This window comes from Podarcis liolepis (genome assembly GCF_965112155.1).
Source record: "Podarcis liolepis genome assembly, chromosome: 16".
Classification (NCBI taxonomy): Eukaryota; Metazoa; Chordata; class Lepidosauria; order Squamata; family Lacertidae; genus Podarcis; species Podarcis liolepis.
In genome coordinates, this window is record NC_139567.1 from 10,906,397 (window position 1) to 11,050,575 (window position 144,179).

Sequence of the window (144,179 nt, forward strand, 5' to 3'; positions counted from 1 at the left end):
AATAGGTACCGCTCTGGCGGGAAGGTAAACGGCATTTCTGTGCGCTTCTCTGGTTCGCCAGAAGTGGCTTAGTCATGCTGGCCACATGACTGTACACTGGCTCCCTCGGCCAGTAAAGTGAGATGAGCGCCGCAACCCCACAGTCATCTGTGACTGGACCTAATGGTCAGGGGTCCCTTTACCTTTACCTTTAAGGGGTACAGTGCTCTCACAAAACCCTGTGGGAGTAATTGTGAGATCTAAGCACCTCCAAATGACCTGCTTATTGAACATTCATCCTTATTTGTTTGCAGGAAGATTAGACAATGTTGGCTATTTAATGAGCATCAATTTTGATTTGTTTAGGGGGAAGAGACATGACTGTTGCATCAAAGGAAGCATTATCCCACACTTTCCAGTACATTTCCCTGTCGTCGAAGAAGGGGAGGTCAGTTTGTTGTACAGCAGCACCTAAACAACTATACAGTGGCACCTCGGATTAAGAACTTAATTTGTTCTGGAGGTCCATTCTTAACCCGAAACTGTTCTTAACCTGAAGCACCACTTTAGCTAATGGGGCCTCCCGCTGCCACCGCTAGATTTCTGTTCTCATCCTGAAGCAAAGTTCTTAACCCGAGGTACTATTTCTGGGTTAGCAGAGTCTGTAACCTGAAGCATCTGTAACCCGAAGCGTCTGTAACCCGAGGTACCACTGTAATTGCACAACCTAAATTTCTAAGGATGTGACTGAAATGTCCTAAGTGTACATACAATCCAGCCCAAATCTCTGATATCTCAGATTCCTACCCTAGTTTAGCAGGTGCTTTGCACACACACACACTTTTCTTTTCATTTTTCATACAAGGGAGAGGGCAAATTCAGAATTCCGCAGAGGAATTCCACCCGGTAATAATTTTAAAACAGTTTCTCAAAATCTTAAAAGCTGCATTCAAATGGTATAGCGTTGAGAAAAAGACTTCTAGCACTCCCTGCTCATATTTTTCGCCCCAGGAATTCTTAGAAAACTAATCGTAGGTTCCGTCCCGCAACCCAGCAGAAAGAATAGTTGCCACAGAAGGAGCTGATTTACACACTGCCCACTTGCTTGTGATGCTGGAGGTGTGAGAATTAGGTTCCCGTCTGGCCTAAAGTTTCTGAAAGGCCAAGGTTTTTGTTTGGGAAAGTCTCCAGCCCCTCATAAATACCAGACAAATTTGCTGCAATGCTTACATGAAAAGGCACATTCTTCTTGCTGACAAGATGTTTTGAAAGGATTAACATTCCTAATGCTTTGCCTTCTCACACAGCTGGTTGGACAGTTGAACCACCAGACACAAACAGCTGCTAAGTGGCGATATTTATTCAAACACTATTCCTAAACAAGAATGGTTAAGAGCCCTCAGAGGTTGCTGTGCAGAGAAGGCAAAGCTCTGGGCGTATATACCTATCAAAAAGAAATCCAACATCCTGAGCGGCGCTTTCCAAGGATCGAATAATGAGAGATGATGGCCATCTGCAAGGTTTACAAAACCGTGGAGGGAAAGGAAAGCCCGGGATCTGAGTAAAGGACACTGGGAGACACAAAATCCCCTCCCAAGCACACACACATACCATAAAGCGGTGTGACACCACAAAGCTATGCGACTGGGTGGCCACAAGGTGGTGCTATGCACAGAAATGCATAAAGAACAGAACTCTGACGCATGGACAAGCGTTTTTGTACGCATTGTTTCTTTTCCTGCAGTCGAACCCGGACATTCTTTACAATCTAGGGTTGCCGTATTTCAGAAAGTGAACATCCATGCACAAAAGCTGTTGAGCCAATAATTTTTTTTTTAAAAAAGTTTTGGAGCTATTTTTTAGGAGATTCGCAAAAAAATTAAATAAACACTTCTGACATGGGTTGCCATATGCCCTGGTTTCCCCAGACATTTTAATGATTTCTGCAAATTCCACCTGGACGCTATTTAGAAAGTTTAAATCAAGTGCACTTGTGTAATGCCATCGGTGAGTGAAGTGCTACCTATATTTCATGTCATCTAGTAAACAAGTGGTTCTATAATTGTGTGTGTGTGTGTGTGTGTGTGTGTGTGTGTGTGTGTGTGCAGGGACCTGAGGCTTAGTGGGGACAGCTTGCTTAAGGGCTTACCTAAAGTACAGCGTGTTCACAGAGATTCAAGCTAGGGCAGACTTCCTGGTTCATGGCTCTCTCTTAGTCCCTCCTACACCAGGCTCTATATGTGCAAGCCGACTCTTGAAAAGTACAGTATCCTGCACCACCATGTCCGAAAATAACAAGTTATCCGAAAACTAATGCCGTCCACAGAGACCCTCCAGACTGGTGTTTTATTGCAGGTGTATTCTGCAGCAAGTTCTTGTGGCGATCACACAGGGTCCCCAGGCGTTTCACCGTCTATTGATCCCTGTGCCACCACTTTTATTTCTCGCTGCCACCACCCAGGCCCTACCTGGTACAATACTGAGTCCAGTCAGGGTTAAATGGGAACATAACTTTTTGTTTATTTATTGCAGTTAAACAAGTGTGTGGTTTCATAAACGGTATCGGTCAATTACAATCATGGGGTGCCTATCCAGACCTATAACTTTTGCTACCTGCTCTCACTCACTAAACCACCTCTCAGATATTTACTTGTCTTCCTAGCCCCTAACTGTTCCTGACTCAGCTTATTTCGCTATACCAGGGGTCTGCAACCTTTAAGACAAAAAGAGCCACTTGGACCCGTTTCCGAAGAAAAAAAAACTGGGAGCCGCAAAACTCGTCATTATAAAAATAACTTTTTTGTCACTTTTTTTATTATTTCTTCGTTTGACCCCTCAGAATTACTCCTCCTCATAGAAATAAACGTTAAATTAACAAGTTACCTTTTTGTGTGTGTGTGTTCTTCACTCCCCTTCAAAACAGTGACCAGCGTACATGCCCCTTACAATGTAGCAGGCGGGAAAGGTGACGTCGGGACGGTGCGTGACTAATGCACGCACCGCCCCCATGCGACGTCACAGCCAGTACAGCGCCTGCCACAGTGGGGAGTGTCGGGGCACACAATGCGCCTCCTCCCCTCGCTAGTATCCACCCCGGAGCCGCGGCAAAGGTGTCAAAGAGCCACATGCGGCTCCGGAGCCGCGGGTTGCAGACCCCTGCGCTATACTAACTCAACCTACCCACAGACTCTATCCCAATTCACTCCCACTCCAACCAACCACCCAACTCCCAATGAACTCCTCCCTTCGCCCCTCCCAGAGCTGGTTTTATAGTCCCTCTGACTCCACCCCCTGGGTCCTGATTGGGTAACCTGTTTAACTATTTCCCCTCCAGCACTCTCATATGTTAACGTCACATTTCTCGACACAATAACCGTGCGTTAGTGGTGGGTTCAGTCAGCAATGCTTCTCCATTACTACAACGTTGTTGTCGTCCGGAGGGGCTACAGCACAACAGAAGCAGGACCAGGAGTAAGCTTGTGGCACGAAAAGTTCCAGCATTTCGGCAGGAAGTTGCAAACTAGGCACTGGCTGCCTTGTGCAGGAGGAAAAGCATTGGAAATGGGATCCCATAGGAATCCTCTGTAGTTCCATGAACACAAATCTTCATGGATATGCTATAAAAAGGAAATCTGGAGGGACCTAGAGTTAATAATCCCTAAAAACAGTGCCTCTCCCCCCCCCAGGGGATTCTCAAAGGTACACAGTACCAGCACCTCTTTCCTTTTCGTTGTTAAAAAGTTGGCACTTCCTGTAACCGCTTCATGGAGAGCACCAACATGTCTTTTTCTAGAAAAATAAATAAATCACTGCCTAAGAGAGAATTGGGATTTGATTCCTATCATGTTCTTCTAGTCAAATACACCTCCAATAATCCCCCCTAGGCAGAGACATTGCTAGGTAGGTACTTAACCGGCTCAGCGCATCGGCCCATGACACAAATTTAAATAAAACTTGAATAAAATGTTCATGCATTATTGTACAAGTGGATTCCTGTAAGCGAATATATATATATGCGATAATGTTGTGGTTTTTTTAAAGAGAGATGGGGAAGGAGATCTAGGGCAAAAGACCTAGGGCTCAGGCTCCCTAGACTTCCCCATTAACATCACCACTCCAGCCAGGACTTACAGGGACACAGGAAGCTGCCTTATACTAAAGTCAGACCATTGGTTGATATAACTCAGTGTTATCTACAGTGACTGGCAGTGGCTGTCCAGGGTTCCAGGCAGGGAGTCTCTCCCAGACCTGTGTGGAATTGCAGGGGATTGAACCTGGGACCTCCTACTCGCAAAGCAAATGCTCCACCGCTGAACCACAGCATATCTTGAGGCTTCGTAGAATCATAGAATTGCAGAGTGGGACCCTGAGGGTCATCTAGTCCAACCCTCACTCAACAATGCAGGAATGTGTGACAGATCGCCATCCAACTTCTGCTTTTAAAAATGAAGGAGAGTCCACAACCTCCCAAGGTTCATGGTAGTCCTCTGCCCAATGGATTGTCAGGGGACACCTGGGACGGACGTCGCGCCTGCAAGTTGAAGCAAGCTGGTGGTGGATGACAAATGTGAGAACAGAAAAAGGCTTTAAAAATGGGTGTTCTCATGTTGTTGGAAACACAGGAACCCAGCTTATACCAGATCAGGCTCTTTGTCCATCTAGCCTAGTATTGTCTACTTCTGGGGTCCCTAAATGTGGTGCTGGTGAGCACCTTGCAGCCTCAGACACTCCTCCTTGGTGCTTCCATGTGGGTGTGTCAGTGCGTGCGCAAGCAGCAGTAGAGGCTGGTCCATTTGGGTGAAGAGGGCACTGCCCCACCAAACCCATTCCGCCCTCAGCCACCCCTTACCTGCCTGCCTTCTTGCTTATCGCCCGTCCTCTTCCTCCCCCTTGGTCTCAGTTTTGCCCTTGTGGAGCTCAGCAGGGTGATGGGTACAAAACTAGAACTAGCCAGCTCAGCCCATCGTTGACTCTGGTGCCACCTACTGTCATCCTCCCTGCCTCCTGCCCCAAAGGGAAGCAGCCTCCATGGCATGTGTGGGGCATAGGAACCAAAACCATTTTTTTAAAGCCACTTTCGTGTCTCAGAAATAACCAGTTCTGGAGACTGCCAAGTCCCTGACTGCCATGAGCCCCTTAGACTGGAGGTGAAGCAATATAGGGTGGTACAAGTCAGATTGAGAGAAGGTGCAAACCACGATGTGTACATGGGGCACAAAACGTTTTAGTACAACAGAAGCCTATAATGAGCTTCCTTATACAGTGGTACCTCGGGTTACAGACCCTTTAGGTTACAGACTCTGCTAACCCAGAAATAGTACCTCAGGTTAAGGATGAGAACAGAAATCGTGCAGTGGCGGCAGTGGGAGGCCCCATTAGCTAAACTGGTACCTCAGGTTAAGAACAGTTTCAGTTTAAGAACAGCCGTCCAGAACGAAGTTATTAACCCGAGGTACCACTGTATTTAATAGACGTGGGTGGCGCTGTGGGTTAAACCACAGAGCCTAGGGCTTGCCGATCAGAAGGTTGGCATTTCAAACCCCCGCAATGGGGTGAGCTCCCATTGCTCGGTCCCTGCTCCTAACAACCTAGCAGTTCGAAAGCACGAAGTGCAAGTAGATAAATAGGTACCGCTCCGGCAGGAAGGTACGGTAAATGGCGTTTCCGTGCGCTGCTCTGGTTCGCCAGAAGCGGCTTAGTCATGCTGGTCACATGACCCGGAAGCTGTACGCAGGCTCCCTTGGCCAATAAAGCGAGATGAGCGCCGCAACCCCAGAGTCGGCCAAGACTGGACCTAATGGGTCAGGGGTCCCTTTACCTTTTAAGCAGGTTTCTGCGTTGCTTTTGGGTAAGCAGGTTTTTCACACTGCACTCAAAGCAACCACAAGACAGAATAAAGGTATGTGTGGGGCACAGGAAGCAAAACTTTTTTTTTAAAGCCACTTTTGTGTCTTAGAAGCAACCAGTTCCCTCCTGCCAGAATGAGACTGCCGTGAGCCCCTTAGACTGGAGGTGAAGCAATATAGGGTGGTACAAGGCAGTTTGAGAGAAGGTGCAAACCACAATGTGTAGATGGGGCACAAAATGTTTTACTACAACAGAAGCCTATAAGGAGCTTCCTTATCCTTATTCAGATTTATTATTCTTATTCTTATTCTTATTATTATTCACCCACCCTTCACCCTAAGGTCCCAGGGCGGGTTACAACAGTAAAACACAGTATTAAAAAACAGTTTAAAACAAATTACGGTCACAAAAATAAGGTGGGCCCTAAAAGCATACACCCCGAGTGTCAAAAATCAGAGTAAACAGGTGAGTCTTCGGCATTTGCCGGAAGCTGTTTAATGATGGTGCCAGGCGTACTTTCCTCTGTAGGGAGAATATATAAGCTTATTATTACTGGCATCAAGGGGAGGCTTAGCGAAAAGGTGTGTGGGGATTAGTTATTTTTTATTAAGGCCTCGTGTGTTTTGAATCGAGACTCCTAGGCACCCACCCAGCTAATTTATCCTAAGAAGTTGCCTAAAAACAACCTCACACACTATCTGGCAGATATTCCCAGCCTGTTGCTTGGGATCTTTTAGCAGGAGATGCCGGGGATTGACCTTGAGGCCTTCTACATGGAAAGTATGTGATTTGCCACTGACCTCCCCATTAGGGCATGGTGACCTAAAGTTTGAGAAACACAGCTGTACATGTTGAGTTAATTTTAGATGTTGAGTTAATTTTAGATACCTCCGAATCCGAGTCCTCAGGACACAAACGAAGGCTCTTTTAAAACATAAATCAATCTGTCTGTACCTACAGAGACTCGGATATACCTATACAGATTGATTTATGTTTTAAAAAAGCCTTCGGTTGTATCCAGAGGACCATAGAAAGAAAACCTTTAAAAAACCACTTCCTTGCTACTCTTATATGTTAAGGCTTAAGCCAACACCAAATGATTGCAAAACATAAATAGGACAATGCTTTTTATTAGGCCAACTAAAAGGTCACAAAATAGCAAACAAGCTTTTGTTTCGAGTTCTCTTTTTGCCGTTGTTCCAGATACTGTAAGTACAGTGGTACCTTGGGTTACATACGCTTCAGGTTACAGACTCCGCTAACCCAGAAATAGTACCTCGGGTTAAGAACTTTGCATCAGGATGAGAACAGAAATTGCGCAGCGGCAGGCCCCATTAGCTAAAGTGGTGCTTCAGGTTAAGAACAGTTTCAGGTTAAGAACAGACCTCCAGAATGAATTCTTAACCCGAGATACCACTGTATTAATTGCTTAGTCAGTCTAGATATTCCTGCACACTTAATGATCTTCACTGTGCTTGCAATATGTGAGGAATATAAGGAAGACCAGGAGCAGGAAGCTACTGAACTATCTTCACTTGAGAACTGGGCTCGAACTGTGTGTGTATGTGTGTGTGTGAGTGAGAGAAAGTATGTGCGTTGAGATTTTCCTCTTCCATAAGGGCTAATGTGGACCCTTTCCCACAATCCTTTACTCCGGACCATCCAGCTAGTGCCTTGTGTTCGAGCTTTGCTAAGTACTGTGAACTGGTGTTTGGGCAAGACCCCTTAGCCCTTTGCTGTATGAAAACACAAGAACATAAGAGCCCGATGGGTCAGGCCAATGGCCCACCTAGTGCAGGATCCCATCCTCTTGGTGGCCAAAGAGATGCCTGTGGGAAACCCGCAAATAGGAACCCAGGCACAAGAGCACTCTTCCCTCCCACTCTATGGTTTCCAGAAACTGGGATTTCTCCAGCTGTGGCTAGTAGCCATTGAGAACCTTCTCCTCCATGAACTTGCCTAATCCTCTAAACCCATCTAAATTCGTGGGCATCACTGCCTCATGTGGCAGTGAGTTCCAAAGTTCAACTATACACTGCATTAACTATGTGCTTCTTCTTCCTGGCTCTTGATCTCACATCTTGATTAGACTAATAAAGGTATTGTCCTCCTGTGGATTTTAGAATCATTTGTGTAGGCCAACACAGTTGCCTTTGCTTTCTTGTGTGAACTAAATGCCGTCTGGTGGTAGCCCATTTCACAGAATCATAGGGTCAAGTAGTCCAACCTCCTCCTATGCTTGCTGCTAGCAGCAAGAATGAATGTTACCCGAAATTATTTTGAAATGAAACCGGATTGCATTGTTCTTCATTTCTTCATTTATTTTTCTAAGTTTTTGTTCATGTTAAAAAATAAAATGCAATTGACAAGAGATGGGGTGAAAGAGGCCCACTGGAGAGAAGGCAAGAAGAGTATTTGCAGGCACAGAGGTCTTCATGAATAATCACGCTGTATTCTGCCTGAGGTCCTCTAGCAAAGGCGGCCTCACCTTTCCTGATGACCGCATGCAGTGTTTCTTCATTAGCAGGAAAATCATCTGCGACTCCAAACTGAATTAATACTGGAGGAAAAAAAAGAAAAGGCACATTCAATTGATCAACGGAGGAGTCAAAATATTCTAATAGCAGAAAAACAGGGGTCTAGTATTCAGGCTTCCCAGGAGAGAACTGAGGTTGGGTTTAATGAGCTCCGTTGGGGCCCCAATTTGTCAATCAAGATTCGCTCTTGACAGTCGCCCCAACACCAAATGCTTTTTCTACCTGACTCTAGCCCCTGGATATGGGAGGGGGGCAGATAAACAGTGCCTAAAACACGTCTCTCCCCCGCCATACTCACCCACACACCCCAAATAAGAAAGCAGTCCGTGTAACAAAGCAGCCGCTGCAGCCAGCCAGAGGTGTACATGATGCTTGGGATTCAAAAGCTGCTTTCTCTGAAGGAATGCTGAACTCTCTGAGACCAGGAAAAGACTCCCTCATGTATCATTACAGTCATATTATTAGCGCTCTGATCCTTGCTCTGCACAGCTGGGATTTGGGACTCCTGTCTTGTTCTTTTCGCTGAGATCAAGGAATAGTGCGGTTTCAAGCTGTCGCTCAGTTGCTCTATGAGAGCGCCTCTCTCATACCCACCCACCACAAAATAACCTTAGGAACAGAAATTGATTCTCCCTCCCCACCCCCTCCCCAGAGTGCTTATCAAGTTAAAGACGCAGTCAGTGCTACATGTGCAGTGGCGTAGCGTGGGTTGTCAGCACCCGGGGCAAGGCAAGTAATTTGCGCCCCCTAACCCGTGGATTTGCGCCCCCTAACCCATGGATTTGCACCCCCTAACCCTAACCCCCAGATGTTGTGCCTGGTGCGGCCGGCCCCCCCTGCACCCCCCACGCTACGCCACTGTACATGTGTTATCCCCCCCATAGCTCAAAACTTACCGTATATTTGCATCTGCAGAGGAAGGGGGCACTATTTGCAGAACCTGTCCATTATGGAAACAGTGTTAAGCACAAAGAGGAGAAGAAGGGGAAAAGAAGAATGATTGAGGAAGGGAGGGCAGGGAAAATAGTTATTTCAAACCTAAGGTCAGTGACCAAAATGGTTACAATGGGGTGGAAGGTTACTCCAGGCTGTTGAAGCTGATTCAAATTCACTTCTCCTTGAACTTCCTATTTTTAAGCTTCAAAAACTACAGGCCAACGTACAAGGATTACTTGCTTTGTTGCAAAAATGAGTGTGGCTAGCCTTTCCCGATTAAAAATTGTGCTGCGCTTCAAGCTGAGATAATCTTAGGGCCAAATCCAGAGATATAGACTGTGTACACATCATACATTTAAAGTACCCTCCTAATAATCCTGGGAACTGTAGTTTACCACTCCCAAAGCCACAGCTTCTAGCACTCTTAACAAAATACAGTTCCTGTGAATCTTTTTTCTTTAGGTTCCATTCAAATCAAAAGAACAACTTAGCAGCAAGTAACTTATGTCCCATTAAATTCCTAAGAACCTCAGGTTCCCTCCTTCATGAAATCCACAGGATTCCCCAAGAGAATCCAGTTTTTAAACCAGTTTACATCTGTAAGTTGATTAAGTAGCGTCTGGGTGAACTCGGGAGAAACTGGTAGGGGAAAGGCTGCTGCGGTGCAATTGTGATCTGGGAAGGCATCTAAGCAAGAACTGGGATTTTTCAGTACTGGCATTTAATACAGCAGGTGCAACAGAGTACAGTGGTACCTCTGGTTAAGAACTTAATTCGTTCTGGAGGTCCATTCTTAACCTGAAACTGTTCTTAACCTGAGGTACCACTTTAGCTAATAGGGCCTCCCGCTGCCACCACACCACCGCTGCATGATTTCTGTTCTCATCCTGAAGCAAAGTTCTTAACCCAAGGTACTATTTCTGGGTTAGCGGAGTCTGTAACCCGAGGTACCACTGTACCAGAAGATCCAAATGAAGCCCACGGAAAGAGTTGAAGCAAAACCAAGCTTCCTGGTAATATGCACAAACAGAACAGAGATAGAGCTATCACTAGCATTGGGGAAGGAAGAGGGCAATTGTAGCCAGTGTAGTGTAATGGATGGAGTGTCAGACTAGGACAGAGGTCGGCAATGTGCGGCCCATCGGCCAGATGCAGCCCACGAAGACCGTTTTACCGGCCCACGAGCCACCCCGAACCGAGCTACCCACTCGGTGAGTCCAGATACCAGAAATCGCGCCTGCGCATGTCCAGACGCTGAAAACTGCTTCTGCACGGGAGCTATTCTCAGCGTCTGGGCATGCGCAGAAGCAATTTCCGGTGCTGCAGACATGCACAGATGCGATTTTTAAAGGATTTGATATCCTGCTTTATCACTACCCTAAGGGGTCTCAAAGCAGCTAACAATCTCCTTTTTGCTTCCTCCCCCACAACAAACATTCTGTGAGGTGAGTGAGGCTGAGAGACTTCAGAGAAGTGTGACTAGCCCAAGGTCACCCAGCAGCTGCATGTGGAGGAGCAGGGAATCGAACCCGGTTCACCAGATCACAAGTCCACCACTCTTAACCACTACACCACACTGGCTCTCCAGCGTCGCACTGCGCCAGTCAGGTTGCTATATGGATTAAATGAGGATGGGAGAACCATGTATGCCATTTCGAGCTCCTTGTGAAGAAAGGTGGAATATAAGTGCAATACCTGACATCGAGATAGTTGTCTGAAGGAAGACATGGGTGGCAGCAGCCAAGCTGGGCCTCTAATCGCTGCCCAACTAATCCAACTCAGATGTTTGCATGTGCTCTGCTCCAAAACTGGTCTGTAGGGTGGGTGCTTCCAGAAAGGACGTCTTACGCCTTTGCCCTGCTACTAACACTGAGGTGGCACAAGCACTATGCACCAGAAGAAAGTCTCAGTGGGTCTGATGCGTTTGGCATGGACTTAAGGGAATTTGTTCCTTTGTTCTAGGGCAGTACGAAGGTTCACTTGCCTGCCCCACTAAGATGGATACCAGTTATTTTCAAATAAGTTTGGAAGTCACCCTGGACACCTAAACAGTAGAAAGGCAAGGTATATATTAAAAATATGTATACATTATGAAGTGTGGGGGGGGGGGCGTTTGCGTGTGTGTTTGTGTAAGGCCTGTCAGAAGAGGATAATTTGGCCAGCAGGGGGTAGTGGTGCATGTTTGAAAATGCACGTAGCCTATGATGCCTGAAAATGTATAATTGCAAAAAAAAACCCATAGAATTGTAGGGTTGGAAGGGACCCATGAGGGTCATCTAGTCCAACTCCCTCCTATGCAGGAATCTCAGCTGCGGCATTCATGAGAGCATACATTCAAAAATGAAAATAATATTTCAAAAGTGTTGAAAAGCAAATACATTTCTGTCCTGCAAAAAAAAGGGGGGGCAAAGAGCATTCCCCACAAAAGTCTGACTCTTTGTACTTTATTATGAATGCAGAAAAGCTACAGCATCAACTACTAAGCCTATAAATCAGCAAAACATAATACGGCCCAAGAACAACACTGCCCTTCCAGTGTGGTAAAAAGTAATAATGAGCATGATCATTATTTTGTGAACCCTTTGGCACAATCCCCAAGTTCCCATGCCCGGCCGTAAAGAAGCCTAAGGCTGTTGTGCTCTTCCTCAGTGTGTGCAAGGGGGGGGGTGCTGCTGCTGTGACCCTCCAGCCACTGTTGGACTCCAGCTCCCATCAGCCCCAACCAGCAGAGTCAATGGTCAAGGATGGTGGGAGTTGTAGTCCAACAATGGATGGAGGGCTGCAGACTCCCTAACCCGGACCATACACCTTCACCCCGGCTTCCATTTCTTTTCATTTTCCTGTTTTTCCCGTGTTGATTGATAGATTGCTGTTATCTCATGTCAGGGACCTTGCCCTCTTGTATTTTGTACAGTACCATACATAGCAACAGCAATATACGTATCAGATGTGGGGAAACTTTGGCCAATGTTGCTGAACTACAACTCCCATCCCCCTGGCCATTGGCTATGCTTGCTGAGGCTCATGGGAGTTGTATTTGGCAACATCAGGAGGACCAAAGGTTCCCCACACCTGATATAAATCATCGTAAACTTTTCCAAAATTCCTCCACTGATCCATTTCCTTCCTATGAGTTGATTGGCTTTTCCACTGCCGTTGTTTCCCAAACTGCTGCATCCTCTTCTACTGCTTTTTAAGAGCTAGTGATTATGTCCAGGGCCTGGCCCAGAAAATCATTGCAGCTGTAAAATAGATACATTGCCAAAGCTTTGTCTCTGGCTCTTCCACCATTCGGCAACTACATTTAAAAAAATCACTTCCTGAACTCTCATCTATAGCAGCAATCATAGACAAACATATATAGGACTCCTCTGTATACAGAGCACTGTATCCAACTAAATTCTACTTAGAATAGACCCATTGAAATGAATGAACTTGGTAGCCATGGGCATTCACTTTAATGGGTCTACTCTGATTGGACATAGAATTGGATATAATCTTCCGCCATTTTGTATTCAGTATGGATTATTACTAATCAATACTTTTAAAACAAGAAAGTTCCGCCAAATGTGAAACAAGTCTGATCTTAATTGGCTCCATGTAAAATTACTAAGGAGTAAATATCACTGAACTCTTATAGCTAACTAACAGCTTGAGTGTATGCATGTTTATCAGTCAAGGACAAATACCACTGATGCAAAAGTTTTATGTTTGAACTTGAAACCGTTTCTAGATTCAAAGTGCACAAAATAAATGAATAAATTTAGTTATTAAAAATATTTGTAGAATATTTGCGCATCCACTTTTTAATTTTGTAAAAAATATTTAGAAAGCATTTTCCAGATAAAGTTCACAATGTAAAGCATCACAATTTTTTTAAATCAAATCTCAACATGTTATTGTTCTAAACTGCAAGCTCTGTAGAGAGCTTTGATACAGAGAGGTGTGGGGCAGAGCATAGAATCAAAGAACTGAGAGTTGGAAGGGACAACAAGGGGCATTTAATCCAACCCCCTGCAAGGCAGGAAACCTTTTGCCCAACATGGGGCTCAAACCCACAACTCATGCTCTACCAACTGAGCTACCACACAAAAAATAAGCAAACAAAAAAGTAAGATGCCTTTTTTGTGGGAAATTCCCTTATTCCAGCGCCGTTTCCCACTGCTATCCCGGATTGTTAGATATCCTGTAGACTGTCCCCGGGACAGGTGAGGCTGCTGATCCCTTATTTTCGAGGCTGCTGATCCCTTATTTTCAAATCTGAAAGTTGACAGCTATGGCCTGCTGGATCAGTCAACCATGTGGTCTAGCAACCTATTCTCACAGTGGCTGATCCGATGCCTATGTAAAGTTTGCAAATAGGACCTGAGCACAACTGCACTCTCTCCACTTGTGATTTCCAGCAACTAGCATTGAGTGGCATTCTGCCTCTGACAGTAGAGGTACAACATAGACATCCCCCTCCTTAGTTTGTCTTATCCTCTTTTAAAGCTACCCAAGTTTGCACCCATCACCACTTATTGCGGCTGCATTGAAAAAGTACTTTATTCTGTCTAGACAGATTTTCAAACATAAAAATAAAGCAATTAAACATAATTTCATGACCATAATTCCAAACATTTAGACGCAGTGCCCTGCCCAGAACCTATTTTCATTTGAGTTTACACCTCATGCCTTTTATGAATATCTGTCCATCTAGCCCAATATTGTCTCCAGAGATGCAAACATTCACATCACCTAGGACCGAAATATATATGTCAGAAATCAAACCTATTTGCATGCACTGCATGTGCTCTGTTAAGATGTGATACCTCCCCAGCTCTTAACAGGCTCTAAAAGCGTTGAGTACTTTTCACTTTACTCTCCAGTGAAGACAGACCTGACTTCCAGTGTGTTGTGGAAATGGTTTAAAGACACATTGGATACTATAGAAATAATGTTTTAAGTAGCAATTCTTCTTCCATAGAAAGTAAAAGTTAAAATATACAGTCATGGCCTAAGAGCCTGTACAACCTTGGGTCTGAGTGGGCACTCCTCACCCCAAATATTTCAGAGATGGGTTGAAAAGGCAAGGCTAGAACAAGCCCACTGCCAAAATGAAGTAAATGCATAGTCAGCTAATTGCTGCCATCATTATTCAGCAAAATGTTACACCTGGAACATGATAAGCTGGGATACCATGTTTGCTTTCTTTTGCCAGTTGGAAAACTGTTTCACTATTTGTCTTGGACACTGTGCTGCAATTTCACACGTGGCAAAAAAACCAATAAATCTTTGTGGCTTCAGTGTTCTTTGCGCGTAAAAGGCAAAAGAAGAAGAAAAGAGATTATCGTGTAACAACAACCTGTTGACACACCAAAGTAAACCTGTGACAAACTAGAAAAACTCCAAAATGTAATCTGGAGGAGTAAATGCATACAATTTAGCTCTAAATAGCAGCGAGGCTCATCTTTAGGCCTGAATCTTCAGTGAGAGCCATTTACCGTATTTTTCGCTCTATAACACGCACCCGACCATAACACGCACGTAGTTTTTAGAAGAGGAAAACAAGAAAAAAATATTCTAAATGAAACAGTGGATGTATGATTTTTGTGGTTCATGCTGTGGCCACAGACATGTGATCTGACAGTGAGTTTGGAGTAGCCCAATGCAAAAATCCTGAGGATCCATGTGGATCCGTGCTTTGTAACCACGTTTTAAGTGGGGAGGGAAGGAAAAGCACTCAAGGGACAAGGAGCACGTGTGGGGTGTGTGGAGAAGGATGCTGCTAATAATGAAGAAGAGGGGTATAAGGGGAGATGGCTCCTCTTCTCTCCCACTTTGCTCCTTTAAAGCGAGCAGGCTCTGCTTTTCTCCCTCCTCCCCACTCATCCCCGGCAGCGGCTCTTCTCCCGCTTTGCTGTTTCAAAGCGAGCCACAGAGGAGGGAAGGAAGGGGAACCATGGATCCTCTGCTCACGACTGCAGCAGATCCCCCCCGACACCCGCAGGCATTCCCTCCATAACACGCACAGACATTTCCCCTTACTTTCTAGGAGGAAAAAAGTGAGTGTTATGGTGCAAAAAATACGGTAAATGAGGCGGCTCAGAGGACCTACATGGGAATGCAAACAGCAGCGGGTGAAACAGCTCAGACAATAAAGAGAAATCGAATTCCAAGGGGCTGTGTGAGCCAGCTCACCTAATCAGAAATTAGTTTTGGAATGGAGTGAATCCATGTGTATTATAGCTGGCCACATCCTAAGCGGCTTTTCGCAGGCCACTGCATGTACCCTGACAGGGCTATCTTAAGCATATGCGGCACCGGGGTGCAAAGATCCACCCGGCGCTGCCTCCCCCAGGTTGCCCAGTCCCAGACACACAGGAGAGCGGAGCCGGCCAACCCCCTCAGCATCTTGCTGGCTCAGTAGCCCCTGAACTCACAGTGCAGAGCCGCCTGCAGCAGAAGAGCCCGCCGCGGTGCTCCAACCGATGGATGGGCTCTTTCCTGAACTTAACTCTTGGGCCCCAGACTCTCAGCCTGGCGCCCCTGAGAGCCCAGCGCCCGGGTGCCCCACACCCCTAGCGTCTATGGGTAAGACGGCCCTGTACCCCGATCACTGTTCAATATGTGCTTGTGTAAGTAGTTAATGTCCGTGCAACTCGTCACCAAATTCTGACACCAAATTCACATGATAAAAGTGCTTGTGTCACTACTTGCATAGATGGCTATGACGCAGGCTTAGATTTCCTGTGTGCAGGGGTAAAATATTTTGCTTGCGTGAAGTCAGGCCTCCCAGGCAGAACCCCAAAGGTTACCATTTGGCTAACACGTGCACAAATCCAGATGGGTAGCAGATAACATGTGGAATTCACCTACATGTTGTGGTACATTAACAGATTTAATAGTTTTTCAATACGACTGCTTTTCCAAGGAGTTTGTCTCAATGTCTGGCTTTTGAAGAAAAATAAATAGAAAAATAAAATAACTCTACTGTACTAAGGCTATAAATCTTAGGGAACTCTTAGGGAAAAGCTTCAGAGAACTAATCATGCATAGGACTGGGTGGTACATCTTTTCTAAACGGCACAATCCTCAGAAAGCTTCAGATCCCTAAACACACAATTCCTCAATTTTGATGATTAAGCTGGAAAGAAAGCTGTGACATTTTTAATAGTTCAGTACTACAACACTTAAAATACCTGCGATTTTTCAATATCTGCTGGACATGCATGTTTTCAAGGGCTGGAGTGGTAGGCTGTGTCCATGTACACATTTTCAGACCCCTTGTTTGCTTTCTAACTACTGCTCCTGTGAAACCTTAATTTAAAAAACCCCTGCACATAGAGAGTAACATTGTACAATACCTTTAAAGCACATTTGACACACATTCTTTTCCTTAAAGAATTCCGGAAACTTTAGTTTACCCCTCAGTTATAACTCCCAGAAACCCTTAAACTACAGTGCCCAGAATTATTGGAGGGTTTGGGGGTTTTTTTTTAGGTGCTTCGGGTGTGCTTTAAAGGTATAGCATTTTCACAGCCTCCAGTGCACTTTTTGCTGAGAGCAAGGTGGCTGTTCCATAACTCCTGTAGCAGTGCTGGCCCCAGGTTTTGGGGTGTGTGTGTGTGTGTGTGTGCTTTGAGCAAGATGCCTCCACCAATGTATTACCGTATTTTTCGCTCTATAACACGCACCCAACCATAACACGCACGTAGTTTTTAGAGGAGGAAAATCCATAGGCATGCCACCCGTAGGCATTCCCTCCATAACACGCACAGACATTTCCCCTTACTTTTTAGGAGGAAAAAAGTGAGTGTTATGGTGCAAAAAATACGGTATTTGTTAACACTGCCTTTTAATTGCTAGTACTGCTACACACTGTCTGTCAGTTATATAATTCTGAATATATGATTGCACTGGAGATGTGTATCACATCTGATTATGGTTTATTTTAACTAGCTGATATCAGCTGATATGCTTTAATGACTATTCATTTTACAATGCATTTAAAATGTTATGATCAATATCATCAAAATGAATTATCTGTTTGGATTGTCAACTTCAAGTTTTGAAATGAATTAGAATGTTATTGTAATTGGATAGATAGAGAGGAAGGAACAATAAAAAAAGAGAAATGTGTTTTCAGCTAGTTTGGGCACATTTATGTGGGAAAGTGGCATGCGTGTGCACACACACACACACACACACACACACAAGCTGCCCTCTTTTGGGGCAGAGTCCTTTACTTCTTGCTGCTGTCCCTGCTTCCCATTTACTTGGGCTGCATGCACTGCATACATTTCAAACCTCTTCAAACAATTCTGGGAACTGTAGCTGGGAATTATCGTTCTATGAGGGGTAAACTAGTTTCCAGAATTATTGGAGGGGTGCTATAAATGTATGGTGCAACCGCAGCCTTGCTCTCTTACTTTGGGCCCAGTTTTTGGGGAAAGACCATAGTTCAGTGGTACATAATGTGCCTTGTATGTGCAGAAGGTCTCACTCTTTGGGACCTCCAGGTATGGCCAGGAAAAAACCCTGGCTGAAATCCTGGAGAGCTGCTACCAGCCAGTCAGGAGTGCCAAATTGAATAAAATATGGGGGAGGGCCCAGGTAAGTCCCGCCCTGTACAATCAATCACATGACATGGTCACACACACCATTTGAATGGCAATGCCCATCAACTTGGGGGGGAGCCCCTCAAATATTTTATTGGGGGGCTGAAGAGACCTTGGCCCCTAGGAGTTGGCTCCTATGCAGTCAGCGCAGACAGCCCTGAGCTAGATGGATTAATGGTCTGACTTACCATAAGGCTAATACACATGGCTGTCAAGAGACCAAGAGGCGAGTGTCTATTGGCCATGCATGCTGAGGCTGATGGGAATTGTAGTTTAGCAACATCTGGAGGGCCACAGGTTCCCCATAACCACCTTAACGGAAGCAAGAAAGCTGAGGAAATCCATTAAAATCATAGGTGCTGGAGGTTTAAAGTTGGGGCACCTCTCAATAATCAGTGCAGGTATGGCAGGAGGCAGTTGCTTGCACCAAACACACAAGTAGCCTTTAAGAGTCTGAAGAGATAAATCAAAGCAAGGGAAGAAAAAATTATTTTTTATGCGAGTTTGGAGAGCAAGGAGAGGGAGACAACACTTGTGCATGCTCTAGTAAGAATCTCATGTTCTTGTATTTTGACTTTGGGGAATGTCTTTTAAAAATCTGGTTTCCAACACATACCCTGCAGCAGAATTATTCTAGCCCACTCCCACAAGTCTCTAGAAGTTGGATATATTTTCTTGATTCTAACGCACATGCAAGATGCACAAATGCCAGCAGACTGTGTCCCTACCACCGTCCCCTGTGAAGTGAGTAACATGCTGGGGAATGTGTTTGAGAGTTTCAGGTATAAGTACAGTACTGCCAGATACATTGCGGGATTATGTCTGCAATTCAGAGCACATGTACTTGGCAAGGAAGCCTCACATTGAGACTTCAAGTCTTGTAGAAACATGTAGATGATCAGGCTGCCAAGCACCTATCCTATGCAAACTTAGCTCGGAGTAAGTCCCACTGAAAGCCATAGTGGGACTTGCAGAACAAAAGCCCCTCCCTTTACTGCGAAGCAGGGCTGCAAGCTTAACCCTTACTGACAAGGGAGTAAAATCCCATTGAATTCCATAGCATTTACTTCTGAGTAAGCACGGTCAGGACCGTGCTGCAAACCTCTCTAAACTAAACGGGAGCAAAGCGTGTTTAGGATTGCGCCTTACTTCTGAAACCAACCAAGCCCAGGATGGGGCTGCAAACAATTTTTCCTTTTTAACTAAAGTCCCCTGGTTATGGCTCATTTAAATACTGAGCAGAGAAGAGCCTTTTCATCATATATATATATATTTGTAAGGGGGCGGCTTTTTCCCCCTGCGGGAAGAGGGGCGTTTACAAAAACACAGGGGCTCCAATTCCCTCCCCCCTTTTTTTGGAACCCACTTTATTTTGCACGTCCCCTGAAAACCCCCCTATAGTAGTTCAAAAACATAAAAAGAATGATTTTTTTTGAGGGGAGGGAAGGAGGACATGCGTTCGTAGGAGTGGGTCAGGGTAACCCGAGTGAAGCCGAGCTGGGGGGTCCCTGGGCGAAAGTGATCGCGCGGGGGCGTGTGAAGCGGGTGGGTGGGTGTACTTGCCGTCACTTTGGGGGGGGGCGTAACCCTCCCCCTCCTCCACCGCTGGCTCGGGGGGGGGGTGTCAATTTGCAGCGGGAGCTCCTCCTCCCTCCCTTCCCCTTCTCCTCCTCCTCCCTCCCGGCCCCTCGCTCTCGCATTCCCGACCCTCCCCGGGTGGGCTAGGCAGGGGACCCCGCCAGCGGCTGCATCGGAGCAACTCTCGGGATCCTTTTCCTTCCTCTCTCTCTCCCCCCACGCCGCCTCCGGGGTGCCGCCTCCCCCTCGACCTCCTCCTTTTCCCGCCTATCCCGTTCCCTCGACTCCGAAAGAAGGAGAGAAAGAAAGAGAGAGGGAGGAGGAGGAGGAGAAGAGGAGCTCTTCGGCGCCTTCCTCTCTTCCGGAGAGTGTCAAAACTTTGTTCGGGCGGAGGAGGCGGCGGCGGCGGCGGGACGGGGCTGCGTCGAGAGGCCGGGCTGAGGCAGGCGGGGTGCGGGGAGCGGCCCCCCGCCGCACCGGGACCCCGCCGCACCATGCCTCAGCTGCAACCGGCCGGCGGAGGAGGTGGCGGCGGCGGAGGCGGCGGCGACGACCTGGGCGCCCCGGACGAGCTCATCCCTTTCCAGGATGAAGGCGACGAGCAGGACAAGGGCTCCGGGGGCCGCGGCTCGGCGCACGGCGACTTGGACGAGCTCAAGTCGTCGCTCGTGCACGAGTCCGAGAACCGCGGCGGCGGCGGCAGCGCCTCCGGCTCCGATTCTGAGGTAAAAAGTTGATGGCGGAGGGAAGGCGGGGGGGGAGGGGGCGACAAAAGAGAGCGAATGTGGGGAGGGGGGGGGAGAGAGGCTGCTGTTTTGAGTCGGGGGGAGCGGGGGGGGGCTTCGTCCCGAGCAAACGCCTCAACCCGCCCCCCTTTGTGCCTTTTTCCCCCCCACAGGCGGAGAGGCCGCCTCAGCAGCCCCGGGAAAGTTTTCAGAAGCCGCGGGACTCTCCAGCCGAAGGTAGAGGAACCCTCTTTAAATATCTATCTCTATATAATATATATATATGCGCCCCCCTCCCCAACCTCGAAATGAGGGAGGGGGGAGGCAGCGTTGTGGGGCGGCGGCGGCGGGGGTCGGAGGAGAAGGGGAGATGGCGCTCTCTCCTCAGAAGACGGAGGACCCGCGGCGACGACTCCTCGTTTCCCCCCCGCCTCGCCTTCACTTTTCTGGAATGAGGAGGAGGAGGAGGAGCTTCCCTTGGCCGCGCCGTCCCGTCTCCTCGCTGGCTTTTGTTGCTGCCCCCTTTTGGCCCTGATCCTGCGTTGACTCGAAAGAGGCCCTGAATCGCCAGTCGAGATTTGAAATCAGGGCGACGCGCTTTTGTATGTGTGTCGCTGCTTCTCTCTCTCTCTCTCTCCCCCCCCCCCCCCAACCCCCGCCGTCCTGAAGTTCTCTTGCTCGCAAGTTGAGCTGCCATAAAATTTCACGAGGCATTCTCGGCGGGCCTTTGCGTTTGAGTAAACACGCCTCTCATCTGACTGCGGAGCTGCGATCCTGATTACGGGGAGAGAGATTTCCAGTTAGCGGGATTTACTTTGGATTCCACAGATAACAGCCGCTGAGTTGTATGGAGATGAGTCCGTAAAGGAAGTAGGTGCAAGATTGCACCCAGGGATATTTCAATTAATGGGATTATATGGGCCTGATCGGGTTTGGTATGCTGATGTTGGGGCCACTGTTAGCCAGCATTAAGTGGCAGAGCTGCTCTGGAGTTAGACCTGTTGAAGTCCTTTGGGGAAACACACAAATAGAAGGTCTTGTGGTACTTCTCAAGATTATTGCGACGTATGTTATACCACAGGAGGACACCAGTCCTATCAGTACTTGCTGGGAATAAGCCCCGTTTATGTACAGTGGGGCTTACTTCCGAGTAAACATATAGGAGTGTGTAGTAAGTCTATCATTCTTTGAGCTTTCTATAACAGATTAGCCAAATCTGTTGCTTTACTTCTGAATAAACAGATTTAGGGTTAGTGTGAGGTACAGCAGAACTTTATGCATGTTTATGCAGAAGCAAGCCTTACAGAATTCAAGTAAACATGGGATTGCAGGTTTCCATAGAAGTAAGCCCCTCTGGGTTTAGGAGGATATACTTCCATATAGATAAAGAAACTCAAGTTTTATGAAAGGGAGAAAAAGATTGGAGATCTTGGATTGGGGGAGTAGGAATTTGTACACCAATATTTGCACTTACCAAATAACTTTTTGGTTTCTCAGCCTTTTTTAATAGTCACAACCCATAGACAATTTAAGATTGCAATCCAAAGCATATTTTCTTGGAAGCGTTATTCCACCGAAAACAATGGTACTTACTTCTGAATAAGAAAACATAGATTGGGTTTTAAACAAAATTAAAAACCCAATGTAAGCATCTTTCCTCAGAAATAAGTCCCATTTAATTCAGTGGGAATTACTCCCTTGTTGATTGTTGCCTTAAATCATTTTGGTTATGCTTTATATTCTTTCAGCCACCCTTTTGGGATGTTATCTCTCTTTGCTTCTTCCACTTTAGTTTAATTGCATACCTGTGAGTGCAGTAGAAGTTGTAATCCAACAGTTATTCTTAAAATATTTAACATGTAATGCAGTGGTGTAATTTTATCTACTTGTTAGTACAGATTTAAAAAAAATATTTACATTGACACATATCTTCCTGATTTCATTGTGACTTAAAAATGTAAGTCAGCTTCGCAATTGTCTTCTAGTAACCTTTTTGTACGCAGCAGGTTTCCAGTACCCTGCATTCCATATTAGTATTTTATGACCTAAAAATAAAACAGCAACAACCACCCCATTACTTTTTGTAATGCTTCCTTGCTTGGTCATCTGGAGGTCATGTTTACTAACCACAGAAACCCAGCTGTTACCAAGTATGAAGTAGGTGCTTAGTATCACATGCAGAAGTATATGTATACTTTTGTTCTTACTTGGGAGTTTTGTTTTGCCTCCATGTAAAAACAAAAGTGTACATCAGTTGCATGGGCGTAAATTCAGTTGCAGGTAAATACTGTCAATTCAAGTAAGACCTGAGTGCTATATTGACTGCAAAATAGAGCACATACACATAAGATGCCTTAGATGGCTTGCAAATCTCACATCTTATTTCTTTCTGTTCTGTAATTCTAGTTAACCCTACTTTCCTTAATCCCTAGGGCTGCATTTTGAAACAAACACTGTGTTTGCAGCCTTTAGCTAAGTGTCTTTTTCTTCCCTAGTAATCAGAAGACAGCAAGATGGAGGCTTCTTTAAAGGGACTCACTATCCAGGTTATCCCTTCTTGATGATCCCAGAGCTAGGAAGCCCCTACCTGCCCAGTGGAGCCTTGTCCCCAGGTGGTGCTCGCACAGTAAGTGCTTTGTTTTGGTTTGAGATATTGGTGTGATTAAAGTTTTCCTTCCTCTTCTATAAAGGTGAATTGTGATAGATGGTGTTCCTTTATGCCCCTTTGCACCACTGAAGAGTTCTGCATTACTGCTGATATCAAAGAATAATAAACATCATTTGAGGGCAACTCTTGTTGCATGGAATGTTAAAGATATCTCTTTTCCAGTGAGGAAGTTTGGAGATAGGCAATCTCCTGAATAATTTCTCTGCTCATTTTCAACTTAATGATTTACAGTGCTGAAGAGTTTTCATCTGTTTGAGTTGAAGATAAATTTTGTTTTAATGGATTTTATCCTTTCTCTCCCTACCCCACCCAATTTCACTGTTTAAATGAGTGTGTAGGCTGTTGCTACAGAGAGTTGATAGGCTCAAGAAATGTGTGAATTTCATCATCTTTCTTCAATTTTTCTGTGGAGTTCATTTATTTGTGATCAGAGTTCTAGGGAGGGAAAGGAGTGGGCCTGTGTCCATTTAGAATTCAGTTGAAAGGATTAGATCTAAGAGAAGTTACCCTTGGCATTGTTGAAGTAAATAATATCAGCGAATGACATTTAAAGTCTATTTAGGTACTGATAGGCTTAGAGAGGAAGTTTGTTAAAATTAGCATCTCTTATTTGCACTCCAGTAATAACTGCCATGAAATCAGCTAACTTAGAAACATTATTCTTTAGCACTCATTTTCAAACTGCATTCCAAAGAAACCTTGTTTAGTTTTGGCATGCCATCTTGGGGAACTTATGCTATCACTGTGCATCACACACATTGTGCACCAACAGAGGAGTTTTGCTTATGTTTTGGGATGCACTCTCGGTTCTTGCATCCTAACAGTGATTCTCAACAGACCTGTGTAAAATATGTGTGTTTCTTAGAACAAGCCATCTAGAATCCCCTGCTGTGTATCCAGGTGTTCTAAACTGGATGCATGAAGGTTCTTGTTTAGACTAGTTCATGGTGGGTGGCCAAAGATGCTTAATGAATATGATCTGCTGAGGCAGTGTCTGGAAGTGAGTACCTGCACTTGTTATATGATCACATAAAAACATTGAATGGCATAAGAATCTCTGATTGCTTTGCCGTTTATGACAACTTGGTTGCACGAGCGTAAGGGGTGTTTCAACATGCTTATATTTATTTAACAAAAATTATAGCTACTTTCTTAGTGAAACAATCTCTAGTTGTGCTTATTGGAGGTAAAGTTTCTCCAACAGGATTTAAAGGTCTGCCTATTGGGAGAAGGGTTTAAGAAGTGCCTTGTATAACTAAGCTTCAGTCCTCCTAATATCAATCAATAACAACTGTTATAACTACAGATAATGATGAGCAGGGTATTCTAAGGCTTTATGCAGATATAACTCTGCTGATCATTGATAGACCAAGAGTGAGCTGGTTTGCATGTTCTTTTTAAAGCTAATCCTAGTCATTGTTATTATTATTACATTTATTACACTTTGTTCACCAGAAGGTCCTAGGGCGGGATACAGCATTAAAAACAGTTTAAAACAAATTAACTACAGATGTAATGCTACATCATGGTACATTCTGATAGATGGAAAATAGGAATTTGTATGCAAGAAAGGAAGTGACTTTACTATGTTTAAGATTAACTGCAACATCAGCCTTTTCAATCAGGCATCCTCCAAATGTTTTGGATTAAACTCCCATCAACCCCAGTTATCATGGTGAGAGTGTCAGGATGATAGGAATTGTAGACCAAAGCATCTGGAGGGGCAGCAAGGGAACAACTATCTGATCAATACAAGAAACCAAACGCTTATCAATTTCAATGTAATATTACCAATTCAAAATAAACAATCAAAGCACCAAAATCTAGGTGCTGCTTGAAACATAGCAATAGTCACACAAAGAGTAACCATCAGTGTTCCAGAGGACTGTTTGGTCACTTTTGAGTAATAACTTTGATGATAAATAACTTTGAAGCATGTAGGATATTTCCTTGAAAGAACAGAAGTGAAATATTGCACTGATTGCCTTTATCAATTTTAATTAAAGTTGCAAGTCATTGATTCTGTGAATTTCAAAAGCTGTTTTCATTCCTTATATTTGAGTTTTAGTTTTTATATCATGCATATTTCATGTAAGACAAAATGAATCAATATAAATGCTTCAGAAATAGAAAAAGAATGGGCTATATTGTTGTAGTGCTTTATGTGCAGCTGTTCAGCAGTAGAATAAACTCCCAGGAGAGGTAGTGGACTCTCCCTTCCTTGGAGGTTTTTAATCAGACGTTGGGATGGTCACCTGTCATTTATGACCTAGTTGAGATTCCTGCATTTCAGGGGGTTGGACTAGATGACCCTCAGGAATCTCTTCCAGCTCTACAGTTCTATGATTCTATGGGTTATAAACTCATTATTAATGCTTTCTTCCTCTAAAAGAAGCTACTTTCCTTAAAGCTTGTGTTTCACACAGTTATAACTACAGTGTTCCACTGAAGTTGATTTATATAGCAAATTTGCATATTTTTTGAACTTGATGCAATTACTGTTTTATTTATGTCCTGTAGAAACTTGCTTAACAAAAGGCCAAAAAATGAAACCAAGAAGCCCCATCAAAACAGCTCTGTAAGCACATCTTTAACAAAAACAACAAATAATTTTGTGGCATCTTAAAGAATAGTAAATTTATTATAATACTTTATAAGAATATATTATAAAGAATTTTATCCTTATTAAAGTGCCACATGACTTGGCTGTTTTTGCTAAAAGTTTTCTTTAGTGAGTGGTTAAAAGAGAAAATCTCTGCCATATTTTGAATTGCCCCCTCCCTACTTTTGGAGGGGTAGGGAAGTAAGTTTTGCAATGACTTAACATTTGACTGTAAATTTTGATTGGAAAGGAACAAACAAAAGGATTACTAAACAGTGGCAAATTTAACTGCAACCTTTCTTTTCTTGTTTGCACTGCTTTTCTCATTTAAGCAGGAGACTTAAGACTTTTAAAAGCTGTTAATGGGCTGACATTGTGTGTCCTCACCGACATTAAAAGAAGTGATTAAGGAAATTGACCAAGCGTTAGACAGCAAATTGAATCCCCCTAAGCACAAACCCAAATGTCCCAACTCCAGTTCCAAACTCTGCAAATGCCATAACCCTCAGGAGCTCATTGTGTATTATGGCCATTGGGGATTCCCTGCCTGCGTCCTTAAACAAAAACCTATTATTATTCTGAATAGTGCAATGAACACCTTATCTGTGATATGTTCTCCCATCAAAGATCACCAGCCTTACTGCTTCATTCTGAAGAGTAAGAAATTTGATTTAGACTAATCCATAAATCTTAAGATGTTACAAGTATCTGAAAAAGTGTGCATGCACACAAAAGCTCATACCAATAACAAACTTAGTTGGTCTCTAAGGCGCTACTAGAAGGAATTTTTTTATTTTTTATTTTGTTTCTTGAGATGTTGGTAGTGCCAGAAAGTTTTAAAATAATAAGGCTTCACTCAATTAAAGAAACCTCAGTAGCTTAATCATGAATATTAGTTGAATAAACAAATTAATCAATTTTATTTGCATACATTTCTTATGAGTAGAAGCAGTAGCTCTGGGGCAAAAAGTATAGTACCTAAGCCTGCAACTTATGCAGATTTAACTGGTACACATTCAGCTGAACACACAAGGCAAATTGAAAAGAAAGAAAGAAAAGGGATGGGTGTCCAGGAAAAAGACAGTTCCATCTGCGACTGAACCCAATGTGTTTTGACTACATGCAGTTTTGGGTTTAGGCGTGATCACTGGAATGTGACCCCCATGTATGTATACTGTATGTATGTATGTACTTTTCTTTGTTTCAATAAGATGTAGGCCTGTGTTATAGCAAGCAATAATCCCAGAAGCATGCCCCTGTGTGTAAGAAAAGGGGGAATGCTTTTAAGATGGTGGCAGGTATCCGCAGATTTTAAGTACAGTACTCATATTGAATATAACTTTTCAAAATGTGCCCAAGTCATCCAGGATTTTTTTAGCTGATCAATTTGTTATAACACCTAATCAATTGAACTTTGTATCCCTAATAATGAACATATGCTGAAAACCTATAGTAATTTTGCCAGCTTTGTATGAGTATTAGTGGGAAACACTTGGTTAATTTGTAGCACTGTACTGCATTTTTACATGATTGTTAATGGCTGAATGGCTTGGGAGCAGGCCTACTCCCACAAGAACTTGCCCATATATTAATATCTTGTACTTGGCTCTTGCCTAGTATGCTCCTGCCTTTCAGAGATAAGGCGGGTAGCCAGAGTGATTTGGGTCTTTTCTGTGGTGGCATGGCAGCCAGACTTTGAACTTCTTCCCCAGTTTCATGCATCAGATGCTACCGCTATTTTTGTTCTTTTGTTTGCTGGTAGTTGAACATGATTTTATTTGTATAGTTATTGTAATTGTTTTAATGGAAATGTGTTAGCCTTCTGAGAGACACATCTCCATGTAGAACAATGGGATATAAATGTGATAGAAGCTTGAACAGCAGGATACTTAGCAGGGAGAAAAAGAGCCTTAGGCTTTCTTCCCTGGTTGTTCCATTTTTGTGGATAAATTTAAGTTTCGTGCCATATTTTAATGGAGATATTGGTGATAATATGCAGGCAGTCTTACTTGATTGCTCACTGGGAAGTTATAAAATATACAGTATGGGAAAATCATGTCTATTCAGAAGTGAGTCATGTTAAGTTGTCTGGGGCTTATCCTAGTAGGAAAGTGGGGTTAGGATTGTCATTTACATCACTTAAATACAGGTAGCCTAGTGTGTTTAATTATTCTTGCTGTTTTATAGTGGTTCTGCACCTCCTTCGTACACTGCAATGCAAAATTAGTTGCTGCAGGTCCAATAATATAAGATCGATTCTCTACAATTTTGGTAGTTCATGTTGGAAAGAAGTACCTGCTTTATTAGTCAAACGTCAAAGAAACCACTCTTCAGTACTGTAAGGCTTTGTTCCTGCTGTACCATAAAGTCTCTAAACTACCTACCTACCTTATTTTCTTAGTTGAAAATTGAAGGAGGTCTGGCTGCCTTGATTGCCATAAAGGAATATGTCTGGTTAGCCTTGTTGATACAGTAGAGGCAGCTTCTCCTCTCACTAACATGAGTGAATCTGCTGCCTCATGAATGTCCTGGTACCAGTATGTACAACCATTATATTCCCTGCATTAAAGAAATAAAGAAAACATTCATACCAAAACTTAAAATGCTGGTTTCATCTAGAAAAGGAAATAAAGGCAGGAGCATTGATTTTGAAGGGAATGAAACCCAGCAAGTTGTTGGGCAGTCACATTTGTGATCTAGCAGTCTCTAAAGCAGTGGTTCTCAAACATTTTTCTCTGGGCCACTTTCAAAATACAAAAATTGCTCATGTCACACTGAATTTTTTATTGATAAGAAATACATTGTAAAATGAAAAGAAAAAACTTCTCATTGCAGATCAAACACATAGGCTGAGGAACGTTTTCATCTCCTGTCTATGTGAACCTGAGACTCAGATAGCTAGCCACATATTGTCTACAAACTTTATTTTTGGGAGGTTTGCTTGGGCCTTCTACTGGTGTCAAATTAAACGAGTCTTCAGCTCTCTGTTTGAACGGTGATTCTGGATCACAACTAGGATTGCTGTCAGTATCACTTGATGATTTTCATCTCATTCTGAAAATATATTTATCCATAGTCTGCAAACAAAAGAAATTCGATACTGTAGTTTACTAAAATATACCACACTGATTTTTTAAAATGTTTCTTTGATTGTCCTTGAATCTTCCTGTCACACTTGCCACCCTATCCTGCTACACCAGTGTGAGAACCACAGCATCTAGTATTAAAGAAATTTCACGAGATTGGTTCTGATTGTGTCCGTTAACGTTTAGACTTTTGGTTCTGCAAGTATTTGAGCATTATATGCCTTATGAACAAAACAAACAAAACTGTTGTATAAGTTATAAATATTAAGGCTGCAATTCTGTTCAGTATGTAATATATGTTAAACATACCTTCATTTTCACAAAATTTATAATAATTTGGCATAGGTTAGAACCAGAAGCACATGACAAAAGACACTGAAGATGTTGGCTAGGGGTTGGAGAGCTATCCCTCAGTAGTTGGAAACTGCTTGACTAAAATTCCAGCTATGTAGGGACAAAGCTTGACAATCAGCATAGATCCCTCTATTTGTTTTGCTCCTGCTCTCATCTATGAATAGAAGTTAATGCCCAAACTGAGAGATCACATGGTTATTTGATTTTGCAATGTCCCTTACCTTCAATTAGAAGAAGAAACCCACTTTAAAGAAAATTACATTAAGCATGTAAGAGCTTTACCCCTCTGGCCAATGGAAGTTCTGAAGAGCCTTCCTGTGAGTTGAAAATCAAAATACAAAGATTTATAGAAAGTGCAATTTCAGCTGATTTACTTTACAAAAAATACATAAATCCCCAATGTCCATAAAACCATATCAATATAAGTAAGACTGGAGAAAACTACTCAGCAGCATGATACAAATTCCCAGCAGACATAATACACACTATTCACACAACCAATGAGGTTCACATAGCCCCTACACTGAAATCTTTTCAAAGCCAGGTAAAAACATATCTTTCCCCAAAGCTTGCATTGGGCTGCCAAAGCTTCTTGTGACTGTTGTGAGGTGGGATTTTTGTATATATTTTTATGAATTGCATGTGTATTGTTATGAATGTATCAATATAATCATATATGTTTTAAAATATGTTGTAAGTCGCTTGGAGAACTCTGCAACAGACTAACAAGTCTAATGAAGAATAATCACTTGCACAGTGTCACACTCATCGTTCGTTTACACAACCACTACAACATTTGTTGTCTCCTACAATAACTCTACCAGCCAAGCATTCATAGCAAAACCAGCCACACTGAACAGTATTACAACCACATATACTTAAACTCATATCCTTCCTATACAGGATCACTGCCAAGCATAGGAGCCAAATCCTAGGTGCCAAGGGGTCTTTGTCCCCCAATAAAATATTTGAGGGGGACAGACCCCTCTCCCAGTTGATGGCATTGCCATTCAAATGGTGTGCGTGCACTGTGTCATGTGATTGATTATGCAGGGCGGGGCTTACCTGAGCTCCCCAATATTTAATCAAGTTGGCACCCCTGCTGCCAAGCCTACAAGAGTAGCAAAATGTACACATCTCTGAAACTAATGGCCTCATATTCTGCATCTACTGACCTATCAGTTCACCCTGTTAAAGGGTTCACGGACAGCAGTTGCTTATGTAGGATTGGAAGGGCAGAATTCTGAGGATTTTCTCCCCAAAGATACCGGATAATAATGTTACCTTCAAAGAAAAACTTTTAGGATATATGTAGTGATAGTGTGATGTGTGGCACTGATACGTAGCTGGAGCCCACTAGAATGTCATTCGCAAATGACAAAGTTGGGTTTTTTTTGGAACAACTGTAATAGAAGAACTTGGAATTGATCCATGTTTTAAGTCCCTTGCTGTGCTTTGAGGAGCTGATTTTGCTGGCTGCTTTATTTTAATTTATTCTGCTCTTTTGAGTGCCTCGCATTGGGAAAGGGTTTAGAAGGTTAGATAGAAGCCTAAGTGCTTTGTCTCCGGGGAAGCCTTCTCTTCTTTCCTGGTAAAAAGTCTGTTTCTTATTTAGAGTTATTGTTTTGTTACATTCTTATTCTTTCTGTAACTGCTTCAGGCATTAGATAAACCCAAAGTTCTGCGTAGCATTTAAAAAAATGTTTTTTGGGATGAGTTGCAGCTGCTTTCTTACCTAATAAATGCAGAATGAGGGTGCTCTGGGAAAGTCCTTCTGTTGTAACTTAAGACTCTGATTTGGATGCATGGATGTCGGTTTGTGTGGAAGGAACCTCTACTACTAGTAAAGCAGATAGTTTAACATTGTTTCTAACAACTTTCTAAAAGGGTTCTGTATCAGTACCATAATGCTGGCTTACTACTCCTTTCTTGATAAATATTCATTTGCAGCATAGCAGTGCAAATTGTGCAATCGAAGCTTTCCACAATAATGTGGGATTTCGGTGCTTTAGTGTTCTGGTTTCCTTTACGTCAAATAAATAAACCAGGCTCAAATTGTGAGGTGTGCTTCTTTGCGGAGATGCATGCTCATGAAGTCAGCACTTTCCTCACTAGCCAAGTCAAGCATGGTGCTAATCTTCTCCTTCCACAGACCCAATAACTAAAATAGGCACTGTGAACAAACAGGGCTGTGCTATATTAGGCTTCCTGAATATCATCCAGGCCATGTACTTGCTTCCTGCCAGCTGGGAGTGAGAGACACTTAAGCCTTCCTAAAGGGGATGATTATTTCACAGTATCAGTTGTGGAAAGTTGTGAGGGGATACTGTCTGAAAAGACTAATGGGGAGAGAAGTTCAATCTGGGAGGAGCAGGAGGTGAACTCAAAAGAACTGGACAGTGTGTTAACTTTCTGTAGTCAAGTTAGCTGGAGAGGTCAGTAGAAGTAAATGTGGAAAGGTGTGGGAGAAGTCTGTACCCAACGTAAGGGGCAGTAGTGTGGCACCTCCAAACTGCAGGCCTGACAGGGGCCCTAATTTGACTTGTAAGGCAATTTCCCCAAGCTATGCACACCCACCTCACACCTGATATCATCAGATACCGTATATGTCATGGATTATTATTACTACTACATCTACATCATTTATATTCCACCTTTCCTCCAAGGAGCTAAAGGTGGCCTACAATATACAGTGGATAAGGTATATATATAGTTGCAAAGAAACATTCAGGAACTTTAAAATGAGCTCCTGATTGCTGCTCAGCAAATAGTGTTCCTGATTGTTCATTTCAAATTGGGTGCCCAATGTAAGCCCTGCTGGGATTGGTTCTACTTGGAAGCTACTAAACACAGCTTTTGAGTGGAGCAGTTCCCTTCCAAAAGCATTTCTTGAATAGGTTGCCTTTGTGTCAACCTTCTTGTTAGCTTGTGTTTGTTAGTTCTTGTTTGTTTTTTCTTTATGTGTAATTTTTTGTATAATCTCAATAAATATTCTTTAAAAAAAAGCATTTCTTGAAGTCAGTGCTAGTCAATTCACTGGCATTGACTCAAAGCCCTACTCGGATCAGCTGACATTTTTCTTTGCAGTGTGGCCTGCAAAGGGGAAATGGGTCACATGACACCAGGTGGTGTCAACATATTAGCTCCACCCACCCGTTAGAGTGGTTTGCCAGAACAGCAAATGTTATGGGACTTGCAGAACTGAGAAGTGAAAATGGATTGGCCTATTATGCTTATCATTTAGACAGTATTGAAAGGTTGTGGACATTTGTCAAAGATGGCAGAATCAACTGATGAATTTCTCTCTGTTACTTCTTTCTTGACTACATAGCTCTTTTTGTATAGCAGAAGGAAACATTGCTGGAATAGCGTTCTTTGGAATTGCCTTAAAATGCAAACAATCTGGTAGTTAAAATGATGTTCTCTTTTGGACAAGTGCTTGAAGGGTGGTGGTGGTGGTCTGTTTGAGGCACTGTTGGATGAACTTGAATATTTTATTCTGGGTTCAGATCTGGTTTGGGGATCAAAACTGCCTTGGTTGGTTTGCTGAACAATTTCACTGGTAAAGAGAAAACAATTGCGACTAGGGGTGCCCTATGTCTGGAAGTGTAGATTTCCTTAAAAATAGCTCAAAAACTTCATTTTTTCTTTAGATTTTGCAAAAATAACTCAACAACTCAACAACTTTTGTGCCTGGATTTTCACTTTTTGAAATATGGCAACCCTAATTGTGACTTTTTTAAAAAATGTATTTTTATTAAAGATTTCTTGGTTTACAAAAGTATGTGCAATGTCTCTTTTTTGAAGTTACATTTTCTACAGATCAGACTGTGAGGGCAGTTCAAACAGCTTCTTCAACACTAGTTTGTGGGGGGAAATAATCAGGAATTGGGTGTGTGGTGCCAACAGTATGCTGATCACCTTTTCATTATCAGAATTGGGAAAGTCTGTGCAGGTGCTGGACCAATTTATAAATGCAGTAGTGGGTTGGGTGAGGAAGGAAATGGTTCTTATTTACCTTTCTCTCTGATAACAATTTATTCTATTAAGAGCAGTTTTAATAAATGCAGATGATTCTCACAGCTAGTAATACACTAGTAACTCTCCCCATCTTCTGAAACTTTAGTTCACATGTAGTTTTGTCAAAGGAGTTCAGTAAATCTTTTCCTGTAACTCAGTAGTATAACATAAATTGGGTGGTGGATGTGCATAGCCAATGGTAATAATAAACTACCGTATTTATTTTATTGTTTTCTACAACCCTCACTCAACCTCTTTGCTTCTGTAAACTTCACTGACATAGGATTATGACTAATATAATCCCATGTGGGCTATAGTTGGGAAACGGTGTGGAGAGTTACATATTGTTCAAAGTCATATTTGCAATCCTTTTCTGTCCTACTGTACATAGGAACATGTAGCTGCCTTATTCCAAGTCAGATCATTGGTCCATCTAGCTCAGTATTGCTTACACTTGCTGGTAGTAGCTCTCTATAATTTCCCAGCCCTACCTGGAAATGCCAGAGATTGAAATTGGAACCTTCTGCATGCGAAGCAAATGTTCTGCCACTGAGCTACAGTAGCTACAAGAACATAGTTCTAGGAGATATTAGAATCTATATAACGGAAATGTTTTTCTAGTGCTATGTGTAAACGTGCCATGCAGAATAAGTCTGCAGAAGTTTTATGTCTGCTTACTTACACATGCTTACACTAGTAATTTGTGGTATTATACATTGATAACTTAAAAGGTAAAAAATCCAACAAACTAGGTTATAGCTTAAAACTTCCCTACTTGGTCACCTGGAAGTTTGTTTGTTTTTTACTTGCCACAGGAGATCTGAGAAATGGTGATTTACATAATGAGAAACCTGTCAGGGTTTGCAGGAATCAGGCTCTGGCTGTGCTTGCTTTATGGGAATCAGGTACAGGCCGGCAAGCGCAGTCAGGTGATGAGATGCGCTGCAGCTGGGAACGAGCTCAGGAGGACTATATAAGGCCTGCATTTCCCCCTTGGCCTTTGCCAGTCTTCTGCCAAGGTCCAGGTCCAGGTCCTGAGGTCCAGTTATGCTGCATGCTGATCTCCTTTTGTCCATGACCTCTGTTGGACTTGTTCCTGACTGCAGACCTGCCAGTTGGACTGCCTCTGCTACCAGCACCACAGCCCTTACCCTTGTTCTGGCGTACTGGCCCTGGACTCTTGCTGCTCATTCCCTGGATCATGACAATTTATAAGTCTGGGACAAATGCAAGTTTTTTGCTTATATGGCTTTCAGAGAAAATATCGGAATTCATTTTGAAGTTCTGCAGACTCTAACATCATCAGTGGTCCAGTTAGCATATAACGGTCAGGGGTGGACTTCTGTCTTCCAAATTTCTGTGGCACTTTGTGTGAGGTCACAATTTAGTGCCCCCCTGCCTCTTGCTTTCTGTTCTGCTCAGTTCACTACATCATAGTTGTGGCACCCTGTAGCGCCTCCCTAAGCTTGGCGCCCAGTGCCCTAAATCAACCTCTGTAATGGTAAGCCATGGTCTAAAACAAACCATGACTTGAACCAGCCCTGTGTAGAATTCATAGGGTCTGCTGTTGCTCATGGCACACGCCTCCCCGCAATTCTATTCCTGTTTGCCTGCCTGAACCATCACTTTTATTTGTGTATTCCTGGCCAAGAGATATGAATGTTAAAGCAACTCAGATAATTAAGTGTTGGCTAACTGCTCGTCTTCTCCAAGTCAGGGGAGGATATCTTCTGCTTGCTCACAGAGCTGTTTGACCTTGCCGATAGTCTTTGAGGTTTTTCAAAGCATCCCAAAAAGTACCAGAGTCAGACTAACTGTATAAAAACTTATCTGACTGAAGACTAAAAACTAGCTAAACAAAAGACAAAAAACTAGCCCTGTGCTGGATCATGTTCCTTTATTGTACCTGCCCCTCTCTTCCCTGTGCTGCACTGAGAGTAAAGGAACGCGAACACTGGCTTAACTTTATGTGCAAACCAGTACTCATGATTTCATTTCTTTTCAAGCAAACCACAAGTAGTAGTCAAGGTTTGTTCTTGGCTTGCCACTTGTGGTTTGTTTAGGGAGAAATCACAAGCACTGGTTTGCTTGTAATGCTAAGCTAGTGATCTGGTTTGTTTCCTCATGGCACAGGGAGAAAAGGGGTGAACGCAATAAAGGAGCTCGCATTAGTGCACTGCTTGTTCACGGGAAACCATGGTTTTGACTTGCCATTACATACAAACCAGGCCAGTGTTGCTTAAGAGTACAGTGGTACCATGGTGACTTTATAGACTGAAGAGCTTAATAGAAAAACCCTCCTTTGGGAATCATATCTGAAAGCAGCATTTGTTGTTGATGGAGGGTTAGTGTGTGATGCTTAGGAGCTCAGGTGTTTGGCAGTGTGGAAATATTGTGTTACTCACACTATACTCTCCAAATCTCTCTCCATTGTTCTGGTATTTCCTCCTCTTGCAAGTAAAGTAGATTAGCTTACTTATCTTGCGGCAGTGAGGTTAACAGAACAATCTCTCTTTGGGAATGAACACAGCTCTGCCAAGTGATGAATAACATGGGCATCACCTGTTATTATCTTAAGTTGAGAACAATATAGATCTGGCTTTCAGAGAACAGGTTGAGACTAGACAAGAGTAGCTGTTGGGGTAACTAGCCCTGAGTATGTGTTGTTAGTGGTGCATACCTCCCCCCCCCCTTTCTGGCTGATCTTTTTCTGTTTAAGAGAACTTGAGAATATTGATGTTTAGAAACAAGGTTTTGGGGGAATTAAAATAAATATTATTTTGCTTTATATCCCACTTTTTGAGTAGAGTCCTCGAAGTGGCTCACAACATTTATAAAACGAATACATTTAAAGCCATACAATTAAAACAAAAAGCAGTCCAGTTGGAGCAGAAGCATGCTCCTAGTGCTGTCTTTGCTTGCCTACCTCTCCCTCCTGGAATCCGTCTTGTATTTTTCACAGACAGCTTGAGTAAGCTGGATACTTGTGTAACTATTAATGTACCAATTTGCAATTTTAGCAAAACGCCATTTTGTTCAGCAGAAAACTATCAAAATAAGGTGGAGCAACTCTTTATCGTACTTGGAGCCAGCCATTTAAATTGTCACCTTTACATTCTGTCCCCATCAGACCATAAGATATCTTGCATTTCTTGTGGTGAATATTTTTGATAGAATGGTGCATCAGAAGGTCTTTTATAAGTTACAAAAAAGTCTTTAAAGTTCTTACAACTTCTCTATACAAGACAATTTTCCTGTATGATTTTCTCTTTCCTGTAGGAAATAGCATGAACACACCATCATTTTTCTAAATTGATTTTTATTGGCTTTTATTTGCAAATTACCGTATATTAACTTTGTTGTTGTAAGTTATGTTGTTACGCAACTAACATAGAAAAATTAAAATAAAACTAAAGTCTTAAGTTTTGTAAACTAGATCATGAGAAAGTGCTGGAGCAGTTACAATATGATGTGCTGTAGCATATTTCATTTAGATTGGTGACCACAGGTAAGCAGTAGTTTAAGCCTTCAGCCATTTGTTTTTACATATTTTAATTTCCATCCTTTAATTGTCGACTGCACATAGTTGAACTGAACAGAAATAAGGAAGGGATAGGAAAAAAGGAAAAGCAGGGAGGGTAGGATGACTTATACATACCATCAAATATTACCGTATTTTTCGCCCTATAAGACACACTTTTCCCCCTCCAAAAATGAAGGGGAAATGTGTGTGCGTCCTATGGGGCGAATGCAGGCTTTCGCTGAAGCCTGGAGAGCGAGGGGGGTCGGTGAGCACCGACCCCTCTCGCTCTCCAGGCTTCAGGAAGCTATCCGCTAGCCGTGGGAGACCCAGCTCTCCCATGGCTAGCGGAGACCTTGCCAGCACCCAGAAGCTTGGGGCGCGCTGTGCTCCGCACGCCCCAAGCTTCGAGATTAGCACAGCGCTCCGCTAGCTGTGGGAGAGCCGTGCTAAGCTCAGCACGCCCCAAGCTTCGGGCTTAGCGCAGCGCACCTGGGGGGGGGAAATAATCCCCACCCCTATTTCCCCCCCAAAAAACTAGGTGCGTCCTATGGGCCGGTGCGTCCTATGAGGCGAAAAATACGGTATATACTGCAGGTACTGCCGTGCCATATGCTTCATTGTTTACATAATTAATAAAATTGTATCAAACAGCATAGAAATTGTCAGGTTTCTTTTGCCCTCTTGCCACTTTTTGTTTTTGTGTCATGAGTTATTAGGGGTTTGAATGGGTAATTGCATCAGTACCTTATGCCTGTGAGTGCTGGGATGTTAATTTTAAGTTCACGTCTGTGTTGTAGCGTTCTTGCACAGAGCTCTTGGTGGAGGTTTATCACACTGAATTTTCTATGACTTTTTCTGTTATTCTGAACTTTCGAAATATGTCATTTTTAACTACCTTTTGAAATTCTTGTAGAGAAGGTGAAAACTTCTGCTGATACTTTTTAGATGTTTCTTGCTATTTAACATTTGTTTGCTGTTACATTATGCTAGTTGGTTAAAAATTTACCTTGAACATTTGGCTAAAGAAGACCTACAAGATGTTTCCCCCCAATTCTATTTCAGCTTACAGCAACAAAGTGCTTCAGGCTGCCCTTCATTGTACCTCACTTTAAGCGGCCTCATTAGAGGAGTGTTGTGCATGTGTGTTGTTCTGTGCAGCTGGTTTAGATTATTTAACTCAGCCATTGTTTCTCTCCTGGCCTGACTTTGGTAGCAGGGAAAGAAGAACTGGAGAATACAATTACTCATTTTGGAACTCAAAAGAACCATTTATTGTTTCTGGAGTATCCTGAAACAAGTGTATAAAATGGACTAATCATTCCAGCAGTCCAGAAATGAGAATTTGTCAGTCTCATCTTAAGAGAGAGGAATTATATTGGGGTGTAAAAGGAGTTCTCTGCCATCTTCTAGGCTCCTCTTTTTACCCTGGTGGCAAGGGAAGATATGACATTGTAGTAGATCCCTCACTGCCAAGATAACTTTCAGGTCAGTTAATGGAAATGATCAGTGATTAATAAATCACTACTGTGGGCTAGTCAGTCCTTAAAAGCCTAACATAATTAGTGTGAAAGAGGCTCACTTGTCACATCTAGGTGAATTTGCAATAATAACTTGCCTACATAGTATTGTGATACTGTGTACTGTTTGGGTGGTTCCTGCCTTTTCCATAGGCCTTTCTTGCATCTTTACCACTTTTGACTTCTTGCTTTACCTTGAGAACAGCGTAGCTTTTGCAAAACGCTCTGAGAGTCTTTTAAATAAAAATAGAAGTTATAAGCTGGGAACACAATGAGGCAGTTATGTGACTTCTTCACCCATGACCTACTCTTCTGGGTCCCACTCATTGCACATTCTCAAAATGCCAGTTGATCAAGTGATTTGGGTGCTGGTTGAGGGCTTTACTTCAGTTTTGTATCCGAATCCTGCTAGTAGAATATCAATAGAGTTGCATGAAAATTGTTTATAGGGCTTGGAAACCAGATCAGTAGGTTTCAATCCTATGCCGTTTTAAAATGTGTGGTTTTTTTGGGGAGGGGTTATTGGGTTGCTGTTTTTATTTTGATTATATATTTTGTGGTTTTATATTCTGATTTTGTTCTGTGAACTGCCCTGAGATCTTCAGGTATAGGATGTTATATGAATTCAAACAAACAAACAAGCAAACAAACAAACAAACAAACAAACAAACTTCATTTGAAATAGCAGACAGGTTTTCTACTAAGAACAGAAATCTATCTATTCATAAATAGAAATCCACAGCAATGCTGGAAAAGCTAGACCACCTTCAATATAACTTATTTGTTCTTATAACTGAAGGCTGCGGTGGGGGAAGATACCCCCATGCTATTTCTGTCTCTGTTTTTAATGCAAATGGTATGAATTTTACAAAATATATTGCTGTAATTATTTTAAGGTGGCTACCAACAGAATCTAAGTCAGGATAAAAATATGAATCTTCATTCTTCCAACTCCTTGTCCAGCACTCTTTCTGCTAAACCACAGTGATGCAGCTCTTTCTCATAAGAGTATGTTGTAGAAGGGAAATAAGAGTTGAGAACTAAATATTGTGAGAAATAAACAGAGTCATATAATTGTAGAGTTGGAAGGGAGCCTGAGGATCACCTAATTCAAACTCCTGCAATACAGGAATATGCAGCTGTCCCATATGGGGAGTGATCTTGCAACCTTGGCGTTATCAGCACCACATTCTAACCAACTGAGCTAGCCCGTGAATTCTGTATGTCAAATGCTGATGGACGAGATTGGATGGAATTACTGATCCAAGAAATATTTCTGTTTATAGTGATGTAAAGTCTTTTATCGTTCTGAGGGGGGAGGAGAGAACCCTTTAAGCCTAATATCTCTCACAAATGCACCAGTTAAAATTGAATTATTCTGTATTTTTATATCTAAAAAGTAATAGGGAGGGATTGTATGTGAGTGAAAGATAACAAAACTTCACTTCAGCACTTGCTGGAATGGAGGCATAATCACAATGCTCTAATATAGCCTTATACAGGTGGTTTTACTCAGGTGCCAAGTTGAGCACACACCTTATTGCTGTCTTTAGAGTGAAGGGATATTTTTCTTAATTACATGATTTGTAAACTGTTTATGGTTCCACATGTTCATTCCCTGTCACTTCCTTTTGGTTTATCTAACAAACTGAAGACAGAGTAACAATCATGGACTCCTGAAGGCATTTTTTGGCTGGTGGGATTTCCATTTGCTGGGCAAGGCTCTTCCAACTGATTGTATCTAGTTTGGCTTGGATAGTGACAATGTCTGAATAGGCATGAATAGAGCCATTCAAGTTGATGGACAAGAGCTGAAAGCTGCACACAAAAGCCACTGGGCAGTCACTAGAACTAGCAGCTTCAGCATTAGGCCTTAGCAAGGCAAGGATGATAAACAACAAAGAACAGTGAACATGCTTTACTGGGGCTTTGAGTTGATGCCATTTCCCCACACCCAGAAAAGGCAATGGACATGGCAGGTAGCTGATGATGTAATCAGTTGTGGATGCAGAAGCTGAGACGTGTGTGTGTGAGTGCGCACAGGACGCGGAGGGGGACAGAATGGGCAAACTTGATGTCTTGTAAAGTGGCTGATAATATTTAATAAAAGCAGCTGCCAGTAGCATTCTGTGGCTAATGCTGATTAGTGTTTGCCTGACATATCACTAAAAAGTGATTTAAAAGAGATTTGATTTTTGATGAGAGATGATTCTCACATGCCTGAAAGTCTAAATGTGGACTTGTCTGAGTGTACAAATAACTCTAAAATTTCTACCCTCTCACAAGGCTGCACAGTTTAAGTATGATAGTATAGTTGCTTGTTTTGCTGTCTGTGGCTGTCTCACCATCTGACATTCCTTAATCTGTTTTCTGTAGTTTGCAGGAATGAAGCTATTTATAATCTGCCTCCCTGAGGAAAGGGAGTTGAAGTCTCTCTCTGCCCCCCCCCGCCATAATATTTTACTGAGTTTTCAGAACGTAATTATGCTGTAACAATTTATTCAAGATAGAAGATCGCTTGTTCTTACTTGTCAAGCATGTTACTACAAAAAGGAACAAAATTCTTCATTGGACATGCAAAATTGACACTGTTGCCCAGTTCATACAAGAACAACCCATGTGTCTGGATGCTTCCATCTCCTCATTCCTTCCCTAACTTGCTTGCACATCCAGCTTTGGTTGAGATTTCCTAAACTATATTTTCTTGTAAAAGCCAAATTGAGAAACTGTTGTTTAAATATTCCCTCCAAATCAGAATTTGATTGTTTGGATGTCATTAGAAACTGCAGTTTAACTTTGATTAGTTTTTTTCTTGAAACATAAAATGCTTTTTGCGCTGCCCAGGAATCGAACCCAGGTCGCAAGAATGGGAATCTTGCATGATACCACTACACCAGCAGCGCTGATGGAAACTGCAGTTTAAAAAGTCAGGACATATTTGCCAAAACCAGGCACAGAGGCAAAGAAGAGAAGAGAAGGGACAGGGCAAATGGAGATTCAACAAGCACATGACTTGCTCCTAATAAAACTCTTTTTTTAGGCCAAGGCTGTTGCAGCTGCAGCAGGTGTTTGTGCCCTTATTACTTTGTTGTTCTTGTTCTATATATTTATCTGAATTACATTAGTTTGCCATTCACAATGTGTGAGGAGGGAAAAGAAAACCACACTATATGCCTGTATTTCAGCCTGATGTTCAACCTGGTATGTTTGCACATACAGTGGTACCTCGGGTTACATACGCTTCAGGTTACAGACTCCACTAACCCAGAAATAGTACCTTGGGTTAAGAACATTGCTTCAGGATGAGAACAGAAATTGTGCTCCAGCGGTGCAGCAGCAGGAGGCCCCATTAGCTAAAGTGGTGCTTCAGGTTAAGAACAGTTTCAGGTTAAGAACAGACCTCTGGAACGAATTAATAGTTATAGAATTATATAGAATAGTTATAGAATTATAGTTCAGAGTTGCTGAACATTTTTCAGCGGCCAGTGGCAATAGTAGGTGGACCAACAGATGTAACTTTTGTACAATAAACTACATTACAACCATGCAAAAGTCAAGTACCCCACTCTGTGTGTGTGTCAAGCAAAAAGTGTTAACACTGTTCAGAAATGCATTCCACTGAGCAAAAGGCACTCAATGAAGGTGTAGAGTGAGGGTGAGTAAGAGATGTGGTCTATGGAAAGTCCACAGAGATGCCTGGAGGGCTGCATTCGGCCCCTAGATTGGATGTTTCCCAACCCTGCCATAGTTTCCATAAGTATGTAGATGAAAACCATTTTAGTCCTCCCCTAGTGCTGATGAGAGCAACAAACAGCAATCCCTGGTTTTAACACAATACTAAGCTATGGTTTGTGGTTTGCTGGTCCTGTTAATTCTGGGATAGGAGCAAACTAGGAGTGATCTCCATGTTTATGGAAAGCCATTAATTATGGGTTGGTTACTGACTGAGATGTACAAACTGGGCAATAGGTGAACTCAGGTAGACATTCTTGAAGGAGTTCATATATTAGTTCCTTGTTATCAAGGGCTATGTAATAGTAGAAAATTAACATTTGAAATTTAATGCTCTGAGTAAATGTTTGAGTTTTACCTTTTCTTTTTTAACTGAAAAACTTGCACGTATCGGCCAATGTAACCTTGCATGTAACCTTCAGTAATTCTGCAACAGAAGCACCTTTCAAGCTTCTGTAGAACCTGTTGGTGGATGATGACAACAACTGAGGGCTCATTTTGCAAGAAGTCCTTAAAACCTATTTTTCTGCCCACACTGATGGAATGCAAGGCTTTTCTTCAAAGAAATATGAAACGGGTGCTTGAACATGTAGGTGGGTGTTTGGAAAAAAATGTAGGTTTCATACTAACAGTTATTTCACATTTTTTTTTCTCTCATACTCTGTACTATTACTTCAGCAAATGTTTAAATGTCTGGATTTCCCTGAAACACGGGAACACAGTTCTGATCATTTTCTAATTGCTACAACCCTATTTATGTAGGGAAGCACAGCAACTTGCAATTTACATGTGTATGTATATCTGAAGTAAATTATGGATTAGCTGCCTTGCGTCTGCTACATGCCTGTGAGTCCTTTTAGCTTTTAGATGGTAAACAGATTCTCTAAATCTACAGTACTGCCTGCGAGCCAAAGGAAATTGTTGGTGTAAATTCTTGAGGAAGCAGGAGCAAAGGATTATTTCACTATATGACAAGATACCATTGTCTCGTTTTTCCTTGAGATAGGATCACACTGGAGCAGCTTCCCTGTCACCAGAGAGGAGTTTTACCAAATACAGTGGTACCTCGGCTTCCATACGCTTCAGGTTACATACGCTTCAGGTTACACACTCTGCTAACCCAGAAATAGTACCTCGGGTTAAGAACTTTGCTTCAGGATGAGAATAGAAATCGTGCTTTGGTGGTGCGGCAGCAGCAGGAGGCCCCATTAGCTAAAGTGGTGCTTCAGGTTAAAAACAGTTTCAGGTTAAGAACGGACCTCCGGAACGAATTAAGTACTTAACCCGAGGTACCACTGTACATTGTAAGTTAGCAGCTATGAGCCCCAGACTCAAGGTTGATGCTTGTTTGGAGACCTTGAACATTCTTGCATTGTTGCCTATTCTCTTTTCCTGCCCCAATCTGTACTTCCAAGTGTAACACCTTCAGTTTGGGTGTAATTTAAAAACAAAGTACTATGAAAGAGAAAGAAGAGTGAGGGGGCAGAGGAGGCTTCAAACTAGGAAAATAGCAAGTACAAGAAAGGAAGAACAGCAGAGCATAGATTGACCCTGGACCCAGACTGCTTCCTTATCAATTAGGAGTTTCCTTTCACATCACACACAAGCAGTGAGTTTCTTTCTAATCATAGCTGAGCCTTTCCCATTGTGTTTTGGCAAAGGGAAACAGTAGATTGTGAATGGCTATGGATTTCTTATGCACCTGATTGTGGGAGACCAATGAGACTTACCTACTTAATTCATTTTTTATTTTGCTAATTGGTCAGTCTTAAAGTAGTTTAGATCTCCCAAAATGTAATATTGTGCAAATTCAAGATTGAGTGTCGCACAACTTTCCCCAAAAATTACTTTAGAACATTGGATGAACTGTAGCTTATATTTTAGACTACGTGTGAGATCAGCTTTTTCTTGGCTAAGGGTCATAACCCTCCAAGAGCTGAATGTAAAAGGGGTGTGGCTGGAGTGTAAAAGTAAGTATGGCCAATATTAATCTTTTGAATCACAGTGGGATTCCTATGAGAGCAGTACGTTTTTTTAAAAAGTAAAAATTTGGGGGGTCAGGGAGCAAGCTATAGAAAACCTCTTGAGAAGCCTCTTATATATCTATATCCAGCAGTTATTTTTTATATTTTCAGAAAGAGAAACAGTCATTGGTTTGCTTTGAGTGCAAAATAGATTATATATTGCACTATGGAGGTATGCAACCTATTAAGGACAGGGTTACATTCCTTCTAAAGAACCAAGTATGCAGTTTGGGGATTCTCCTGGATCTTGCCCAGGGGTCAGCAACCTTTTTCAGCCGTGGGCCAATCCACTGTCCCTCAGACCATGTGGGAGGCCGGACTATATATATTTTTTTTGGGGGGGGGAATGAACGAATTCCTATGCCCCACAAATAACCCAAGAGATGCTTTTTAAATAAAAGCACACATTCTACTCATGTAAAAACACCAGCCAGACCCCACAAATAACCCAGAGATGCATTTTAAATAAAAGGACACATTCTACGCATGTAAAAACATGCTGATTCCCGGACCATCCGCGGGCCGGATTGAGAAGGTGATTGGCCTTAGGTTGCCTACCCCTGATCTTGTCCACCTCTGGATGCACAGGGGCCAGAGCCTCTTACCATCTTTGACTTCAAACCATGGATTGTGAAGTTGTCTTGTTTCAATGAACCGTAGCTAAGATCAAACTCATTTTAGGGTTGGGGTGCCCTGATAAAATGAAGACAATCTGAAATGGAAGTGGAAGCTTATTGTTTTCATTATTATGGCCATGCTGGGATGTGGAAAGAGAAGAGCATGAACACCTAAGGCTTCTTGTGGCTTATCCTCATAATGTTTAAACTTGATTTAATGCACAGACACAGCCTATTAGATATATGGTGAATAAAGAAGAAGTAGACTGTAGTATATGAACTTTAGAGGCCTCTAAACAGACTCTGAAAGAGCCTCTGAAAGAGCCTGTGAAAATCCAGTAGCTTTCTTGGATTTGGGGTCACTTTTCTCCCACAGTGTTCTTCCACTAGGTTGGAATCAGTCATTTTATAAGCAGAAGAGGCTTTTGTTAGTGGAAGGGTACTTGGGTCTTATTTATTTACATTACTATTTGTACCCCACACCTCAAAATAAATAAATCCCAGGAATAATAACAATGCAATAGTCAAATAATAATAGTTAAATAGCAAACAAAGACATTTAATAGGATCATCAGTTTCAGTAAATTTAAACCCCAGTTTTTCTTGTCACCCTGATAGTATTAAAACAAATGTGTACAGTTAATGAACACATTTTGCCATTTAAATATTTCAGTGAAGTTCATTATTGCAATACAATTGGACACAAACACATAACAGCACAATTAGTTCCATAGAAGTTAGTGGAACTACACAGATATTTTGGGGCCACTTGTGATATTTTGAATGTGACCTGTGATTTCTTTTTTCTTCTTAGGTTAGGGATTTATGTACATGTTTTCAAACTTCATAACTGTTCTAGTAAGTACTGTAAATTAATTCACCTACCAGATTTTTTAAAATGACATTACTGTTTATTCTTTTTTTAAAAAACAAAACTGTACTATAGTAGTCTTAAAGGTGTTTTTCTCTTGTGTACCTAGACTCAACTTGCCTATTCTATAAATATGTCAGCTCTTTAATGACTCAGTTATATGGTACAAAAAGTTATGTTTGGAATGTACTTAGTAGTGTGAGGTTGAGAGCTGTTTCAAGTGCCAAAAGCTGACATTCTGATAAATTGAGGCCCTGACAATTTGAGGCAATTAAAATATTCTATTGAGCCAAATTTTATATCTGGGCAATCTGCTATCTCTACAAGTTAAAGTCTGCTTCACCTGGACACAGTGGCATAATTTCCTCATTGCATTTAGTGTAACAGTTACATTATTGATGTTGTAAAACAGTCATTTGCTAGTAATTTTTGTTTAAATGGTTGCCACTGTAGCAAGAGCTGTCTTGACAGTAGAACACTGCTTGGTGGGTTGATAGGCTTTTTTTCAGGAGAGGTATTGTAGCAGAGACTGGACAACCATATGTGAGGGATGCTGTACGTGCATCTTCCACTGAAAAAGGTAGTTGGACTAGAGGACCTCTGTGATACTGTCAGCTGTGATTAACTCTCAATGAAAGAAAATATAAAATACACTTAATCCAGCTTGCAAGTGTCTTTAGTGTAAGTTACCTGATACTCAGGAAGCAGAGACAATATATTCAGCAAAAGCCTTGCATTTAAGGTGCAGATGTTGTTGTTTTTGAAATGCAAATTGCATCACCTGGGGGGGGGCAGCAACTGATAATTCACTGGATCAGAAGAGTCATGGAGATGGAAAGCAGTCTTGAAATTTAACTCTTACTTTGTCTTATGAGACCTAACTTTCTGGCCAATAGTGCAAGTTTCCTTCCAATGCAAATACTAGCTTCAGAATAGGGTTTTCAATCTTTTCAGAAGATTTTCAGTCTTGATATAAGAATGATATGCAATGGGGATTTTTTTTTAAAGCAATCAATGTTTGTTTATTTGGAGCCATTTATGTTTTGCTTTATTTATATTCTGTTCCATAGTTCATTTTATTGGCATTTCTGTTGGTAAGGTACATGTTGTCTGAATTTTAATTTGTTTTTAATGTGATTATTTAAAACATAATATTGGTATATTAAAATGGTAAATACTTGGACTGTCCCTTTCCACTGCTTTATTGAAATCATGAGACGAGTGTATAGCTTTATGAGCAAAGCTTGGACAAATCTTTGTACTATGATTTTGTATTGTTTTCTTTATTATACCCCTGAGGAAAAACAACTGTTAAAAATGCATTGGGCTTTCAATAAATAAACCTTTCTCCTGTCCTCCTGAAGGCTTCTCCTGTCCTTTCTTTCCCTGTGGTTGTTGCCTCCTCTCTTTTTTTCTTTGGCCCCCATCATCAGGTGTATAAGAAATTCATAGATACTCAGCCTCCATCATTTGGGTTTGCCAAAACTCATTGGAGACAATGGCCTCGGCTAGAATTAGAAAGGAATTCATTGCTTCTGACTGATAGGAAAAGAATATCCTGATGTTTAAGAAAGTAGTCTAAGGTCAATATCTAGCTCTGCCATTAAATCTGATACTGGAGAACAGAGGCCATAATTGTGACTGCTCACAATAACCCTCTTTCTGGCCTCCTTCTGTTCGCCTCATTCATATACTCTATGCTGTTCTTCATTTCACAGGCCCAATACCTCCTCTGCTCCCTCCCCCCAGCCTCAATGTATCTGGCTTCAAGTTTTGTCCCTTGAATCCCATTCACATGCACCATCTTCCTGCTTTGTCAGGAAGGAGAGTATGGAATGAAACAATCACATTTACAAGGCTAATAATGTAAAATTTTTTCTACCCAGTTGTGGTTAACTGCACAGCTGCTGATGGGAAAGACCCACTTCATCGACACTGCCCACATGATTGCTACCCCACCCCAGAAAGCATTCCCCCCCCCCATACGTGTCATGTATTAATGGTGTGTTAAAAGTGTCTCTGGGTTCCCCAACCCCAAGTTTCTTTCTCACTTTGCCCATCCACTGTAAGAAGTTCCCCCTTTAATACAAAAAGTTGTCTTAAGGAAGTCATTTAAAGAGCTGTGTTAACTACAACACCCAACATCTTGTTTCCCCCCAAAACTATGACAAAATTTTGAGCTGTTTTTTCTGCTTCAAGTTTTGTGCCACAACAAACAAGTGTGTAGAGACAGATCAAATTGAGGCTTGTAATTAATGCAACCCCCCAAAACAACATTGTCAAATTGCCTCCAAATCTGTGCTCACATTTTGTGCTAGTTTTGAGCCACAACCCACAGGTTTCTGACAGCACTCACAACCATGCAACAGACATACCTTGCGCTGCCTCCAAAACCCCCAACCTTGTCATATCTCTTCCAAACCTTTGGACGTTTTGTGCTGCAAATATTGGGTATATGGTGCTATTGCAACAGGTTAAATCAATGATTCCGAAACACCTCCGGTTTTGTTGCATAAATTAACTCTCCAGTGCCCCCTTACACTATAAAAAGGATTATTCAGAATAGCAGTTTGCACGACCCTCCAAGGAAGATAATAAAACAATAAAATTCAAAACAGTTACAATTTATTGCACATTTATCAAATTAAAACTATTTAGCTTAATTAAGTCAACAAAAATTATGAACTTGATCTGGTGATGCCAGCTTTTCAAAGGGATAGCCATTTACACTTCCAGTGATCCTTGCCACTTCCTTGCCTCTTAGCACCACCCAAGTTAATCCTGATGCCCCTCAGGGGGTTGTACCACCCACTTTGAGAATTGTTGAATTAAGCAAACAGAGGAGTAGCAAATGGTTAGCTTTTGTATTATTATTATTATTGTTGTTGTTGTTGTTGTTATTATTATTAGTAGGAGGAGGAGCATAATATCACTATCAATTTTACTTTTATGGCCAGGGAGGAGGAAATTTGTGGTATTATTTAATGGAGCTTATTGGAAGCACTCATTGCTTTGCAGGTGTTAGTGTTTTGATAATACTTTACTACCTGATAACAACTTAAGGGCAGCTTTTTACTTGTTGGTTGCAGAATTAGTGAAATTTTAAGTATCTAGCTGAGAGACTGACAGGACATGCTGACTAAGTGCAAACTATTGAATGACTAAAGACTAAAGTTCATTTGGAGTTAGGTGGTGTTTAGGACCTTTGTATTAGTGGACTAACTTGAGCAATAAAGGGCTTGACTATAGGCAGATACTTGTATATGCTGTGATTTTACAGAGACAGGGAAAAATGCAGAATGTGATATTTGGTCCACAGTTTATCTTCTGGAGCATCAACTGTTCTTTTTTCAACTGCTTTTAATGTTTTTATAAGAAAATGGTGTGTTGTTTTTTTAAAAATGTTTTAACATGTTGATGTTTGCTGCCCTCTGCTCCTTTGAGACGAAGGGTAGGATGGAAATTTAATTATTATAATTAAAAGAACCTCATAAATATAATTATTATAATTAAAAGAACCTCATAAATTTATACACCGCTTGTAGAAAACCTCAAAACAGTTTACGAAAAGAATAAAACAGTAGGATCGTTAGTTGGAACAATTAAAACAGTCACATAACATTAAAGCTAGCAATAAACTAGCAGTACATCAGCATTCTAAATATCTGAGTAGGCTTGTCCAAACAACAGTGTTTTCAGGAGGCGCCAGAGAGTTCAATGAAGGTGCCTCCCTGCAGTGGCGGAGCAAGTTGATCGGGCGCCTGGGGCTGTGCGCATGTCCTGCACCCAGGGGCAGGGCCAGCCGCCCACGGGGACGGGGCCAGCTGAGGCAGGACGCTCCGTGGGGCCTCCGAGGAGTCTGCCTGCCTCCTCCCACTCAGCCGCCCTACAGCTGAGCGGCAGGCAGCGGGTGGACCATTTGGGGCAGCATGGAGCCTGCGGGCGCCCAGCCACCATTTCACTCCCAGGAGAGACGTGTGGCTCGGGCACGCTGCAGGCCCCACGATGAGTGCCGCCTGGAGGGAGGCCTGGCATTTTGTCACCCCCCTCAGTGGTGACACCTGGGCCGGCTTGCCCTCACCGCACCCCCCCTTCCTCCGCCTCTGCCTCCCTGATGTCAGTAGACAGGGAGTTCTAAAGTGTAGGTGACACCACACTAAAATACTGACTTTTTATAAATGCAAAATGGATATTTTGTGGCACTTGTAACAGTGTCAGTTCTGTAGATTGTTGGGCTCAAGAGATGGATGGGGTAAGGTGATCTTGCAGGTAGACTGGAAAGGAGTTGCAGAATAAGATCCCCAGTGTCTGGGAAGGGGCTTCAGTGTGCTACATATTCTTACTGCTTCTCATGACTAGCAAAATCAGAAGAAATGTGCAAAATGAATCAAGAAATTAGTAAGAAATTGCTTGCATAAATTGCTACAAAATTCTGATTTCTTGGGTCACAAATCGGATTTCTAGATTCAGATAGAGATATATAAAAATAAAAGCCCTGGGTTTTTTTTTAGAACCCTGGTTGTATCCATTGATTGAAGGATTAGCACAATTGAATAGTCTTTGAATAGGGTATAGGAGCATTCTTTACAGCAGAGACTCGTTACATTATGTTACTTGAGAATGGAAAACATAACCAAGTTTCCTTTCCGCCGTCCTGATAAGTATTCGATCATCGCCACATGTTGATGACTTCAGGCTTAGAAAACCTTGTCTCCTTATATGAAGCTCTTGTGCTTCAGTCCTTGACATTTTACAGAGAAAATCAGTCTTACTGATTAACAATATACCACACATTTAGACAGCTGTAGCTAAACATCTGGATGAGATTATTTGGTTTGGGAAGGAGTGGGGGGACTGGGGCAGTGATTTATAGAATGTTTCTTTGGCTGTAAATCCCAGCTGTAATTGGGACTTCTCGGTCCTTAATTGTTTGCAGCAAAGAGTGAAACTCAATGGTTCCCAATTCATAGCAGGGTCCAGAAACCCAGCCGGTAGGGAGCAGGCTCAGGCTTGTTGCTAGGTTACTGTTGCCTTTTGTTTTGGTCCCAGCTCAATCGTGTATTTAAGGCCATGTATACATTTCTCTGCATTGTTAATGTAATTTGTTCAGGCAGTAAACCGCCAAGTGCAGTTGAAGGAATCTGATATTCAGAAACACCAGAGGCCAGGTTTTTGTGGGCAGGTTGTGGTTTGAGGCCTAGAAAAGGATGAAAGATTTGAGGTAGGTCATTGTGATCATATGCTGTATATATCAGCAAGCAGGCCTCCATACATTGTGATGGTGTCTCAGTTATTGTGAAACTCTGCAAAATGATTTGGCAACCTTGATGTATTGTTTTGGCCTTGGAAGGATTTCAGACCTGCTCTAGGGGCTATAATACAGGCTTTTCTTACTAGGAGAGAAAATATTTTCTCTGTATCAAAAAGGGTGGAACTTCAATAAAAGTTCTGCACTGATTCTTACAAATGCTGAAGTTGTACAATTTTTTTTTTTTTTGGAAATTCTGGTCTGGTCTGAGCTGTTTCTTTCTTAGTGCAAAAACACTTGGAATATTCCTTGGAATATTCAGAAGTTTTTTAAATAAAATTGTAGGCTCTGAAGGGAAGTTATTAAACACAACCCACTTCTTAGTGCAGGAATGCATAAGGCTATCCATCCTCTGCTTATAGCAATGTTTTCTTTTAATTTATAAACAAACATGCTGCTTCTTAGGGGAGTCCCCAGAGTATTAAAAAACAATTAACTTGTTTCTAGATGGCACCATTTTGATAGGCACAGGATCATCCAAATTTGCATTTTTAGGTAATAATTGTGCTATCTAGATGCTGTTAATCAGATTGATCAAGTTTTCCTCTGTGGTAAGTAAAGCACAGAGAGTTAGTCCAGTAAAAATATGTTAAATTTAAATAAAATTGCAGAAGAAAATGTTTTTTGAAAGACCAATCAGAATTGCAAAAGAATCTGCCTATTAAAAGTTGTAATATACAGCTTGATGCATTCACCTGAGTTCTTTTTGGAAATAATTGAAAAGTAAGACATGGCATTGGCCTGGTTTGTGCTTTACTTTTATGTCACAGTTAAACTAAATTGTGATGCAGTGTGCTGCATAAAATTATACAGTGGTACCTCTGGTTACGAATGCCTCGAGTTACATTTTTTGGGGGGTTACGAACGTTTTTAACCTGGAAGTGAGTGTTCTGAGCTCTCAGAGGCCTTGCCGCTGACCAGAGCCAAGCCCGGACATCCGCAGGGCCTATGGAGGCTCCACAACTGGGCTCCAGCAGTGGGAGCACTCAGAGGCCTCCGCGAATGCCGGGAGCCAGGCCCCGACATCTGCAGGATGTCCAGCAGGTCACATCCCAGCCCGAAAGTTAGGTAAGGAACACTTACCTAACGAAGACCAAGAGCAGTGAAGCTGTTAAGAAAACAAAGATGAGCCTGGGCCGAAAAGCCCTTTACTAACCCTTGCCCCACCCCCAGCTGTAGCAAGATGGGTGGCACCTAGCCAGGTGAGCCCACCTAATAATAATAATAATAATAATAATAATAATAATAATAATAATAAATTTTATTTATATCCCGCCCTCCCCAGCCGAAGCCGGGCTCAGGGCGGCTAACAAAAATAAAATAATGCAACATTATCCCTGTGGGAGGGTGTGTGTGGAAAATTTTGGGATTCTGCAGGGGATTTGGGGATTTGTTTATGTGAGTCTGCCCTGTGTCTTTGTCTCTGCTTTGCTCCTTCATTTGGGGAACTTCTGGGGGACTCTGCCTTCTGCCATTGTTTTGGGGATCGTGTGGAGCTCAGTTCAGCTTCTGGTTGATTTTGTGACTGCAGAAATGGATAAAAGCCCCCCATCCAAACAATGACTGTCATCTGTGCATGTAAGGGGGGGAAATGTTAATTTTTTTCATCTACAATACTGTCTTATTTATTTTATAGTAAAGTACATTGATTATTGCCTTCATTTTATGGATCAGTGGTCTCGTTAGACAGTAAAATTCGTGTTAAATTGCTGTTTTAGGGGTATTTTTCATCGTCTGGAACAGATCAATCCAGTTTTCTATTACTTTCAATGGGAAAGTACGCTTTAGGTTAAGAACAGACTTCCGGAACCAATTAAGTACTTAACCTGAGGTACCACTGTACATTGTGTGGTGAAAGCAGATAGAGAGAAGCTTTTCTCCCTCTCACTCATCCAGTGAAGCTGAATGTGAAAAGGTTCAGAACAGACAAAAGTACTTTTTCACAGTGCGTGGCTAAATCATAGAATTCCCTATCACAAGATGTAGCATTGGTTACCAATGTGGATTGTTTTAAATGGGGCTTAGACAAATTAATGAAGGATGAGGCTATCAGTGACTACTAGTTACTATGGCTGTGAGCTACCTGCAATAGGATGCCTCAGTATACCAGTTGTTGATGTACATCAGATGGGACAGTGCTGTTGTGCTCAAGACCTGTGTGTTGGCTTCCCATTGGCATTTGGTTGACTGCTATGAGAATGCTGAAGTAGAGGGCCTTTTGTCTGATCCAGCAGGGCTTATGTTCTTAGAACAGGCTGCGAGGGAGGCCATTTTGTTAGCATCTTTACAATGATAACAACACATTGATAATTGGATTCCACCCATAGATCTGTCAATAGTAAATTTCTGCTAGAATAATAGCCCTTTTAGATTTGGTTATTAGTGCAATAGATTGTGGGTCTACTATGGAGTATCTTGCTTTTTGAAAAACATTTTACAGGGTTATATGTTTTATACTTTCAGATGGATTCACATATGGCTGGAAAACCATGTTCAAATACAGTGGTGCCTCGCAAGACGAAAATAATTCGTTCCGCGAGTCTTTTCGTCTTGCGATGTTTTTCGTCTTGCGAAGCACGGTCCGTCGCAACTGCGCCTCTTCAAGCGGCTTTTTTAAAAAAGCACAAGACGTTTTCGTCTTGCGAAGCAAGCCCATAGGGAAATTCGTCTAGCGAAGCAACGCAAAACCGAAAAACCCTTTCGTCTAGCGAGTTTTTCGTCTTGCGTGGCATTTGTCTTGCGGGGCACCACTGTAGTGCTCATCACTGGTTTCTCATTAAACAGGAGAGGTGGTTTTTTTTAATTGGGGTGATTCAGGACTCTCTATTAGCAGTTTAGACCAAGAGTGGGAAAACTTTTTTCGGCCCAGGAGGCCACATTCCTTCATAGGGACCCTTCCAGGAACTATATACCTATGGAGAGTGGGTCCAGAGGCAAAAGTGGGTGGAGAAATGGAAGATATGCTTATCTTTGTAAAGTAGGCCACATTCCAGCTACACAAAAGTCAGATTTCTCCATTCTCCACCCAGACAAACGAGGCATTATAATTCACTCATTTAAGATACTGAAGGAGGTTGTGGAACAGAGCTGGTGAGGGGTGTGGCCTAGGGAGAGTCCCAAGGGTCAGTTAGATTTTGTTCCTGGGCCTGTAGTTCCCCACCACAGGTTAGATCAGAGGACAAAGGGAATCCTTAGCACATTTTCAAATAACACAAATCTAGGAGGGATAGCTAGAAGTAAGGAATATTAGAAGTAAGTAATAACTTTTAAAATGAACTTGATAGAATGGACTACTGTGCAGAAACTAATAAAACAGAATTCAGCTGAGATAAGTGTGAAGTTCTGCATTTTAGTGCAGGTGGCAGGGGGAAGCACTGCTATAAGATGGAGAATACCTGGGTTATTATATTTTTTGCTATGCCTAATAAAGGATATTTATATTTATATTTATATTTATATTTATATTTATACCCTGCCATTTCCTCTGACCAGACTAAATGCAGCTTACAGATAAAAACAAGAATCTCTAAAAACATAGAAAAAACTATAACTAAAAACAATTAAATATTAATAGAATAAAAACTATATACATATGAAATGTCTGTTTAATCTGTTTAGGTGTAAAGGTTTTTGGGATGCTAGTTGATCATAAGCTGAGTATGATTCAGTAGTGTGATGTGGCTGAAAAAAGGGCTAATGCAACAACAGCAACAACAATTTATTAATACCCCGTCCATCTGGCTGGGTTTCCCCAGCCACTCTGGGCGGCTTATAGCATATATAAAAACATAATTTTAGGCTAAAGGCTGCCTTCATAGAACCACATTTTCCATGCCATGAGACGCAACCTTTCCATTTCATTCTGCACCACTTAAACCCAATGTGGAATACTGTAAAAAAAAAAAAATCCTTCCAGTAGCACCTTGGAGACCAACTAAGTTTGTTATTGGTATGAGCTTTCGTGTGCATGCACACTTCTTCAGATACACTTGAAACAGAAGTCACCAGACCCTTATACTGTGTTTTGTTTTGGGTGCTGTGCTTTAAGAATGAAAATTTGGAAAGGGATTAGGTGAGGAAGGCAATGGTGGTCAGCAATATTGAAAACAAATCTTACTAAAAAATGATTAAAGGAGCTAGATATGTATTGTTAGTCCAAATAAGAAAATGCAGAGGTGAGATGTGGTGGCATTCTTCAGATACACAAAGGGCTGTCACATAAAGAAGGCAAAGACTTGTTCTCTGCTGTTCCAGGGGTCAGGGCTTGATCTAATGGGCTTTAGGGAGAAATGTCTTCATGGTAAAAGCAGCACAGCAATGAAATCAATTAGCTGGAGGCAGGCAGACCCTTTTGGGAGGTCCTGAAGTAGAGGACAACTCTCTCTTGGAGATATTCTAGCTCTGGATTTTAAGGGGTTAGGGCTCAATGGCCTACAAGACCCCTTCCAACTCTGTGTGGTTGATTCTGTGATCTGGCTGCAAAAATATTTTATGTAAAACTGAAATAACTTTACTTGGGTTAAATAATGTTACCCTTCAAGATGAGGAACTATCAATAGCTAAAGAAACTTCGAACATGATTTTGTGGCATTAGTGTTCACATAAATGAAACCTTGATTTGTGTTCTTTTCCTATATACATAAAAATGTAAAATGTTGTCATGCTCTGCAGCTCATATGGCCACCAATAGGTGGCCATGCCAACTACAGCTTGAGGAACATCAGGACAGCCCATCCAAGTTGTTTAATGGAGGGGTTGTAAAGCACCCCCTCTTCTTTTAAATGTGTCTGCAGCAAGGTTCAAGGAAGGGTGAAGAGCCCAGCAGTTTAGAAAGTTGTTGTATGAAACACCTCCCCTCCTGTTAAACGCTGCTGCAGGAAGGTTTAACTGGGCAGGGGAAACAGCTTAGCAAGCTGTTCTGTGAAGCTTACCCCCAAAAACATTGCTGCAGCCAAGTTTAATGGAAGAAGGAGAGGTGAGGTGTTAATGGAGTGTGGGTTGGTCATATTTTTGGGGAGTAATACACTCACCCACTCCCCACACCCCTACAGCTCTCTGGATCTGAGAAAAATCAGCTTTTCAAGAAAGTGGCAAGCTGTCAAGAACTGCCTGTACTTGAATATGGAACTTATAGATCTGTATTCTAATGCCCTGTGTAGTCAGCCACTACATAGGTTGAATAGTTCTTGTGGGGTGAAGTGGTTTTATAGCAGAGGTGGCTAGCCTATGGCTTTCCAGATGTTGCTGAACTACAACTCCCACAGGGCCCAGCCAGCATGGCCTGTGGTCAGATCATAGGTTTTGTAGTTCAGAAACAATCAACCCTGTTTTATAAGGTCTGCAGTGCATCTCCCCTGACCTGGAAGAAATGCAAAGGCTTCCAAGGAGTCTGGGTCTTCTTCACATGTGCAAAATAATAATACCTACGGTGCCTGGTTCCTGGCTCTTACCTAGCTGCTGCCTAAGGCCCAGCACTGGTATGTATTTATTTCTGCTTGTGCACCATGATGCCTTTTCTTCATAAAACAAAAGGGAATCATGCAAAATGCAGTCCCTCTTTATGTGAATGACATTTCCCCAGGCTTTGAATGAGGAGGTGGGGCAATCTATATCTTGGACGGGAGGGGTGTACTCTCATTGTCCCCTTATCTCAGGAGGATCTTGTGACTGGAATGGCAAGAATCCTACTGCCTAAAACAGACTACAGGATTGGAAATGGTGGTTTATTGAAGCTGCCCACAGTTCTGCACATTCTCTCAGCTGGGGTGAGGTGGAGGGAGGCTCTTTCTGTTGCTCCTGTTTCGCTGGTAGTAAATGTCATTTGCTTCTCGAGAGGTTGCAGAGAGCTTAACAGTGTCATGGGATCATGAAGTCTTACTGGGTCTATGATACTGGCATGAATGTTTCTCTGCAAAATCCTCTGAAAGGAAATAATAGAGTTTCCCTACTGCCGGTGCTGTCTGTGAAATTGTGAATTTCACAGACAACTACAAGCTCTCCTCTTTTGAGGAGAGAGGATAAGGATTATTAAAGGCTTTGGAAGGGGGGCAATGTAGACATATGTATGGTCTAAAATAGGGAAGAGGGGGAGATAAGTAAAGGACATGAAGGGGGTAAATTTTAATTGCTGCTTACGATTTGTTTCCTGATTAATCAAGAAAAGTGACAGCTTTGCTAAAGTCTAGCAAATATTTTAGGACTTGGCACTTCTAAAGAGCTTTGTATTTTGCAGGCTGCAAAGGCATACTAGGTAAACATGCACCAGTAGCTTGTTAAAGTATATGTTACGTTTTTTCCAGAAGTCTTAAACTCTTTCATTGGGTTTTACAGTATATGTGTGTGTTTAATTTTAATTGTTTTAATGTCTTAAATACAAACATATGATTAAAAACGTGATCCATGGTCCCTGGGAGAAAGCTTTGTGTAGGCTTAAAAAATGTTGACATTTGAAGCTTCGGACCTAATCTCTGGAGTACTGTACTGTAGTCTCTTGAATATCTGCATGAAACCTGAACTGAAAATGCTGCTTTTTGGAAGTCTGATCCAAAAATCCAGAGTGCTATCTTTAATGGCTCAAATCAAGAGTAGGAAATGTGTGGCCTTCTAAATGTTGCTGGACTACAACTCCCAACACCCTTGGTTGTTGGGCAAGCTGTCTGAGGGTGATGGCAATCAGTGGGCCACTGGTTCCCCATTCCTAGATGGTATGGGCCCAGGATATTAAAAGGAATATATGATTTCATATAGGTTCTTCCCCTACTCCTCTGCAGGAGACATGTTTTGCGTGCAATCATTGTTTGGAGTTGAAGAACTTGGTATGGCACCGGTGGACACCACAGAATTCTCAGACATGCTTCATGGCATGTGCCAAAGCACCCTCCCCTTCCCAATTAATTTTTAAAAAATTGAGGCTTTTGCTTTGACTGGTTGTTTGAATGTGGGCTTCCTGGTTTTCTTTTGATTTGGGGGTTTGCCTGCTCTCTCTTTTTGTTTGTTTTACTTCCTTTGGTGTGTATGTGTAGGTGTTCTGCCAGTTGTGTGTGTGTTGGGGCTGTTCTTAGTATCACTAGTTTTTCTTCTGTGAAATAGGTATTTTGTGGTGCCCACAAGCATTTCTTAGATTTTCAAATGAGCCACAAGGCCTAAGAGGGTTCTAGAACCCTGGTCTGGAAGATAAGTTTAACATCTAATAGAAAAATAGCTTCCCCCAGCTACTGCACCTTCATTGTGTAATTCCCTCCCCATGGAAATTTCCTGAGTTTGCTATAAACACATTTTTATTCTCCCAAGATTTCTTAGAACTAAGATTCCTTTTGTTTCAATATGAACTAAAATGTTGGAAATGTTTTGGTATTGTATATTAGAATCAATATTTTATCACTCTTCATACTTCCTTTGTGAGATGCTTTAGATGTTTGTAAAACAGCCTAAAAATTTAAATATTTCTTTTTTCATTTTTAAAAAAGCTTTTCTCAAGGTGCAAAAAATGCTTTCTATCAGGGTCTAGGGTCCCACAAGCACTTATTGCTATTCATGATACCCGGTTTGGTTTTAACAGATAACATGGATGACATGCAGGTAATATCATACCAGAGTAAAATCTTCAGATTATTCCGTCCATGCTACACTGGCATTCTCCTGTGATGAGACAATTCTGACAGTGTCTCTGTAGTTCTCTAGGACTAGTTCAGTGCTAATTCTCTGTTTTAATTGACTCCATTAAACTTTACCATCTAATGTGCTGTGCTACCAAGACGAGGCCTGCAGAGCTTGGAGTAGTAGCTCAATTGTGTGTAAGTGGCTGTGAAGAGCCCTCTGTGCACTGTATGAATAGGCCACATATCCATGGAAACCAGAGCAGGCTGGCTGGTTGACCTTTGACCCACTTGTTGCCACCATCCTGTTCAACCTTGGTATGCCTGGATTTGAAGCTCCAGTGTTCTGCCTCTTCCCTTTTCCCATGGGTTGAGAGGCCCCGTTGCCTTTCAGAGGCTTCCTGCAGCTCTGCCTATGGCCACAACACCAGATTTTTCAGTCCTTCCCCCAGTGAGTGTATCTTCTCCACATAGGTCATACAGCCCTTTCATTGCACATAAGAGACAAGCTTTTCACTTCACCCAGCAGATTTGGTATTAAATTTAATAGCTGACCTAATTTTGACATGCAGCAGGGGTAGTTGCTGTGAAACCTTGGGAGGCTTTTTGTTTTGACTTAGAAGTTAACAGTAATTTGCAGGGAGGGCAAACATTTTCTCCCATTTGAGGCAAGTGCAATTATGCATGCTATACTGTCTTGTGAGGTGGGGAGGAAAATCTAAAAACAAGGGCCTATGCTGTCCATAATGGAAAACTGAGAGAGAGGCACGCACACTTCTTTTCTTCAGGGTCTAAATATGAACAACCACAGAGGCCCAAAGATTCTGTCTATTTGCTGTTGTTAAGGAATGTAAGCGACTCTGCGAGTTTATAACCTGGAATTTTGCATTTCCTCACACATAACCCAATTTGGAAAAGTTTTTCTTTTGTTGTTATGCTTTTGGAATTCACAGCTCTAAAACATTTTCATTCCTAGGGTTAATAGTCCCGAGGCAGAGTGTCCTGCTAGAACTCTTGCAGCTGTTAGGATGCAGACCTGTGATCTGTCACGTTACATCAACAAACAAACTGCAGTTTAAACTTTAGCTTGTATCCCTCAAGGAGCAAATATGCTCTGCTGAATTACGCCACCCTCTCCAAATGCTTTATTTAATTGTTAAGGGTGGGGGTGAAAACCTGGTGACCCAGCAGCTAATACTGTAGCTATGTAAACAGGCAAAGAAAGTGCCTCTTGTGGGTGTGGGGGGTTGGGTAGTGTAAAGGCACTGAGGACACGTTTTTAGGCTAGCTGCTTAAAAACATAATAGCTTAATTTGCAAAGCTATTGAATTCCTAATCGCTTCTTTGTCCCTACTAGTGCACTGGAAATTTATAGGAATTTGGTTGCAAAATTATGGCTGTCATTTTAGAAAATAGTGTACCACCTTAGCTTTTTCTGAAACTGTTTGTGTACTATTGCTTGTATCCAGCTAACTTACATTTGTGGTAGACCCATTGAAATTAATAGACCCAAGTTAGACACATCTATTAATGTCAGCAGACCTATTGACCGTTGTGTGACCATTGTTGAATACAACCCAGTATCTTTGGCCATGTCTTGATAGTACTGTTGATTTGCATTTGTCCTTTGTTTTTGGTGTTAGAAAGGAGAATGATTTTAACTTGAAACCATACTGTTTTATTGCAACGTGCTCTATGTAGACCATTTAAAAACTTCTATCAGAGTAGAATGATGCTGTGAAAATATAGACTGGTGCCAAGCATTGTGATCATGTGACCCATTTATTATTATATCAGCCGTACTGGCTGCCTGTTCATTTTCAAGTGCAATTCAAAGTTCTACTTAACAACCTTTTAAAGTACTTAACAACCTAGAACCAGCCTACTTGAAGGACCACTTCCTTCTATGTGAACATGCCCACCTTCGTAAAATTGATGATGATGACATCATGTGCTTGCCACTGCCCTCCAAGGCATAGTTGGTGGCATTGCAAAAAAGGGCTTTCACTGTGGTAGCACCTCATATGTAAAACACCTTGACCTTTCTCTTTGTGTTCTGCTGGCATTTGAAGACATTTCTTTTCCAGTTCAGTTCAAGTTTATTGTTGTTTAATTGTGATTTATTTATTTACTTAGCTCTGGTTTTCTGGGTTTATATTAAAAATCATTTTTCGGTGCGAGTGCATGCACTTGTATTTTAATTGACTGGATTTACTTTTTACATGTTGTGTTTTTAGCTGTTTTGAATGCTCCATTTGGAGAAGAAAATGCTGGTTATAAATTTTATTATAAAGAGTGTTAATCCCCACTATTTCTGCTGTTGACTTGTTAAAGACACGGGTGCTTCTACACAATACTTTTGGCATGGAATTGCCAAGGTTTGTTCACTCATTTTTAATGGGGCATCCACATAACACCACCATCCAGTCATTGTCCTTCTGTGTTTCCTGTGGTTTTCCCATCTTTTCTTGGACTGCATAAAGTCTGGGTTTTTGTTTAGAAGCCTGGAAGCTAGCGTGATTTCTCTTGGTGTCTATAGCCTTAGTGTGATTTTGTTTAATTGTTATAAAGGGTTGGGATTTCAACATATGTATTTGACATTATCAAGAAATGAACCTATTGCCACTCAGCACATCTTCACACTTACTGGTTCTTAGTTTGAAAGAGTTAGCTTTCCTGTTGGTGCCATGTCATCAGCAAGTAATTTTTACCAATTTTTTTAAATTACATGCTTCCCTGGCAATATTTAAAATATATTGAAACATTTATGTAACACTCCTTGAAAGAGTGTGTTAGTGCTAATTTGAAAGATGATTTTAAAAAACCATTTGCAGTGGTGAATCTCTTTCCTCTGCCCGGTCAAATAAATAGAAACCATGATGTATGGAAAGGATGTATCCATAAATGAATGGTGATGCTAAAACGCCAAGGATATTTGGACAAGTGGTAGGCCTTTCTCCCCCAACAGCCATTTTTGGAGATGTAACCTCCCCCCCCCCCAATTCATCCCCCCAGCAACCAATTGAGATATTTTAGCAACCGGTGATGTTGTTTTCTCTAGTGAATTAAACCAGTCCTATCTACACTTCTGATTTGAGGGCAGTTCTCACAGAATACCTTGCTTGGTGAAACTTGTTATATTAACTTCCACTGAATTGGTTTTCAGCCCTTTCCTCTAAACAATTACATCTGGAAAAGTGATTCCACATTTCACTCATGTACAGGGATGTTGGGCAACTAAATCAAACAAATCTGGCAAGAATTTGGGCAGATTAATTTAGTATTCCTGAAAAAAAAGCTCAGCTTCTTCCAAAGTCTTCAAGCATTATTGTTGCTGTTTGTTTTTTCATACAGCGCTTCATAGATGTGCATCTAAGTTAGGACTTGCAATCTAGATTTGATTTGGACAAGGGGGACAGTGGGGGGAGGGGTAAACAGAGAAACCTAATGTAATTATTTCTATTATACATACATATTTCTTAGATTATATCAGCCAGGTTACATCACTTGATCTTACTCTGCAGCAAAAATGGCTATTATAATTTAGAATAGCACTAAAAATAGATGAGGCGTGGAAACTGGGAAGACCCAGCAAGACCCCATAGGAACTGCCACCATCTTCACTCACTAAGGGGAGTCAGTAGCAATTTAGTAATCCAGTTATCCTCATCAGCCAACATTCAGAATACTGTAAGCCCCAGGCACATTTTATCCTGGAAACAGTGTAATTGAGTACATGTTTCTTTCAGGAGACTGGCAGTGCAGGTTTTTGCCCTGCTTTCTAAATATTTCATTGTTCCCTCTCCTTCCAAACAGAACACTGTCTTTAGGCCCTGGAGAGTATCACTCGTGATATACAGGAAACCGTATTTGGGATGGGAATGGGGGAAAACAATGATAAACTATCTAAAATAGTTTGCCCCCCTATGCAACTCCCTGCAGTTACCCTGAAGGATGGACAATCCTCTTGCCCAGTGATTTTTGTTGAAGCTGCCAGTAGGAGGAGGTTTTTCTCTGCCCCCGCTACTCAAGTGAAGTACATTTATTTTCACAGAGAACTGGCTTTTATAGAGAGGTTTTTTTCAACAATTCCAAAATCTATAGTATTGCCCAACTGTGAAGACAGATATGAGAGAAATATTAAAATTGTTTGCAAAAAATAATAATACTAAATGTCATACAATATGAGATGTGTGAATGGTGCTTGTGAGTGCCTGGTCTACACAGAGAGGAACATATACAATCAGATCCGAATACCCTAGATTAGGGTGTTTAAAACTAGAGTAAAATTTGCTCATGTCCAGATAACATCTACGCCATGTGTGTAGCAAGGGCAGGAAATCTGGTCATTAACGTTTGTAATTGGTTGTAGCAACTCTTCTTTTGTTTTTCCTTTCCTCCGCCTCCTGGTTTGCTGCAGGCTTCTTCGCCAAGAGAAGAGACTGCTGACATGCAGTGACTACAGCAGTCCTGGGCAAGCCAAGGCCTGTTGTCTGCACCCCATTGTTCCTGCCTAGGATTGCAGGACCACTGGATTGTTGTTTGAATTGATGAATGTTAATCCCCAGCTGAGGGGAAGCTATTTGGCAAATGGCAGGTTAATGTGCAGACAGCAGGGTGCATTGTACTGTGTGTGTGGCACAACAGCATGTGGGAGAGAAATGGTTAAAATCCTTTTCATTCCCCCACTTGCAGAGGAGGAGGGAAGGTAACAAGCAACCAGGGCTTGTTCTAATCTCTCTGGAATGTAACCATTTTGAAACTTTTATAGCTTCAATATGCCATTAACTCTTCTCTTTTTTTTTAATACACACATGGCTGTACAGTGAACGTCTGTTTGAGGCACAGTCTTGCACTTAGAGGGGTGCTCAGTTTTCCACACTGCCCCTGTACCATTAGCTTAGTCTCTTTCCTTGTATATTTTTCGGAGTGTTTCCCCACCCCCACATGCTGCCCTCTTAAATTGTTTAAAATGAGAAGGCGCCTTTATACAACCTTCATAGAGGCACCCCCGCCTCATTCGCCAGCAGCTTCTCTGCTTACCAAATGGATTAGAAAGCCCCCTTTGTGACCAAGAGTGGTGAAGGGTGGAGCATAAAATAAACCAGCTGGAAAACGACAACACAGAGAACTTTTAATTGGGTAGAACTTTCTGCACGTCTTCTGTGGGTATTTTGGGTTTCATGGCTTCTCAGCTCTTGCCAGTGCTTCCTAGAAAGCTGACTCACCAAATGGGGTGGTGCACACTGTGTCCTAGTAGTTATGGGTGGTGTGAGTGTCTTTGAAAATGACTCTGCAGTAAACTGCAAGTGAGCTCACATCACCACTCAATGTTTGGAAACAGATTGGAGCTGTACAGCAGCCAGATCCAGGGACTTCCCCAATCTAACCAGATGCTTTGATCTTCGGGCTTGGAGAGCAGATCAAAGGCAGTCATTTAGGAAACTACTTCTACTGTACTCAGAGCCCAGAGTGTACTGTAGGTCATTGCGCTAGCTAGTTGGGGGTCATGGGGCCAGCTGCATACCAAACATACTCCTTGTACAGATGACAGCCCTGGCTCCCTGCCTTTTCCACAATTGGCTGTTATAGGAGCCTTGAAGAATAAGATCTGATTACAGATCCTCAGCCCAGTTTTATGTAAAGGGCAAGAATTCAGCACTAGCTATATGAATCTCGCAGTAACATTTTATCATCACAGTATTCCAGTGAGCAAATGCATCGTTTCCTTCTCTCACTTCATTGTCCTCCTAATGCAGGAGTGGGAAACTTGATCCTCCAGATGTAGCTGGACTTCAGCTCACATCAGCCCCAGCTGGCACGGCCGTGGCCAGGGATGATGGGAATTTTAGTCCAGCAAACATATGTAGGGCTACAGATTCTCCACTCTGTCATAAAATAATGGCCTAAAGTATTTGCTCCTTTCATTCTGCCTAACTGTTATGGACTGTACTCTCTTTTTAAAAAGATCATTAAGGTGATTTAACAATAGACAAAAATGCAATAAAAGCATATAAATCAAACTTAAACAATTGAAAAACCATTTCCAGAAATACCAAATTAGTAGTAGGAGAAGGGCAACTTGGAAAATATACTCTGTAATACTAACAAGAATAGTATGTGATTTGAGCCACCGTGTGTTGAGAACTTTCTTTAACCACACACATCTTGAGGTAGGGATTCGGTTACATGGATACATTCCACAGTTTGTGCTTTTGTGTGCAGAGAATTATATATATACAAAAACTGCTAGAACAACTGGGTTAAAGCATAAGATGTACAAGTAGTGTCTGTGTCCATGTTGAATTTCCATACTCTACATGGGAATGTATGTAGGATTAAAATTGAGTTATGGTTTAACATTCACAATATACCTTCTTAAGGCGAGTGAGTGAGTAAACAGCACATAGCAAGTAAGCTTTCGAAGGACTATGGGATAATATTTGGAGGCTGCCAGATTATATGTATTTACTTTTTATGATTGTACAGCCAGACATCTAGCTTCTGTAAATCACTGCAATGAGTGAATTAGGAGAACACACATACAGTTGTGGAGACTATTTCCTTAAACCAGAGCTTTCCAAATTTTCACATTGGTGACATACTTTTTCGACATGCATCATTTTGCGACACAGTAATTCAGTTTTACCAGCAAACCGGAGATTAAACTAACCCCTTTTCAGCCCAAGAGTGAGGGGAGCATTGGAGCATTCACGCAACACACCTACACACTGCAGCCGACACACTAATGTGTCGCGACACACAGTTTGGAAAGTTCTGCCTTAAACTTTTGCAAACCAGTGCTTACAAATGTCAGTGGTGCCAATTTTATATGAATAAGGTATAATTAATGCAGTAGCCTGCATTGTTTTTCCTGAGGGAAGACAGGTTTTGTAAAATGTGAACAGTACTCTTTAAATATTTTCCAGAGTTTTCTGTCTCGGGGAAACGTTCCTCTTGGCTCACAGGTGGCAGCGGCTGCTGTTACAGTTGTCTTTTCCTTCTCTCAGGGCAACGGCCCTCACTTGTATGTTTCATTCACTTGTGCTATGGAGTTGTTAGTTTTGGCTATATTCTGCTTTGAGTTTGGAGGCTCAGTTTTACAGTTAAAATGTAAAAGGTTGAAGGGAAACAGTTCTGCATTGTGGGCAAGACTGGTCTGTCACAGTGGACTGTTTGTATGTTTTATAGGAATGAGATAAGCTCTCTTCCTGTTCCATGTCAAACGTACACAAATCCTGCTTCCTTTGTCCAAAGGTGCTTGGTATATTGGTTGCCTTCCAATTTTTTGTTCTCAATCTCCAAAGCAAGGGGGGGGGGGAATCCAGAATCTTCTCTGTTCGGAAACCTTTGGCAATTGCTCTTTATTTTAAAATGTTTGCTCTGTTCCTGCAGAGGAATGTGAATCTGGCCTGGATACGGTGCAAATGTTAGCAAATAAAGCAGCCTTCCATAGGAGCTCAACACTGCTGTGGAGGTGTTAACTATATCTTTACTACATCTCAGAAGTACAGAGAGGTCTTTGTCCACTACAAACCTTAGAAAAGCCCAATATTCACCTTTCTGGTAGGCTGCGTTAAATCAGAAAAACAGGAAGTTCCAACACATCATGCCTCCTATTAATCAGTCAGCGTAGCTGTACCATTCTTTTCACGCTCAAGCACCATAACAGTCATCAAGCTTCTCAGTACACACGATAGCATTTATGGAGTAATATTGGTTGTATAATTTTGCTTGGGCTGGAGTTGAACATTGTGCATGTTCTCTCTTGATGTTATGTCATGGGCAGATCATTGCCTGAAGATGGCAGGGATGCATACATCGTAAGGACAATGTCAGGAGCATTCATATGTCTCATGTGCTATAACTCAACCCAAACCAGATGTTTTTGTCAAACTCCATGGCATGTGTAATGTTGTTTGGGTCTTGGGAACATTTCACAGCCATGCATATTTGGCTTTTGACTCGCTTCCCTTTTGCAGAGGAAAATGCATATTTCTGCATCTTCTTCCAAATTTCCAATTACAGGAAAAGGGTGTATGGATAAATATTTCACCCTGCAATGTTTTTCAGTGTTTCCCCTTCTACTAAGTAATAGACATCACAGAATACAGTAGAAGAGAAGAAGAGTTTGGATTTGATATCCCGCTTTATCACTACCCGAAGGAGTCTCAAAGCAGCTAACATTCTCCTTTCCCTTCCTATCCCACAACAAACACTCTGTGAGGTGAGTGGGGCTGAGAGACTTCAAAGAAGTGTGACTAGCCCAAGGTCACCCAGCAGCTGCATGTGGAGGAGCGGAGACTTGAACCCGGTTCACCAGATTACGAATCTACCGCTCTTAACCACTACACCACACTGGCTGAGTGATGTAAAGAACAAATGGAGAGTGTATCACCTTCTCTCTGGTGACCTTAACCAGAGTGTAAAGGAATGGGTTCCCTTTGTCTGTAGCAGCTGCAAAATAACCATCCTCCCATTGCTTTCAGTAGATGGCCGTTTAATACAGGAGATCCACTTTAATACAGGAGATCCACTCGTAATTGAACTTCCACTCGTAATTGAACTTCCACTTGCCCTCCTTAATATTAGATCACTTGGGGTCTGAAGTTTGAAGCTCCACTCAAGCCTTTACCTAGCTGACCTTTGCTCCCAGGGAAGCCACATTTGTCCCTCTCCCAGTCTAGGCCACGTCATTCATGGTACATTTTTGAGTTTTATTTTAGGTTAAGGTAAGTGGAATAAGAATATATGGGGAAAATACTGAGAAATAACGAGAAACACACCTAGGCTACAATTAAAACTTCCCCCATCTGATTGTGGAGAGATGCAACATCTGTTACAGCCTCTTCCACCTATGCCCTGTGCTGATTCAATATGGGAAGCCCTTGCTTCAACTCCCAAATAATCTCCTGTCCAGCCACCTGATTTTCTGGACTTTTTTCATGGGTCAGCCCAAAGGTTATTTGTTCACCCTTTCAGTAAGTTTCTGCTTCTAGGCTTGTTGCATCATTACAACTCTTGTCTTTTTCCTGCTTTTGTCCCAATACACAGAGTGAAACCAGATGGATCATTAGCTTGGCCTCTGGACTTTTTATGCCTTTCCTGGCACAGTGCAGTGTGTGGAGGGTTCTTGCAAGAGGGTGAAAACTATTTTTGTTTTTGTTTTTTGAGTGCTAGCTATCCTTTGTATAACCCTAGATGTCTCCTAAAGCATTGTGCATATACAAGGATGTGCTGATATGCTTGTCTTTTGCAGCCCTCTCTCATTTTCCACATAGTTTCTTGCATGTTAGGAAAGAGGGGTTCAAAAGGGGTCAGAGCCACATCAGAAATTTGCTCTACCTCATTTTTCTTCTGCTAGAAAGGCCTGTATATTTTTAATTAATTAAAAGCATTGATAAAAGGCTTGATATTTCAAAAATATCTAAGCAGTGTATAGCCTAAAACTCAATAAAGCAGCAGTATAAAACACATAAAAGCAACTAAAGCAAATTCAGAGGAATAGTCTAGGGTGAGCTGCAGTGGTGGTGGGTGGCAGCATTGGCACAACAGCAGTGATCCCTTTACTGCATTTCAAGCAAAAAGTGTCTCCACAACCAAAAAAGGATAACTTGTATGGATTGTAAAATATTGCTGTTATTGATTCAACTTCTTGTTACTTGTTTCATTTCATTTTTTATCTCATGAGCCAAGCATCTCAATGGGAGAAATGATTTTATTGGAGGAAACTAGATCTAGTTCCCCATCCCTGGCCCATTTAGTCCATCCTCCTGCTCTCATTGTGGCCAGATTCCTATGGGAAACCTGCAAGCAGGACACAAACACATCAGCGTTATCTCCACTTGTGATTCCAGCAACTGATACTGAAAGGCATACTGTCTCTGGCAGTACAAAAGTCAGCGTATATTACAAGCACAATTTGTTGTACAGGAGCACTATAAGGTATGATGATGAAGATGAAGATGATGATGATGATGAAGATGAAGTTCTCAGGGTAGTTCACATCATAAAAGCCCTATTCCCCATAGAGCTAGAATTTCATAGTGGTTTAACAGTCCTTTCACAGGATACTCTGGGAATTGTATCCCTGTGAGGGGAATATTGGTCTACGCACAACTCTCAGTGCCCTTAACAATCTACAGCGTCTATGTGTATTTGGGGAAAGCCCTGAGTGCTTAAAATGATATAGGGATTTAAATGTATAGTGCGAGTGTGGTCTTTTGGATGGGCTGGGTGGCAGGAGAAATGCAGCCCATCTGATGAAGCAAAACAGCTTTTGCTTCTCTTGTATTGTTCTGTGATTGCCAAACTTAAGCTTTTCAGAAGATAGTGGCCTTTTTAGGATTGAATCTGTTCCGATGGCCTGTTGTAACAGATCAGCACTTATTCATCACGTTCTACTTGCAACAGATAGTAGAAATATATGTTGGAGGAAATGTGAAGGTTTGTTTTAAGTTGAAGGGTTAATCTTCCATTTAAATTATTGGTTGTTCTGCCTCTAAATAGAGCATGCTGGGATTTCCTTCCAGCTGTTTTACATCATGAAGATTTGTGTGCTAGGGAAATTCCAGAGCACAGCTGCAACTCATCCACTCCACATTCCCAAATCTCCACATTTCACAGGACATACTGCGTTCAGCTATAGGGCATGGAATAATTTTCTTCCTCTGCTAAAAACACAAAGTACCTAGTAATTCTAAGATGCATTATGTCTTACAGTTAGAGGAACTGATTGTGTGAGAGATCCAACAGTGCAAGTTAATTTAAATTGCTTTACTATTCTTGCTAGCAAAGTGTCAGGAAAATAAAATAAAAAATCCATGTTAGCACTACATTGAAACTGGTCTAAATTAAATTTAGTGCCATGCTGTATTAAATGTCAGTGTTTTAAAAAACAAAACTGTCAGATTGTTTTACATAGTTGGTGTTAAAAAATAGTCAACTAAATACTTTCTGGAAAATCACGTTTATTGTCTTTGAGATACGGAGTTCCCTAATCTTAAATTCTGTGGAAGCGCCAACATACACAAGAATTTGCTGGATCATTGTGTTACACTCACAATACTTGTGCACATTCACAAGACACTTTGCCTGTACTCAGAAGCCCTGTTGAGTTAAATGGGATGGTATTATTCTCAAGTTAGTGTCAGTAGCTCATCTACACCAATATTGCTGGGAATAAGTTTGGTTATATGCTCCCCCTTCTTTCTTCCTTTACACTTCCATCCTTATCTTGCAAATCTCTCTGTGTATATTTGTGTATGTGTGTGTTAGTCAGCATTGCTGATCAATAAATCACAGATGAGCAAGAAGGTAAAAAACAAACAAACATCAGCAGCATTTTAATTGTGAAATTGCCTTAATGTCATTGCATGTGGATTACATATTTTAGACACAGTGTTATCTGCAACATTTTAGACCTTCTTCATATATGGAGTTGGGCCAGTCACATTTTTTCTTTCCAATCCAGTGCCCGTAGCTTGTGTTGGAAGAAGAAACCATATGATCTGAGCTTCCATATGCTACCAAGGTGATCTGGGAGGCAACCATAAGAGATTTCCCATTACTATGATGCCATCTTTGTGACCTGTGAGATGGACTAAAAGTGCATCATAACTAGTGAGGAGGTTTTTGATATGAAAAACATAATCCTGCGCTTCAAGCCTTTTTGTATCTGAACAATGTTGAAAGTTGCATTTGTTTGGTTTCTTGGGCCATGAAGTTATTGTGAAATCTGTTGTCAATTTGATTTTTTGTGGCTTTATCTTCTTTATTTCAATATCTTTCAGTATCTGCAGGTAAAGTGGCCACTTCTAGATGTACCAGCTGGAGCTACACTAAAGGATGCAAGGTCGCCCTCTCCTGCACACTTGGTAAGTGTTTGTTGCTTGGTTTTGCGTTAACCCTTCCTGGTCAGACAGTATCTATAGGAATACTCTTATGTAAACTAAAAAAAGTTGGAGAAGTTTCTGCCTAAAGGAGAGAAAAAGAAGACTGTTGAAAATCAGAAGGTTTGTCAGATTAGAATCACTATCGTTGTTGGATCTTGACAGTATTAGGAGCTTGCACAAAGATACAGATACAACAGAAAAGCTGAAAACACTCTTCTTCAGCGTCTGCTTTTGTTGAGGGAGCACCCAAATCCTGATTGTTTAGGGATAAAAGAGAATGTCAGTCTATAGAAAAGCTATTTTAAATTAAATGGTTAAGTTCTGCCACCAAATAATAATTCAAGAAATTAGAAGAAACAAAAAAGTTGTTGTTGAACTAGACATTTGGGTGAATATTCAGGGTTCTTTTGCAGTCTTTAGCTGTTTTTTTCAAGAGCCTGTATAGTACAAGGTACCAACGCTTAGTAAAAGTCATTGAAAACTTATAATAAGTTGCTAAGCATTCAGGTTCCTCTTTTGTGATAATCATTTCAGTCTCTCTCTCTCCCCCCCCCCCGCCCCCCGCACTTACCACAGAGTAAGGTAGAATAGACAGAACCTGAGTTTCCCATGTGAAAATAATTGATGACCATTTCTCAGCAATAGTTAACTTCATGGGCTACTTTTAAAGTTAGCACAAGTATTCAAAAAGAGTGAAAACTGAGGCACTTCATTCCCAAGCCGTGATACCTTGACTTAGGCTTTGGGAATTCATGAGGCAAAAACATCACTGGAAGCTTTGTTTGAATGAACGATAAAAGCCACCCCTCTATTCTCAATATAAGTGATATAAAGTACCTTTTAGTTCTCCTGCAGCCCTCTTGCGCCAATCCTCACAGACATTGCTTGTTGTATCCACTACAGTTGCAAACCTGTTCACAAATGCAGTCCTTGCATTTATGTTGAGAGACGTGTTCCCAGGTGTAGTCCATTGCCAATTAATCTAAAATCAATATAAAAAGTAAGCGAAACTTTTTGAGAAAATTAATATTACTGATGTTTTACTGTGGAGAAAGGATGGGTACAAAACTTTCAAATTCTGCCTTTAAAAAGAGGGGTTTGAAAAGTTGATGGCAGAAGCCACTATTTCCTATGGCTTTTTAAATTGTATTGGGGGGAGGCATTGTTTTTGTTTGTTACTATAGTATGCAATTTTTGTGTTTTCATATTGTAAACTGCCTTGTGATCCTCGGACGAAGGGTGGTATACAATATTAATTAATTAATTAATTATCGGTTCTGTCTGCTACAGTGGTGGTAGACGTGTGCATAAAACAAATACAACATTTTGAAGTAAATAGGGAGGTGAAGGTGTGAAAATGGTTCAATCCCACTTTCCCAGAAAAAGGGGAAAGGGAAACAGCGATTAAAAAAATCAACCAAGCAAGTAGTTGCATGCCTCCCCATCTATATCATTTATTGGATCAGGAGGAGAATAGCACATAGGCACAGGTTGCAATATAAATTGCATTTATGCAGAAGATGATAAAGTAGTCTTTCAAGACAAACTCAGGCCAATGAATGTGGACTTGGAGAATTTTGAAATAAACTGCTTCACTAGCGAAGCTTATGGGTTGCCTGAATGGGGAGTATGCCTCTTTTCACCCTTCAAGAAGGGTGTTGATGTTGTTGTTTTGGTTGGATCAACCATGCTGGCTGAGTGGGTTTCAAAAAGAGAGTTCAGAGTGGGAGTGGAGGAAGAGGAGTGTTTGTATGAAGGGGGAGAACATGTAAGTATGAAAGTTCAATATGCATGTAAACAGAAATGTTTTCAGGAGGTTTATTCCTTGATCATATAATGGCATATTATTGGCAGTTTGAGGATAATGTAGCTTTCTTTCTTGAGTGATTTGGTCTGAAAGAGTTTTGAGGTTTTTGCTGTGGGTTTGCTTTATTGGCTCACTCGCTTGAGGATTCTACTTTGCATTGGTTTTGAGGTTTCTGCTATGCCAGTGGTTTTCAACCAGTGTGCCGTGGCACCTTGGGTTGCCTCGAATGATCGTCAGGGGTGCTGCAGGGCAAGACTGGCCTCTATCCCTCTTTCCATCCCTCCCTCCTCTTTTGCCCTCTTGCGTCTCTGCCTTCCAAAGGCTTGCACAGCTGTTTGTTGCAACAGCCCTGGCTACATGCTCCCCAGGTGAATGGTGCCTCTGGTGTTGGCCAAGGGGTGCTGGTTGCCAGGAGCTGAGGTGGCCTTTGGAGTAAGCAAGCAGATGAGTGAGGGAGCCCAGCCAGCCTGCCAACCCTTGCTGTTGGTAATGGACAAACAAGTCCCAGGCCCCTGTGGGGCAGTGTGAGGAGGCACCTCTCTTTGGGACGGGGAGCATCTCAGAGACCGGGGGCGGCAGCTGTAGCTGCCCAGTGGACTCCCAAGGAGATGGGAGAGGAGGCTGATGAAACACTCCCAAAGGGAGGGTGTTCGAAAAAGGGTGGGAGGCTGACAGCTCTGCAAGCAAGCGGTGACATAATGGGGCTCCTGAGCCCCACAGGGGTACCGCAGAAAAATGTAGTTGATCAAGGGAGCTGTGGACTCAAAAAGGTTGAAAACCTCTGTGCTATGCAGTTAACAGATTGTCTTTTGAACTAGGAACGCTCAACTAGGCACTTTCCCATCTTTAAAATTGGTAAATTGTTGACCCAGTATCAGGAATCCATGTTTGCTTGGTGATAGGAAAGTTGGAAGCATATAGATAAATGCCACATGGCATATATGTGTGGACAAACTATTTTCATTGGCTTTGCTGGCTCCCTCGGCCAATAAAGCAAGATGAGCGCTGCAACCCCAGAGTCGGCCACGACTCGACCTAATGGTCAGGGGTCCCTTTAGCTTTAGCTTTACCATTACTGTCATATAGGGATTGTTTGTCTCCTTGAAAATCATATTGTTGCCTTATGCAACCTTCTTGAGAAAGCACAAGTATTGACTACATTGTATTGAAACTGAAATTGCACAAATTCATGCTGCATACTTGCACTTGTTGTTGGCATCTGTCTGTCTTGAGACAGCGGAGTGTGCCTCTGGGTGTGAAGTCAAACCACTGTGTTAGCAGCACCAAAGTGACCTCTCTGGGGGGCAAGCCTGGGCAGGGTGTATGGAGGTCCTGGGCTGCCCAGATGACAATACCACACTTTCAGCCTTGCTGATGTGGTCAAAAGGAAAGCAGAGCAATATTTTTGGCACCAGCTTGGCTGCAGGAGTTGCTAGAAGGAGGCATACAAGGTGCCATCTAGCTGTCTTAGGGACTTCACTCCAGATTTTTATAGGGTTCACTCCTTAGCCTTTTCTTCTCCTGAAGATGTCCCACAAGGTAGCAGGTGTAGATTTTTCCTCAGGGTTCCTGAAGGCTTTTTCATGAATGAGTAAGAGCTGCAAGGCAGCAGAAGTTTTCCTTCTACCAGATGGGCTACCTTCCCAGGTTGATGAGCCCGATCTGCCCCTCATTTTTCACTACAGCATGTGCAGTTACCTCCTTCTTGACCGTTGGGCCCACTATTGGTCTTGTCTGCTCAATCCACTGGAGCCTGTCTTCGCATACAGGGGAAGTCCCTAACTCACCAAGGGTTTGAGACCCACTGACTACCCTCACCTGGTTTAGTAGGCCAGTCAAAGATGTTTCCCAGGATGTGGCTGCTGTTGCAGGCTGACAGTTTCTAGGAGACACAGGTGAGAGCTGAGTGCAGGGTGGGGACCAAAGGTGGACAAACTACTCGAAAAGGAGCACAGTGTGCCCCCTAACAGAGGTACTACCCCTCCCCTAAAACCCTTTGCACCCTTTGTCATTAGTAAACTTGTAATAATAAAATAATCATTAGGAGATTTGTAATAGTATGGAGAAACCCCCATCACAGGGAGATTTCGCAGTAGTTGTTACAGTCATGGCAGTCACCTTGAGCGGCACAATTCGGGAGTTGTGCATGTCTTTTGGCATGGATCCCGTTTCCGAGTACTGCAAGAGAATAGTTACTGAGGGATATTCATTTTGTTTTATTACAATTACTTGATTAGATTACCCTCTCTTCACTCAAAGAGCTTTAGAAACAGCTTTTAAAAATTAAAATGATAATAAACAATGTCAGTAAAATGATTGAAATCATTAAAACAAAACAAACAAAACCTACTGCATAAAAGAAAAGTGAAACTAAATATTTAAAAACATTTGCAAATAAAAGGGCCTTTACTCAGCATTGTAAGGGCATTGTACCAGGACTGTCTTCCTGGACAGAAGCTTCCAAATCAAGATACCACCACTGAAAAGGTCCTAACTTTGGTCACCACCTGCCTTGCCTCCAAAGACAGATGAATATGGTACAGAGCCTGCAAAAACCATCTCAAAACCTAGGCATGTTCATGCTGTAGAAGGTGTCTTTTAAAGTCCTGAGCTACTTTGGATTTTGAGAACCAGTACTGAACTGTGCTCAGAAGTGGACACAAGACTGGTATATTGTGTGCTGTTCAACCAGTTTTACAGTGTGCTAGTAACTGGAAAGCAAAAGTTCTTCCATCATATTCTATACAGTTTTTGTCAAATGACCCAAATTTTACCAGGAGCAGGTTGATTTAAAGAGAATGAGTATTGCAGGTTATGATCCTCATTTTCTTTTGTAGGTGGAACATTAAAAAAATTATACTTCAGTTCATCTCCAGTTGTAAGGAACCTGTATAAAGTTCTTCCCAATTTTTTGTGTCTGGTTTCATGATTTTCTCATGAAGTAATTTTAAGGTCTCATTTTGAGTTCTTCTCCTGGATTGTGCAGGAGAATTAGGGGATAATCTCCAGAGCAGGCCTGGTACAGATTAGGAAAGGTATGGACAAGTTCAAGAGGATGCCAGTGAGGTTCATGAGCAAAGTAGAGGAGACACTGAAAGCCAAGAAGGCTTGCACCTTTAAAAAGTGGAAGTCTTGTCCAAGCAAGGAGAATAAACAGGAACACAAACTATGGCAAAGTAAATTTGAATTAATAAGACAAGTGGAAAAAGAATGTATGCAGTTGAACCACTAGATGACAAAGGAGTGAAAGAATTGCTAGAGGAGACTAGCCAACATAACAAATTTTAAAAGGGAGTTGGGGGAAGCCAGGATATTACAGACTAGTGAGCATAATGTCTGCTTGAAGTACATTGTTGGAAAACATTAAAACTAGAATTATTAAGCACACAGGAGGACAAATGTTACTGTGGAAGAATCAGCATGACTTCTACAAAATCCAGCTCATCAAACTTTTGGAATTCTTTGAGAGTATGAACCAAATAAATAGGGCTGATCCAGGATCTGGTAGACGTTATATATTTTGACTTCCAAAAAGTTTTATGACTGTGTCCCTTGCCAAAGCTCCTGAATAAATTTAGCAGTCATGGGATAATGGATTTGTAATTGGCTAAACAGGAAGCAGAGGACAGGAGTAAATGGACAGCTCTCACAATGGAGGGAAGTAAGCAGTGGAGTTCTCCAAGGATATATGTGGGGAATGGTAGTATTTAACTTGCTCATAGATTATCTGGAGTTGGTGGCAAGATTCAGGATTGTGAAAACCTTAGTGAATTGCAAGAGGTCCAGAAGGATCTCTCCAAACTGGGTAATTTTGTCCTTTAGAAAAGAATTAGATTACTGATTTTAGCTGAATAAAACCATTCTTTGCCATTTTGAAAACTTAAACGAAAACTTAAAGATTTACTTTATATTTAATACATGACAAAATACTTTGAAATGATGTAGCCCATTTTAATAGTACACACATCCCTGCCAAGGCTGATAATGGACATTCTACCTGAGAAAAGTTCTTGGATATTATTACAGGAAGTCTGGTATGAATAAAAGTTACTTATTTCTCTTCTCAGCTGACTTTCTCTAAGGTAACAGAAGATTTTGAAACGCAACTAAATTGTGCATTAAAGTCCTGCTTTTCTCTTGTAGTCAAACAAAGTCCCTGTAGTGCAGCATCCACATCATATGCACCCGCTGACGCCACTCATCACCTACAGTAATGACCACTTCTCGCCAGGTTCACCACCTTCCCATCTCTCCCCTGAAATTGACCCTAAGACAGGTGAGTTTTAAGAACGTGTGGAAACACCTCCTCCCCAGAAAACCCCCACCCAGCATGTGGTAAATTGCCAGATAATTGTTAACTAGATAGTTATGAGAATCGAAGCAGAACAAAGTCAAAAGACGCATGCAAGTTTATTGAACAGTACCGTGTGAAATTCCTGGGGGAAAACATGTTTATATTTTCTAAATTCAGGTAAGGTAGGATTCCAGTTAGAAACTGAAAGTTGGACTGGGGGCATCACAACTGTGTTAACATCCATTGGTTTTTTTCCATCACCAGGAATTCCACGACCACCTCACCCTTCAGAGCTGTCTCCGTATTACCCATTGTCTCCCGGTGCCATTGGGCAAATTCCTCATCCCTTGGGGTGGCTCGTACCACAGTAAGAACCACCAGTTTAAATCTATTCATTTCTTGCTCCCCTGCCCAGTAGGAACGGTTCCTCTCTGGTCTTGTGGAAATCCCCCCCCTTTTTTTAATGATCAGCGAGCATCTGAAATAAGTTTCTGTTGCAGTTCCATCAAACCACAATCTCTGGTTTTTAGCTCTTCATCTGCTCAAGGGACTTCTGTGGTTTTTGCTTTGTTAGGATGAGTCACATGCATAAGGTACTAAACCTTATAGATTAATATGATGAGCTAGATTTTATTAATTTACTTATCACATTTGTATCCTATGCTTTCTTCACCCAGTTGAGTAATTGAAGGTTTTAAGGTTCCAAAATTCCCTAGAGCTTTGGAACAGCACAGACTGGGCCAGCCCAGTCCCTTATTCATGGGAAAAAATGATTTCTGATCAAGAGCATTTAGAGACAAAGACTACTTTGCTATATTTTCACATGGCTAGTGGTCTTTCTATTGCCTTCTACAGGTGTTAATTTTCAAATTACTTATCTGTCAAGAAAGTCATTATTTTCCTGTCAAATAAAATGTCAGAAGTTGATGTTGGGTGAGGAGGAAGTCACTAGTTTTGTTGAATTAGAATATAATTGTTGAGTAACAAATGTAATTTTCTATATGGAAAAAAGAATAAAATATTATTATAAAAATGTTAGAAGTGACCATTAAGTGGTGGTGTTTTTTTAAAAAAAATAATGGTAAGTTTTGAGTCTGTTGCATCATTTCTTCTGTTTTCGATTCAAGCTTTCCCGTGCTCATCCACATGTAACAAAAATGGTACTACTCATGGAGAAGAGGGAGGTATTGGCAGACTCAGGGTTACTCTGAGGTTTGCAGGAATATTAAGAAAAATCTTCAGTGAGGAAAAAATAATCAAGGGAAGGACTCATTGACCATGGGATACTAACCGACTAAAAGGGAAACAACCTGAAAGTTTGGGGACCAGGGAGAAGGTGGAATTAAATGGAATGGAGTAACTAGAAAGGGAGAAAGAGGCATAGCTTTATGAAAAAGGACATAATAAACAATTTAATATGGATATTTCCTCGTTCACAGTGAGAAATTATTTTTAAATGCCCTCAATAAAGGATATGAGACATGTTCACTTTAAATCAGTGGAGAAATCGAATATTTTGATGTAGCTGTAACTGAGTGTGTTGCTCAATGGGGAGACACCATAAAGTGTTAAAAGACAGTGCCCTTATTCCGAGTTCCATGAGTATTCTATGCATGTATTCCTTTGCATGTAGGGAACGACCCCCTTCACTGAAGTGAATAGAGTATGTATCTGTGGAAGCTCTGTATGTGTATTGGGCTTCTCATATATTCAAGGAGTCCTTGGCTGGAGGTGATAGTTGCTTTAGCAAGTGTGTTTGGAATAAATTACGTAAGTGTATATATGTGTCAATGTATATGTTCACTTACTTGGTATAATAAGTTTTGTTTGCAAAATTCAGGTTTTCACTTAACTTGTCATTTCGGCCATGGAATGTGGTTGTGGAGAGGATTGAAGTTGAGGTGGGAGGCAAGATGTGTGGTTTGGAGTCTGATGATGAATAGGATCAGCAACACTAACTATATTGAGTATATGGAGAGCTATTTATTTTATTTTATTAAATTTATTAGTCACTGTTTTACCCAAGTAACTCTAAGCAACTTAAAATATATAAACAAACAGCTAATGTATATAAAAGCCTTTCCTGGCCATTAATTCCATATTTTCCAAGTTAAAACAACTGCCACATTATTTGCAAAAATTATATATTTAAAAACATTGAAAGCTGTGATTCTCAATAAGAAAAACTGTTGCCTGATAGGAGATTCCATGCATATTCAGTGGTTCCATGGCTGGGTAGAATCTTGACAGGCCTCTTGGGCTTCCTGATCAGAAGGTCAGCGGTTCAAATCCCCGCGACGGGGTGAGCTCCCGTTGCTCGGTCCCAGCTCCTGCCAACCTAGCAGTTTGAAAGCACGCCAAATAGTACAAGTAGATTAATAGGTACTGCTCCGGTGGGAAGGTAAACGGCGTTTCCGTGCGCTGCTCTGGTTTCCAGAGGCGGCTTAGTCATGCTGGCCACATAACCCAGAAAAACTGTCTGCGGACAAACGCCAGCTTCCTTGGCCTGTAAAGCAAGATGAGCACCGCAACTCCAGAGTCGTCTGCGACTGGACTTAACTGTCAGGGGTTAGGGTCCTTTACCTTTACCTTTTTAATCTTAGTTTAACACACAAACATTTTCTAGATTGATACTTAAATTCATAGACAGTGATAAAAAATTGTACTTTTGGGTAGTTTTGGATTATAAATGTATTTGGATCTGTGGCTGGCAATTACATTGAAGAACCTGCTCTTGATTTCATTTTTCTTGTTTGTTTTAGGCAAGGACAGCCAGTGTATTCCATTCCTCCAGGTGGGTTCAGACATCCATACCCTGCCTTGGCTATGAATGCCTCAATGTCCAGGTGGGTTCAAGTAGGAGAAAGAGGCCTAATTCTCACTGAGGTGGTGAACTTATGTCTGGCACCTACCACTTTAGATGGCAGGGAAGAGCTCACATGGGGACATGCTTTCTCATGAAAAAGAGTTCAGCACATAGAAAAACTGTGTGTCTCTTGCCTTGCATCTTGTTTTCTCTGTGAAGGGTTCCCCCCCCCCCCCAGAGGAGCATTCAGACATGTGAGCTCCCACCTACAGAAATGGTTGCTGTTCCATGTGTGTGTAAATCATCCATTTTCTCTAGTAGATGCTACTGTCTGTTAGATTGCATGGGGTTGTCATGTCAGCAAAAGGACTGCATGCTGAATGGGAAATAAAGCCACAGGGGATAGAGAAACTGGAACACTTTTCAGCCCATGATCCTGTGTTTATACTCAATGGCAATTTTGTACTTGTGGCATGCTGAGCACTGCATGCATTTACAGATAGATGTCTTGACTAACAGTGAGTGAGGCTTGTAAAGGAAAATGAACACATTTTTCTAATAATGAACAGAGATCAACAGAACAGAAATAAATTAGCATTCAAATATATTCAGTATGAGAAATGTATGGAGTTGCTTCAGAATAAAGGCAAAAAGATAGAATGTACAGGTGTATATTCATCCCCCCTTGTAGTTCAAGTGTTAGCTCTGATGAAAGTTATCTGTGATTCAATAGGGGCAGTAATAAGTTGATTGTTTATAGTATTGCCTCCTATTTCTGTCATTGACCTTCTGCATAATCCTTGGGTCATCTGCTTCACTGTTCTCTAGTAGCTTGGCAAGGTACCGCGAAAAAGAGAGATAGGAAATGTTTAGGACACTCAATATTTTTGGAAAGCAGGGCATGAGGAAATAGGAGCATGAGGATGATGTTTAGAGTCTGAAATGGTTAAGCTTAGAGGTATTTGCTTTCAGCATCTCACTTGCAATTGTGCTCCAGTTTGATGTCTAGCAGGTTTTCTCCTCATATGGTTCCTCCTCCTGGTCATGGACTTCATCCCTCAGGAATCCCACATCCCACCATTGTGTCACCCATTGTAAAACAAGAGCCTACACAACCCAGCTTGAGTCCTGAAGGAAGCTCGTAAGTAATAGACTAGCCAGGTGCTGCCTGGATACTTTATTTTGTCAGGAGATATAATGGGAAAGGGGCCATTATCACTGTAGTGTAATTATTATTTCTCAATGTACCTTATTTTTTTGAATTTCCACCCCTTCTCATAAGGTCACTACAACTTAGTCTAGCTGTGGAAGGCTGCTATCACTGCCATTTTTTATGCTACACTGTGGGTTTTTCCTCAAAAAAGTAATATAATAATTCAGTAGTAACAGGGTCAAATTGTACGGGTCAGGGAAAGCCAGGGCAAAAAAGATCTGTCTATACAAGATGTTTGAAGCAACTGACACATGGCAGAGGCATTCACATTCCAGAACACATATCCTCTTTGGAGGCCCTAATCAAGCAAAGTGGGATGGGTGACCTGTAAAGTGATTGCACCCCAGTCATGGAATAGCCTCCCTAGAGCCTTGCCTTCTCTCTGTTATTTTTGGCAGTAGGTGAAGAGATTTTTGTTCATCCAGGCTGCTGGTTCAGTTAGTTTATATCACAGGATAGCAACCAGCAGGGTTTGGGTCTACATATGTTGCAAGAAGGAGTGTGCATGAACTGAAGCACAAGTTACTCTTCCCATAGAGGTATTGCAAAAGAACTGCATCCTTGCGACAAGTTCTGCCCACATGCACAACCTCTCTGCCCAAATCCAGCTGTAACACTTATTAAATCTTACATATGATTACAGCCATTATGCAGCATGTATTTTTCTTTTGCACCCAAGAGCAAGAATTCTCAAAACATGACTGCTATACTTCACACAGCTAGAGCTCCTAAATGTTACACTTGAGGGATAGGCGACTTGCTGCAAGGTTGCCATTTCCATTGCTAGCGTGCTGTCTTAATTCACAGATATGGAATAAATGGAAAGAGCATTACAATATGCATGTGATCTAACCAACTGACTGGTTTTTAGTAGAGGTATAGTCATACCTCTTGTTACGTTCAGTTCAGGTTACGTCTTTTCAGGTTGCATCCCGCAGCGACCCAGAAGTACCGGAAAAGGTTACTTCCGGGTTTCGCCGCTCGCACATGCGCAGATGCTCAAAATGATGTCATGCGCAGAAGTGGCAAATCACGACCCACAGACGCAGTTTGTGTTCTGCTCATGTTGCGAACGGGGCTCCGGAACGGATCCTGTTCGCAACCAGAGGTACCACTGTACTTTGCCTGTTAGAAAGAGCATTCTTCACTCCGAACATCTTATTCTTTGTTGCCTGCACATGGTTGGTAGGAGAGAGCCTGTGGATTATGACTGGGACTATGGGATAGTAATGAAAGATATTATTATTGCAGAAAAACACCTGTTATTGTGAAGAAGGAGGAAGAGAAGAAACCCCATATAAAAAAACCATTGAATGCATTCATGTTGTACATGAAGGAGATGCGGGCCAAGGTGGTGGCAGAGTGTACACTGAAAGAGAGTGCAGCTATCAACCAGATTCTAGGAAGAAGGGTACAAAACAAATTATTGGCTTCTTCACTCGACAGCTAGGCTACTGGGCTGCATGCGCAGAGTTGGCTTGTAGTTTCATCCATATTCTATTGTTCTTGTGACAATGGATTCTCACGTACCGATTTGCTGAGCTCCTGTATTGGTTTAGGATGTCCAGGAACTGTTCAGGGAACCAAGCTGTTAGAATGTTCGAAGTCCACCTTGTGGGGAAAGGCAGATTTTTGTCAGTTTGGCCGAGATGAAGACTTTGCATATAAGCCTTAGAGGTTTTGTGGAACAGGCCAGGACAGAGTCCCCAGGCGCAGGGAATCCATCGCAAGATGACTGAAGGAAGGGTGTGGAGGAGGCAGTGGACCAAAGAAAGAACCCGAAGGAAAACTAGGTGTGGGGGGGGGAGGGGGGAGAAACCTGAGGAAAATGGCAGAGGATGCTTGGAATCGGGGCAAATGGAAGCCCTGGAGAAACTTCACAGTATGGAAAGTCTAGAGGTCCTGTAGGCTATGGGTGGAGGGATAGGGGTGCTGTGGAAAATGTTAAGATGGGACAATGCAGGCAGGATTCTGAAAAGTAGGGACCTGTTACAGAGACCACATCGAAGAAAAGAGAGATCAAAGAGAATATATGACTGAAGCAATATTTCACAGAGGCCCTAGAGGCATGAGGTGTGCATTGTCAGCAGGAAATATGTGGACAAACTAGGAAGGCTGGGCACTGAGTTCCAGGGAGGCATGTAGCTTCGGAAGGGCTCCTGTACCTTTAAGAGTTGCACAGAGCAGTCATTCTACCAGTTGTTGCTGCACTGTTGTGATCTGATGATCCAGATGGAAAAGGGAACAAAAAACAGGGCGGAGGATGGCTTTCGTATATATATATTTTGGCTACAAGCTTCTAGTTAAAGATGGTTGCTCATATGTAGGCCTTGAGCCAAACATAGCATATTGTTTCAAACTGTGTAGCTATGTAGAAAGGAAAGGAAAGTTTTGTCGTGTTTTTAGAGAGGGGAGGTGGCACCCCAAATTTCATTAGATGACTTTCTACAGTATCTTTTCTGCTAACATACTTTAGTGGCATTCGCTGTCCCGTGAGGAGCAAGCCAAGTACTATGAGCTAGCCCGGAAGGAGCGACAACTTCATTCTCAGCTCTACCCAACTTGGTCTGCACGAGATAACTATGTAAGTTTATAATCAGGGATGTATGTATTCTGTTACAAAAAATAAATAATTGGCTCCAGGAAATCTATGTCTACCCCTTTGTGATCATATAAATTAAGCTGCATTTCATGGATTTTTGTCACTGTTGGTGCTGCTGCTGCTGTTATTAGAGAGATTTTTAAAAACGGGGAGAGGGAAGTGGAACAAGGAGAAAGCAGAAGAATGATGACAATGTTAAAATAAGGAAATGGAAGTATGGGATTAGGTGGCCAATCATGGGATGGAATAGTAGCAGAGGGGGAAGATAACCCTTGTAGCCAGTGCTATTTTTCTAGAAAAAGAGGTGGTGGAACTCACCATGAACGACTCTCTTGTCCTCTTATAATGGCAATGGTGCCCACCTGAGATGTGCCGGAACTGAATTCCAGTGAGTTCCAGCTGGAAACAAAGCCTTGCTGGTAACCATCACCTCTAAGTGTTTGCTGAACACTTGCGCATACGTTTCCAAGGGTTTTTGTAAAGGGATTAAGCTAACTACTTTCTAAGCATTTGTTTAATGCTTTTTTTAAAATAAAATATTTATTAAAGGTTTTAAACATTTATAACACCAAACACATACAACACCATCACCAAAGTAAAAAAGAAAATACACACAAGACAAAAGAAGTACACCATGATTAAGTTTCAAAAACCAAGTTTCCATAAACTTCTTTTTGGACCTCCTCACATCTCCCTTTCCTGCGTTCCCATTTATAAAATTATATTTCAGCAGTGCTTCACCTACTCTCAATTCTTATTTTTGTTTAATTCTTCCTTGGAACTCCACATTGACGACTGCTATGACAAAGAACCATTATTTAACTGGCAGCATGCATCTTGAAGAAATTGTCCTTGTGAAGAGACAGTTTCTTCAAGATGTATGCTGCCAGTTGGATGGCAGTTCTTTGTCATAGCAGTCTTCTTCCTATTTAGGCAAAAAAAAAGCTGGATTTCCAAGCATAATTATAACCAAAATAAATGTAGTTATGATAGTATGTAGACCTTCTTAATGGCCTAGTATTTCTCTCTGCTATCTTTCTTTACCTATACTCCACAGTTGTTGTTTTTAAAATTCAAGTTTACAACTCAGAGAAACTCTGTACTAGTCTTATATATTGTTGACTTCCTTTCCTTTCCTTTCACAACTTTTTGTAAATTTATCCCTTTCAGGGTAAGAAAAAGAAGAGAAAAAGAGAGAAACAACCTCAGCAACAAATCCAAGAAACAGGGAGTAAGTACCAATGCCTTGCCCTTCTGTAGTCTGGCCCCAGTCCATAATGGGCATGACAATTCTAATTTTTCCCTCACTGTGAAGGGAAAATGAGAGTCTGGAATTCCTAATATTTGCTACTGCTTGTCAGTCTCCTCTCCAATCCTTGTAAAATAGAAAATGAAGTGTAAATTACTCCCATCCTAGGACAAACACTTAAGAACAAGTATTATATAGCTTCCTTCTACACACAGGGATAGCAAGATGCCAATAGGATTATTAGAAAAGCAGATGGAGGAGGCAGGTGGAGAGGAGAAAAGAGTTAGCCGCTGATCAAGTCTGCCCCCCCCCCCCGAATAATGAACAAGATATGCACTTAATATCAAATGGCTACATTTGAACTTTTGAACAGTTGCTCTCATTTTATCAGTAAGGGCTGCCACTTCCAAATAACTGAGAATCCAAAGAAACCAGATTTGAATGTGGTGCAGAAGCCGGTAATTCCAAACCTTTTAGAGTTCGTGCAAGAACTTCCAGGATCTGTACATTTTAAATTGTAGACCAGTTTTAGCTTTTGTGAGAGCCAAAACTTGGGGTGCAAGCTTGCTTTCTCCTGCTCCAGAAGGTAGAACCCAAACCAATAAATTGAAGTTACAAGAAAGGAGTTTCCGACTAAACATTGGGAAGAACTCTCTGACTTTACGAGCTGTTCAACAGTGGAATGGACTCCCTCGGAAAGTGGTGGATTCTCCTTCTTGGAGATATTTAAACAGAGGATGGATGGCCATCTGTCATGGATGCTTTAGCTGAGATTACTTCATTGCAGGGGGTTGGACTCGATGACTCTGACGGATCACTTCCAACTCTACAATTCTATGAGATAAAGCTAAGGAAACTCACAAAATCCCTAAAACTGTCTAGCATCCTTGAAGTTGAATTCAAGGGGCTTTCAGTGTGGCCGTCTAGAGGGTCTTCTAGTGTTGTGGATTGCTCTGATGCAAGCCAGTCCCTACACCGGTTTGCAACACTGCCTGGGAGTGCCTTCTTTCAAATACAGGAAAAAAGGCTTTTGTAGCAAAGGAACTTTCCCCCATCTAACCATTTGGCTACTTTTACTACCTGGCATTTATCTGCCGCTTAATCTAGCATTGTCAACACAGTAATGCGTTTGGAATTGAACAGCCATATGTCGCTCATGGGGCAGCCACGAGCAAGTCACTGAGCGTGTAGGATAGAAATTAACCGATAAATAACCTTTCTTTTTTGTCACTTATAGATTCTGTTGTGTCAAAGAGCAAGAAGCCTTGTGTGCCATACCTGCCAGCTGACAAATCCTGTGACAGCCCTGCATCCTCTCATGGCAGCATGTTGGATTCTCCAGCCACTCCCTCCACAGCCTTGGCATCACCTGCAGCTCCTGCTGCCACCCATTCTGAACAGGCTCAGCCTCTCTCCCTGACTACCAAGCCTGAAGCCAGAGCCCAGCTGTCTCTGCACTCTGCTTCTTTCCTGTCAAGCAAGGCTGCCTCCTCCTCTTCCTCCTCTAGCCTGACAAGCCAATCGTCACTCCTCTCGAGGCCCCTTCCATTTGCCTCCATGCCCCACGCCGCCCTCCTGACATCGCCTCCTTCCTTTGCAGCCATTCCATCTCCTCAAGCTGCCTTGGCTATGTTGCAGGCCCAGCCGCTCTCGTTGGTAACCAAACCGGCTGAATGAGGAAGAATTTCCACCCCGCCTCCCTGCTGAAGCCACAATTGAGATTACAAAGCAGACAAGCCATTATTGGTCAATATTTGACCCTTTCTGAACTCTTCCAGAAGGTGACTCTTGAGGAAGAAAGTGCTCTACTCTCAGAGTTGTTTTCAGTAGTCTATCTAAAGACCATTTTTTTATTTTTATAAAAAACAGAAACAAAAAAAACCCACAATTTTTTTTTTATGAAACCCTGAACAGGATAAAAAAGAAAGAAAGCCAAGCCTTATGTTCCTGTCAGAGCCCCCTGGGCACATGGACTTGTACAGATGGATCATCTCTCAACGGTGTTTGCATGTTTTGTTATATTGCTTTTACTATTCCCCGTTCCCTTGGCCAGGCGAAGTGTTGATTTTACCTACTTGCTCCAGCCATCCTGCAGTGCCATCCTTTTTGTAAAAGACTTCCAACAGTTACTAGAAGACACAATACCAGATAAATACAGTGCCTCACTGTCACGTTGAGATCTGCCCAGCCTTGGGGAGGCCCCTATATTTTTCTGGAGTGATCCGTGAAAATGGCAGGACAATCCACCCTGTTTCCTTACAGAATTATTTTGTGTAGCAGGAAGTAGGGGAAAAGGCTTTGGGGAATCGCCTGTTATTTTAACGAAGGAAAATAAATCTGCATCTTAATTTGCTGTGTGCGAGTGTTCAATGAGAAAGTGACATGAACTTGGAAGAATTTCCATCCTGTGCTCCATTTGCATTTTAGGTGTAGCCTTGATTATTTTTATCCTGTGGACCACTGGCATTTTTCCTTCTTATTTGCTCTTCCTCTTCTAATATTCCACAACAATTTTCTCTCCAGCATCTTCATTAGTCGTGTCGTAGAGAGATAATGGGTATTTGTCATATCCCTTTCCAGAAGTGATGAACACCTTTCCCTTCATTCTCAAGAACCACAACTAGGTTACATCCTTCTCCCTGTTTGCTTTGGGCACCACTGTAAATCTCTCTTTCAAAGGCTACATAAAAGGAGAAAGAATTAGTAGAGAATAGGTGCAGTACCCAGGCATGTTTTGGGAAGGTTAGTCTTACCCTTCTCAAGGGTCACTGAATTGATTTTGCCTCCTGGTATTCCTGCAGTTTTTTTAGGAAGGACTAATGAGCCATAAAAAAAAGCTACAGCCAGGTTTGAACCAGTATGAACAGCACTAATAGGTATTTGCATTAGTTTACATTTTATTTATGTAAATAGGAAGATAATGAGCCTGAGCGGTCACCAAGCATTTGAAAGATAATGAGGCTCCAGTAACTACCTGGCAAGGCAGCCTTCTACTGCAAAGCCATAATAGTTTACCATATATGAACTATAACTAAGCCTTAAATAATACGTGCCAGATTAGGGAATTTCTCATTTCACCCCGTTTTGCTTTAACTTGCATTAGTTACCCCTTAACATTCTTAGACAACATCTTTCATCATACAGACTTGAGTATTAAGCACAAAAAAGAGGATTTCCCTCATGCACACATATGCTGTTTCATTGGGTATTGGTAGATGTGATTTATTCTAGATTGTGACTACTCTTCTATCTTATTAATCACTAAATATGGTTACTCAGTTTATGTAATGTAAAATTGTTCTCTTTAAAGAAAGAAAAAATGACTTCGATTTGAATTCCCACTCTTCTCCAACCCTAATAGTACGATCAAGTGAGTAATATATTGCATGTAAGTGCCCCTTTGTAAAATGACACATGCACACCCCACAGCCTAAAATTTATCTCAGTTGACTACAGAAAGTGTGGGTAATTGCATCTAGCCTGGAACTGGCCCAGTTTCTGCAGGCCCTTTAACAAGCACCTATCCATTAATTACCATTCAAAGTTTGATCCATGGAAGTCTACAGAGGCTTATCTCTGATCTTAACAATGTAGTCCCGCAACTACAGTGCTGTAGTCTCACAACTGGACAAAAAATACTACTTGAATTCTTTAAATTAAAAAGTCATGTAGCTCGGTACCAAAGATGAATATAATTGATTGACTAGCATTTAATAGTTTGTTTGCTTTAAAAGCTAGGCTGGGTTAGATCAGTGTAGCTCTCTCTTTCTCCTTTCAGCAATGTCAAGAAGTGCTTTCTGCGAGGTTCCCAGTGGCCTTCCATCCCAATACTCATCTGGTCCGCAGCTGCTTAACTGGAGGGCTAAAAGAAGGCTAGAGAAATGAAACTTAAGATTTGGATTCAGTCTGCACAGCATTTTAATTGCAGGCTGGGCCATGAAGAATTGCAAAGCAGGAGCATTTCATATGCTGTGACTTCCTTGTGCAGAAAGCACTTCCGTTTAGAAACAGCATGTGGAAAATGTATGTAGATTGCAACATAGGGTGACTGCACATGTGTCTTTTGCAGAGTTATTGAACATGGGAAAATTGTAATTGGTCTTAGTGTGTGACACCTAGGGTCTTGAAACAGGGAGTCTGATAAGCAGACTCCAGTGCCTTGTTCTGCCATCAGAAGGCAAAGCTATTAGCCAGCTATCCATTTATTTACACCTGGGCATCACCAGTGCAGCTGGCCAGGTGATAGTGCTTCTACGAGAGCGTTTGCCCAGTGGAAATCTACCTCATAGACTCTGTTTTGGCTCCTTTAAGTGTGAAAGCAAACTGCTATCAGAATGTTCAAGGCTGCTTGCCAGCTCTTCCGTGTTAACAGCTTACCCACTCTTTATACTCAGTACTTGCTGCATTCCGCTACCCTCAATCTCTCTCTCCAGTAACGATCCACTCTTGGACCATCAGGTAACACATAGCTCCTTGCTGTATTTGTATGTAGCTAAATACGTGTGCTTGTTATGCATGGGGAATCTGCTGACATAGTACTAGAAAGTTGTACTAGAAAGTGCTTTCCATTTAGAAAATGTGCAGTGTTTTTGAAGGCTGTAGCAAGGTGAAAATCTACGATTGTGACACCCAGTAGTAAAGTATCACCTCTTCTACAGGCATTCCTGGCTAAAAGTGAGTACAGGTTTTGCGGGGAAGGGAGTAACCTTGTGGTCATTTTGCTCAAGTTTGCCTGTTGTGGGTGGGAGATTTGCAGTCCTTATGGCACTTTTAACCCTCTGAAAATGAGCCTCACTTTTCACAACAGCCAGTTTCCTACTTGTCTACTGTGTGTGTCCCAGTAGATACCTGTTACCTAGATAGAGGGCACATGCTGGACACACATGAGACATGACTGGCCATGGCATGAGTCCCTCCCATGTTTTTCAGGTATGGTTCCACTTCTTTAATGTTACAAGATTTTGCAGGATTGCATTCTTGGCCATGTCGGGTGAATTGGCCTTACCACTTTTAATGAAATACTTTATTAGCCCGGCACTTTGGAAGGGCTGCAAATGGGCAAATATGATACTATAGCTACTTCTTTTATAAGGATATTTTTCCAAATTGCATTTCAGTGGCTTCTGCCAAGAATTTCGGTGTGCAAGCTTATGGCTGCGAGACTCTGAAACCCATTCTGTGCCAAAAGAAAGCCACTCCTGAAAGCTCTTCATGCTCCTAGAGCAAGATGAGACTTACCCAAGCCAGGATTTTGAGGTTGAAAAAGATGAGTGCTCCTTGCCAGTTCAGTTACACCAGGGGGAGAAAGCAGAGAGCACACTTGCATGTCAGGGCTTGTGATTTATTGCCTCAGAAAAGTACCTGATAGAAGAAAGAGCTGAAAGAGAGAGAGAAGGAAGGAAACAGAATAACTTCGTATATCAGTAACTTGATCTTCAGTAAAAGAAGAAGAAACAAGCCAGGTCCAGAGGCAAAGGAACAAATTACCTGAATTTTCTACAGTGTCTCGGGATGCAGCTTTAAGAAGGAATCAAAACCTTGGCAAGAAGATCATCCAGCAAGCACTACTGAAACTGTGTGTGTGTGTGTCTCCATCATTTTTATTTTTCCACAGAAAACAGGATTCGAGGGTTCCGTGTTGTTAACCGTTCAACAATGGCCTTTTTTCCTGAGAAGCACAAGTTGATTTTTATAAAGAAAAGCAAAGAAGAAGTCTTGTCTCAAGAAAACATTGGCTGTTTGGCAAGGAGCACCTGGGTCATGTGCAACCTGGCTCTGAGAACCCCAAGAGCTGCCTGCAGACAAGCAGCCTCTTGAATCAGATTTCATGGAAAATTAAGGGCATGAAGCGACCTGTCAGAATAATTAAAGTCTGACCCAGGGCCAGACAGCTTCAAACAGATGTTGGGCTTCAGCAGGAGAATATTTCTTTGTTTTACACTGCATTTTCCCATACGGAAAAGAACATCTGTTTGGATGATTTTTGCACAGCCCCTCTGCTCTCTTGGGTCTGGATTCTCCACCAGCTAAAGGGGTGCAACAGGCAAAATAGCCCCACAGCCCTGCTTTGTGCCAAGGAGCACATTGTCTGCTTCCGGAGCGGCTGGAGTAGGAAGCATGGCACGAAGTCACTTAGTTGTTAAGTTTCTCTAGTCTCACACCCTCAGAATAGCTGCTTGGCCCACAGAGTCCCTGCATTCTTCCTCTCTTTGCTCCTCGCACTTAGAGCAGCCCAATGCTCCACCTTTGGACTGGTATTTTTCCTTCAGAGGAGGAAGTGGAAGAAAACAAATTTCCAGTCTACCAGGTACAAATGTCTTTGGGTACGTGTCCACATATCAGATTTCCATCCAGTGCATCAGTAATAAAACATCTTTTAATTGCCCCAGTTAATTTAAGAAGATAGTCAGGCTTGTGTTTGTCACTCCAAAATATCTGGAGGGCAGCAGATTGGGGGAAGCTCTTCTAGGCACTCCTTTGCCTTTAAACTGATTACCACAGTGGCATAGTATGGTTGCCATCTTTTTCAACCAGGCAGCCCAAACAGGTCTTTCTTACTATTTAATAAGCTGGAAACCTACAGAGATGAATACTAAAAATGGCAGGCTGGTTATTTTTCAAAAGCTCAGAACCAGCGTCTCAATCTTAGCAGTACTGCACTTTTCTCATCATGTTAATTCTATGAATCCTGGATTTTTCCTGATGATGCTGTCCACAGCTCTCATTGGAAAGAGCATCTGTAGAGTTTAACTGCAACCTAACTAGTTACCATTTGATGACAAGTTCTGGAGACTTTTTTCACACCACACCCCAAGCAGGGAGCGTCCTGACCCCTCCCCATGAAGACAAATTAAGATCTACCCTAGATCCTTTGCTATTTCTCTGCAGCTTCTGATATCCCAGTTGTTGCTGAATAACAAGATTTCATTCATGACTGGCTTTGCATCTTGGGCACTGCCCCTATGAGAGTAGTCCTTCAGGCACTTTCCTTATGTTTCTGAACTGAATAGAATTCAATTCTCAGGTGAGTTGCGAGGAAACACAACACTTCATTGTTTTCATAGAGGATGAAAAAAAACAGCCAGAGCTCTGATGTCACAGCTCAGGAAGTGAATTACTAGCCAGATCCAACACACAGTAAGGAGCCTGTCTCAACAGCAGCAACCAAGAGAGAGAGAGAGGCCTGCGGGCCCCAGAAAACTAGTAGCAGCTGTAGCAGCCGCACATAAAATGTTCTCTTGCAAAGCCTCCTCCAAGAAGCGTCTGCTAATCTCCAACAAGGGTTTTCTAAAGCTCATACCATTTGTGTGTTTTGGTGATAACAGTCCTGTGTTCTTGCTTTTGGAATGATTGTTCTCATTAGCTTGTATTATTTATCTGACGCCTATTGCTTTTAGTATTCCTGCATTCTGCTTGTGTGCCTATGTCAGCCTGGTGCCCTCCAGATGTTTCAGACTGCAACTCCCATTAGTCCCAGCCAGGGTTGGCTTGGGCTGTTGGGAGTTGTCGTCCAAGACATCAGGAGGGCACCTGATTAGTGAAAGCTGGTGCAGAACCTCAGCGTGTGTCTGTATGTACACTAGGGACTGTTTGTGTGTGATATCTCCATGAAAGCAATTTAGGCAGGTTACGTGGCATTGAAGAGACATCCTGGATGAAGCTGTAGGATACACTTCCTGGTGATCCACTTAGGAAACTGCCTTGTATTGAGTCAGACCATTGGGACATCTAGCTTTGAATCGTCTACACTTGACTGCCATCAGCTCTCCAGGTTTTCAGGTAGGGGACTGATGGGGATTGAGCCTGGGGCTTTCTCTACAGACCTATGGCTCTTTTTCAGCATTTAATGGCATTGATGGGGGGGAAAGACAGCACACAATGGTTTTAGACTTGTAACGTTTGTGAAACTGGCCCTGAAATTTAGGCTGGCTCTTTTAATATGATTACCATAGGCATCATTGTCTCTTGGCATCATAGGTTGTGTCTGTTGGCTCTCTAACAGCACAGTCCTATGTGCATGGGAACTCATAAGCATGTCCCATTGACTTCAGTAGGATCTACTCATTAGTAAAAGTGCACAGGATTGCTGCCTAAAGCTCCCAGAAGTTTGCTGTTCTCTTAGGCATGCTAAAACATCAAGAGCAGATTAACAACATTAGTCCTCCAAACAGGGAACCTGTGGCACTGATTGTGCTATTTATAGCATTTGAGAAGTGTGAACTACCAACCCAGTGTTTGTGAACTTGTTCATGCAGCGGATGGGATGGATTAAAAAAGAAAAGAAAAAGAGTGTACCCCTCTGCATACAGAAGGTGCTTCCTGGTTGTGGAAGGGCTGTTTTTACACCTTGCACTACATAAGAATTGCTCAAAGAAAAAGTGAAACTAAATTCTAGGATGTGCCTTTGATAGTACAGATTCTTGCCTGTCAAATGCTCGCACAAGTGGATGTGTAAGAAATACCATTACAACATTGAGTATATGCTTGTGAAAATTCTTGCTCAGGCGTTTGCAGCATATTTCTGGGGCTGCGTCCTTTCTGAAAACTGTTCTTTAAATCTATCCCATTGGCTCAGTTCAGTTGTAACGATCCTGGTCTGAAACGTCATGGTTAAGTCAGCCCAGGAACGACCCTCTTAGTTTCGTAAGCCACTGTTTCCCATGAACCAGGAAACTGTGCTTTAAGGGCTCCCTCAAAACCAGGGCATGGTTTTCCAGAATTCCCTATGAAGAGGACTTGATTGTTAAACCGCTCTGGGAATTGTAGCTCTGGGAGGGGAATAGAGATCACTGATCAACACCCTTAACAAACTACAGCTCCCAGAATTGTTGGGGGGGGGGGAGAGCCAAGACTGTTTAAAGTGACATCACAGTGCTTTCAATGTATGCTGTGAATGTGACCTTTGTTTGGCAATTGGGGGTGTACAAGATTGTCCCTATTTTCACCCGTGAAATGCGTATATAACTATTTGCTCTGCTTGCTCTCCACCCGACCCCCCCAGAAATAAGCCTCTAAAAGCACTGGTTAGTTATGCAGGTTATGGCAGGTAATGTCTGCATCCTTCTGTTGGTACCGCCAGTGCCAGTCTGCTTCTTGTTGGTATCTTTGTGGTTTGCCTGTCTCTGGTAGCCCCAAGTGGCATCAATGCTGGCAAGAGCAGGGGCGAGGGCTGGAGCATTAGGCCAACACAGCAATTTGGAGGAACAGTCTGCTGGAGCTGGGGGGTGGGGAATAATAAGAAACTGAAATGGTAAATCTCTAGCTTACCTCCAGCAGCTGTGCAGACATAACAGAAGAGGGAGTTCTCAAGTTACTTCCCCAAGCCTCTCCTAGAAACCCAATGGACTTCCCTTGGGAGTTTAATAGTCTTAGTCTGGGCTGTCAAAAGGCGCACAGGCCTGCGTGGCAGTTTATTGCTCTTCTCTTTCACCCTCTCCAAGCCTTTGTTTGCGGGGTGGGGGGAGTTGTTTTGTTTCCCTCCCTACCCCCCTTTCCCCTGCCATAATGAGCTTGTGTAGGCAGGTCCTAAAACTATTATTGTACCTCTTTGGGGATCTACTGGACATCTCATTAAGCGGCTGAGGGTAGGTGAAGCACTTTTTCAAGAGCTTGTTATCGGCCCTCTTGAGTGTGGGTAGCATCTGTGGTTCGTGCTCCTAGCTTTGTGCATCTTTCTTTTGGAACAGAGGTTTGCTTCTGCCACTTTTGCTTGCATAACTAATTGTGGTCAGTGCCGGAGATGCGCCCACCCACCTAAGTCTCTCTTCAAATCAAACTCTTTCTCTCCCCCCCTCCTCCACTAACTGAGATGCTTAATGAGGTCCCAGGGGGACCCTGCAGAGAGAGAACTAATTAGGGACTTGGATGCAAAACCATCGAACGGCACAAGACGAAACGAGGGCTTCCTTGAACCCACCTTTTGTGACAGACCATGGGGGAGGAATGCCAGATGTCCTCCTTCCTAGTTCTGCACATCGGGGTGAGGCTGAAGCCTCCCCCCAGCCTCCACTGGCCTGCCCAAGCAGCTGGTGAAGAGGCAGAGGCTACGCTTAATACATTTTAATTAGCATCATTAAACTCTTTCAATTTGCTAATTGTTTCTCCTTTTGATCTTCTCTTCTGACCAAATTAACCCTCCAGGGAAGGAAAGGGATGATACGTGTGTGCTTTAGAACCGCTTCCAGTCAGGTGAAGACTTCATTATCCATTGTGATGGAGACCCCTATGGGCAAAGCTGGCTGCCAAGATGGGGTGGGGTGGGGAAATGACCATGGCGGAGGATGCAATCTGAGAGGTAGACCGCAAGATGCTTTGCACTGTTGCAGGGACACTGGGGAACACCTCGGATTGGACATGGTAGCCACTGGAGGCAACAAAGCGAATATGCTGTGCTTGTATGATGCTGCAGAATAGATTTTTCCTCCTTGATAGGTCTAGCTAAGATGACTTAATGTTACTTGCATCTAGCTCGGTTGGTTAGAGCACCATGATGATAACGCCAAGGTTGCAGGTTCAAACCCTGTATGGAGCAGCTGCATATTCTTGAATTGCAGGCAGTTGCACTAGATCAGCATTTCCCAAACTTTTTAATGTCTAATGTTTTACAGTTTTTTAGGTGTTGTAAGCAGCCCAGAGTGGCTGGGGCAGGGGTCGGCAACCCGCGGCTCCGGGGCCGCATGTGGCTCTTTTACACCTTTGCCGTGACTCCGGGGCGGATACTAGAGAGGGGAGGAGGCGCATTGTGCGCCCCGACACTCCCCACTGTGGCGGGCTCTGTATTGGCTGTGACGTCGCATGGGGGCGGTGCGTGCGTTAGTCACGCACCACCCCCACGTCACCTTCCCGCCCACCCACCCGCTACATTGTAAGGGGCATGTACGCTGGTCACTGCATTGAAAGGGGGCATGTACGCTGGTCACTGTTTTGAAGGGGAGTGAAGAACACACACACACACAAAGGTAACTTGTTAATTTAACGTTTATTTCTATGAGGAGGAGTAATTCTGAGGGGTCAAACAAAGAAATAATAAAAAAGTGACAAAAAAGTTATTTTTATAATGACGAGTTTTGCGGCTCCCAGTTTTTTTTTTCCTTTGGAAACGGGTCCAAGTGGCTCTTTTTGTCTTAAAGGTTGCAGACCCCTGGGCTGGGGAAACCCAGCCAGATGGGTGGGGTATTATTGCTATTATCATCATTATTGTTATTAACAGGAATGGAGGTATGTTTAACTAGTGCAGCATTCACATGGGACTGCATCTCTCTCCTAGCCTTTAAAAAAGTCATTTAAACTAGTTCATGAACTTCCTGCCATGGTGGCCTCCCAGAGTAGTTTGATACTGGAATGCCTGTATGAATGGGTTCCGCAGGAGGAACCAATTAATTCAGCTTCCCTGGGCAGAAATTTATAGCTTAAAGAGCTTCCAATTGTAGTCACATGGCTGCCAGGGCAGCAGGAGGAGAGGAATCTGCAAGAGGATATAGGACGGCTTCCTTGTATTCAGTGTAGTTATGGAGAAAAGCAAGAGGAAGCCAGGACAAATCAGTTCTATATAAGGAATGCATGCAGCCCTGCAGTTTGGTGCCGAAATGAGTTATGAGAGTTGGTTCAGCATATGCTAGTTAAACATGGGGGGGGGGGGATCATGTGAATCAGTGCTATTTTTCTAGAAAAAGAGGCGCTGGGACTCTCCACGAATGCCTCCCTTGTTCTCTTGTGATGGCAATGGCGCCCACCTGAGAGGTGTGCTGGAACTGGGTGTCAGTGAGTTCCGGCTCCCCAAAAGCTCTGATGTGAATCCATCCACTAAAGCACTCATATTTGTTTGGCAGGTGTCAAATTGCCATGCTTCCTTGACTTCTTTTCCTCCCCTGGGACATCCACTCAAGGCCATCATCCAATTATTGAGATCCTGGTTTTCCCCCAGTCTGCAGAAACTTATATGTACACGTACACACACACACACACACACACACACACACACACACACAGCAGCCGGCAACATTCTGCAAACCCTCCCACCCCTGGCAGAAGCACCAAAGAGTCAGCTTGCTGCTGAAAAATAGCGGAGGTCATATCCGTTACGTATATGTGAGTTTTGTACATGCATATGTGAGTTTTGTAGAATAAACTACTGTACTAAACTCATTGTTTGTTTCAATTAATTTGCACAAGGGTGTGTGTGTGTGTGTGTGTGTGTGTGTGTATGTGTGTGTATGTATGTGTGTGTATATATATATATATATATATATATATATATATATATATGCAGGTTTTGGTGTCCTCGGGTGTCTTCCCGTGTAAAAGTTGGGGTGTCTAGGCGACGTTTCGACGAGGTCTCACTCGTCATCTTCAGGCTGGTGCTTTCGGCTTCTTGTTACTGGAACAGAGCGGGATCTCAGTGTTTGAGTTCCTATAAATACTGTAGAGGGGTGTGGTGTATTGCCTCAAAAGTTCTGGGCAGAGGGGAAGTTCCCAGGCTAGTGTTCTTTTCTTCTTTTGTTCCTTAATTACTTGAGGGATATCTTGAGTGATTTCTTGAGTGATATTCTGAGTACCACTTAGGTGGGTCATTAGGTGTGGATTAGTTGCTAAAGCCTTCGTGTCTTGACCTCTTGAATTTGTGAAGAGTTTTTCTGGGAAGATGGCTGTACTGCACTTAGTTGTGCTTTGGCTTGGCTTCGTGTATAGGGGCGAGCTGTGGTTTTTTGCCCTGTGCCAGCCAGATCTGTGTAGGGATTGCAGGGGGGTGCAGCATCCGGAGGTGCCACTATGGTTTGGTTACTGGATGGTGTCTGTAATTTATCTGTGGAGAGGGTCTGGGTTTGGGTCTGGTGTGGTTGATTGGTGGTGGCGTTCTGTGTGCCTCTGGATCTGGTGTCGGTTTTTGTGGGGAGGGCTAATTTCCAGATGTCTGGCAGGCGGGACGTGTCGTCACGCTTGTTCATGTTGTGAGGGTGTTTCTCTATCTCGATGGCTTCCATGATTATTCTCTTGTGGTGATGTTCCATGTTAAAGAGCAATTTGGAATCTGCAAAATTAATTTCGTGTCCTGTTTCTTTCATGTGTTGGAAAAGAGAGGAAGATTTTTCTTCTTTTTTGACGGCATTCTTGTGTTCTGCAATACGTGCATTTATTCGTCTGTTTGTTTGTCCAATGTACGTGGCTGGGCAGACTTTGCAGGGTATTTCATAGACCCCTTGGTTTTCCAACTGGATTTTATCTTTGGGGTTTCTGAGGATATTGGCTATTTTTTGGTTGGTGCAAAAGGCTGTTTTGATATTGTGTTTATGGAGGATTTTGCTAATTTTATCTGTAGTGCCCTTGATATAAGGAAGGAGGGCCATGCCATTGTTTTCTTCTGTGTCTTGGTTTTTGGGGGGTGTTTCTTTTTGGATTAGCTTCGTAACCCTGTTTTGCTGGTATCCATTGGCGATTAACACATTTGAGAGATTCTGTAACTCAGTTGTCAAGTGGTCTTTGTCAGCCAGGCGTTTGGTTCTGGAGATGAGGGTCTTGGCTACGGAGTTTATTTGTGCAGGGTGGTGGTGTGATTGAGCATGTAAGTAGCGGTTGGTGTGTGTTTTTTTCCGGTAGATAGTGTGTCCTAGGGAGCCATCCGGTTTTTTGTAGATTAGGACAAAATCTACATCTCCAGAACCAAACGCCTCATCTCATCTCCAGAACCAAACGCCTGGCTGACAAAGACCACTTGACAACTGAGTTACAGAATCTCTCAAATGTGTTAATCGCCAATGGATACCAGCAAAACAGGGTTACGAAGCTAATCCAAAAAGAAACACCCCCCAAAAACCAAGACACAGAAGAAAACAATGGCATGGCCCTCCTTCCTTATATCAAGGGCACTACAGATAAAATTAGCAAAATCCTCCATAAACACAATATCAAAACAGCCTTTTGCACCACTTGACAAAGACCACTTGACAACTGAGTTACAGAATCTCTCAAATGTGTTAATCGCCAATGGATACCAGCAAAACAGGGTTAAGAAGCTAATCCAAAAAGAAACACCCCCCAAAAACCAAGACACGGAAGAAAACAATGGCATGGCCCTCCTTCCTTATATCAAGGGCACTACAGATAAAATTAGCAAAATCCTCCATAAACACAATATCAAAACAGCCTTTTGCACCAACCAAAAAATAGCCAATATCCTCAGAAACCCCAAAGATAAAATCCAGTTGGAAAACCAAGGGGTCTATGAAATACCCTGCAAAGTCTGCCCAGCCACGTACATTGGACAAACAAACAGACGAATAAATGCACGTATCGCAGAACACAAGAATGCCGTCAAAAAAGAAGAAAAATCTTCCTCTCTTTTCCAACACATGAAAGAAACAGGACACGAAATTAATTTTGCAGATTCCAAATTGCTCTTTAACATGGAACATCACCACAAGAGAATAATCATGGAAGCCATCGAGATAGAGAAACACCCTCACAACATGAACAAGCGTGACGACACGTCCCGCCTGCCAGACATCTGGAAATTAGCCCTCCCCACAAAAACCGACACCAGATCCAGAGGCACACAGAACGCCACCACCAATCAACCACACCAGACCCAAACCCAGACCCTCTCCACAGATAAATTACAGACACCATCCAGTAACCAAACCATAGTGGCACCTCCGGATGCTGCACCCCCCTGCAATCCCTACACAGATCTGGCTGGCACAGGGCAAAAAACCACAGCTCGCCCCTATACACGAAGCCAAGCCAAAGCACAACTAAGTGCAGTACAGCCATCTTCCCAGAAAAACTCTTCACAAATTCAAGAGGTCAAGACACGAAGGCTTTAGCAACTAATCCACACCTAATGACCCACCTAAGTGGTACTCAGAATATCACTCAAGAAATCACTCAAGATATCCCTCAAGTAATTAAGGAACAAAAGAAGAAAAGAACACTAGCCTGGGAACTTCCCCTCTGCCCAGAACTTTTGAGGCAATACACCACACCCCTCTACAGTATTTATAGGAACTCAAACACTGAGATCCCGCTCTGTTCCAGTAACAAGAAGCCGAAAGCACCAGCCTGAAGATGACGAGTGAGACCTCGTCGAAACGTCGCCTAGACACCCCAACTTTTACACGGGAAGACACCCGAGGACACCAAAACCTGCATTCCTGTACCCGTGAAAATCTACGAAAACATATATATATATGTGTATATGTGTGTGTGTATGTGTGTATATATATGTGTATATATATATATATATATATGTATATGTGTGTGTGTGTGTGTGTGTATATGTATGTATATGTATATATGTATGTTTCTAGTGAAATTGAGTATAGCACTATAACATCATTCCATAACTTTTTCTCTTTTTTCCCCAAATTAGTTTTTAAACCATTTCTGGTTGCTGCCATTAACCATGTTTCTAAAATGTTGGAGACTGGCAAGTATTTATTTCTTTTTAAAAAATAAAACAAAATAGCACTTTGGGATTGTACTGCTCCAGCACCCACCCACAGCTTCTATGCCATGCCCACTGGTGTGGACAGAATATTGTGGGGTAATGCTACATACAATTTGGAAGCTAACTGCCACAAGAGTTCCACATGTGTTAAGACCTATCATTCCTGCTGGGAAACAGATTGTGCCTGCTGTTGCATTGTTCGTCTTTATTTTATGATGGCCTAGAGAGAGAAAAAGAAAGTTGTCGGCAACTAAATCTCTGTCTCTCTACACACTCTGATTTCAAAGCACCTTCAAAGCACCTTCTTTCCCTTAAAGAATGCTGGGCGCTATAGTTAGCTAAGAATCATAAGGTAAGCTACAGTGCCCATAACTCTTCTAGGAAAAGAAGGTGCTTTCAAGATGCTTTTTTAAAGGCGCCGTGAGTGCACAGCCTGGTTTTTGTGTTGGTTAGACCTAAAATTGTTTCCTGGGAGGGCAGCTTTGCTGTAGCATTTGTGTGAGCATTGCGGTGCTAGCAGAGATAAAAATGAGCTTGTGTGTTTATTTTTCTGACTGCTCGGGACAATTTACCGTACTTTTCTGTGTATAAGACTAGGTTTTTTTTTTACTAAAAAATTATGTTAAAAAGGGGGGGTAGTCTTATACATGGGGGCACTCCCCCATTTTCTTAATTTTGAGTCCCCCAATATAGAGGGTGTCTTATACATGGGGGCGTCTTATAGGCGGAAAAATACGGTACATAAGCAGCGCATAGGGGTGTGTATTTCTTCTTTGAAAAGCCAGCCTCCTCACTGCTGAGCGGCTTCTAACTGTTACAGAAAAGTTAAAATCTTATTCATGCTAAGAGTTAGCACACTCAGAGCTAAATTATTGTATAAATCTTAAGGATAAGGTAAAGGTAAAGGGACCCCTGACCATTAGGTCCAGTTGTGACCGACTCTAAGGTTGCGGTGCTCATCTTGCTTTATTGCCGCGGGAGCCGGCATACAGCTTCCGGGTCATGTGGCCAGCATGACTAAGCCGCTTCTGGTGAACCAGAGCAGTGCACGGAAATGCCGATTACCTTCCCGCCGGAGCAGTACCTATTTTTCTACTTGCACTTTGATGTGCTTTCGAACTGCTGGGTTGGCAGGAGCAGAGACCGAGCAACGGGAGCTCACCCAGTCATGGGGATTCGAACCGCCGACCTTCTGATTGGCAAGTCCTAGGCTCTGTGGTTTAACCCACAGCACCACCCGCGCCCCTAAATTCTTGTATAAATGCCCAAATAAAGAGAAACTGAGGAGCAAGGGGATTCCAAGGATTTCTGAAACATTTACTCAGAGCCATGGTGCCCCAAGGATTTTCAGGTTTCTATTCTGAAGGCATCCCGCCCACCCAGACCACTGATTTACAAAGCAGACCTTGCAAAAAGTTGCTGCTCCTAAGTTCACAACATGATGATGATGCCTGGGACCCTTATAAGAAAGAGCAGCTGCCCAGGTGGTGTTGTTTTTTAACTTTTGCTCTCTCTCAACACTTTTGTGGGGAATGCTTTTTGCCCTTTTTTCAGGCACAGGAATGTACATTTTTAAGGTACTTTTTCAATACCCTAAAAATGTTAAATACATTGTTTTTGAATTTTTATCCTTTACATTTGTGTGTTTATCAGTCATGCATGCTTTAGTTGAGATTCCTGCTTTTTTGGGGGGGGGGTTGGACTAGATGGTCCTTCGCACTCTTACAGTTATGTTTATTCTTTGTGAGCTGCCTTGAGGGGCTATTTTGGCTGAAAGGCAGCATTTAAATACAGGGGTGCCCCGCAAGACGAATGCCTCGCAAGACGAAAAACCCGCTAGACGAAAGGGTTTTCCGTTTTTCGATGCGCTTCGCAAGACGAATTTCCCTATGGGCTTGCTTCGCAAAACGAAAAAGTCTTGCGAGTCTTGCAATTTGTTTGCTCCCCCCCCTTTTCTAAGCCGCTAAGCCGCTAATAGCCTTTTAGCCGCTAAGCCGCTAAGCCTTTAATAGCCGCTAAACCGCTAATAGCGCTAAGCCGCTAATAGGGTTGCTTCGCAAGACGAAAAAACCGCTAGATGAAGAGACTCGCGGAACGGATTAATTTCGTCTTGCGAGGCACCACTGTAAATGATAAGATCTTAAGAAGATAGGATATAAGATAATGGATTGTTAATCCTGCCTCCGCCTAGGCTCTTGACAATTGCCTATACAGTCATACCTCGGGTTACAGACTTTGGGTTGGGTCCGAAACCCGGAAATACCGGAATGGGTTACTTCTGGGTTTTGGCAGTCGCGCCTGCACAGAAGCGCTGAATCGCAACCCGCGCGTGCGCAAACGTGCTTCTGTGGGTTGTGGACGTGCATCCTGCATGGATCACGTTCGCAACCCGAGCGTCCACTATACTGATATTGACAAGACTATAGCTCAGCCGCACAAGCATCAATGGCTCAATTTAATGTAATATCAGTCATGCCGCCTGAGCTTACATGTTTATATACTCTTGAAACAGCTGTTTCCTTGTTCACCTATTCCTGGTAAAGTCTGCATGGGATCACAATCATGCAATGTAATTCTATATTTATGCAGAAGTTAAGGGTTCAGGGGGGCTTACTTCCTGGTAAGTGTGCACAGGATTCAAGCATTAATAGTTTGTGATATGTCTCTCTTATTGGTGCTGGTGGACAAAGGAAAACAACAACTGATTCTTGGTAGTTCAGCATAAACCTATAGATGAGTCATTCAGTGTCCTAGATTGTGGTTTGCAACATCATGCACGGTAGCCGAACAAATTGAAACTCAGCAGCGCCAAATTAGCTTCCTCTGGCTAACCAATTTCTTTCCTACAATATAAACTCACCTGCTCTGGCTCAGTTTTCTCTATGTGGGAGCATATTCAGCAGTGTTTGCATGGAGGGAACTATTCCAAGCTCTTCATCTTTTCTGGATGAGTTCATTAGGCGCAGCTGCAAAATAAAACATAATGCTAATTACATTTTATTTCCAGATGAAAAAATGGTCTCCCTTGCAAACACAAAAGAAACATGCTGATCGTAAAGGAAGAGCTAGCTTAGAAAGGAGTGTTCCCATAGCCCATAGTCACGTTCACGGAAATGAATATTTTTGGTAACCGGTTGTGGCAAACCCATTTAAAAAGCGTGGCGAAACCAAAGACAAGGCCATTTAAGTATCATTTGTAGGGCTGTTGGAGCCGTCCCATCCCGGCTGCTGCTCCGTGCAGAAAAATCTTGGCAAAGGTTTTGGTTTGGGGGAAATCAGGATTCGCATAGCAGGCTTAAAAACCCTTGGCTGTTCAGAGAGTTAGCAGAGACCGTGACATTTCACAAAACCACAAAGTCATGAGTGAAATCTTAGCAGTCTCCTGTGGCTCAAATAAGATGCGGTGGTGATTCTCTCCCTCCCTCCCTCCCTCCCTCCCTTCCCCCCCCCCCCCAACTCATGTGGGTATGTCCTCCAAAGTATGAGAAGAGCTCCAGACGTTCATTTCTAAAGATTAAAAATGCCAAGGCCCCAATTCCGGCCAGTGCCTTTAAATCAAGCGAGGGCAACCCGCAATCCAAAGGAGTAACATCCAGCTTAATTTCATGTGTGTATCATGTATGAGTGAGGTGGGGGTGGCAGAAAGAGAAAGGAAAGGCAGCCTGCTAACTTTTGGCTCTGCCAGCTGCTGACTTTGGCCATGAACTCCAATGGTGTACATCTTGCCAACATATTACCCGCAAGGAAACTGGGCCCTCACTGGAAAAAAAATATGGTTCTGCATTCCTGTTACAAATGTTCTGCGGCAGCAAGAAAAGCTACATACCCCAGTCATCGTGACTGCTTCCTTTTTTCTGCCCCTTTCACTCAGAAAATACAGTGGTGCCTCGCAAGACGAAAAGAATCCGTTCTGTGATTCTCTTCGTCTAGCGGTTTATTCGTCTTGCGAAGCAAGCCCATTGACGGATTTGCGGATTAGCGCTATTAGCGTCTTTTAGCGGCTTATCTGCTGATCGGATCAGCTGATAAGTGGCTTAGCGGCGACTTTGTTTTTTTCCAAGATGGCGAACGGCACTTAGTCAGCGTGAGTGTGAGCTCCCTGTTTTATCTTTTAACATTGTTTTAATGAGTATAGAAACCTTTTAACTTTTAACTTTAGTTTTTAGTTTCTAGTTTTAGTTTTAAATTAGTAAGTAGGAGGACGCCTTTTTCTATAACTGTAAAGTCTGCATCGTAAATCAGCTTTAATGAGCAGATAATTGCATTCTCCGGCAGCCCCGGAAGCAGCCTTCGACTTACTGGTTTTCCGCCAGCTCACGCCCAGTTGTATTTCTATTTTTACTACCTTTTATTATCTTTTAAGCACTGCTACTTTTAAAGACTCATAACGATGGGCCAAGGCAAACGCCTAAGGGATCGTGACGAGGCTCTGCCCTCCCCAAGAGCCAAACAACTAAAAATCGACCCCCCCGTTTCTGACAAACGGAGTGACCCCATTGAACTCTGCTATAGGGTGAAAACTCAGAACCGTTTCTACCCTCTAATGTCTCCAGAAACAACGTCAACACCAGAGGATTTATTTTTACCTCAGACTAAAACTGTGGACGGCAAGCTTGGAGGAAGAGGGAGTGTCCCATTGAGGGTGGCGCAGGACGTTGGAACTGAGGACTGTGCAAGACAAGAACAACATGAACATCTCCATCTTGTGGTCAGAACCCTTAATTGCATATTCAAGAAGATTGATGTGCTAGCCTCCCAGTTATGTAACCTCGAACAGAAAATGGATAACTTCTGGTCAAAGTTTAAACCAACTGTAGATACGGGGGAATTGAAGTGCCAGAGGTCCTTGCCTTCTACCAAAAAAAGAAGTGTGATCCCTAAATATAAACCAAATCCTGCACTGATACATCAAGCATTATCCCTGCAACCTAAGAAAATCTGCCTAAACATCGGGGCAGGGTCACCAAGGTGGCGTACTCTGAGTGGGGTTAAAAAACACCTAAGCAATCTCCTAAACATAGAAATCTCACAATGCGATCTCATTGCAGTATTACCTTTGAACCAGCACCTCGGGCAACAGAAAGTGATACTTGCGTTTTACTCTCCAAGGATCCCTTCAGCTATCATCAGGCAGAAACCACTCTTGGCAAGGTACGGTATCATCCCAACAAGAGTTTTTATGGATAGCATGATCCACCCCCTCCTACTTGCCGGTCACGGTACGGAGCGGACTCTGTCGGAGAGGTCGGGAGCACCTCGGGACATCGAGCCTCCTCTCCTGGAGGATATCCATCCGCACCGAAACTGGACTCACCCTACGTCTCCACGAGCCCTAAAGGAACCCACTGGCGCAAGTAATTCTCTGACCCCGCCGGAGGAAAGAGAGCTTTTAGCCACCTTTGGCGACCTTCCACCAAGAGAACAACAAGAAATAATTGATAGACTAGAAGTACTTAATCATCAGCTCATACATGTCCAGAAGAACGGAAAAGTCCTGCCCACTTTTCAGGATAACTCTGCCAGCTTTTCGGAGTCGTGGTTCAAGGAAGCAGGAAGTCTTCCATACCTTAGTCCAGCTCCTAAACCCATGCCTCCCCCACTTGTGGGCAAAACCCACCGACGCTTGGCAGACCCAGGTTTTGCCTCTCAAGCTGGCCCCTCATCCCAACTCTTGATAAATTTTGACTCGCCCTTCAAGAGTCCCCCGCTGAGGAGTGTATCTCAGAGTCCCTTCCACCAAAACAACTCCTTACCATCTAATCCATCAATGCCGGAACTGGAGTCCTCATACTCCCCTGAGCGGCATAGACCCGCCATACAAACGGTACCAATACGCCGAACATCCCCTGTACCTTTGCCAGCATCAGGTCAGGGGAGTGTCCCAACTACTTCAAAAAATGGCCCGGATTTGATTGAAGACCCGACCGGACATATAAACCAAATGGTTTCATCGGCGACCTTTAGACCTTGCGGTGGGGCAGTCTCAGCAAATCCTGTGGAGTTTCCCACTGAAGTGTCTGCCCTTGGGTTAGCCAGCGGGAGACCCGTTCTGTCGCCCCAGTCAGAATACCTCACTACCAACTTCAACACCAGGTACCTTCAGCAGGTGCCTGCTATGCAAAGTAAAATAACTGACTTTTTCGTGGGGTCTGCCTTACCTCCAAAGGACTTACATCCCTCCCTGAAATGACAGCGAATTGGTTACAACAGGAACTCCCCCCTATCAGTCCTCAGCTGGAACATTGCGGGCTGGAGGGGAAAAAAACTTGACCCAGAATTCTTGGAGTATATTAACCGGTTTCATATCATCTTGTTCCAAGAATCGTGGGAAGTAGAGAGAATTGATCTAAATGGCTTTGAGCTTCTAGAACTCCCTGCCTGCCCCTCCCTGAAAGGTGGCCGCCCTAAAGGGGGCCTAATAATAGGCATCTCTCTCAACTTACATTCTAAATTTACTCTAGTACAGGCCCTGCCTCCCTACGCCCTTACCGGGCTGATTGCGGGGGAAAAGATCTCACTTCTAGTCACAAATGTTTACTTGCCACCCGGGGGTCCTTCCTCTGAACTGGGCTCTAAATGGGGCTCGCTAGAAGAGCATTTGCTCTCATGCTATGTCAAGTTTCCTAACACCCCGGCCATAATAGGAGGCGATTTTAATGCCCGCACAGCAGCAAATTGGGACTCGCTGACCAAAGCCAAATGGTGGGTTACCCCAAACCTTGATAATTATGATCTGGAACATATCATGAGGAGAACTTCTAAAGACCAACGAGTTAATGAGGCTGGAGTATTCCTCTACCAAATGGCCATCCGTTTAAATCTGGTCCCCCTAAATGGCACATGCCTCCCTGATATTCCAGGGGATTTCACTCACCTGAGTGTTAAATCAAACAGCGTCCTCGATTACCTGCTGGTCTCCAGTGATCTACTTAAGTGTATTTCCTCCTTTAAGATCGAGAATGTACAATCTAGTGATCATCTTCCCCTTGTAGCCAAGCTTTCCCTGAATTGGCAGTCGGAGGCCTATAGACATGCGACCCAGATGGTAACCAACGTATCTCTCCAACTAAGAGGAATCAAATGGTCGGAGACCCAGGTTCAAAGGTATCAGGAATTCTTTCAAAAAGAAATCCTCGGGCCCCATTCCAACATAGACTCTGCCTCAGACGAGTATAGCATAGTGTTGAAACGCTTCCACCATCATACGACTGATCTTACGTCCTTCTTCAGGTTACCACCCAAAATATTAAATCGAAACGAGTATACTCACGGTGCCCCCTGGTATAACTCTCAGTGCAAAGAAGCAAGACAGCGCCTTCGTGCTATATATAATGTATATAAGACCTCTGATGCATCTACTCTGCCAGCTAGTTATACACAAGCCAAGCAAGTCTACAAACGCACGCAGAAAATTGCCAAACGTGAGTGGCAACATAATCGCTGGCAGGCCTTGATTACTGCTTCAAAATCACATAGATCCAGGGAATTCTGGTCTCTGATTAACAGAAGGGTGAGGAAATACCCAAGGGCAGTCATCCCTGCACCGACATGGGAATTGTTCCTGAAGAAATGTTTCTCACAGGCAGATGCTCCCTCCGACCATCTGATGCATCTGTTTTCCCACCTACCTATTTGGCCTCCCACCGATCCTGACGAAATAGCCAAGCTAATAGCTCAGCTGAAATCGGGCAAAGCCCCTGGGCCCGACCTGATCCCTGCTGAAGCCATCAAACTACACCCAAAATGGTGGGCTGGCATCTTGGCCAAAACCTTCGATGCAATCAACGCTTCCGGTCTCATCCCCAAAATATGGAAGGAGGCCATTATAGTACCAATTCATAAAAAAGGTTCCCCAACGGAGCCGGAAAACTACCGTAACATCAGCCTCCTTTCGATCATAGGGAAAATTTATGCCAGCTTTTTGCTGACTAAATTATTGCGATGGGTAGATGAGACTAACCAGATTGGCCACGAACAAGCAGGGTTCAGAACTAAACGCTCTACAACAGATCATGCGATAATTCTTTATCATCTGGCACGGAAGTACTCCTCCCCTCCCCGGGGCTACCTCTGTGCTGCCTTCTTAGATCTAAAGGCAGCCTTTGACAGCGTTCCTAGAAATATTCTTTGGGAGAAACTTGCGAAACAGGGCATTGACAGAAGACTCTTATGGCTCATAAGTCAGCTCCACGAAGGTACCCTTGCCAGAGTGAGACTTACTCCTGCGGGCGACCTCACAAATTCGATACCAATAAACAAGGGAGTGCGCCAAGGATGTATATTGGCTCCCTGCCTATTCAACCTTTTCATCAGCGACATGCGAGCACCCCTAGTTAACTCATCTCCAAGTACACACGCGCCTAGACTAGCGGATTACCGCTGCCCACTCCTTTTATATGCGGACGACGCGGTAATTCTATCTTATACACGTGTTGGACTAACTAGAGCTCTGAAGATCTTTGCCACGTATTGCCAACTCAACCAACTAACCATCAACCATGCTAAGTCCAAGATTCTGATTTTCTCCAGAAGCCGGAGATTATACAAATGGAAGCTTGGTGGAGCAAAAATAGAGCAAGTCCTAAAATTTCAATATCTAGGAGTTATTTTTCAATACAACTTGGGATGGAAAGCTCAAATTCAACACCTACTTAACAAGGCCAAAACCCTGTCATATGCGCTCCTCCGATTTTTCTTTTCGGACGGAGCTTTGCATGTTCCCTCGGCCCTAAAGGTGTTCAAGGCAAAAGTGGTTGCAGTGCTTGCTTATGCTGCCCCGCTCTGGGCCGTGATGACAGACCTTGCTCCCCTTGAGACTCTGCAAAGCCAATTCCTACGTCGGCTCCTAATGCTCCCCCTGTGCGTAAGCAACGCAGCCATGCGACTAGAATTGAAGATCGCATCCTTAGAAACTTGCCTGTGGAAGCAAGTCTTCAATTACTGGTTATCATTGTGGCATAGACTACCAAACCATTACCTTGTCCAATGCTTATGGCGAGATGAATTCTCCAGCCTTTGGACTAGTAAAATTCATGCCAAACTCCTGAGCTATGGAATCTCTCCCTCAGATTCCCTAAAACTAGACCAAATCACTGCTCAAAGACTGATCCGTCAAAGACTGGATGACATCGACTTACAGCAAAATTATATGCTGGGGGGAGGTGTTTGTTCGCCCCAGAACATTGGTATCACTTTAACTTATTGTGTTCCATCATGCCTCTCCTCCCTTTCGACTGTTGCCCATAGACTGGCCTTCACCAAAGCGAGGTTCAACGTTTTCCCCTCCAATGTCCTGAGACATAGATTCTCAAAGGGCCAAGACCCCGCCACGTGCGAATGTGATAAGGTGACGCCGGAGTCGCTCCAGCACATTATGTTCACCTGCCCCTTGTTCAATGTGCCACGGGCAAATTTGTTGGGATCAATCATACAGAAACTAGAGGGTACCCCACCAAAATTCCATCTTGCCCAAATCTTGCAGGATAAGGATTCCCACACGACCCTGAAAGTGGCTAGGTTCCTGGTCGCAGTCCTCTCCCAAAAGCGACGCCAAGGAGCGCTACAAGCTAATTAAGGCGTAACTTGCCTTTCCATCTTATAGTATTTTATTGTTATCGCGGTGTTTTAGCGTCTGTTTTTTCTTTTTTCTTTTTTTTTCTTTCCCCCCACGGCACAAGCTGTCACTTATGTGTTGTTTTTACCTGTATGGGCCTATGGCCGTAATAAATATTATCTATCTAGTGGCTTAGCGGCTTAGAAAAAGGGGGGGGAGGGAAAAAAACCAGCAGGAACTCGCAAGACATTGTCGTCTTGCGAAGCAAGCCCATAGGAGATTCGTTTTGCGAAGCACCTCCAAAACGGAAAACTCTTTCGTCTAGCGAGTTTTCCGTCTTGCGAGGCATTCGTCTTGTGGGGCACCACTGTACAACTTTTCCAATTTAATAGAATATCTCTGTGCTTCCACAGGTGAAGGTGACCCAACCTGTCACTAGGTTATGGCCTATATTAAACGTCTCAACCGTTTTCTAGGTTGCGTTTGAGCCATTTCCTTCATTACGGTCCAACTCTGCTCTCTAGGAATCCACCCTATCCGAAAGGCATTGCCTTCATGCTGAATTTGTGTGTCCCCCGACATTAAATTGTAGCTTGAGTGTGGAGTAATCGTGATCCAAAGTAAATTTTGGTGGGGGGGGGTATTTAAACTTGTGATCACAGTGGTCCCAATGCAGATCACCCTGCTTCCAACATTTGGCTCTCACTTCACTACACATTGTTAGACATTTTGCAACAGAGTGGCTAGTCTCTTTCCATCTTAAAGCCATGATGTGGTGCTGCTAAAATGTCCACATCTGGAAGCACCCCAAAGTTTGGGCCATAATTTTATGTGTTGAATCGGCCTTAATCCACGAAGAAAGGGCAAAAATGAGTGAGTGAGTGTGAAGCATATAGACATGCTTTTATTATTACAACTCTCTACACCAGCTGTAATAATGGTTAAATTGAGACAAAGTATAAATATGCCCACATTTATATTGATTATTTGTAATTAAGATAGTATATGAGAGAATTAACAACATTTGGAGGGTTATGGTCTCCCCACCCATTCCCAGCATTATTCACTCAAACAAAGGCTCAGGAGACTACATTGTTTCATCTTAGTACAATGATGCTAGTATTTAATGACTCTCCGTCTAGTTATTTTCCCTTCTCTATTTTCCGCCTTAGAATAAAACCTTGAGCCTTTACTATAACCAAAGAAGGGTAAATGCCCGATCCAAATGAGTTTGCAATTATTATTTCTAATCCACTTTTAAAAACCATGTAATGTGAATTGTCTCTAAGTTGATATCTTGTGTTAATTCCCCCGCCCCCACGGAATACCACAGAATTGGGGGGAGGGGGCACCAGGACAAACTTCTCAAAGATCTGACAACTCTCTGTCTCAAAAAAAGAACCTCCCCCCCCCCCCCAGTTTATGGTAAAATCTAAGCTTTTCACTCATTCCCTGATTTTTAAGAACTCAGGAAGCATATAGGCCACAAGATGGCGCTCCATTACCATTGTCAGAGTAATTTTTTAGACCTTCTAACAAGCTTTGATGTACATATAGCAGACGTGTATGTGCTTTAAATCTGGTACCTTCCCCGATGACTGCAGTGGACTCCAGTTGGCAAAAGCTCACACCAACAGAAACCTGTTAAGTCTTAAAAGGTCTTCTTCACATGTGTTGCTGTAAGAGATTATCAGCACATTTACCCCTTTGGAAGAGCTTCTCTAAGCCCCTTGATCCATAGTAAAGGTAAAGGGACCTCTGACCATAAGTCCAGTCGTGACCGACTCTGGGGTTGCGGCACTCATCTCGCTTTATTGGCCGAGGGAGCCGGTAAACAGCTTCTGGGTCATGTGGCCAGCATGACTAAGCCGCTTCTGGCGAACTAGCGCAGCGCACAGAAACGCCGTTCACCTTCCCGCCAGAGTGGTACCTATTTATCTACTTGCACTTTGATGTGCTTTTGAGCTGCTAGGTTGGCAGGAGCAGGGACCGAGCAATGGGAGCTCACCCCATCGCGGGGATTCGAACCGCTGACCTTCTGATCGGCAAATCTTAGGCTCTGTGGTTTAACCCACAGCGCCACCCGCGTCGCCTTTGTTCCATAGTACTGTACAGTTAACTGCTCCTTTCAACACTGAGAATGCTAAAAAGCGCACATTGTGATTTAGCCCATTCAGGGGCAGCCAACGTGGTGCCCTCCATTATGTTGCGAACGAGAACTTCCATCACCCATGACCATTGGCCACGCTTGTCGCTTCCACTTTCTCCAGGTATCCAACTTCGTCTTAAAAAAATTGCTTCCATTCATCTTTTCAGTAGGAACCTATTCAATGGTGTTAGTATACCTTTTGGTTCTCGGGAGAGAACTACCTATTTTATTTGGAGCAAAATTTCCAATAGCTCAGCCAGGAATTTGTAGTTACACCATCAGGATTGTCCCTCACCATATCATACTCCAAGGGGGGTTGAGTTTGCAGCACTGCATCTATACACTTAAAAGATCCTCTGGTAGCTCTCTTCTTAGCTATAAATTTTGGAGAAACAGCTTGTGGGCAAAAGGTTTGATTGGCCATTGGCCATGCTAGCTTGGGGTTGATGGAAGTACATCACACTGGGCTAGCCTTTTAACAAATTTCCACGCTGTGATCTTTTTTGATCGACATCCGTTGTCCCTCTCTAAGTGGAGGCAAAGGAAAAAGCACTGTTGCCACAAAAAAGCGCTGCAGCCATTCAGACCATATAAGAGAGCAAATGTTGGGGGGGGGGGGTGCTCATCAGACAAGAAGCCATCGCTTGTGTTCTTTAAATGACAGCATGCCCTGAAAATTTTTATGGATTATCATGGTACATGGTCATGCATTGCAAGCAGCCCATTTTAATTTCCTGAAACCAAATTCATTGCAAGTTGTAGAAGCTGAGTCCGCTCCATTCTCCACATCCTCTCACTTCGCTTGCCCTAGGCCATGGGTAGGCAACCTAAGGCCCGGGGGCCGGATCTGGCCCAATCAGCTTCTAAATCCCACGGACGGTCCAGGAATCAGCATGTTTTTACATTAGTAGAATGTGTCCTTTTATTTAAAATGCATCGCTGCGTTATTTGTGGAGCATAGGAATTCACTCATTTAAAAAAAATAAATTCAAAATATAGTCCGGCCCCCCACAAGGTCTGAGGGACAGTGGACTGGCCCCCTGCTGAAAAAGTTTGCTGACCCCTGCCCTAGGCGCTGCTTTGGAAAAAGGCCACGGCCAACAACTGCTGGGGGATCTCACACGCTCGCCCTCCCCTTTCCAATCCATTTCAAGGGCAGCTTTTGAGGGGGTGGTTGTTTTTGTTTTTGTTTTTAATTCAAAAAAATCCGGGCTGCGTGTCACTCTACACTTTTTTCTTTTCGTAGCTCTACTATCGGCCCGCTCCTTCGCTCCTCCTCCTCCTCTCAAGCGTTCGCGGCGGAGAGTCGGGGCCCCCGCCCCGCCCCGCCCCGATCTCGCGATAGCAGCGGCTTCAGGAACGCGGACAATGGGGACGCACCGGAAGTAGACGTCTCACTTCCGTTTCCTTGGCCAGAAGCGGAAGGAACCCCTTCAGACCGGCATGGCGGCGGCGTGGCTGGGCTTCCTTCTCCTATGCGGCCTGGTTGCCTTCGGCGCTTCGGCGCCGGCGGGCACAAAGGAGGATGCCTCGGAGAAGGAAGGGATTGCTAACCCAGGTAGGTGGGGAGTTTGTTTCCCGCAAGCGTCTCTCCCAGCCCCCCCCTTTTGAGAGGCGCTGAGGGAGAGCCGCGCTCTGCACGCGCTCTTGGGCGCTCTTATCCGAGTTATTTTGCCTCCTGCGTTTGACGGTGTTTCCACCTCTTTCCCCTCCGCGCCATTGGCCGTTCCGTGGGGAATAGGTTCAGGGTCTGAACTCTGAACCGCATTTCCCTGGAGTTAAGGCCAAGTGAAGGTGTTATGGGGGGGGCGTTACTGGTTGTGGAGGCAGTGGCGTAGTATGGTCAGAGCAGGCCTTTTGCGGGGTGGGAGCAGTGCCGGATTTACGTATAAGCTAAACAAGCTATAGCTTAGGGCCCCACTTTCTTGGCCCCCCCAAAAAAACTAAAGAAAAAAACTGGATGTACATTTCCAAAATATAAGATAAAAAAACAAATAAAATAAAACCTACGTACAGCAACAGTGTTTTATGTTGTGTAGGCTCCTATTTGTTATGTGCAAATGACTTTAGATACCTATTAGGTCCATAAATTACTATATAGCATATAGTAAAGGTAAAGGGACCCCTGACCATTAGGTCCAGTTGTGACCGACCTTGGGGTTGCGGAGCTCATCTCGCTTTATTGGCTGAGGGAGCCGGCGTACAGCTTCCGGGTCATGTGGCCAGCATGACTAAGCTGATTCTGGTGAACCAGAGCAGCGCACGGAAATGCCATTTACCTTCCCGCCAGAGCGGTACCTATTTATCTACTTGCACTTTGACGTGCTTTCGAACTGCTAGGTTGGCAGGAACAGGGACTGAGCAACAGGAGCTCACCCTGTCGCGGGAATTCAAACCACCGACCTTCTGATCAGCAAGTCCTAGGCTCTGTGGTTTAACCCACAGCGCCACCCACATCCCATATAGCATATATTCAACACAAAAAACAGTGACAATTTGTTGTTGACAAAGGACAGCTGGACATATAAAGGGCCCCATTACCTTTAGTAGCTTAGGGCCTCATCAAACCTAAATCCGGCCCAGGGTGGGGGTAGAAGTGGGGCCAAAACAGTCGGAGGCCCCTGACCACAGCAGAGCTCTCCAACCATGTTTAGGGACAAGCGAGGCCATCCAGGATCAGCCATGAAGTCCATTGCCTAAAATTGCTTGTTAGTCAGTAGTTACTCCTTAAAGTTGGCTACCTGGACCCTCACTGGGAAAGTGGCTCCTTTCATTTGGGAAGATGGTGAGGGGCAAGTCGGTTAATGGGAGACACAGGGCATATTAGCGATGGGGGATAATGGGCGCTGTGAAGATGAGATGAGCTTTGATGAATGCACAATTGAACTGCAGTATAGAACACTGCACTGCTCATTTTTGTAGTAGATATGCTATAAAACATGCTTGGCAGAATGGAAAAAGACAACAGAGGCACACCTCAATAGATTTAGAAAGTGGAGGTTTGAGCACCAGGTGGCCTACCAGTTCAACTGGCGCACAGCACAGCAGTATATTTGCATTTGTGTGCAAACTACATGGTGTGACATACTAAATGTTCTTTCTTTTTTTCATTTCAGGGACTCCCATTGAGAATACAGTTCCTGGACACCCCCAAGGTGATGAGTCTCCTCCACAGTCTCCTCCCAATGGGCTAAAACCTGTTGATCCCAAGCAACTGCCCCAACAGGCAGATGCCCCTGGAAGCTCCCACGGTGTTGAGTCTCATGCACAGTCTTCTCCCGATAAGGCAAAATCTGTTGATTCCGATCAACCTCCCCAACAGGCAGGTGCCCCTGGAAGCTCCAAAGTTGATGAGTCTCAAGCACAGTTTTCTCCCGATAAGGCAAACCCTGTTGATTCCGATCGACCTCCCCAACAGCCAGGTGTCCCTGGAAGCTCCAAAGGTGATGAGTCTCATGCACAGTCTTCTCCCGATAAGGCAAACCCTGTTGATTCCGATCGACCTCCCCAACAGCCAGGTGTCCCTGGAAGCTCCAAAGGTGATGAGTCTCATGCACAGTCTTCTTCCGATAAGGCAAAACCTGTTGATTCCGATCGACCTCCCCAACAGCCAGGTGTCCCTGGAAGCTCCAAAGGCGATGAGTCTCATGCAAAGTCTTCTCCCAATAAGGCAAAACCTGTTGATTCCAATCAACCTCCCCAACAGGCAGTTGCCCCTGGAAGCTCCAAAGGTGATGAGTCTCAAGCACAGTCTTCTCCCGATAAGGCAAACCCTGTTGATTCCGATCGACCTCCCCAACAGCCAGGTGTCCTTGGAAGCTCCAAAGGTGATGAGTCTCATGCACAGTCTTCTCCCGATAAGGCAAACCCTGTTGATTCCGATCGACCTCCCCAACAGCCAGGTGTCCCTGGAAGCTCCAAAGGTGATGAGTCTCAAGCACAGTCTTCTCCCGATAAGACAAAACCTGTTGATTCCGATCGACCTCCCCAACAGCCAGGTGCCCCTGAAAACTTTCAAGATGATCAGTCTGAAGAAGATCAAGAGGACGACAAAGAAGGTGGAGAGGGAGAGGGGACTCTTGAAGACACCCAGCCTAAGCATGATATGGGGAACTCCCGGGCTAGTCCAACGCCCAAGAATGGACCTGAAAACAGCCACTTCTTTGCCTATTTGGTGACCACAGCCATTGTTGTTGCTGCCTTATATATTGCTTACCACAATAAACGAAAGGTGGGTGTTTTAACTTTTGTGAGTGTGAGCCAGTCTTGGTGCTTGGCAGAATATGTGCAGTAGTGACAGAAGTTTGGCTAGACATAATAGTGCTGTCATTAAAAGAAGGATCATTATATTTCTCAGTCAAACTTACCGTATTTTTCGCCCCATGGGACGCACTTTTCCCCCTCCAAAAATGAAGGGGAAATCTGTGTGCATCCTATGGGGCGAATGCAGGCTTTCGTTGAAGCTTGGAGAGCGAGAGGGGTCGATGCGCACTGACCCCTCTCGCTCTCCAGGCTTCAGGAAGCTATCAGCAAGCCTGGGGAGCCCGTGGGAGTTCCCGCAGGGCTCCCTAGGCTGCGGATAGCAGCCTGCTGCCCGGAGCGCAGGGCGCGCTGAAGCAGAGCACACCGCGCTTCGGGCAGATATCCGCAAGCCTGGGGAGCCTGCGGATAGCAGCCTGTTCTGGGGGCGGGGGAAATGTTTTTTATTCATCCCCCCCAAAAAAGGGGGTGCGTCCTATGGGCCGGTGCGTCCTATAGGGCGAAAAATACGGTATTTTCAAGTGAAGGCTGGGACAAGAAGCATTCATTGACATTTGTGTGATAAGTCGGCTTTTCTAATTACAGCATATTTAATCTACCCCCCTGCTCTCTGTGCAGGATTATTCTCCTTGGTCTGACTTTGTCCCATCTTCCTGAGTGGTGCAGAATAGAAGAGTTTCCATTAAATTAGTGGGATGTGTAGGGATGGGTTGCCTTCTCTTACTTTGTTTTAGAATTTGTACCTCGTTGCGCATTCCCAGGGAGGTCCTTTGCATTAATTCCTATGATTTCCTGAGGTTTGTGTAATGCAGATCCTCTTACTTTGAGCAACAAGCACCTTGCAGTTCTCTTGTTCCAGCTACATGCTTGTAATGTTTAAGAAAAGTCACAGGAAATTTTGAGGGGTGTAGTAAAGTGTAAGCAGGAGTGTGTTTTGAAGTGAAACCAGAAGAATGCTTGTTTCTAACTTTCTGGGGTTGCTTTGTAACTTCAAATGAGATTTTTTTTTGTCAGGGATATAGAAGTCTGGAAAAAATAAAAGGGAATGAAGTGGGAAGAGAGGGAAATCATTATAAAAGCCATATGCAGTCATAAATGTGTACAGTGGTACCTCAGGTTAAGTACTTAATTCGTTCCGGAGGTCCGTTCTTAACCTGAAACTGTTCTTAACCTGAAGCACCACTTTAGCTAATGGGGCCTCCTGCTGCTGCTGCTGTCGCGCCGCCGGAGCCCGATTTCTGTTCTTATCCTGAAGCAAAGTTCTTAACCTGAAGCACTATTTCTGGGTTAGTGGAGTGTCTAACCTGAAGCGTATGTAACCCGAGGTACCACTGTACTAGGGAGTAAGCCTGAATGTTGTTGGACTGTATTTCTCATATCTCTGTTGGCCGTACTGGCTTGGAATGATTGGAATTGTTGTCCAAGAACACCCCATTGGCTTTCCCTGCTGTTGGCTATCTTCTGACCTCTTTCCTTTTCATCTTGTTTTATGCTGTGTTTTCTGTTTTAATTGGAGGTCTGCACATTTTAATTAAGCATTGGGATAGAAATGTTGATAAATTAACTCTAGCTGCTGTCAATTTATCTACTTGTTTGTTCTTCCACCCATAGATTATTGCCTTTGCTCTTGAAGGGAAAAAATCGAAGTTAACCCGAAGACCCAAATCCAGTGACTACCAGCTACTGGAACCAAAGGTATGTTCTTGCCCTGTAGCTTCTTAAGCAACTCAACTGAAGTTATTGACCAGATTGGATTTGATTGTACCTCTGAGCAACTGCAGTTAGAATCTGTACAAAGGTACAATATAAGCCAGGGATAGGGAGCCTCAAACTTGGGGACCGCATGCAGCCCCAGGCCACACCCCTCATTGGCTTTGCACCATCTTTGAGTATTTTTGCCTGGCTGGAGTATTTCCTTGAACTCTGATAATGCCTCTTCTTTGCCAGAATATAGAATAGACTGGTGTGTGAACAAATCTAAAATCCCCAGTTTTTGCTCTGCCCTTATTTGCCTCTGGCCTCACCCACCACTGACACCTGCCTCCTGAAAGCTTGCTCAGATGGGACTGCAACCCTTGGGCTGGAAAAGGTTGCCCATCCCTGATACAAGCCAGACTTTTCTCTCCAAAGACAGCTGCAGGTGAATATAAGGGTAAAGGAGCCAACTTATTAAAAAATTGTACTCTCCTTTTGTTCTCTCTGTTCTTAAATAGCGTGTCTCTTTTACTGATTACCAACTGAGAATCATAGGCGCATGAATATAGTTGCATGAGATACATATTGTGTTTGTGCAGTAAGTCCTAATCAACACTGAAAGGACCAAACCAGAGGCAGGAGTTGAATGCTTATTGTGCAAGTTTGGCAAAAGCTTTATGGTGGAAGCATAGAACTGCGCTTCAGCTAGAGTGGGAAGAAGTTGGGAGAGCCAGTGTGGTGTAGTGGTTAAGAGCGGTAGTCTCGTAATCTGGTGAACCGGGTTCGATTCCCTGCTCCTCCACATGCAGCTGCTGGGTGACCTTGGGCCAGTCACACTTCTCTGAAGTCTCTCAGCCTCACTCACCTCACAGAGTGTTTGTTGTGGGGGAGGAAGGGAAAAGGAGAATGTTAGCCGCTTTGAGACTCCTTCGGGTAGTGATAAAGTGGGATATCAAATCCAAACTCTACTTCTTCTTCTCTTCTTGGAATAAAGGATATGCCAGGTCAAAGCATTCCATATTGAGTAAATTACAACAAATGCAGCAGGCCAGAAAAGATGCAGCATTAATCTGTAGCTTATTAAGATTTACAAGTTTATCCTTGTTCATAGATGAATGAGTCGTTTGTGCTGTAATGTTAATGTGTTTAACAATCTGTGGAGGGTTGCAGGTTAGCCATCCCAGGTCTTCAGGGCATTCCTTCAAACTTGTAAGAAATCTGTTAACTTAACTTTACATACCCAACGTTGTGTAAGATTAAATGTCTATCTCTCTCTTTCTTTAATCTGGTGTAGAGTACCATCAGTACATTTGTAAATTGATTTAAATCTATTTTTTCTTTCTTTTTTCTTTCTCTCTGTGCAGATCTAAAGTAAACCCAGAAATTCTTACGTGATGCTGTGTTGAATAAAAAAAACCTTGTTCCCAGTATGGGCACACACAAAACATGGAGGAAGTCTTGCCTTCCGTCATGAATGAGTACAGCCCTGAAGCCTATCAGCTCTGCTGCTGTGCCCCGGGGGAGGGAGGAGCAAGAAGTGCTTTTTCTTGTGCACGTGCACTTTGGAAATGATTATGCCTCAGTCTTTCTATCCAGTGTTTGTACACCTTTTGGCTACTTGAAGTTGAACTGTGTCCCCCCCATACTGCAACAGAAGAACCCAAAGGGGATAGTGTGTGTGTGTGTGTGTGTGTGTGTGTGTGCGCGCGCGCGCATCTCTCCAAATGATGTGGTATATGATTTCTACTGTGTCAAAGGGCTGGATTTAGGAGGCACTGTGCCTAATGCACAGCTTGGCTTCCTCGCCTCCTGGCTCCCTGGCATTTTCATAATAATTGACCTGGTGAGTTTTTAGTTGACTTTGATGAAGGCTGTCGACTGCTGTCCATGGTATTGAACCAGAAGTTCCCTTTGTGCTCCATTGCAGTAGCTGAGGCATGTTTTGCCACACAGACCATTCGGACGTCTTCTGTTTGTAGATGGCAATTTTGAGAAATAATTATTCAACGTTTCAACAACATAACTGCTAGAGATGTCAGAATACGTGAAAAGGCAGGATCGTCATACTCAGCTTGTGACTTCCTAATTCTTGATAGATTTGGCATATTTCTGATTCACTAGAGACTAAACGTCAAATGATCAGGAGGCTGCTGGTATAAAAAGACTTTGGATTGGGGGTGTTTGAATCCCTTTCCTCCCCTCACTCTGTGCCAAACTTAGAGAAGAATTTTGATTGATTTGTAAATCGATAGTGCCATATCCCCATTCCAAAACGTCACAGGAGGATGGCAGTTGTGTCCGGGGCTGTTCCAATCCACCGAAGGCCGCAAATAATTTAAAGATTATATACCCTTGGCCGATCATTTTGAAGGAAAATAAAACTGTAAATATTTGCTGTTTGATGTCACATATGCACTGTCTTAGCACTTAAAGAGACCCTCGCTTCTAAAAACCAAGAATTTAATTGCTTGTTACATAAGTCTAAAAGTGTTTCTTCACTTCAGAAACCTAATTTGAGGCACCGCTTCTTAATTGTGAAGGGCACTTGTGTAAAATAGATCACCAATGCACCACTGAAAATGGTAGTTCATGAGTGTGTGTATGTGTAATTGCATAGCAGTGCTGTTTTCTTTCCTAAATCTGAATTTCTGGTAATTCCACAGAGCAGGTTGTAATGCACAACAGCCTGTTCTATATAATGTGAGTTTAGGTTTGGTGGCTTTCACCACACTGCAAGTGTTCTTTTAGGCTGGTTTTATTTTTATTCACCACAAGGAAGTGGAAATGAAATGTGAATGAGAAAGTAATTTTGATGTTTGCTTGAGGTTGCATTTTGTCTTGTGTATTTCCTCTCAAAATCTTTTGCTTTCTCAAATGGAATGAAACCTGTTAAGCCACAAGTTGTCCCTCTCCGAAGGACAGTGGGGCCCCCCACCCTTTCTGCAGTTCCTTTCAACTGATTCTGCCTGCAGAAATGAAGCCAGTTTGTGGCATGGAGTCCACTTCAGATGGAGCAATTGCATTTTTGAATGCTCTTCTGCGGGAAACTTGCTTATCTGGTTGTCTACTGTGCAGTTATAAATTTGCAGGCCATTATGAGCACAGGGGAGCCTTCAAACCCGATTCTCTCCTTGCAGCCCCCCAGCAGCCTAATGTGGCGCAGTTCAATTCCACCACATGGGTAGACCACACCCAAGCCACTTTGCCCATGAATCTTTGCTATCTCATGGAAGTCCATGGGCCAGCTGTAGACCATTTGGTTTTTAAGTAGCCGTACAGATAAGAAACATGCAACAAATGGAGAGGATGGGTATTGCGTGTCCCCACCGCCAACTGGCCAGTAAATGACCTCTTGGTTTGCAACCAGCAGATGAAGTTCCTCTTCTGGCACATAGTGTAAATTTCTGGAGTGCAGTAGGATTTCTGGCTCCGAGCTGTTGGTGAATAAGCACTGGTGGGTGGATTCTGTCATCGTGCTTATTTCTCTAATTCTGAAAGAAAACTGGGAATGCCCCCCCCTTTCATATATTTTGTGGTATTTTTACCTCAGGCAAAAGGCTAAAGTTTTAAGCAGGTAAAAGCTTGCCTGCTATTTCTGCGTTCAATTTTTTAAAAAGCTGAACATCACTTGAATCGAGTTCTGTTGCTGGATCACATTCCTGTCAAATGTGGGGTGGGGGTGGGTGGGAGAGGGGTTTCTCTCTTTTTTTTAAGGTCACCTCCATTCCCTATTTGATCCCATAAGTGTGCTTCTGGTTTTTGCAGCTTTAAAAAAAAAGACACTTTAGGGAAAAAAAGTTCAGGCTTGTTTTTAATCAGTTTGTATTTTCCCCCCTGTGTGGTGAATTAAATAAATGGATACATGAAACCTTTTGTTTTCTTGAAACATTAATTTCTAAACTCTCATAGCTAGGTAGAGAGATTATAATGAGATCTTTCCTCCAGGCCTCTGCACTCTGTTCCAACTATCCAATTTCCCCTTCCTTTTTTTCTAAACTGGAAAGCCCTGGGTGTTGAAACCCTTTTTCACAAGGGAGTTGCTCCAGCCCTGTGATTATTTTGGTTGCAAGGTTACAAGATCTAAGCGTCTTCGTTCTGAAAACACATCTCACACTCCTAAGTCACGCCACCTCAAATCATCCCTATGGAACCATATAATGCTATTTACTTTTAGTCATGTGAATGCAATCTCCATTAACTTTGTAGGGTGGAGAAAGCAGTTTCCTTGGCAGGTGGTTCATCGGTTTGGCTTTCACCTGTTAACAAACACAAAAGCAAATGTACAAGTCTAACAAAGCAAAAGCTGCTGACTTCCTGGTGCCATTTAGCGCATTGACACTGTGTACATGTTAGTTGTCAGGATCTTAGCTTCCTGGAGGGAGATCAATCTGATAATGGTCTGGAACAGGTATAGCCTACATGGTGCGCTCCAGATATTTTGGACTACAATCCCCATTACCCCTAGTCCTGTGTGAGTGCCTGGAGGCGGTTGGAGGATGGATGGCGGCAAACAGATTGAGATTGAATCCTGACAAGACAGAAGTACTGTTTCTGGGGGACAGGAGGCGGGCAGGTGTGGGGGATTCCCTGGTCCTGAATGGGGTAACCGTGCCCCTGAAGGACCAGGTGCGCAGCCTGGGAGTCATTTTGGACTCACAGCTGTCCATGGAGGCACAGGTTAAATCCGTGTCCAGGGCAGCTGTGTACCAGCTCCATCTGGTACACAGGCTGAGACCCTATCTGCCTGCGGACTGCCTCGCCAGAGTGGTGCATGCTCTGGTTATCTCCCGCTTGGACTACTGCAATGCGCTCTACGTGGGGCTACCTTTGAAGGTGACCCGGAAACTACAACTAATCCAGAATGCAGCAGCCAGACTGGTGACTGGGAGCGGCCGCCGAGACCATATAACACCGGTCTTGAAAGACCTACATTGGCTCCCAGTACGTTTCCGAGCACAATTCAAAGTGTTGGTGCTGACCTTTAAAGCCCTAAATGGCCTCGGCCCAGTATACCTGAAGGAGTGTCTCCACCCCCATCGTTCAGCCTGGACACTGAGGTCCAGCGCCGAGGGCCTTCTGGCGGTTCCCTCACTGCGAGAAGCCAAGTTACAGGGAACCAGGCAGAGGGCCTTCTCGGTAGTGGCGCCCTCCCTGTGGAACGCCCTCCCACCAGATGTCAAAGAGAACAACAACTACCAGACTTTTAGAAGACATCTGAAGGCAGCCCTGTTCAGGGAAGCTTTTAATGTTTGATGTAACATAGTATTTTAATATTCTTTTGGAAGCCGCCCAGAGTGGCTGGGGAAACCCAGGCAGATGGGCGGGGTATAAATAAAAAATTATTATTATTATTATTATTATTATTATTATTATTATTAATGGTCAGGGATGATGGGAATTGTAATCTGCAATGTCTGGCAGGCACTTGGTTTGCTGCTCCTACTCTAGGGCAAACAGCCAGGCCACAGCAGGTCTAGATTCCACTGTAAAGAATGAATTTGGCACCTTCTGCATGTGGAGCTTGTGCTCGTTTGCTCCCCTAAGGGAAGTCCTGGTTTGTTGACAATATGTCATCAGTGGAAAGTTCGATGATGAGGTGGATCTCACATGGCCCAAGTGATAGAGGTTATGTTAGCTTTCAGCCAACAAGAGTACAGTCATTGCAACCCAGTCGGGTCCTGGGAAATTCCAACACAACCTAGGAAATCACATGCAGGATGATGAGTGGTCGGGGCCCCTGCTCATAACAGCTAGGATCCTTTGATTTTTTTTATTTTAAAATAAAATAGTTCCAATGCTGCCTCATCCAGGGGGGGCAAAGAGGGGGGTAGGGTAGAATCAAAATTGTTTTGTTGGAAGGGACCCTGAGGGTCATCCAGTCCAACCCCCTGCAATACAGGAATCCTGCCCACAGCCATCCCTGGGTGGGCTTGAACCACCGAACCACCTGGTTAGCATCCAGACACACTGACTCCTTGTGCCACAGGAGGGCTATCACTTTGCAAGAAGGAGTTCCACTGGCCTGGGATGCCTAGCCCTCAAAGTTGGTATGGATGCGGTATGTTCACCTCAAACGGATTTTCAGCTTTCAAGGTGTCTAGGGGCACAGAAAGAGGCAGCCCTGCAACAGAAATTGGAGATAACTGATAATGGTCACTGACTGCATTGCCTGGCCAGTTGGGGCTATTCTTTTGAGATGATAAATACCTTAGTTAATTGAATCCAGGTCACAGGCCTACCCTGTTCATACACAAAATAATGCCCTTAAGATTGGATGTGAAAGATTTGTAAGTCAAAAGAACCATTGGGAGAGGTTTCCCCAAGATACTTCCTTTGGCAGAGGAAATATTTGGGTCAATAAGAGTCAAGATTGCTTCAGGATTGCTCTCTACTTTTTCAGACATGTGGTTTATGTACTTATTTATGTGTGCTTACCTTGTGCACTTAGGAGATTTCATTTTATTTATGGCACCTTAGAATTCTTGTCACACAGGTCTTCCGCCCATTTCAAATCTTTCTAGCCATTTTATTTTAAGGGCGTTAGCTTTGGTTTGGCCTAATTCTTTGTCTGCTGCTCCCGTTATGCGCTGCATTGTCTCATTCATCCTTGCTAATGTTCCTTCTGTTGAAGCAAAGCGGAGCCTTCCATGCTCCGAGTAAATCTGTCCTTAAATGCTTAATTTCTGCTGCCTTTTGCAGTGCAAGATCTGAGGGGACTGACAGACTCTCTGCCACTTCCCCACCCTCTGCCATTGTGAGTCTTGCCCTGTGCTCCAGAGCTGCCTGCAACGTGAAATGGATAAAAGATGCTACTTCTGCTTTTATTTTTTAAATAATCTTTATTCATTTAAATTACACACATATACAGAGAATTTACAATCTCATACTACAAAAAGAAAATCAAAGAAAAAACAAGAAAAATGAAAAGAATATACAGAAAGAAGAAAAAGCAGATTTATGTGCATAAAAACAACAACTTAATCTTCCTAATTAATACTTAAATAAACACTTAAATAAAAAAGACTTCTGACAAAACGAGTCTTCCAATCATTCTCATTGTACTGTTTATACTGTTGTTGTTTTTCCTGCACAGTTTTATATTCTTTAATATTGTTCCCAGCTACTCCACAAACGGTATTTGTTGTGTTTACAAGTATCACTCAAGTTCTTCTAATATGGTGTGGTTGGTACAATGTGATCTTATATAATCCTTAAATATTCTCCATTCTCCAAATATTTTCTGGTTCAATACTCCTCTAACTCTTCCCGTCAGTTTTGCTAGTTGTCATAGCTGTCAACTTTCAGATTTGAAAATAAGGGATCAGCAGCCTCGAAAATAAGGGATCAGGAGCCTCACCTGTCCCGGGGATAGGGATATCTAACAATCCGGGATAGCAGCGAGAAACGGTGCTGGAATAAGGGATTTTCCTGCAAAAAAAGGGAAGGTTGACAGCTATGCTAGTTGTAAATATTCTAACATGAGTATCTGCCAATCGGTGATTGTAGGTATTGTTTTTTCCCACTTCCTCACCACAAGAATTCTTGCTGCTGTGGTGGCATACATGAACAGTGGCCATGTCTTTTAAAATTTCTAATGGTAAAATTACCACTGCTACTTGTGCTTTTAATTGACTTACGTTTCTCTCTAATCTCGATCAATGTTGGCCAGATAACTTTTCACTACTGCTTCTGCTGAACTTTGGTTTATTTTGGAAAGAAAAATAGCTTTAAATAACTTCCAGAGAGCTCTCAGGGCAAACAATCATCTTCATTCAGCATTGCTCCACTCCTCAAAGGGCACCGGTTCCTCACCCCCTATTTTAGGCCTGTGCCAACATCACCTACTTGCCATCGTGCAATTTGTTTTAAAGCACAGTTTCACTTTAAACGAAGAGCCAGGGCCCATTTTATTAACTTGCTTGAAGATAAGCAAACCAGGCCACCCACAGGTTGATCTGATTAGCTGGAGCCGATTAGCAAAGCTCAGACAGACTTTGTTAGGAGGGTGCAAAGTTTAGGGCACTAAAACCTGGGTGACACCGGTGCCTGCCTCCTGTTGTTGGTATAGTGGCACCATCACCTAGATGTTATTCCTGGAAACACAAGGCAGAGCGGGAAACGGCAGCTTTAGTTGCCAACTGCTGGTTTTATTTTCCCTGTAAATAGCAGGGAGAGGAAATTTGTTCTTGTAATTGTTTATGGCAACCTTACAGAATGAAGTCTGTAGTGGATTGCAGGCATCTAGCCTTTGGAGCCCAGATAATTCTTGGATAATTTCAGCATGATCCTAGCTAGAAGTGCGATGTCTTGACCTGATCACTGCAGAAGCTTGACCTGATCACTGCATAAGCTTTATAACTGCAAAAAAAGGGGAAGTGCCTTTCTTACCATAGGATTAAAGGACATTTGGGTAGCAGCAGCTCTCTTGACTCGTAGCATCGAAAACAAGCCTTGACAACTACTGCAATTAAGGGCTGGCTGAACGTGTGATGTGGGGAAAGGAGATATTGGGGGTGCGAGGCATAGTTTGTGCCTCGTGTCCAAAGTGTGCACAAGTTGAATGTGCATAAGATCTCTCCATGTTCCCTGGGACACTGCAGAATCTTTAGGAATTTTTAGGAGAGCCAAGATGGCTTTTGGATTGCTCTCCTGTACTATTTTAGGTCCGTATAGTTAAAGCTATGGTTTTCCCAGTAGTGGTGTATGGAAGTGAGAACTGGACCATAAAGAAGGCTGATCGCCGAAGAATTGATGCTTTTGAATTATGGTGCTGGAGGAGACTCTTGAGAGTCCCATGGACTGCAAGAAGATGAAACCTATCCATTCTTAAGGAAATCAGCCCTGATAATAATAATAATAATATAATAATACAGTGGTGCCCCGCAAGACAAATGCCTCACAAGACGGAAAACTCGCTAGACGAAAGAGTTTTCCGTTTTGGAGGTGCTTCGCAAAACGAATCTGCTATGGGCTTCGCAAGACGAAAATGTCTTGTGAGTTCCTGCGGGGTTTTTTCCTCCCCCCCCCCTTTTCTAAGCCGCTAAGACGCTTATCAGCTGATCTGATAAGCTGATAAGCCGCTAAAAGCCGCTAATAGCTCTAATCCTCTAATCCGTCAATGGGCTTGCTTCGCAAGACGAAAAAACAAGCTTTGAACTTCATCCTGGTTGCAAAAGGGGCTAGTGAATTTGAGAGCAGCGTTCAAAACTCCCGTTGTTCTGGGCGCGTTTTGCGACAGTGAATTCCATTAATGCGAGCAGTTTCTGAGCCTAAGATTACGGATTAAAACTGCCACTGCTGGAAGAAAAGGAGGACCTTTTTCTGACTCCCCACTTGCAGCCACTCTCTGAAGACTGGAGAAGGGATCTTCATAAGAATATTAGGGGGGCGGGCAGGGGAAGTGTGGGTTTGTTTTTTGCAGTCTTCAGATGAGGACTAGACCATGTGAAAAATGAACATAAGATTTTAGCTGCAGTTTATTCATTTTCAGCTTTGTATTTTTATTTTAAAAACCATGCTAGACTTTGCAGTGCCCATAACCTAGGTTTAAGGTGCCATGTAGCTCCTAGCTTTCATATCCCAGTTTTTAACACTGCTTGAGAGATGATTAGCTACCCTTTGTGAATTTTGCCTATCTTCCCAGAGAGGGCTACCTGGTGCCTGGTGTGATGGCCTGGGATTCGGACTCAGAGGCTGAACCTGAGGGATCCCAGCCTGCACAGGAGTCCCCGCCTCCAGAACCAGCTGAGCCAGGGATGGGGCATGAGCCTGAAGGGTCCTCACCTGTGCTGGATTCTCAGGTGCAGGCACCAGCTGAGTCTGCTCTGGCTCCTGAGGTGATGGAGGACCCATTGCCTGCAGGTGCTCCACTCTCAGCCCCGTCAGAGGAAGCTGAGGTTGCCTCTGGGTCCGGTGACCCTCCAGCCTCTCCTGAGCTGCAGAGGCTCAGGGCAGAGAGGCGGAGGGAACTAAGTTCCCGCAGGAGAAGTCCCCGCCTCCAGGCCAGGAGAGGTGAGTCACCTGTGGACCAGGACCACCCTATGCCTCGGGGCAGATAAAAGCCGGCCAGCCCCAGTCCCAGGTTGCGGGAGTGACATTGTTGGTAGCCTGTTCCTGCCTGCACCCTGTCCTGCTCTTCTGCCGGAGCTCCTGACCTCACCTGACTTGCTGCCTTGGACCCAGCTTCAGCTTTGACAGACAGCCTCCATACTTGACCTCGGACCGGACTCGGACCTCGCCGCACGGATAACCCTCGGGACCAGCACACCTACTCTATTTATCCATTAGGCAAAAACTGTTTTTATTTTACCAAGCCTTTAGCTTTTCTAGATCTCAGCCTGCTATTTCCATAAGGGGTTTTATGCTATTATATTTTATGGTTTTATTGATTTGTGTGTGTAAAACAACCTTGGAATCGTTTGTGATGAAGGGTAGCATAGAAATAGACTCATTCACTCTCCGATCCATCCATCTCACTCATTTTTTATCTATGGAAGATCGATAGACACGGCTCTTTATAAGCAAAAACCAAGTCTTTATCCTAAGGAGTTTATATTAAAATTTAGATTTGGAGACGCCAAGCCAGGGTAGCACAAGTGATGAATATGAACACATCTGTTCTTGCAATGTTGTGGCTCAAGAACAACATTATGTATCCTGCATTTTAGAATAATCAATTATCTATTTCCATCTCACTTCACCCCTAGGGCTTCGGCAGGTTGTAGCAGTTTAAAATATACAACACAATAAAACCAGCTTACGATAATGCTCCACACCCAATAAAACTACACTCGGACTGTTCTCTTAGTAATCACATGACAAGTCTTTTAATTTTTTGGCTGGTGGCAGAGAGCCGAGTGTAATTCAGAATCTAATTGCTAGGGCAACTAGCCAGGGGAGTTTTCTTGCAAGAGTTTTCTTTCTGGTAGAGAGAGGGGCAGGGGCGCAAACTCCCTGCAACTGCCCCTTCCCCTGGTGGTGGTTGAGGTCAGGATCATTTCCCCCTTGCTGTAATGTTCTTCCTGGAAGGCTAGAGTGCAACCTTACTGTTTCCAGTAAGTAAGTATAGTATAGTAAATATAGTATAGTACAGTAATAGTATGGTATACTTCCCTGGTGGATGGGGGTTTTTTTGGAAATCGTTTTTATTTGATTTTACAAATATAAATTTATAACATTCCAAATGCATATCCATATATAGAGATTACTCTGAATCTCGAGACTTCTCCCCATTCCGTCCATGGGTCCTATTGTCAATGTTTACAACTGCATATTATTCCATATTCTATATTTTTCAATCCATATCATCCATAGTATTACATTGCAAGTGGGTTTCAAATCCTGCTAATGTTTCCATTTGCTTGCAGTGGTCTCCTAGATGAATTATAAATTTCCCCCCATTCTTTTTAGAAATTTTTGACGTCTTGGTTCCTGAGTTTTCCATTTCAGCGCAGTCCATCGGCTTAACTTGCCATTCTTCTCTGGTACGGACTCTGTCTTCTTTCCATGGTGAATGGTTAAAGATTTAGTGAAAAACCAAAAATCTCCTACCATGGCTTATTATCAACTGTTGGAAATGACCACCACCCTTCATTACATGCTAAACAGAAGGCTGTGCTTGGAGTCTTAGTGCTCATGCACACATAGCCCACATTAAGCAGGTGCGGGAAACTGGGGGTCTTCCAGGTGTTGCTGAACTGCAGCTCCCATCAGCCCTGACCATTGGGCTGCACCTGCTAGGGCTGATGGGAGTTGCAGTTCATCAACATCTGGAGGACCAACAGTTCCTCACAGCTGCATTAGAGACATGCAGTAACCCAGACTGGGTGCCTAGTGTGGCTGCCCGTTCTGTAGAATAGCATTCCTTTCAAGATACGACAGGTGCTCACTATCTGCTTTCTGGAAACAATTGGAGACATTTTTGTTTTGGCGAGCTTCCCCAACTGGATAAAATGGGTGTTTATCACAAGTATCTACCATATTTTTCCATCTATAAGACGCCCCCATGTATAAGATGCCCCCTATTTTGGGGGATTCAGATTTAAGAAAATGGGGGGGGGGAGATGTACCCATGTATAAAACACCCCCTAATTTTTGACATTTATTTTTTAGGGGGAAAACCTAGTCTTATACATGGAAAAATATGGTACTTTGCTGTGGTTTCAGTCTTGCTTAAAATATATTTGCTGCTATTGTGTTTTGTTCAGGGTTGTTCAGAAGGCAGTAATAAATCAAGGAATATTAAGAAGTGTCCATCTCTCTCCTCTTTGGAGACCGTGCAGAAGAAGCTGAACCCTGAAGAACGACAGTCGCGGCAACATGATTTTAACAAGGCGTCTCCAAAGGGAAAAACAGGGACGAGAATAGGAAACAGCTGAACGAGAATAAAAGCTGCCCCTGGGAAACAGGATAAGTTGAGGCCAGGTGAGCTGTATACCTGCTCAGTCTGCTGTCCAGGTACTCATTGTTGATGGACAACTTCAAGGTTCACTCCTGATCTCTGTTCTTACACTTCTCTTTAAACCAGACTGGGACTGGACAGCCTTTCCGGCAGAGGACTGTCCCATAGCAATATTTCATGGACAGAATTGCTTCAGTAGCACATGGGGCCACCTTGTTCTATACACTGACCATGAAGTCTTTTTCTAAGTGTAGATCTTTTAAGTATGCAACATAGCACCCCAGTAGGGTGGTATTAATAGGGAGAGGGAAATAGATTCTGCTGAGATATATTTTCTTTTTCTAGCAGAAGCCCTAGAGGTAGGGAACCTCAAAGCAGCCCAGTGCATGGAGTATAGAATGTTGGGATGGTGGAAAGGAATGGAGTAGCTTGAAGAAGGTATGAAACCCTGAACAGGAGCACTCCATGCTGTAATGTTTTGCTGCAGGTTCCGCAGGTCTTCATCGAAGCAGAGGGAGCAGGAATTCCCTTTTCTTAGTTCTGGGACAAGTTGGGTGTTTAAGCCACCTCAGATGTTAGGCAACAGGTTCATTAAATTTTGAAAACTGAGGGAAGAGCAGAAGGCACACATACTATAAACCTCCATCCTATCAGATGTGCTTGTGTTATTCACCCTTCATTGGAGAGCAAAAAGGCCATTATTGCCCAGTTTGCAACAATCGCACGTTTCTCATGGTGGAGTTGCTTCCTGGCTTCACAGGAGTCCTTGTCCAGACAAGAAATGCGGCTGATTCCTTACGCTTCGTTGCTGCTACACTCCCTGGTGGAACTGGAACTGGAGGAACCTGAGGCCTGTCTTCCTTGTGAGAAGGGGTAAACCTCTCTCACCATCTTGGTGACGAAGCAGGGCATTTCTTTACCTCCTCTGTATTTCCCTTTCGCTTCCTGCAAGGCGACTGTCCCGCTAATTCGGGTCATCAAACTGGCAACTTCAAGATGGCATTCCTCTCCTTCTAGCAGGTCCAGCAAGGCCTTGAGGAACATGGATTCCCACCGATTGATGAACGAAGCATAGCCTGAAAACACCAGGAAAAAAGAACTTGAAGAGTACTGGTGTCCTTCAGCAAGGAGGTGCCTTGAAAATAAATTTCTTTGCAGCAATCATGCTTCTTCTATTAGAGCTACTCTAGTACGTTTCAGCCACAACCCCACAAATCTACCCATACAAATGCACACTTCAAAATCGGAAGAATATTTGCTTCAGCCACTAGCCATAGCAATGAAAGAAAATGTACTGAAGATAGAGGTAAAAACTTAACTATAGAAAATCCATTCTGGGGTTTTGCATCAATAATCAAATTGTAGATCTTATTCTAATTGCCCCCGCTAAAAACCTTGCAGTTTTTGCTGTCACCTGATCATCTTGATCTGCTAAAAGAAAGGACACAGTAGCAATGGTTGAGCGACCCGGCATGGACAATAGTAGAGGGGTAAGGTAAAGGACCCCTGGACGGTTAAGCCCAGTCAAAGGCGACTATGGGGTTGCTTTCAGGCCGAGAGAGCCAGCGTTAGTCCACAGACAGCTTTCTGGGTCATGTGGCCAGTATGACTAAACCGCTTCTGGTGCAATGGGACACTGTGACGGAAACCAGAGCGCACAGGAACGCCGTTTACCTTCCCGCCGCAGTGGTACCTATTTATCTACTTGTACTGGTGTGCTCCTAAATAAGGCAAAAAAGGTAAAGGACCCTTGGACAGTTAAGTCCAGTCAAAGACGAATACGGGGTTGAGGTGCTTTCAGGCCGAGGGAGATAGTGTTTGTTCACAAAGAAGCTTTCTGGGTCATGTGGCCTGCATGACTAAACTGCTTCTGGTGCAATGGAACACCATGATGGAAACCAGAGCGCATGGAAACCAGAGCGAATGGAAACGCCGTTTACCTTCCTGTCACAGAGGTACCTATTTATCTGCTTGCACTGGTGTGCTTTCGAACTGCTAGGTTGGCAGGAGCTGGGACAGGGCACCGGGAGCTTACCCCATCGCAGGGATTTGAACCACTGACCACCTGATCGGCAAGCCCAAGAGGCTCAGTGGTTTAGACCACAGAGCCACCCACATTAGAGGGGTAATAGAGGGGTAGTAACCTCACTCCTCCAATCTTTATAAAGAGTGCACACTTACTTGGGCATACTTGGGTGAAATTTGCTTTGATCGTGTACAGGGCTGGGTTGCTAGGCATACATAAAGAAGAGTCCTGCTGGGTCAAGCCAGTCCGGCATTCTTTACTCACAGCGGCCAATCAGATGCCTTTGGGATGCTCTCAGGCAGGACCTGAGTGCAACAGCCCTCTCCATAGCTCAGTCGGTAGAGTATGAGATTTTTCATCACAGGGTCTTGGGTTCGAGCCCCATGTTGAGCAAAAGATTCCTGCATTGCAAGGGGTTGGAATAGTTGACCCTCATGGTCCCTTCCAACTCTACAACTCTGTGATCCCAGCAGTTTGGTATCCTGAGGTATACCTTTAAAGCCGTATGCGGCCTAGGACCCACATACCTACAGGACCGCCTCTCCCTGTATGCCCCACGGAGGACCTTAAGGTCCGTAAACAGCAACACTCTAGAGGTCCCGGGCCCTAAGGAAGTCAGATTAGCCTCAACCAGGGCCAGGCCTTTTCAACATTGGCTCCAGCCTGGTGGAACACTTTGTCTCATGAGACCAGGGCCCTGCGGGATCTGATTTCTTTCCACAGGGCCTGTAAGACAGAGCTGTTCTGCCTGGCCTTTGGTTTGGACTCAGTCTGACCCTTATGTTTCCCTCCCTTTATGTGATCTATGGGTTACTTTTAAAATGAGGCTGCATTTTAAATTGCACTTTAACCTGCATTTTAAATAGGGTTCCCCTCCTATTATGTTTTCACTAATTTTTACTGGTCTTATCCGCCCAGGGAGGGCGGGGTATAAATAATTTATTATTATTATTATTATTATTATTATTATTATTATTCCCCCTCCGACACTGCAGGCAGATGAGAAACTAGGCTTTATTTCACCCGCGTCAAAGACCCAGTTTGTCACACACCCCAACATGCATTTGCATATGGGGGGTGAGCCTCAATGGCGCCCCTCTGATGGTTTCATCAGGGGCAAAGAAACCCAGCTACCCCCCCCCCCCATAGCTAGGGTTGGAGCTTTGAAGCTAGTAGCAACAGACAGCCTTCCCGTCCCCCTATTTTTTCCTCTCTCTCTTTAGTTTTTTATTGTTCTTTTTCAATTTTATACATTTCATTAGTTTGACAATGCATTTAACATTTCGAAATTTGACTTCCCCCTCTTTCTGCGGTTCCTTAAATTATTTTTTTAAAAATATCTTCTGCATATCCAAATTCATTTAACTTGTTCATTTAATTATCTACTGTAAATATATACTCTTATAAAACTGCAGGTTATTACAATAAGCTTGCTAATGAGCAATGGACAGCCTTAATCTACCGTATTTTTCGCCCTATAGGACGCACCGGCCCATAGGACGCACCTAGATTTTTGGGAGGGAAATAAAGGGAACATTTTTTATTCCCCCCCCCCAGGCGCGGGGCTGGGGCGGGAGAAGCCCGAGCTTCCCCTGACCCCAGCCCCCAGAGCGGGTCGGAGAGCGCTGGCGAAGGTGAGCCATCACTCCCGGAGCTTGCAGGGGCTGGGGGTGGTAGAAGCCCGAGCTTCCCCTGCCCCCAGCCCCCAGAGCAGGTCGGAGAGCAATGGCGAAGGTGAGCGCACCTTCGCCATCACTCCCAGAGCTTGCGGGGCTGGGGGCGGGGGAAGCCGGAGCTTCCCCCGACCACAGCCCCCCAAGCGGATCGGAGAGCGATGGCGAAGGTGCGCGCAGCTTCGGCATCGCTCTGGGACCTTGCGCGGCTGGGGGGATAGCTTCCTGAAGCCTGGAGAGCAAGAGGGGTCGGTGCGCACCCATAGGACACACACACATTTCCCCTTCATTTTTGGAGGGGAAAAAGTGCGTCCTATAGGGCGAAAAATACGGTACCTGAACATGTCTAATAACTCTTTAAAGTCGTTGAGGTCATTCTGACGTACTGTGGGAATGAAATTCATAGCTTATGCGTGGTGAGAAGGAATTGTTTCTTTGGCTGTCCCAAGCCTTTAAACATTCCATACAGGACTTACATACCTGGACAGCAAGAATACATCACTGCCATGTCTTGAGGAACGGAGAGATAGTGTGAGAAACACTCAGTCTGTGCTTCACCGCTGTCTGTCTGCAGCCAAACACCTTGATCAATTTCCACTCCACGGCAGGCCTAGAAAGCACAGCAAATGCAACCGCTATATGGCTGGAAACCTGAACAGGAGTTTTCTACGCTGCGACATTTTGTTGCAGCAGGTCCAACATCCTAGCTAGCGCTTAACAAACAATACTGGACAATCTGTTATTGATAAAACAAATACAACAAGCAATGGAGCTTTTTGTAATGTGTGTCATTTTGAGTGTGTGCCCTGGGTGGTGATTACAGTGGTACCTCAGGTTACATACGCTTCAGGTTACAGACTCCGCAAACCCAGAAATAGTGCTTCAGGTTAAGAACTTTGCTTCAGGATGAGAACAGAAATTGTGCCAGAACTTTTTTTTATGTATGCTACAACAGCAGCAAGAATACTCATCGCAAAGCACTGGAAGACACAAGATCTACCCACTCTGGAAGAATGGCAGATGAAAGTGATGGACTACATGGAATTGGCGGAAATGACTGGTAGAATCCCAGACCAGGAAGAAGAGTCGGTGGAAGAAGATTGGAAGAAATTTAAAGTTTATTTACAGAAATATTGCAAAATTAATGAATGTTAGAATGATGTTTGATTGAAGTTAAGTGGTTTCTAGCTGTAATGATATAAAAGAATATGGAAAATTGGATTTCTAAATAGGTAAAAATTTAATGTTATAATATATTAAGATCAAAGATCAGGATAATAAGGAGGGAAAGAAATTGCTGAATTAATTAATTGAATTGGAACACAAAAAAGGGAGGTATGAGGAGGTCAGGGAAACAAGGATATGAATGTAAGATATGGAAAGATTGATTTTTTTATTTTTCCTTTTTTCCTTTTTTCTGTAAGTGTACTTACTTTTTTATTCTGTATTTTTCTTGTATTTTTATTTTTGTCTTGTACCTTTGTATTTTTTGTTTTTATGTAATTCCTTTTTCTGAAACTTTAATAAATATTTTATAAAAACAAAACAAAACAAAACAGAAATTGTGCTCCGGTGGTGTGGCGGCAGCAGGAGGCCCCATTAGCTAAAGTGGTGCTTCAGGTTAAGAACAGTTTCAGGTGAAGAACGGACCTCCGGAATGAATTAAGTACTTAACCCGAAATACCACTGTACTTGTAAGAGAACTGGGGTCCGTGAATATGCCCCTATTTTCATTTCTGAAATGTTTATGGCTGTGTTTTCCCCACCAGAGTTATATTTCTATTCAGTGTTTCTGTGTGTGCTTCTAAAAGCATCCTTCTTGTCCCATGTGCCTAACCCAGAGAATAAAGCCTAGATCCTCTGTATTCTGCCTTCATTTGTTGCTGTGAGGTTTTTCCCCTGTCCCAGAACACATTTATCAGAAGCATGATCCCTTTGCTGCCTACCCATTTATTTCCAGGCTCAGTTCAGGGCTCAAACTGCAAATACCTTTGAGATGTGCTGCTTCATTTAACATGCAGGGTTTTTTTTGTTTTTTTAAAGTGCAAATAGCATCACTCCAGAGGGGATAATTATTGGGAGAAGGGGAAATGTAACTCTTTCCTCCCTGCTGGGGTCTTGAGAAGGATGCCTCTTCTGAAGCTGGTACAGTGGTACCTTTGTTCCCAAACTTAATCCGTTCCGGAAGTCTGTTCCAAAACCAAAGTGTTCTAAAACCAAGCCATGCTTTCCCATAGAAAGTAATGCAAAATGGATTAATTTGTTCCAGACTTTTAAAAACAACCACTAAAACAGCAATTTAACATGGAGTTTACTATCTAACAAGACCATTGATCCATAAAATGAAAGCAATAATCAATGCACTGTACTATAAAATAAATAAGACAGAATTGTAGGTGATAAAAATTAAAATTATTATTTTTTCTTATGTGCACTGATGATAGTCATTGTTTGGTTGGGGGGCTTTTATCCATTTCTGCAGTCACACAATCAATCAATCAGTAGCTGAACTGGGTTCCACACAGTCACAAAAACAAGTCACAAAAATGAAGTCACAAGCCACAGTCACAAGTCAGTCCCATAAAACAAAGAACAAGTCACAGTCAAAAAAATGAAAAAGCCACACAAACAAAAATGCAAAAAAATAGCAAAAACAAAAGCTCCAAATATCACCTCTGTGTTACGTAGGTGCTCAGGACTCAACAGCTGATAGACTCAACAGGAAGCCTCTGAATAGCAGTCGGGACTTACCGTATTTTTTGCTCTATAAGACTCACTTTTTCCCTCCTAAAAAGTAAGGGGAAATGTGTGTGTGTGTTATGGAGCGAATGCAGGCTGCGCAGCTATCCCAGAAGCCAGAACAGCAAGAAGGATTGCTGCTTTCACTGCGCAGAGATCCCTCTTGCTGTTCTGGCTTCTGAGATTCAGAATATTTTTTTTCTTGTTTTCCTCCTCCAAAAACTAGGTGCGTCTTGTGGTCTGGTGCATCTTATAGAGCGAAAAATACAGTAATTTAAAAATGGAACACACTCAACAGGAAGCGGAACATGTTCAGCTTCCAAAGCAAAGTTCACAAAGACCTACTTCCTGGTTTGCAGCATTCTGTTTCCAAGTTCTTCATAAACTAAGCTGTTCTGAAACCAAGGTACCACTGTATTTGCCTTTGGGAAGAAATCCCCCATGTTGACACCAGCCACGATGAGTCAAACATCTGGGAAGGTTCAGAGAATATAGGTTACACTGATACGATGAGTCCAGGAAATGCAATAAAGTTAATGCAGATAATTCCTTGATGAACAAAATGAGTTAGTCCCTGATGACAAATGGGCAAGAAAATAAACCCTTTCCTCTTCCTTTTGGCATTTGAGTCATACACTCTAGAACTGAAACCAAGCACATTCTGAGTAGCTTTCCCCCCCCAGAACGCAAGGTTTTACATGGGTTAAGCACACATTTCATGTTTTTTTTAATGTGTCTCGATATACAGTGGTACCTCGGGTTAAGTACTTAATTCGTTCCGGAGGTCTGTTCTTAACCTGAAACTATTCTTAACCTGAAGCACCACTTTAGCTAATGGGGCCTCCTGCTGCCACTGCGCCGCTGGAGCACAATTTCTGTTCTCATCCTGAAGCAAAGTTCTTAACCTGAAGCACTATTTCTGGGTTAGCGGAGTCTGTAACCTGAAGCGTATGTAACCCGAGGTACCACTGTAAGTGGAAAACACTGCTTTGCTGGAAGTGAGTGCATGGAAAGGGTGGAAAACCAAGGAAGGAGAGGAGGAACAGAATGGAGTGGCTGGAAACCTGAACAAGAGCCTTGAACACCGCAACATTTTGCTGTAGCAGGTCCAACATCCTAGCTAGCTTATGGTTGCTAAAATGAATACAACAGTCAGTAGAGCTTTTAGCAACATGTGCCATTTTTGTGTGTGTGCCCCAGGCAGTGATTTTTGGTAAGAGATCTGGGGTTTATGAATATGTCCCTAGTTTCATTTTTAAAAGGTTGAAGACTGTACTTTCCCCACCACCGTTATGTTTCAATACACCATGCTGCGGAAAAGCTGGCAAGCTTACAAGACAGAGAAGACTTTCCCCTGCTCATAATCACTGTGACCGTTTAAGCAGTGAAGTCACAAGCCTGCAGCTACAGAGATTGTCTGAATTTCCCCATCACAGACGGTTTACACACAAGTCAACAAGCTTGCAGCTCCAGATGTTACCTGAATGAAGAAGATTTTGGGTTTCCCAGCCAGTTTGTGACACCTTTCAGGTTCTAATATCTGGAAAATACGCTTGAGCTGAACTGGCTGTCCTTCGCAGTCATAGATAATCCCTTCTTCTCCGTGACTGGACAGAATGCTTACAAAAAACTCCCCGTGATCTGCGTGACATTCTGCAAAAGATACAGCACAGAGTAATATACTGCCACCATTCATATTATCTTATGATCCAAACTGATACCCCACTTTTCCAGGCTAATAATAATAAAAATTGTTAAGTTATGGGTGAACATATCAGACAACCCAGTGATTCTTCAAACAGCTCTTGTTTATTCACAGGTCAGAACAGAACTGAACTGAAGGGTTCAGCCAGCCTGCTTATATAGAGCTCCACTAGAACGTAACAGTAACCATTTTCTGTAACTAGCCAATCACTGAATGTCACTTTCAACCCCCTATTTGCATATGTGGACCTGAACTATCTACAGTATCCCCCTGCTGGCCCAGGGTGAGAACTTCAGTACATAACAACAACAACAACAACAACAACAACAACAACAACAATTTATTTATACCCTGCCCTCCCCAGCCAGAACCAGGCTCAGGGCGGCTAACACCAATAAAATTACAATAAAACATAATGGGGGAAAAAAACCAGTTAATTAAAATATGGGTTAAATTACAATTTAAAATGCAGTCTCATTTTAGTAGTAGCCCATAAATCATGAGCGCCGCAACCCCTTTGGACTTAACCGTCCAGGGGTCCTTTACCTATTTACCCTTACTGTGGGGTCATGCATTTATATTATTTATATTATTAGAGATATTTATTATATCTCTAAACCAGCTGGATAGCTATCTATTAAATTTTCATTTTCAGTACAAAATTAATGCACGGAAATAAAAGACCTTCTCTCACTCTCTTTTTAAAAAGTCATTGGTTTACATAATGTTTTCCCTTCATGTGAAAGTTACCAACCCTTTGCAACTATGCATTATTTACATTCACATGGGAAGGCGAAGCAGGGTGGCTGGTTATGCCCACGATTTTGGCAGCTTTTGCACACAGCTCAGCTATTGACGCTGGATGAAAAGGTAAGAGGTGGGGCATCACGTGTGAAGCGAAGCAGGGATCCAAAGTTCAAATTGATCTGCTTGACGACGAGTCTCTCGTATGAAGTTCTAAGTGCAAAAGGGGTTGTGTGCGCACACAGGCGATGGCGAGGGACTTAATCTTTACTATTGTCAATGACTAGCGATTCTTTTAGTTGTTTTAGATATTTGTAATCCACCCTTCACCAAAAAGGTACCAGGGCGGCAGACATTAAAATTAAAACCATCATTAACCACAAGTAAAATTGAAAGTATCAAAGTTGGCCCACGATCCGGATTAAAACACACAGTAATTTAAAACAAGTTCAAAAGATGGGTCTTGCTTGACGATCTGCATTTGTGACAAACCTCTCAGACGTGTTGCTTGCAAAGATTAGCAATTGGCACACAAATATATTTTTGCTGAATCTGGCAGACCAGGAAGCAGATTCTGTATTGGCATGCTATTCTATTTCCCAAACACAATATAGGCTACACACTCCTGTTTACTCTGCATTGGTGTGCACCCATTGCTGGTTTAGAAAGTGCTGTATCGAAGACATTAGTCGCGATCCACTATCTATCCTGTTGTGTCTTATGAAATACTGTGTTTTGATGCCTCCCCTCCCACCCCCACCCCCCAAAAACTGGCTTCAATCTGAATTGAGGAAAAGGCTTGACGTAGCTGCATATTAAGCTGCTAATGCGTGCACAGCCATAGAATCACAGCACTGGAAAGGGCATCCCTGACCCCTGCTGGGTGCAAGATCTGCAATGCAAGGTGCAACTGCAGCACCCCTGACAGGTAGCCCTGAAGCCTGTGCCTCAATACATGCAGCAAAAGAAGAGCCTGCCATCTCCCAAGGCTGCTTTTGACAGCACTTGCTGTTAGGACGTTTCTCCTAAAGTGAAATCTTGCTCCACTCATTTATTCCAGCTCTGGAAATGCAGAGGATAAAATTTGCTGTGTATTCTGAATGACAGCCCTTCAGATATTTGAAGACCACTATTAAAGGGAAAGGGACCCCTGACCATTAGGTCCAGTCGTGGCCAACTCTGGGGTTGCGGCGCTTATCTCGCTTTATTGGCTGAGGGAGCCGCCGTACAGCTTCCGGGTCATGTGGCCAGCATGACTAAGCCGCTTCTGGCGAACCAGAGCAGCGCATGGAAACGCCGTTTACCTTCCCGCCAGAGCAGTACCTATTTATCTACTTGCACTTCGTGCTTTCGAACTGCTAGGTTGGCAGGAGCAGGGACCGAGCAACGGGAGCTCACCCTGTCACGGGGATTTGAATTGTCACTTCTTCAGAGTAAACATACAGAGCTCTAAGAACCCAAGAAAAGCCTTGCTGCATAAGGTCAGTGACCCATCAGATCAGACCCTCCAAGTGTCCCTATTTTTCAGAATTCTGGATTTACAGAAGCCATTGCGGTTTCTGCTTTGATCCCGGAATGTCCTTAGGACATCTCTATTTTCATCAGAGAAATGTTGGAGGGTATAGAGTTATCCAACCCCCCCAAGCCATCTGAAGGCAGCCCTGAACAGGGAAGTTTTTAAAAAATGTTTAGTGTTTTATTATGTTTTTATATATCCTGGAAGCCGGTCTGAGTGGCTGGGGCAACCCAGACAGATATATATAAAGAGTATAAGTATTTGTATAATTATGATGGGAAAGGACATCACTATTTTCACCAGAGAAATGTTGGAAGGTATGCCATCAGATCCACCCTGTTCTTACACCAGCCAACCAGATACCTATGGGAAGCTCATAATCAAGACCCAAGTGCAAGAGCTTTTTCCCCTCCTGCGGTTTCCAGAAACTGAAGCCTTGTTCTTTGGACACGTTCCAGGCTGCCAAACACGAAAGAAGCCAAGCCGTACACATACCTTCCTCATAAAGTTCTTCTATTTCTTTAGCTGTCAAGTCAAAGTGAAATTTCACGGCATAATGGCACTTGGATAACGCTATGAAAATCCTGTCTGCTTCCTTCCTGGCTCCCGGTCTTTCGGTAAGTGTGCTTTCCACATTTCTTCCGTGGAAATTGTAATTGACAATGATCAGAGCCCTGCTCTTCGTTTGACTCGCCATCCTAGGAATCACCTCCGCTGTCACCAAACAGAAAGTGTGCACACCTGTAGATATATAGGGTATATATAATCTTTGCTCCGCTGAGCTGTACTATGACTCAGGTTGAGGGTGGGGCTATGAAAGAAAAACCACGATGAGTTTGATTAAGCAGGCTTGGTTGCGTGATATGAAGTGCCAGTTAGACACGTAAGGACATATGAACACAGGCCATAAATGCACTGTACATTTAAAACAGTAACATGCCACTTTAAACTGCCAATGGTTTCCCCCAAAGAATCCTGGGAGCTCTAATGTGCTCTAATATAGCAGGGGTGACTGGCGTCTTTTGGCCTGAGGGCTGCATTGTCAACCTTCCCTCCAAGGGCTACATGCCAGGGGTGGGCAATGCCCAAGTATACATGTGTGGGCACGCCTATTGGCCACACTTGCGCATTCATGCACACAGAGCACACCCATTCGCCAGACATGCAAGGGCACAGCCCTCTCTTCCTCTCTTTGCCTCAGACTGGAAGATAAAGCGGGCAGGGTGGGCAGAGGCACCTGCTGGCAAGTAAGAGCTGACCTACAGCCCACAGGTCGGCTCCCTTTTGCAATACAATCAGAGAATGGCACCGTGAGAAGGCACCTTGGAACAGCTGGTGCTTGCTGCTCCTGGGCCCCAGTCTGAAGTTTGGCTTCTCTGATTTACCTTTTCTATTGTTTCCTTTTAAAATCTAGTTACAGATAGGTAGCCGTGTTGGTCTGCCATAGTCAAAATAAAAAAATTCCTTCCAGTAGCACCTTAAAGACCAACTAAGTTAGTTCTTGGTATGAGCTTTCGTGTGCATGCACACTTCTTCAGATACACTGAAACAGAAGTTGCCAGATCCTTCTATATAGTGAGAAGGTGGGGAGGGGTATTACTCAGAAGGGTGGTGGGAATGGGAGATTGGCAGATAGCTGAGATGAGCCTGTTGACGACTCTTAACGACCCTTCTGAGTAAAGACTAACTTAGTTGGTCTTTAAGGTGCTACTGGAAGGAATTTTTTTTATTTTAAAATCTAGTACATCCATTGCGTACTGAATACATCACCACCAAAGACGACTTTGTGCAGACAATTGCTTAGGAAGTAGAATCGGTGTCTGATTTCTCTTGATTTTATTTTTATTGTTTCCAATTCCCTTCCTCTTTTGTAACATGGGCATTAGACTGAGAGCCTGTGGGCAGAGACTTAGCTGTTATTTTATTTTTTAGTATGATTTTTAAATTAAATTTTCTGTTTTACAATTTCAGATAAACATTTTACATACTTAAGATGTCAATGACTTCCCTTCTTCTCTTTTCAGGGTTCATTTTACATATCTTATAATCCTGCGCATTTTACAAAAACTATACCAGTCAGCTTTCCATTATTGCATCCATCAAAACGTATTTACACTCTCAAAGAATTATGGGCCTTGTAGTTTGTTAAGGGTTGCTGGGAACTATAACTCTGTGAGGGGCAAACTGCAGCAACCAGAATTCTTTGAGAGGGGAAAATGTGCTTTGAATGTGGTTTTTTTAAAAAAGATATTTATTAAAGTTTTTAAAATATAACAATGAAAATGAAAAAAAAAAACCAAAAACAAAATACAACATACAACATAAAAACAATTAAAAAACAAATAGTTTTCCATAACATATCTTCCTTACGCTTATTTCCCCAGACCTCCTCATACCTCCCTTCTTTGTATTCCACTTCAATTTGTTAGTTCAGCAAATCCTTACCATTAAGCTTTTACCCATTTGTAAACTTTTTTTTCGTATCTCCTAAAGCATTACAGCTGGAAACCCCTTAGTTTCTTTCCAACATCCTTCTAACATTCATTAATTTTACAATATTTCTGTAAATAGTCTTTAAATTTCTTCCAGTCTTCTTTCACCAACTCTTCTCCCTGGTCTCGGATTCTGCCAGTCATTTCTGCCAATTCCATGTAGTCGATCACCTTCATCTGCCATTCTTCCAGAGTGGGTAAATCTTTGAATGGTCCAGAGTGGGTAAATCTTTGAATAGCGCTTTGAATGTGGTTTAAAGGTGCATACTCCATCTCAGACCTTTTTCCAGGTATGCACAAGTTCTTCCTTTAATTTCAGCCACACTGCATAGCTGCTAAGACCCCCTTAGATTTATTTGCTGAATTTATACTCCAACAGAACTCAAGGCAGCATAGACAGAGTTCCCAGGCCAGTGTTCCATCCCGGCTGTGATGGCTACTTGGCTTCAGTGAGGTTGCTGCCCTAGGGCTATATGCCCATTTAGGATCTTGCCAGGAACTCCTAAGATGCCTTAGCCCAGCATTCATCAACAATTCAGTTCAGAGCTATTTCTACAGTGTGCCACACCACCCAAGACTCCATTTGCGACGCAGGCCATTGGAAGAGGAGACTCTTGCTAACTTTCTAAATTGGGGACTATTAAGAGGCCACAACTGCTGCGAAGGAGTGAAATCCTAAGGTGGTAGGAATGGAGTAAATCCAAAGGTTTGGATAGAAGAAACAAGTCTCTTACAGACACAATAAGTTCACCAACTCTTGTGTAAATACTTACATGTGCCCAGCTTAGCTAAAGATGCTATTTTAAACCAATTTAGCTAAGCTGTTGCAATAGCCAACATAGATACTCTTAACTCCATCTGGTGTGTATTGATTTACTTTACTTCAATAAGAAATTGAGCTAAGTATAGTCATGGGCACTTAAAACTGTTAGCAGGGGAATGTTGACAGCCAAATGAGATTAGGTTCTGACTGCTAAGGAACTTTAGGAGCAGTTGGTAAGGAGATCAAGGCGTCCAGTCCAAATGGAGTCTTTCACAGCCCAGAGATGAGCAGAAATCTTGTTGCAAGGCAGATGGGTGCAGGACAATTGGCCAACTTTTAAGTCTTGGCCTAACTAAGAACCAGGCATGGAGTTATAGGCTCAGTTCTAAGCTCTAAGCCAAATTAGGGCTTAGTGAGAATGTGTGGACTCCTGAAGAGACTGTGACTGCTTTGTTCCTCCTCTGGCTCTGCTGCTGGGAGCCATGGCTCAGCTTAAGTGTGTTGCTTGAATTCAGGTTTGTCTCTTCCAGAGATACTATTAGCAGAAAGCCATTGGACAATGATTGGCTGCAGCTCATGGTTTGTGCAGAGCGAGGCAAACCATAAACCAGGATTTGGACAATGCATTGGATGGGATGGAAATACTCTCCTGTCACCGGTATCACTGCCACTTACCTGGACTGGATGGTGGTGACACTGTGGTCTAAACCACTGAGCCTTTTGGGCTTGCTGATCGGAAGGTCGGCGGTTCGAATCCCCGCGACGGGGTGAGCTCCCGTTGCTCTGTCCCAGCTCCTGCCTATCTAGCAGTTTGAAAGCACGCCAGTGCAAGTAGATAAATAGGTACCGCTGTGGCGAGAAGGTAAACGGCGTTTTTGTGCGCTCTGGCTTCCATCACGGTGATCTGTTGCACCAGAAGTGCTTTAGTCCTGCTGGCCACATGACCTGGAAAGCTGTCTGTGGACAAACGCTGGCTCCCTCAGCTTGAAAGTGAGATGAGCGCCACAACCCCACAGTCTGGACTTAACCGTCCAGGGG

At 43.1% G+C, this 144,179-nt stretch overlaps 3 protein-coding genes and 2 long non-coding RNA genes across 7 annotated transcripts; 2 read left to right on the forward strand and 3 right to left on the reverse strand.

Annotated features, from left to right (window-relative positions):
* Positions 1-8,157: 8,157 nt before the first annotated feature.
* On the reverse strand, positions 8,158-8,992 carry LOC310695855. Its single transcript, XR_014520299.1, has 2 exons — positions 8,662-8,992; positions 8,158-8,386 (listed from the first exon to the last, which is right to left on the reverse strand). It is a non-coding gene; the product is annotated as an uncharacterized lncRNA (long non-coding RNA).
* A 10,913-nt stretch (positions 8,993-19,905) lies between these two features.
* Positions 19,906-86,332, forward strand: TCF7L1 (transcription factor 7 like 1). The gene is made up of 12 exons (XM_083480547.1): positions 19,906-20,202; positions 20,376-20,439; positions 22,698-22,828; positions 69,912-69,995; positions 75,964-76,096; positions 76,379-76,481; positions 78,877-78,960; positions 79,918-80,061; positions 81,385-81,544; positions 82,610-82,717; positions 83,906-83,966; positions 85,222-86,332. Exons 1-12 carry the CDS (start codon positions 19,972-19,974, stop codon positions 85,659-85,661), a joined length of 1,743 nt encoding a protein of 580 aa, XP_083336673.1. The 5' UTR covers positions 19,906-19,971; the 3' UTR covers positions 85,662-86,332.
* Positions 70,002-112,393, reverse strand: LOC310695875. 2 transcript variants are annotated; one of them, XR_014520323.1, is made up of 3 exons: positions 112,357-112,393; positions 102,287-102,392; positions 70,002-70,995 (listed from the first exon to the last, which is right to left on the reverse strand). It is a non-coding gene; the product is annotated as an uncharacterized lncRNA (long non-coding RNA). The 2 variants fall into 2 exon arrangements; XR_014520324.1 differs by lacking the exon at positions 112,357-112,393 and adding an exon at positions 111,325-112,307.
* A 78-nt stretch (positions 112,394-112,471) lies between these two features.
* Positions 112,472-120,951, forward strand: TGOLN2 (trans-golgi network protein 2). Of its 2 annotated transcripts, XM_083480627.1 has the most exons (5): positions 112,472-112,686; positions 114,245-114,742; positions 114,839-115,359; positions 117,000-117,083; positions 118,448-120,951. In XM_083480627.1, the coding sequence occupies exons 1-5, from the start codon at positions 112,572-112,574 to the stop codon at positions 118,451-118,453; spliced, it is 1,224 nt and encodes a 407-aa protein (XP_083336753.1). In that variant the 5' UTR covers positions 112,472-112,571; the 3' UTR covers positions 118,454-120,951. The 2 variants fall into 2 exon arrangements, with proteins under 2 accessions (XP_083336753.1, XP_083336752.1); XM_083480626.1 differs by having other exon boundaries at positions 114,245-115,359.
* Positions 120,952-126,228: 5,277 nt separating this feature from the next.
* LOC310695784 (caspase-3-like) lies at positions 126,229-140,656 on the reverse strand. The gene is made up of 4 exons (XM_083480740.1): positions 140,382-140,656; positions 137,402-137,574; positions 133,663-133,792; positions 126,229-130,559 (listed from the first exon to the last, which is right to left on the reverse strand). Exons 1-4 carry the CDS (start codon positions 140,581-140,583, stop codon positions 130,279-130,281), a joined length of 786 nt encoding a protein of 261 aa, XP_083336866.1. The 5' UTR covers positions 140,584-140,656; the 3' UTR covers positions 126,229-130,278.
* Between the last annotated feature and the right edge of the window lie 3,523 nt (positions 140,657-144,179).

What these genes read in the sequence shown, in the direction of transcription:
- TCF7L1 (XM_083480547.1), top strand. Translation starts at nt 19,972, where the DNA reads ATGCCTCAGCTGCAACCGGCCGGCGGAGGAGGTGGCGGCGGCGGAGGC. An exon ending in GCGGGACTCTCCAGCCGAAG is followed by an intron (nt 20,440 to 22,697) that starts GTAGAGGAACCC and finishes TTTCTTCCCTAG; the next exon opens with TAATCAGAAGACAGCAAGAT. An exon ending in TTGAGTCCTGAAGGAAGCTC is followed by an intron (nt 80,062 to 81,384) that starts GTAAGTAATAGA and finishes TTATTATTGCAG; the next exon opens with AAAAACACCTGTTATTGTGA.
- TGOLN2 (XM_083480626.1), top strand. Translation starts at nt 112,572, where the DNA reads ATGGCGGCGGCGTGGCTGGGCTTCCTTCTCCTATGCGGCCTGGTTGCC. An exon ending in GGAAGGGATTGCTAACCCAG is followed by an intron (nt 112,687 to 114,244) that starts GTAGGTGGGGAG and finishes TTTTCATTTCAG; the next exon opens with GGACTCCCATTGAGAATACA. An exon ending in CTTACCACAATAAACGAAAG is followed by an intron (nt 115,360 to 116,999) that starts GTGGGTGTTTTA and finishes TTCCACCCATAG; the next exon opens with ATTATTGCCTTTGCTCTTGA.
- LOC310695784 (XM_083480740.1), bottom strand. Translation starts at nt 140,583, where the DNA reads ATGGCGAGTCAAACGAAGAGCAGGGCTCTGATCATTGTCAATTACAAT. An exon ending in AGAAGAACTTTATGAGGAAG is followed by an intron (nt 137,575 to 140,381) that starts GTATGTGTACGG and finishes TATCTTTTGCAG; the next exon opens with AATGTCACGCAGATCACGGG. An exon ending in CCAAAATCTTCTTCATTCAG is followed by an intron (nt 133,793 to 137,401) that starts GTAACATCTGGA and finishes TGTGCTTTCTAG; the next exon opens with GCCTGCCGTGGAGTGGAAAT.